General features: G+C 46.4%; 9 protein-coding genes and 1 long non-coding RNA gene across 11 annotated transcripts in view; 5 read left to right on the top strand and 5 right to left on the bottom strand.

Moving 5' to 3' along the window:
- The window catches only part of LOC136958963 (tensin-3-like), a 16,487-nt gene extending 2,802 nt beyond the window's left edge, over positions 1-13,685 (top strand). Inside the window, 14 exon segments of the mRNA XM_067253125.1 lie at positions 3,614-3,780; positions 3,917-4,052; positions 4,249-4,332; positions 6,517-6,661; positions 6,794-7,347; positions 7,579-7,665; positions 7,804-7,935; positions 9,243-9,338; positions 9,877-9,954; positions 10,381-10,458; positions 10,835-11,003; positions 11,152-11,220; positions 11,526-11,555; positions 11,662-13,685. Of these exon segments, the coding sequence (XP_067109226.1) occupies positions 3,614-3,780; positions 3,917-4,052; positions 4,249-4,332; positions 6,517-6,661; positions 6,794-7,347; positions 7,579-7,665; positions 7,804-7,935; positions 9,243-9,338; positions 9,877-9,954; positions 10,381-10,458; positions 10,835-11,003; positions 11,152-11,220; positions 11,526-11,555; positions 11,662-11,806 (1,970 nt within the window). The 3' untranslated portion in view covers positions 11,807-13,685.
- A 6,431-nt stretch (positions 13,686-20,116) lies between these two features.
- Positions 20,117-24,534, top strand: igfbp3 (insulin-like growth factor binding protein 3). The gene is made up of 4 exons (XM_067253419.1): positions 20,117-20,486; positions 21,099-21,352; positions 22,338-22,457; positions 24,409-24,534. The coding sequence occupies exons 1-4, from the start codon at positions 20,117-20,119 to the stop codon at positions 24,532-24,534; spliced, it is 870 nt and encodes a 289-aa protein (XP_067109520.1).
- Positions 24,535-26,695: 2,161 nt separating this feature from the next.
- On the bottom strand, positions 26,696-28,122 carry LOC136959082 (insulin-like growth factor-binding protein 1). Its single transcript, XM_067253298.1, has 4 exons — positions 27,777-28,122; positions 27,422-27,564; positions 26,984-27,112; positions 26,696-26,821 (listed from the first exon to the last, which is right to left on the bottom strand). Exons 1-4 carry the CDS (start codon positions 28,120-28,122, stop codon positions 26,696-26,698), a joined length of 744 nt encoding a protein of 247 aa, XP_067109399.1.
- A 2,246-nt stretch (positions 28,123-30,368) lies between these two features.
- On the bottom strand, positions 30,369-35,406 carry LOC136959541 (uncharacterized). The gene is made up of 5 exons (XR_010878747.1): positions 35,375-35,406; positions 35,015-35,179; positions 33,729-33,899; positions 33,541-33,654; positions 30,369-30,494 (listed from the first exon to the last, which is right to left on the bottom strand). It is a non-coding gene; the product is annotated as an uncharacterized lncRNA (long non-coding RNA).
- A 4,513-nt stretch (positions 35,407-39,919) lies between these two features.
- LOC136958962 (adenylate cyclase type 1-like) lies at positions 39,920-69,419 on the bottom strand. The gene is given in 22 exon segments (XM_067253124.1): positions 39,920-40,312; positions 40,642-40,766; positions 40,909-41,023; positions 41,171-41,269; positions 41,380-41,526; positions 41,845-41,961; positions 42,542-42,668; positions 44,043-44,305; positions 44,590-44,679; positions 45,333-45,417; positions 45,566-45,663; positions 46,032-46,162; positions 46,165-46,204; positions 46,206-46,226; positions 48,585-48,740; positions 50,717-50,858; positions 51,355-51,513; positions 52,705-52,832; positions 58,596-58,707; positions 65,399-65,517; positions 66,013-66,162; positions 68,805-69,419. Coding segments are annotated over 22 exon segments (3,432 nt in total).
- Positions 69,420-79,046: 9,627 nt separating this feature from the next.
- LOC136958958 (NAD-dependent protein deacylase sirtuin-5, mitochondrial-like) lies at positions 79,047-82,634 on the bottom strand. Of its 2 annotated transcripts, none has more exons than XM_067253119.1 (9): positions 82,592-82,634; positions 81,972-82,090; positions 81,734-81,867; positions 80,554-80,779; positions 80,182-80,269; positions 79,998-80,051; positions 79,634-79,757; positions 79,398-79,513; positions 79,047-79,254 (listed from the first exon to the last, which is right to left on the bottom strand). In XM_067253119.1, the coding sequence occupies exons 2-9, from the start codon at positions 82,069-82,071 to the stop codon at positions 79,182-79,184; spliced, it is 915 nt and encodes a 304-aa protein (XP_067109220.1). In that variant the 5' UTR covers positions 82,072-82,090; positions 82,592-82,634; the 3' UTR covers positions 79,047-79,181. The 2 variants fall into 2 exon arrangements, with proteins under 2 accessions (XP_067109220.1, XP_067109221.1); XM_067253120.1 differs by lacking the exon at positions 82,592-82,634 and adding an exon at positions 82,195-82,221.
- Positions 82,635-101,572: 18,938 nt separating this feature from the next.
- Positions 101,573-120,348, top strand: LOC136959353 (phosphatase and actin regulator 1-like). The gene is made up of 10 exons (XM_067253665.1): positions 101,573-101,726; positions 107,052-107,132; positions 109,787-109,990; positions 111,055-111,439; positions 112,933-113,114; positions 113,269-113,425; positions 116,092-116,147; positions 117,204-117,265; positions 118,521-118,665; positions 120,272-120,348. Exons 1-10 carry the CDS (start codon positions 101,588-101,590, stop codon positions 120,346-120,348), a joined length of 1,488 nt encoding a protein of 495 aa, XP_067109766.1. The 5' UTR covers positions 101,573-101,587.
- A 7,359-nt stretch (positions 120,349-127,707) lies between these two features.
- LOC136959433 (uncharacterized) lies at positions 127,708-128,693 on the top strand. The gene is made up of 4 exons (XM_067253763.1): positions 127,708-127,883; positions 128,005-128,100; positions 128,216-128,323; positions 128,439-128,693. The coding sequence occupies exons 1-4, from the start codon at positions 127,713-127,715 to the stop codon at positions 128,583-128,585; spliced, it is 522 nt and encodes a 173-aa protein (XP_067109864.1). The 5' UTR covers positions 127,708-127,712; the 3' UTR covers positions 128,586-128,693.
- Positions 128,694-132,176: 3,483 nt separating this feature from the next.
- Positions 132,177-133,162, top strand: LOC136959442 (uncharacterized). The gene is made up of 4 exons (XM_067253770.1): positions 132,177-132,352; positions 132,474-132,569; positions 132,685-132,792; positions 132,908-133,162. The coding sequence occupies exons 1-4, from the start codon at positions 132,182-132,184 to the stop codon at positions 133,052-133,054; spliced, it is 522 nt and encodes a 173-aa protein (XP_067109871.1). The 5' UTR covers positions 132,177-132,181; the 3' UTR covers positions 133,055-133,162.
- Positions 133,163-140,249: 7,087 nt separating this feature from the next.
- Positions 140,250-141,081, bottom strand: part of LOC136959370 (beta-1,3-galactosyl-O-glycosyl-glycoprotein beta-1,6-N-acetylglucosaminyltransferase-like) — a 1,296-nt gene continuing 464 nt past the window's right edge. Inside the window, exon 1 of the mRNA XM_067253685.1 lies at positions 140,250-141,081. This exon is cut by the window's right edge and continues 464 nt beyond it. Coding sequence (XP_067109786.1) covers positions 140,250-141,081 — 832 coding nt within the window.

The following is a 141,081-nucleotide window of genomic DNA, read 5'->3' as shown; positions in this document are numbered from 1 at the left end:
TCAAGCCTAATGTATTACACCAAAAGTTTAAGCCAATAGACATAGACAAAATTGTGCACAATTGGGATGGGGTTAATGACATATATTCTTTGTAATTTATTAAACAAATTACACTATTAAAGCTAGGATAGGTAATGTGTAAGCACATATTTTCTGAAATAAAGTTAATATCCTTATTACAATCAATAAATCAAATGCTTTCACAGTAAAACCAAATGCATATAAATCTGTGCCCGTCGCAGGACTGTAATAAATATGTCCAATCATTGAGTTCGGACCGAATGCAATAATTGGATGGCATTAGGATTGAATGCAATGATTGGACGGGTTACTTGCCTGTCTACCAACCTACCTGCGCTCTGTACAGTCAGGGGTGTTTTGGGGGAGTTGCTTTGAAGGAAGGGGTGGGATACTTTGGGTTGGATACTTTCAAACTCAAGCTAAAATGACTAGTTTAGCAAAACGTACCTACCCTTCCTTTAAAGGACTTCTTAAACACTTTCATAATGTAAAACCCCCCCATTATTTTTGGCATCCTAGCACGATTTGAAGATAGGCGACATGCGGACCCATTCGACATCTCCTTGCACGGTCAAAGTCCCATTGGGCCTGTTGTTGACTTGAATAAAGTATGTTACATATTCAACAGGATTCTTCCATAAGACATCATCTCTAGTAGTCAGACGCTTGTTGGTGAATAGACTACTTTGGTGGGCTGAGGGGTTACTGATTTGATGCAAGGCTTATTGAATGTTTCCACTGTTCGTCTCGCATAGGCCTACTGCTGTAGTCCAGTAAGATATTTCCAGCTGGATATTGTTGGGGGAAATAGATACCATGCCCTGGTTCAAGGACACAAGACCAGTTTCAAAACTCTGGAGCCAAAGAATTCCAGGAATGTTCATTGGTTCTCAGTGCCCGTAAGCCTCCCACCAGCTAAGACTACAACCTACAGTTTGTTTTCTGTAAATCAACAGATTTCACAAGTCCATGTTTTTGGTTTGTTGCCTCTCTAGCAGACTTGTTGTTTTGAGTCCTTTAATTCGTTTGAAGTAAGAACGTATTTAGACTTAAGCTCAGAGACTATGGTGTTTCAAAAGCACAGATTATCTTTTTTCTTCACTTTTTCAAACCAGCGGTGTGCGTTACATGTTGTGAACTTGTGCGTGTTGACTCAAGGACAGCCAGTTATCCTCCATGTTGTTTTCACCTGGATTCGAGCGGAGCGGAGGCAGCGAGGGCAAGAGAGAAACACAGAGAAAATGGGCGTGTTTGAGAAGGGGGGAGAAAGAGAGAGAGAGAGGTGGAGTGGACGAGTAAGTGCTCGATAAAAAGCAAGCAAGAGAGAAGGAAAATAGACTTGAATGAAAGAGAGAGAAAAAGACAGATACAAAGCCAGAGATAGAGAAATAGAGAAAGAGATAGAGAGAGTGGGAGTGACGGTTGAGGAGAGAGAGAGGGAGAGAGTGAAGGTTGGGGAGAGGGAGAGAGAGAGTGAAGGTTGGGGAGAGGGAGAGAGAGAGTGAAGGTTGGGGAGAGGGAGAGAGAGAGTGAAGGTTGAGGAGAGAGACCGGCTGTCAGCAGTATGTGAATCACAGGCAGAAATGTACCTGGGAACAGCCTGGGGCATAAAGACAAGAGGAGAGAAGAGTTAGAGAGTAGGGAGGGCCGAGGAATTTCCAGAGATGGAACAAGTGTGCCCCAAGGGAACGTATTTTCCACCCCAGAGACCCATGCCTGTCTGTGCATATCAACTACATACTGTAAAACGCCCATGTCAGACGTCGTGGACAGCCCCGGAAACAAAACACAGAATGTATTCCTCCTCCCTATATTAAATAGGGTTATATCAATGAATATCAATGAATCATAAAAGCTATTTTAGGCTTTGACTGCTATTGTGTTGGTAAGCAGAATACAGAGCCACATCCATTAGCTTAGTGTGGTGAGTGGGTTAGGATCAGACAGCATTTCTTGTGCTTGTTGTTGTGTGTATTTGGAGGCAGTTCAGCCAATATTCTTTGTGAATGTTAATCTTTAGGACTCAAATTTTCACAGAGGAGTTGTGTAAGAAAGACACGTTTCTCTATCAGCTGTCTGGCATTGGATTATAGCCTCTATGTAAATGTCTCCCCAATAATACAAATCAAGTCACTGATTTGTGTCAATCATGGGTGCCTTGTAATTTACTATCTGGTATGAAATCACTATTGTTTGATTCATGTTTTTGAATGTAGTCCTCTTGTTTGGTTCAAAGCCACAAATCATCTATGCTAGTTTGAACATCCCCTAGTGTTCAAGGAATGTTCCAGAGTGCTGATGACATTTCTGTAGTGTCTCCGATCAGGTAGATTAGATCTGTGGTTCTGGGTTAACCATGGCCATAACCACGACAGAAATGAAGAAAAGAAGAATTACTGTAAGACAGATAGACAAACAAGCAGGCAAAGAGACAGACAAACAGGTAGACAGTCAGGCAGACAGAAATGTGTATGTGATGTTCCCTCGCATGTATTTCCTTTGTTTGTGTGCGTGTTGTAGCATGGCACACTGCACAGACAGACAGGTCAAGTCATTTTATTGATCCCACTAGGAGAAATGTGTTTGTAGACAGGTATTATAACACATTCAATCCATCATAACTACTACATAAACAGCGTGCCTGACACGCCACAGAGACAATAACACAATACAGTACATTTACATTTAGCAGACGCTCTTATCCAGAGCGACTTACAGTAAGTACAGGGACATTCCCCCGAGGCAAGTAGGGTGAAGTGCCTTGCCCAAGGACACAACGTCATTAGGCACAGCCGGGAATCGAACCGGCGACCTTCTGATTACTATCCTGGTTCTCTAACCGTTTAGCCACCTGATATACCAGTACAGTACAAGGATCACTTCATGTTGAAACCCAGAAATAAGTGCCACTCATTTATGCAAATGTAGCCTCCCATACAAAAGAGCAAAACAAACAAAAGAGTCCCCAAATCACTCTTCTTTTGGGAGGCTGCTCTGCTGCTTCAGCAGTGATTCTGATCTGAACACAGAGCAAGGGAACATAATGGGGATGAGATGCATAATCAGTGTGTGTGTGTGTGTGTGTGTGTGCGTGTGTGTGATCACCCCCTGCATTTAGCACCTCACACCATTAGCATTCCTCAGGGCTGGGACAACAGCTTTTGTTAGGGCTTGAATTAACACCTCTGTGCTGAGTGCTGCTCCAGTCCTCACCAGAACCCCCCCCCCCCCCCCGCCCCCCTCCCGTCAACCTTGTGGCCAGTCAGGAGACTGTAAAAATGCAGTCCCCCTACCACACACACATACGCCAGCAGCTGTTCCTCAGCTGTTCTCTCACAGCAACACCAAGGCCGATGTAATTGAGGCTGATGTCGGGCAACGCAACTGTATTTTTCACCTCCTCAAGTCATAGCATGTGAAATGTTTCCTTCCTTCATCAAGTGGATCTGCTCAGAAATGAGCCCCAGAAACATCTCAACCAGCCCCTGAACGATCGAGTTTTACGAAGCCCAGACCCTTGTGTTCTCATTGAGTGACCATGAGTGACCATGCCTGTGTGCATCTCCTTGTCCCTCCGTGTGTGTGTGTGCAGCTGGCCAAACCTGTGACGTCGACAGAGCAGACGGTCTACGCGCCCTGAGTCGTCAAGGAAGTGACGTCACAGACCACCCGGACTTCTGCAGCTCTGGCTGGGGCGTGAGCGTGGTCCAGGAGTACCGAAACACGAGGACATACTCTCCCTGCGTTCCACACTCCCAGGTGGGCAGGCACTGGGAGGGACTCCTGAGCACTGAGGTGGCCTGGGTGGAGCTCTGGTTAGCTACTGGTTTCTGTGTGTCTGGTTTATCCATGTCGTTGATGTTCGCATGCATGTTTTTGCTGTGTGTGTGTGTAGCAGCATGGCATGCTGTACAGCAGTGACAGCGTGGACTACCGCCCACTAGGCCCGGATATGGACAGTGGGGTGGATCCAGGCCGCGACATGGCTCCTCCCACTCCTGCCTTCCCCATCTCCCCTCCCACGCCCTATGGTGAGGCTCCGCCTACCCTCACCTGAAGCGTCTCCTTTTTGCTTTTGCGACTACAATATATGATTGATTATTTACAGATCTTTATTGTTATGGGGTCATGCACCTTGATCGGTGCCCTGCCCTTATGGTCTGACAAAACCGTTAAATTGAGTGGTCAATAAATACTTTGAATAACCATGCATCTCTTTTTTTCCAGTGAAAAACATGGCAGAGTTTACTCAACTGAGGCAAACTCCATCTCCCAGCATGCCCTCTTATAGAGACTACAGGACAGAGCATGGTAGGTTATTGTGTGAGAAACTTGTCATTTATTATAATTCAGCAATATTAGGTTACTAGTTAATTTCCCACAATGTCTATCATACTTATTGCGGCCACTACTTGACCTATGACAAAGCCTCTGTATTTGTAGATGTCTGTACTGTTGAATCGGTGGCACAATGGATACATGACCAGATAAGGAGGCAGTGGGAGGGTCAGATGGCTGAGCGGTTAGGGAAGCGGGCTATTAATCAGAAGGTTGCCGGTTCGATTCCGGCTGTGCAAATGATGTTGTGTCCTTGGGCAAGTCACTTCCCCCTTCACTTGCCTGTACTTATTGTAGTTATTGTAAGACACTCTGGATAAGAGCATCTGCTAAATGTAAATGTGTTTCAGTGGGCTTCCCTTCATTCTGTCACTCTAAACTCTTTCTCACTCTCATTCACATCTCACTAATTACGTTCAATGAGCAAGAGTGTGAGTTGTAGCAGTCTTGTGGTTTGTACGCTGAGGCCTAAAGTGCACCCTCTATTCTAGTGTGTGTGTGTGTGTGTAATTGTGTTTTTGCTGCAGACGTCAACTTTTGCTGGTCACCTTGTCTACCAACTAATGGAAGATGTCTGTTGGAGGTTAGGGAACGGTCGCTTGGGGACATTTCAGTGTTAGGGAGACCGCTGCATTATACTGCTCTCTGCTGTTTCAAGGGATTCCTGACGTGTCCTACACCAGCTTGGACAATATATATGTGGTTCAGTTCCTGAAAAGAAACATATCTTTTATAGCTCATAATGGTAGAGTTCTTTTGATTAAAAAAGGAGCTCTTTTTTATTTGTGTGTGGAGGTTTTGTTGTGAATCTGGATGGCTTGAAGTGGTTGTACACACCCAAACTATATGATTGTTCTCTGAGGTGGAGAGGGAATTGTGTGGTGATATGAGCCTTTGTAGCACTGCCATGACAGGACTTTCATGTACCAAACCCAAGTCTTTTCTTAACTCTTTACCAGAATATTTTCACAAACAATCCCCTTCAGATGAAAGGAAATGTAACGTCTTGAAAAAAGCCATGCCGAAAACAAGCATCAGGTTTAAGATTTTTAATAAGCCTTGTCTTCTTCTAAACATGCCACAATAATGGCACACTTTGTTTAGTTTTTTACTTCAGTAAAGACTAAAGATTTAGTCCTTGGGCCTTTCTGATGGAACTATGTTTCCTTTCTGGGAACACGTGAAGTTTGAATTCTGTTCTTCCTCTATGTTGAGGAAGTGCTGGTGGGGTTGAGTGATGGAGTGACATTGGCGGAGTCAGGGTCCGACACGCATGGAAGGGGGTGTCTCCTTTACAATGTGACCTGTGTGTTTCCTCTTTGTCCCCCACTGACCCCTGCCCGGCCCGTTGCCATAGCGATCTCAGTCGGCAAGGGATGCCAGTGCATCGGAGGTCTGTCTGTGCCCCCATGTGTCCTGTCCTGCCCACCGTATTCAGATGCCTCCGCCAGGTTACCACGGTTACAGAGTGTCGGGGGGGGGGGGATCAGGGCACAAGAACGCTTTTCTTCCCCGTTGAAAGTGGCTCTGGGTAAACAGAGACGAGGCGGACAAAGAGAGAACCAGCCCCTCTCATCCTCCTCCTTGCCCTCCCTTGTTCTCAGCGAGGCAGCCCATGGGAACAGCATCCAGCCAGCCAGCTAGTCAATCAGCCAGCCAACCGCTGAGCTATGTGGAAACATGTGCCTTCAACATGTCTGGAGCACCTGTCAGACCCTTAAAAGCCATGATTGATTAAATAAAAGCTTTTAGTCAATCATGTAAGGGGGGGGGGGCTTCTCATTTCTCTCCCCACATGGAAGCAGGAGTGTTGACTCAGTCTGGGGAACGGGCAGGCCGGCTCTGATGAGTATGGATCAATTGCTGCGGTCGAGCTAGCAAGAGGACTGAATTAAGAGGCATTTAATCTTCAAGGCCAACTGCTTTCTCAATGACACAGTCTGTTGCACAGTGAGCGAGTGAGACCTATCGCTTCATGTTCCTAATTCCATTTGGGTTTTATAGCTGTTATTTCTTTTTTAGAGCCATTTCCATAGACGTGTGGATATCGCCATCGACGTGCGGATTTGTAGCAGTAGAAAGAGACCCTTATTGTGTTTCTAGCCCGAGTGTGCATGCAGTGGAGTCATATCTGATGTATGTCTCTCTCTCTCACAGACACACACACAGAGCACCGTGGTTACTCCGAGATGATCGGCCATGTTAGACTCTCCTCAGACGAGGGCCTGCCCGACTCCTCCCACAATTGCCATCGGCCATTTTGCGCCACACCCTCCGCCTCCACTCTCCAGAGGACAGACAGGTACAGCCAATCACAAATGAGCTTTCGTAACATCTCCGTACACCCATTCTAGTGTGCTGCCAGTGTCTTGAGCACCTCCTTGATGAGACGTCCTTGATGGGCACATCTTCTATCTCCCTCGATTCTCCCCAGCCCATCCACGGGACAGCCCTGGCCAGAGGGGCCTCTTCTCAGCCGCCACTCCTCCCTCAGTGCCTACCCTACCCCCAGACATCCCCCTTCCCACTCCATGTCCCTGGACTATGGCCAGCACTCCCCTCCTCTGCCCCACGTGCACCCCCACCCCGCCCCCAACGCTCACAGCTCCCCGCTCGGAGGCCAGCGGGTCCGCTCCGCACGCCACGCCTTCGCCCGCAGCCCCGCCACGTGCAGCTTCGACGAGCAGGACGACTCCGGCCTGGGCCACGGCGCGGACTGCCCCGCCTCGGCCTCCTCCCTCCTGGGCAACGGAGGCATGGACAGAGGCCTCCTGACCTCCACGGACGGCCCGGGCAGAGCCCAGGGCCAGCCCCCTCTGCTCCCCGAGAAGAGGAGGGCGTCAGACGGGGAGCATTCCCTGGGCACGGCCTCTCCGGCCCTCAGTGGCTTCTCCAGTCCCCATAGCGGGAGCTCCCTGAGTATCCCCTTCCCCAACGTCCTGCCAGACCTCTCAGCCCAGACATCACGCACCGCCTCTCCCTTGCCAGGTAACGCTCTCATGCTAAGTCACCACTCCCTTTATACACCCTACTTTTTTTGAACATCATTTATTATGATATCCACGAAGGGATGTCCTTTGGGTTGAGGTGATTTGAATTTCAAGGATGTTCTTTCAGCTTGGGAGATCTCTCTGTGCTTTGTTGGCACCATTGAAGGACTTTGATGTGGAAGACGATTGGTGTGTTGGCTGATCGCTTGTACCTCTGTGCCTTTTCCAGATGTTCTGGCGAGCAAGCTGGTGACTGTCAAATTTGTGCAAGACACATCAAAATTCTGGTACAAGCCAGATATCTCAAGGGATCAAGGTAAGGGGCCAACTTTACCCCCTCAAAAAACAAGTCATGTTTGGCTGCTTCAGTCGCAGCAACTCAATCTCATTCCTGTGTCCTGCTTTTCTTTCTTCTCCTCCTCCTCCTCCTCTTCCTCCTCCTCCTCCTTTGCAGCCATCTCAGTCCTGAAGGACAAAGAGCCAGGCTCCTTCATCGTCCGAGACAGCCACTCCTTCAGGGGGGCCTATGGGCTGGCCATGAAGGTGGCCACGCCCCCTCCCTCTGTCCTGCAGCAGAGCAAAAAAGGTAGGCGTTAAAAACCCAGGGGGGCGGAGCTACTTAGGGGGGCAGGGGTCAGGATCTAGACGGCCGTTTCCTGTGTGATTAGGTTACAGGTGACATGTTCCAGAAACCCCATCTGTAGCCGCGGTACCCCAGGCACACTGTGTGAGCGATTCGAGGAAGGAACGCAATTACAGCCCCAGAAAGCCTTCTACGGTTTCATCCCTCTGAGCACCTTGATTCAGAGCCACCTGATAGTCCTGCCCCTGTGCTCCCCAGCTCCTGCCTGGCCTACCTGACTCTCTGGCCAGGGAAAGGATGTAGCCAAGCAAAACCCTTTAGCCGAGGACTCATAAAAGTGAGGCTAACATTTCACACCCATACAATGAAGCCAGGGTTTTCTAAAGCTGACTGGATTCGAAGACTCCTTCTCCTGGGAGACGCTTTGAGCTGAACACTGTGGCTTCACAAGGTGGACATCTAGTAATGAATAGAGATTTCCCTCGTGTTATTTTCCGTTGTTGGGTGTGTTTCTTCTCAGAACCAGAACAGCATTCTTTTGGAATGGGTGCCTGACTTCCTACAGGCCAAGTCAGGTGTTGCGAGTCCAAATGAACTAGACAGGCTTCATCAGAATCAAATCATTGACACGTGTCTCTCTAGCGAATGAGAGCGCACCAAAACAGCTACTGTCAAAGAAGGTTGCTAATCCCAGCAAAGTCGATAACCGCCACTGCTCCAGAGATGTCTTCATATTGTTCACGAGGAAAGGGAGGTTGGAGGGGGGGGGGTGGGGGGGGGGTGTATGTATTAGGTCAGAGCCCCTTTCCAGAAAGATGTGACCCCCCCTCACTCCCCTCAGCTACACCTGTCCCTTTGTTAGGCCTCCCCCTTTCGTTTCCCGCTCCTCTACCCGCCGTCTCAGAGTAGCACCTGTGGTGACAGTGACGTCATGAGAGGGCTCGCCTCGGCACCTTCCAGCAAGAGGCTTTGTGGTTCCTTCAGAGTGGGAAACCAGAGCCATCTGCAGGATTGGGTCTTTATCTCCACCTTTGTTCTGGAAACATTCCTCCTGAACACACTCTGCAAAGCCCCTCGGAAGGGGACAGGTGGAGAATGACAACAAACTCCACCTCAGGAGTAATGACACTGTGTAGATTTTCTAGGCTTTATGTAACTCCCCGAAGCGTGTCAGAGTTATGTAATGAGTTTATGGTTAGTGGAAGGTTATTGCTAAGATACCGCTGTTATCAGTATCTTGCGCCTGTTAAATGGAATTGTATTTAATGTCTCTCCCTGTCTGTTCTGCCTTGATATCTTTTCTCTGATAGGTGGAGATCTGTCCAACGAGCTAGTCCGTCACTTCCTGATTGAATGCACTCAAAAGGGAGTTCGGTTGAAGGGCTGTCCAAATGAGCCCTACTTTGGTGAGTCTCTCCTGTGCCTCACCTCACACTGAATTGTATGAACATGGGACCCCTACTGGCTGTCTGTTGTCTGTGCCAGGGAGAAAACCTGGGCCATAGTGCCCTCTAAGGGGGACTGCAACAATGAGTGAAGCTCGTCGTAAAATAGTCTCAATAGAAGGTACAATAGAACGTTTTTTTTACTGAAAAAAAAAAAAAAAAAAGAACATCAATAAAAAAACGGTATTAACACGCTGTGTAGCTGATGAAGCCCACTGAGAGTTGTTTAGCATCACAGACAGCTCAGTGCCAGTGGAATGTCAATTTCTCATTTTGGAGTGGCCCGCTACTTTCCAGCCAATTGTCCAGCACTCCTGTTCTAGCCAATTACCTTTGGCGAAGCAGGTCTTTCTCCTTGGCTTATTTTGTGAAACCACTGTCAATCAAACTCGAGCTGGAGGGAAAGCGTAGAAGTTCAGACAAGAATTGAGGGCACTACCTATTGCAGCTTTAAATGTGATGAATGTTCCTGATGTGTTGTTTTGTTTTTGGCTCGCAGGTAGTTTGACTGCGTTGGTGTGCCAGCATTCAATCACCCCTCTGGCCCTGCCCTGTAAGCTTATCATACCAGACAGAGGTGAGATATCATCTCAGTATTCTACACACATACCTACACCCACCCACTAACAAACACACACACACACACATACACACACACACACAAACAAGCACACTGCACTTACACGTTGCCAACCAACCAAGTGTCAGACAGAAAAGATGGAGTTGGTCTTATAGAGTACTCTAATTATATCCAGCGGCTCATTGACTAAATATAGTTTAACGCTATGAGGTATGATTCCAGAAGAGATAATGAGGTTGTGTACATTACTGCTTTCACCACAGATGAATTACCTTGACTGAAAATGAGATCATATTTAATTAGTAGACCAGAGGTAAAACAAACATACAGTGAAAAACCGTAAAGAAGAAAAGTTATTTTCTGTCAAGCTCAACCTACTGAACTGATGTTGATGTGTGCGTGCATGTGCGTGTGTGTGACTAGATCCTCTGGAAGATGTGATGGAGAACACCTCCCTGTCAGTTACCAACTCTGCTGCCGAGCTACTGAAACAAGGAGCAGGTAGGTCCACATCCCCACCCCTCTGAGGCACTTTGTGACAGAAGTAGCACAGGCAGCAAGCAAATCAGACGTGAGAGGTACCGACATTAGGCTTCAACGGCTCCAGTCCATGAACAATCCTAACGACTCTGTCTCTCTCGCTTTGTCTTTCTCTCATTCTCTCTCTCTCTCTCTCTCTCTCTCTCTCTCTCTCTCTCTCTCTCTCTCTCTCTCTCTCTCTCTCTCTCTCTCTCTCTCTCTCTCCTCTCTCCTTCTCTCTCTCTCTCTTTTTCTCTCTCTCTCTCTCTCTCTGTCTCTCTCTCTCCATCTCTCTCTCTCGCCCTCTCTCTCACTCTCTCTCTCTCTGCGGGTGTCTCTCCCTCTCTGTCGTGTGCAGCCTGCAACGTGTGGTTCCTGGGCTCCGTGGAGATGGAGTCTCTGACAGGATACCAGGCGGTGCAGAAGGCCACCAGTGCCATCCTGGACTCTGAGCCCGTGCCCACCTCCACGGTGGTCCACTTCAAGGTGTCCTCGCAGGGCATCACGCTCACCGACAACCAGAGGAAGTGAGTGGCATGGCTCTCATGCACATACACGCATACAAACACAGGCGTAGACACAGCCGAAATCACCAACACATCTCTGCCTGCAGGAATGTCTGACGGGGAATATATTTTGTTTACCCCGCCCCCCCTTCTCTGTTCTACCTGATAGGCTGTTCTTCAGGAGGCATTATGCTGTCAGTACCGTCATATTCTGTGCTCTGGACCCACAGGACAGGAGGTGAGAAATTGACATACTCTAGAATATATTATTTCATATATTTTATATAGCGCTTTCTTTAGGTACTCAAAGTCGCTTTACAGAGTCCAGTATTCATTCAGACACAGTCATACCGGTGGTGGTAAGCTACAACTGTAGCCACAGCTGCCCTGGGGCAGACTGATAGAAGAGTGGCTGCCAATCAGCGCCTACGGCCCCTCCGACCACCCCCAATATACACATACGGTATACATTCCCACAGTGTATAACTATTGTTTAACGGATCATATCTATGGTATAATCAACCTTGTGATGCCCAATCACAGGTGGACAAAAGACGGCTGCACTTCAGCAAAGTAAGCACTCTTGCACCCCTCATGCAATGTTAAAAACGTACAAAGTTCCTAGAAAAGGCGAGAAGTATATATTACAAACCTCTTTCTTCCCCTCCCCCATCTCCAGGATTTTGGGCTTTGTTGCCAGGAAGACGGGTAGCGCCATGGACAACGTGTGCCACCTCTTTGCCGAGCACGACCCTGAACAGCCAGCCAGTGCCATAGTCAACTTTGTATCCAAGGTGATGATTGGTGCCCAGAAGATCAAATAGGCCCATGCCACATGCCGTGAGCTAATTGGCTGGCATGATCGTTTCCAGGATTGTACACAAGGAAGTGATCAAACTTCACTCTGGCGATATGAAGCAGGTCATCAAGAAGGAGGTGGACAGGGCTCTGTAGGAGACTCCCACCATCCTGGTGTGGGAGACAAAGTATAGTGGACCCTGGGAGATTGGTGTTCGAATGAGTAGGAACATACTCACAAACCCATGACCCATCAAAAGTTCAAAGCATTATATCAACAAAGACAGAAGGGAGAGGGAGGGGGGTAATGGAGTGAACTCAACACCCTATCTTGAATGGGGACCATATCAGTGTGGATGAATAGAGCTTACATGGCTGCTATTGGATACTGTCTCCCAGTGGAATACATTTTAAATTCCTGGTGATGGGCCCTGACAGGAAACTATATTTGAATGGACTCTCTTCTATTGATGAGCATAAGGGACACAGCATGAGCATCTCAGAGGAAAATGCTAAATTGTTCCATTGTCAATTTAACTGCTACACATGTTAATATTTCAGTGTCTAGTGGGTATCCAGTTTGTATGTTGGCCATGGTTTTGACCCTGTGTTTTCCTTATAAAATGTCATTCTTATAATTTTTATGCACAGGAACCCCTCCTCATGGCTATACTCTCTCATTGTCCATGTGGCTTGCATGTAAAGCTGCATTTCTAAATGTCTTCAAGCTATTAAAGGTGTAATAGGTAAGGTTTTTCTGTACAAAAATATGTTGTTTAGCAACTCAACACCAGTGGAATGTTAATTTCTCATTTTGGAGCGGGCCGCTCTTTTCCAACCAATTATGTTCCAGCCAATCACTTTCAGTGAGGCGAACCTTCCTTTTCTGGCTTATTTTGTGAAACCACTGTCAATCAAACTTGAGCTGGATGAAAGCATGGAAGTTCAGACAAGAATTGGGAGCACTGTTTCTTCTTTTTGAATTCATTTTATAATGTTACCTATTGCAGCTTTAAAGTATGTTATATACTTCTACAAGATATCTTCTCTTCACTTACTCTATGCAATGGAAAAATTATTTTTTTAATGTACTGTACCATATTTTTGATTATATATTTTAAAATAGTATTTACTCTATGCTCATGATCAAATTATACAATAATATTATCTCACTGTCAAAATTACCACTATAAAGAAAAAACTATACAGCAAAAATAAATTGGACAGGAGTGTGCATGTGTTGAAAAAGAAATTAATAAAACTACCAAACTAAATATTTGATGTAAACCTTAATATATTGTAGGTAAGCTGACATGAATAGATCAAAGATTCATCTGTAGTTTTTTAAGACATTCCACTTAGTTTATTGAATTGTCATTTGATTGCAGATTTTGGCCTATAATCTATACACATATTTTGTAATGGCTTAGTAAAAAAAAAACATATATTAGAGGACTTTTGTATATTGTGATTGAAATTTTGTTAGGAATGTCAAAAAACAACAAGTAGTTGTTTCAGACTATTTCATGAGTTCTAAAGTTGTGCTTATAAAGTCCAAACATATCTTTTGATATATAGGTTTAGAGCCGGGGTGGTCAACTCTAACATTGGTCGTTATTCTTGAGATGACAATTCTGCTGTCATTCTTTCTTTCTAACCTGAGGAGGGACCAAACACATCCAACATGTTGCTAAATGCTGTAACCGTAAAATGTGTATATTGGTATTCTGTTGTATGTTTGTCATATATTGTAGTTCTAAAGTGTACATCCCATAATTGTATCTTCACTTACCTCTCTAATATAATTTGGCTATGATTCATGTTGATCTGTGGTCCTTCATACCAGTTGTTGTGTATATTGGAATTGCATTGTCAATGTTGGATGTACATAAATAAAAGGGAAAACTTTTACCATTGGTTGCTTTGATGGTCGAATGTGGAAGAGGCACCAGTAGTCAACTATTGAAGGGCATCAAGGCCTGAGTTCCACCTTTGTCTACATATTTTCACAGGTGACCGAACCTTATGGGTTAAATACATTCTAGATCCAGTGATCCAGTTTTGTTAGCTTTTGTCTGAACTATCTTTTCAAATGTTGGCCAGAGGGGGGTGCTATAGGAGTATCAAGCAGATGCCTCCACTGTGTACAGGAGATGTGTACAGGAGACTACAAACAAAACCATGTTTAGGGTATACAGAATAACAAATGGTACCACCGTTGTGAACACATACCACACACACACACACACATATGAATCCCATGTTGACCCCTCCCCTTCCCCTAGGGTCAGGTCTGGGCAGGTTGGTCTTCACCAGCAGCAGTGAGAGAGGCAGAAGGAGCAGAGTAAAGAGAAGAAAAAAAAGACGACTGCCCAGCTCTACTCCACTCTACACTGTCTCCTAGCAGGTGGTAAAGGTAAAGAATTCCCCTCCCGGTGAAGGGGGGTGTCCAGGAAGGAAGTGAAGGCCCAGGTGTGGTTAGTTGCGAGAGCAGAGACCATCTCTGTCTCTGTCATTTAGTCTGGACTGGCCCAGTAAAAAAGGGTTCAGAGGAAACAAGGGTTTGTCTGAATGTTTTAACCAATACCAGTAAGATACAACAAAGTTTGTCTGTCTTCTCAGAGAACCAATCCAAATCAAGCTTTATACTCAAACAGGCCAATCACAACTATCAGATACATACTGTTTACCGATTAGCTAAGAATACACTAGAGGGAAATGCAGCCATTTGATCAAAAACTGATTGGAAAATTTTCTGTGACACTATTTTTTTCAGTCACCATTAACACATATTGGCAGCTTCTGACCCGGTCATCACATAGTTCTGTGTTTGTGGAGGATAATCCCAGTCTTTGTCTATGGGTCCTGTCTTGCCCAGCGCCTCCTAACATGACACTGATTAAGCCTGTCACATATACAGTAATAACAAGCACAACTTTGCCAACTATTTCCACAGACAACAGTCCAAGGCTTATGGGGAGGAGCTAGTCAAGTCTGGATCTGCCTAGCCCACCAATGACGCCTCAGAGATAATGTCTCTGGCTGGAAAGCTCCGGTTATTAAAAAGCAAACTCATTTCCAGGCTGCATTGAATGGCTGCCTAATGAGGAAGGCGGGGGAGATCTCTGTTTCAGAGGTAGAACAAAGGTAGGGAAGCAGAAATAGAAAGTTCAGTTTGGGATGACCACACAATCAGAGGCCCTGTTTTGCGCTTGCAACCTAACCTCAAAATACCAATGTCAACCCCATTAGGCTAATATATGTTCCATAGTGTTTGAAACCAAAAATAAGGGATTTGGCTTGGTTCCTTTGGTGCTAAATCTGTGATTTAAAGTGAGCGCCTTGGCAAGACTTCATTCACTTCACCTTGCTATAGGTGACAGTCCAGTGGCAGCCAAACAAAAGAGATCCATTGTTAAATCTTTATTTTTATTTTTACAAAAGGCTAATGCAGAAGTAGGCTGAAGTTCAATTTCAGATTGTTAGCTTGCCAAAATGTAGCAATCTTTTTAAGTGTTTCAGTAAGGAAGCAAACTCTATTAATGTATCACATGACACCATTGTCAAGTTCAAGCTTCCCAAAGCACTTTATACAGATTATAGAGTGATTATAACAGTAAAAGTGGTAGTTTGGGATATCGTCTGCACATTATGACAGTAATGCATTGTAGTTAGGAGCAGTCATAAGCATTCAGCAACCCATACCTGTAAACAATTTGCCCAACCTGTTGTACATCCAGTAGTTGACACAAAGTATCTAAGCTTTACTGTTTTTTAGATTGGCCCGCCTGTATCGCAGGCTGAACAGTAACAGCAGCAAAAAATAAAATGATATTTTGGTATTGGTAGCATATGGTTTGTTGGAGGGTGTGTCCTCACTGATGTCCAAACCAAACCTGCACCCTTAAGGAGAGGTGACCCATTTCAGAGGGTTATGGCAGGTGCCACAGAGTCTCCCAGCCTCAGTCTCAGTGTCTGTCTCATTTACACCCAACCTCTGAAACCCAATGGAGTCTGTCTGGCCTCCGGACCTCGCTCCTCAACACCACCTCTGGGGCTACTGAGACACCTCGGAAAACAGCTAGCTCCTGACAGCTGGCCTGGAGGGAACAGAGCTACTTTTCCAAACTGTGTGTGTGAGGGTCAGAGAAGGTGAGAGCAAAGAGAAATCAGGGGTTGTTGGTGTCTCTACGTTCTGACTGTGAGTAAAAAAAAATATATGTGGAAAGAGATTCCATTCAAATAAAATATACTTAAAACTTAACGCTAAGCCTGACACAATGATGATGGCCGGGGCTGAAACCTGTCAGACACAATTACAACTCTCTTTATAAAACGCTCCCATTCCAACACCGACAATTCCCCCACTTCAACTCTCCACATAGACAACAAGCCACATGTCCACAACCACAGGCCACTAACACGTCCAAAATAAATGAAGAAGAGAAGGCCTGGTGTTGTCCAAGAGTCGTTCCCTCCTCCAACACCTATGATTTCCCATGAAGCTTGTCATTGTCCCCCAGAGCAGCCAAGACAGACAACTGGAAATGAAAACATATACCGTTCTACACAGTGCAATACAAATATGAATTCCAATCTGTTAGGCTATCTGAATGCATCTGGTGTACAGACTGCACACACGTTGTTACATGTGTAGGTATATATATGTGTGTGCGTGTTAGGTAATGAGAGAGAGAGAAAGAAAGAAAGAAAGAGAGAACGAAAGAAAGGTTTTCCCTGAAACATACGTTGTGTACATGTTTAGTATTTAGGTTTGTGTATGCCTGCACGTGAGTGTGTGGATTCAGGGGTGTGTGGCGTTGAGGGTGGCGGTGGTGGTGTTGATGGTGGTGGGGGGGTGTAGTGTGTGTGTGTGTGTGTGTGTGGGGAGGGGGTCGAGCCATCCTCCAAGTGAGTGGCACCACTCTCAGCCCACTTCCTAGCGCTCTGCAATCCATCAAGCAGGGTGCTGAGAGTTCTTCTCCCTCTGTCCCCCCCTACTCCCCCCATCCCCTTCCTCCTCCTCTTGCTACGGCCTAATTAGGGCCTTGGACTGCTCCCCTGTCTGGCCAGCAGTGGAGGGGACCACAACAGCACCAGGGTCCCCTTGCGCTTTCGCACGAACGAAGTTCTCCAAAAAAAGATGCGACCGCCTCTTAAATTAGATGAAAGATGGCCTCAACACCACCCCCCCCCCCCCTCCCTGACATCTCTGGCCACCATTAGGGCTGTTTCTCTCTCTACGCTTTGTGGATGTTGAGTATCTTTCGCACCCACACAAAGTTGTCAGGAAAAGTGTCCTGAGCAATGGGAATGATGAAAGTTTTGTGTCTTTGGGTTGTTCTGTGAGGGGGCTGTAAAAAGGTTTACAGACAGCACAATTACAAGCAAGCCAGAGAGACTGGCCCATAGAACAAAGAGACTGTCCCGTACTTGTCATGTGATGGCCTAGAATCAGATTCTTAGACATCCACACACCCCCAACACCATCACCACTAGCTCACTACTGCTTGGTGGTGTCTGGTGCTGGAGGGAGAAGGACAGTTGTGTGGGACACACACACCAGTCTGCCCTGGGTAAACTCAGACACGTTCAACGGCCCTCCAGCTGATTAAACTATGGGCTTTCTCTCTCTGTGAGTTTTGGCTCTCCCTATAGATTCTTGGGCTTTTTTTCACTGTCACTGCAGTAACACCATACCCTCCCCGCACTTCTGCCCCTACCCAACCCCACCAAACCTAAGATCAGATTCTTTAAAAACATGTTTTTTTTCTGGAGGAAAGAGAGGATTATTGAACTATCATGTCTAAACCTTTGCTAACAACAGTGGGAAAGAAGACCTTAGAAGACTCCAATAACAAAACCAGATAGAAGGCTCCAACAGCCGGCTCCAGCAAAGCAGCTATACAGCATCAGCCTACAGCACCAGTAAACCTGGGTTGTAGCAATGCACAACAACAGTCAAGGCACCGTAAACAGTAAAGGATATTGAGGGCAACGCCGCATTTAGCCTTCAATAGAAAGTCACAGCTAGCTAGGCTAAATGAGTTACAATTCCCATTGTCCTCCTGCATTGGGTTCAAGAACGTACACTCTTGTGCTCCAAGAAATCTTTGGTGAATTGTCCGAATCATTTTTAAAACGTCGGAAAATTGCTCCGGATTAAGATTTGACAGACGGTTGTGGTTGGCTGACATTGCTTGTGACAGCAGGTTATGTTAAACACATGTACTGTAATATCCTGTAAGTGCAGACAAAAAAAACGCATTCTTCATACTCGTTCTTTATTGAGTGGCTGCGCTGCGGGACAACATTCCGCCGGCAAAACTTTCAGCGAATTACTCCTAGGCCCAACGCTCTCCTCCGCTATGCCGAATATGCGCAGGTGGTTGAGAGACCCCCCTTCCTTAAGGCTCCGACCGGATAAAAGGGAGGAAAATCAGCAGGCTTTTTTCAGCATATGAAACAAATGTTTGGCATTCCACTGGGCCGTGCTCTGCTGTAGACCTGTCTGTTAACAGTCGACGGGACGCCAGGGCTTGTTGGCCACTCATTGGACAGGGAGCTCCAAGAAATGTTAAATGCCAGGCAATCGTGCACGACGTTTTTTTACCCTGTTATTCTTCTGAGGTATTTCGAACATTTTGTGCGGGTGTGTTCGTTCTCTCATCTGTGACCGATTAATATGGGACCTAAAGATTGATGTAGGTTACTGTAATTACTTTGGCATCTCTCACATACACGTAAGGAATGTGTCCTTATTTTTAGTTTGTGCTTTGCATCTTTATCGACAACCACACCAACTGCACAACTGATTCAGCAATTTCGCACGCCCTGATGACAGTTTCAAAGTCCAAATAAGAATTTGAGACATATTGGACGGTTTTAACTGGGAAGTAGGCTACGGCCTACAGATATTTAAAAAATCATGCAAGGTTGATGCGATGACAGTTTCAGATAACCTACCCATGACCTTGCAGACCTATTTAACTGTTCCTAGTTGAACTGTTTTATAATTCCAATAGTTTATAAAATCCTCAAATTATCTGGTTCAATGATTTAGCTGCAGTACACTTCTACATCCACTTTTGGTCCACATCCACCTTGGTCTCTTAACTGCTCCCACACAATGTTATTTTGCAAGGTATTTAATAAAGTGCTTGTGAACTTGGTAACTCTTGGATAGCCACAGGGGTCAAAGTCAATCTATTGGATTGACAAAGAAGGATTGACCAAGAAACCCTTGTAGCGACTCTATGATTTGTTGTAATCAGGAATGCAAATGTTTTTCCACCTTGTGTGTGTATGCTCATTAGCACACCCACACAGACAATCTGTAATCAGTTCAATCTAAAATGAATTTTTAGAGCTGGCTTAAAAGATAATATACCAGATATCAATCTTAGATCAGCTTTAGACCAGTTACATTAAGCCTCAAACCAAGTGACGTCATCACGGTGATTAAAACATGTAATCCTGTTACAAACAATTGGCACTTGTGTCAACCTGTTGAATGGGTTCTAAGTACACTAGGAGTAAGGCGCTTGTTCAAGATTTTAAAAGGGAACTTTCTTTAGAAAGGACTTACATACACATACATAGGCTATACCTAAAGAGACATAAAAATAGACTCCTTTTTCTAACTATGACATAGACGCAAACACATACACACTGGAAATGTTTATTGAAGCAATTGCTTGCTGAAATGCAACACTCCTTTCTGTCTCACAGGTGTGGATTTAGCCTGTTGCTGTCTAGTCTAGGCTGAGCAGCCTGGGGCCAATGAGATTTCGATTTCAGAGAGGTGTCCTGCCAATGTGTTGTGATACAGAACAGGTTGGAGGGGAGAACTGGTAAAGTGTACTTTTTATTCTCAATTCCAACCTGAACTCAAGGTATCACACAAAAGGAGAGAGGGTGCACAGTTAGCTAGCTCTCATCATTCTAGACATAAATTATTGGTGAAGTTATTGGCTTTCCCTGAAAGGAAATATACAAGCATCTGGTTAATCCGGGCATGTTGGACATTGACAAAAGTAATACGAAAGTGCAATCTTACAAAGGCTTTTGTACTCATTTTAGGGCACAGTTTTTACTTCGAATATTTTTTCTGTGATTTTTTTTTCCTTTTTTTTGTTGAGAAGCTCTTTTTATTTTATTTGCTTAAAACCAAGTGGAAGCAAAACCACCACAACTCGTTTGAGGGGGTGTGACTTCAGCTGCTGGCTCTATATATTGAGACGATGTGTTCAGTGGCGTCATGTGAATTACACGCAGAAACTAGTCTTAAAAGTTCGGGACAGAAGGCTACTCGTCGCAAACCTCGAAATATCGCCATGGAGACAAGTTTATGCACCCTCTGTATGGCCGTTGTTCTGTCATCCATTACACAGTGTTCAGGTGCAATAGGTCCGGTTATCAAGTGCGAGCCTTGTGATGCTGGAGTGCGGCTTCTGTGCAAGCCTTTACCCGAGGACTGCGCCGAAAGAGTTCGCGAGCCGGGTTGCGGTTGTTGTATGACTTGCGCCCTGGTCCTTGGACAGCCATGTGGGGTTTACACGGGAAGATGCGGCTCTGGTATGACCTGTCTACATCAGCCCGGAGAGACCAAACCTCTCCAAGCTCTGCTAGAGGGACGTGGAATGTGTGCAAACTCAACCAACAAAAGACCCGTCAGCACCATACCTCCAATTAATGAGATACCAGGTAGGCTATTTATTCTAAACAGCAGTTTTCTTTTGGTGTATCTGGGTTTCCAAGTGTAATAGGGAAGGGATCAATCCGTCACAGGTTGATAGCTGTGTCCTCGCAACAGACCAGAAACGAGTTACTTTTGACAGATGGATGACACATTTTTCTCAGTTTGGATCGAACATTTGTCATTACATCCGTGAATTCCTCTACTTGAAGTTTAGGCTTATCATGGATTTTGGCAAATATTATTGGATAACATTTATTTTGAAATATAATAAATAAATATAAATCAAGGCAAAATGTCTCATTTCTATACATATCATATCTACTCTGTAGACTACCAACTAGTCGAACTAGGCATGACACCGAAGATACTAGAGTAACAGTAAAGATGTAATGTATGTAAAAATGGTTTTGGGTCTGTGATGCCGTCTACATTCTACTGATTTCCTCAAAATATATTTATATTTCTGTTGATAATTAATGATCTGCCTACCTATGAGGTTGTTCAGCGTAGTATATCTTTTAATTTAATTCACTTTATTGATCCCAAAGGATTGTTAATTGTGTTACGTTGTGAAACTGGTTAGAAATGAAAAAATAATCTTGATCTGGTTGTGCCAGAGAGTGTTGGTGTTCAGGAGGAGCAGAGAAGCTTCACAGCCCCCCCATTCCTCCAGACCCCTTCCAGCACTCGCAGGCCCCAGGGGGGGCCTAGACTGCTCCAGCAGCCCTCTATCCTCAGCCCCGCCAAGGCTGACGTCCTCCGACGGGTGCAGCTGAAGAGAGCTCAGAGCTTCAAAATGGAGGAAGTCCCTGGCATGCTCAGCACAGACCAGCAGAACTTCTCCGTGGAATCCAAGCAGGAGCTGGAGTATGTAAGTACCCAGTGTTCCCTGTCCACAAGTGTTTCTCTCTCTCTCAACAACCCACCCACTAGGGTTGTTGAGAGAGAGATGTTTTCCTCGGCTCCCTCAGTGTTTTGGTGTCCCTCCCCCCCCCCCCTCTCTCTCTCTCTCTCTCTCTCTCTCTCTCTCTCCCTCTCTCTCTCTCTCTCTCTCTCTCTCTCTCTCTCTCTCTCTCTCTCTCTCCTCTCTCTCTCTCTCTCTCTCTCTCTCTCTCTCTCTCTCGCTCTCTCTCCCTTTCTCCCTCTCTCTTTCTCTCTCTGTCTCCCTCTCTCTCTCTCGCCCTCTCTCTCTCTCTCTCTCTCTCTCACTCTCTCTCTCTCTCTCTGCGGGTGATGAAATGTTTGGGGTATTGGTGCTGACGGCTGGCAGGGCAGGCAGGCAGGGCAGGAGGCAGAGATTGGCTTGGCGGCGATGGGGTACGGTGGCTCTGTGGCTGACCGGGTCAGGCGGTTGCTTGGCCGCAAGGCGTCCGCGTGCCGGGGCGTACAGCGAAAAGAGAGAGACACAGAGGATGATGGATAGGCCCCTGCGTACACCCGTTTGGAAACCCCGCTGCTATTTTTGATCCTCTGAGAGAAAGCGAGTGCGCACAAGGAATGAGCTTTGGCTCGTTGCTTTGATCAGTGACCGGAGTCCCTTTGAAGGCACTTAGTCCCCTGTCCTTTGTGTGAAGTGTTACAGTCATAATTAGTTTAGACCCAGACGTAAACCCTCTCAAGTTCGCAAGATAAATTCATTTCATATCAGCTACCTAGCTGTCATACTCCGGCCACCATTTTTGGAGTATTATTGAAGACCGGTTAGCTGGGTTTTTGTAGGATTAACACAATGTCGAGACTGAACTCCATTGTATTTCTCAGCACAGTAATCTGGTCCTGATTCTGAAATCATTCCATGCATGTGAGAAGTGAGGAGATGCTGATGTGTGTTTCTGTCTGCATCCTGTTCTGTTTAGGGTCCGTGTCGGCGAGAGATGGAGAGTGTTCTCAACGGCCTGAAGATCACAGACATACTGAACCCGCGAGGATTCCGCATACCAAACTGTGACAAGAAAGGCTTCTATAAGAAAAAACAGGTAGGGGAGTGGATTAAAACACCTGTGTGTGAATGAAGCTCTTGGAAGCATATTTGTTTTAGTAGAGAACAGTCATTAGAGCCCGGCTTTGTTCTGAATTCCACCGCTACCAAGCATCAGCAACAGGGGATCCCTTTTAGATCAATAATATAAAAGCCAAAAGCCCTACCGGCAACAAACAATACGCCCATCTTAGACGATTCCTCCAAACCTCAGTCCCTGCCAGTCACTCTCCCAGTCACTCTCTTCATCCAGATCTGCATCAACAGATCTAGAACAGATGTCGAGCATGTCCTGAGGTGCTTCCCTACTGCTTAATTAGAGCTTCATCACTGCCTGAGGATGTGGACCAGAACTGCTCAGCCCAGCAGCCATCTACCGCAGAGCGGAGCCCTCGAGAGCCAAGAGGAGGCTGAGATGGCGGCCGGGGCTACGCTCACCCTCCCAGGGAGACAGACGTCAAGGTGGCCGTCGGCACCCGACGCGCTCGCCCCATAATTGTCGGACTTGGGAAAAGCCAGTCACAGAAATAGAGCCTGCCGTCCGTCCCTGCGTTGGCGCGGTGCGGCCACAATCGCTTTATAATAAATGAGTGGGACCCGTGCTTTCATATGGAGGCACTTAAGTCTCCCGCGCCCCATGCCATCCGCCAAAGCAGCCCGCTCCTTATTATATGGCAGCCGCCTAATGCACGGCGGTCTCATTGTGTCTGTTTATTTTGAATGTCCCTAAAGTCTCGTTTGTGTGTGTGTGTGTTCACCCCCGTCACGGGCAGGGCGGAACAGCCATTTTGTGTTTTTCATCGTTCTTTGGGGTGGTTGCCGGATGCCGTTTAGGCCAGACTCAGCTTATTACCTGTATGTGTCGACACAGAGTCCATGTGTATGAAGGGGGACATTAAGTAGGAGTACTGGTTGAATTGGATGCATTCACCAAATGCACATTTGACCTCTTTGTAATTACTCCTCAATTACATATAGATGTGGCTTTTTTCCTACAATAATTACAGTGTCCAAAGCACTAATTGTACACTAACTGCACACTTTATCCAGCTTATGGAGTGCATATTTACATGTATGGCATCTTCCTCCATCTCTTTGCGAGGGTGTAATGCAGGAAGTTTGTTCTTATGTAAGTTTTGTGTAGATACTTTTATGTCTCACAGAACATCTCACAGAAGCGCAGTTTAAAATGACTCAGATCAGATATGCATCCATTTATATTTCATTGTATTCATTGATGTACAAATAGTGCAAATAGGAAGTGCGGCAATGATGTAGCCAGAAAGTGGTCGATCTCCCTTCTGATCAAACCCTATAACTCTCTGTCATGGATGGACAGATTTTGTATTTGTCCTTCAAATGAATCGCTGCATGTTTTACTAGAGAGGATCTTGACCTTTAGTAAAATTGGCAGTAAAATAACAGCCTTTGGGTTGCTCCAGAGACGCTGTAAGTCATTTGTAGTACCCATAATTTGAGGCTGTACGGTATAATCAGCAACAGATGATTTGTACTGGCCACCGGCTTCTGAAAATAGATGTCGGGTCTCAGTTGTTCACAAACGGGCCTAAGCAAATATTTGACCAGCTTTCTGTTTACCTTTAAGGTCTCTATATGTGTGTGGAACTGGAGGTAGACCGTAAAAGCAGCTCAAAATACCATCACGTGTCGCATGGCCAAGTCTGCATCTACTTAGCAGAAAAGGGCTTCCATTAATGGCCCCCGCTCTTTAAATGCTACTCTGCACTGCTGATCAAGCAGCCTCTGGCCCATCTTTCTGAATATTGGACTGTATTTATGGTTATGTAAGGATCTTCTCTTTGTCGTTTTCGCTCTGTCTCTCTCTCTCTCTCTCTCTCTCTCTCTCTCTCTCTCTCTCTCTCTCTCTCTCTCTCTCTCTCTCTCTCTCTCTCTCTCTCTCTGTGTCTCTCTCTCCCTCTATTTGGTAGTGTCGTCCATCCAAGGGCAGAAAGCGAGGGTTCTGCTGGTGTGTGGACAAGTATGGCCAGCCACTGCCAGGCTTCGACGGCAAGGAGAAAGGAGACGCCCAATGCTACAACTCAGAGAGCCAATAGGACGGAAGCCCACAGAGAGGGAGAGGGAGAGAGGGAGGGAGAGAGGCGGAGAGGAACTGTAAACAGCCAGAGGAACAGCGGTTATTGGGAGAGAGGTCAACCGTGGCTCTGACAGCAGAGCTGTGGAGGGCTGGCATTGCTGTTTCTGGAGCTCCTAGGACCTTACTAGAGGCAGGACAGGCGGGGCGGGGAGGTGAAGTTCAACTCCTTTAGTCGTGCACCTCTCTCCATTGCTAACCGTGTGCAGCTGGACTCAGACACAAGAAGTTCAACCAGCCTGGTGCATCTCTGAGAAGTGCGGACATTTCTGGATTTTTCTATCGCGAACTTGATTGCACAGGGGTCAACCCTGAGCCCACCCCCCCAGAGACTCTGTCAGGGAGAGATAGGCGTTGACGCACAATTAAATGTCACTATACACGTGTGTGTTTGTGACATGGTACTGTAATCGAATCCTTGTAAGCTTGTGATTCTGACTGTGTGTGGTGTGCTAGAATTGTATCTGTGTCGTATAATCTCTGCATATCTGTATGAGAGACATTAAGTGCGTACAGGCACTTTATTAACCATATCATGGGCACAGACAGTATGCATGGTACAGTACAGTGTCCCCATGGTAACCCATGCCATGTTTCTCTATGCCAGTGCATGCAACAGCTTTGAATCCATTCAGCGTTTCACTGCATGCTCACTTCCTCCTCCTCAGGACCCTTTGAGAAAGGGAGTTGAAATTCAAGGCAGATTTTTCATATGCAGCTCATACACAATGCATTATTATTATTATTATTTTTGTTGGATTCGGCTGCATCGAAAGAAGGCCACAATCGTTATGGGCCTTATTGTGTTTCCAGTGTTTGTTTTATTGTTTGTTTTTAAGCTGTGCCATTTGCATAAGCTGGTATGTGGGATAAAGGAGACAAGCCTTCTCATCTCACATTTCTGTGTAGGTTTTTTGTTTGTATTAACTACGCAGTGAGACCTTTTCATTATTTAGCTGTGCCTGTAGGCAAAATTATGTGTGCGTGTATAACGCAACTGTATGATGCAAATGTATTTTACCTCTCAAAAGTCTATTTTTAAGTAATAAAGGCAATATAAACTGATACAACAACATTTATTGAAAGAACATTCAAGGGATTACAAAACAAGTCAACATACTTGATTTTAACCAACCAAGTCAATAGCAGCATATTTGTGAACTATAGCGGCCAGACAAAAAAGTACACATATATCGACAACCAACAGTAGCATGTAGACAACACAGAATCTTTATAAATACAGAAACCTTGCCGGTAGAACAAAAGTTCAAACGAAAAGCGATAAAAATGTCCTTTCAGAGCAATATATAACATAAGAGTGGGAGGGTGGAGATGGGGAGGGATGTGGAGGGTTGGGAGGGCAGGTGTCCCCCATGACCCCCTGGCTGAAGCAGGAGGCCTGCAGAGACCAGCAGAGGTAGATGAACAGAGCAGAGGAAGATATAAAAAAGCCCATCCGAAACCTGAGCACTTGGCCTGGATGAGCCCTGATGCTGTTTGTGTTAGGCCACGGTGCACATACCTGTGGCATTTTAACTATTTCCCCGATACCCATTGAGGAAACGTCAATGAAGATACATTCCGACACTGTCAACATGTTGAATGAGTGGCTGTGTTGTTCTGCGCAGTGCACAAGTCCAGCGTTTGAATGAATCAAAAAACAGCTCCTGAAGATCCTGAACGAGGTTTGGCAAAGCTGGTGACCTGTGGTCGTCAGCCATGGAGTTATTTAGTCACAAACACAAATGTATACAGTGTTCCCCTATTTACAATCAAAAAATAGGCAAACATATAAATAATCTAAAAATTACAAATGGTTCAAACAAGTGAGCACATACACATTTTGAATAAATAAAGCTTGATACGTACGTCATGTAAATAAATTAAGAGCAATTTATCTTCTCTCAAATAAAATTTGATGTTGCGTGTTTATGTGAATGAGTGTGTGTTTGCATGTGTTTGTAAAAGAAACTTAGTATAGGAGGTGGCTGTGTGTAAGTTCGCAGAAACCTACAGCATTCTGTGTGTTTAGTCCTTCAACTGAGTGAAAGAGTGGCAGTATGCATCTCTCCCTGGGCCGGTTTCATGTGTGTGTGAGTGTGTGTGTATGTCTGATCACAGCACTAGTGAGTCAGCTCCTGATGGCACTCAGAGTCGCCCGCCAGATCACTCGATCCCGGAACCTTCTTCCCATTCCAGGCGGACACGCACCAACAGCGAGCAGGGGGTCCAACGAGAGACGACTCACACTGGCCCGAGAGAGAGTAGAAAAGTAGAGAGATACTGTCATTAACTAACACGTCTCCTCAGTTGAACTTCCTTCCTGTCTTTCAAAGTGGCTGCTAAGCTAACCCGTGTCTCTCTTTGTCTTTGTCTGTGGTGCCTGTTGAGGTGATGGAGATGTGCCTCACCTGCTTGGCCTTGTAGAAGCCATGCTTGTCACAGTTAGGGAGGTAGAAGGTGGTGAACCTCTCCCCCAGTTTCTGCTGGGAACTGGCGATCATGTCCAGTGATGCATTCAGCTCAATATGGCAGGGGCCCTGAAGAAGAGAGATTAGGAGAAAGGGAGAGAAAGGGAGATGAGTATTTTGGGGTTATAATTCATCATACACACACAATACAGCACAATTCATTCAGAAATAAAACGATAGCATGCAAACATAACCAAACTTTAAATAAATTACTTCTGGATTCGGAAACAAAGCGAAGTGTTTTTTTTTTCTTTGGACAGCAAGTGCTCCCTCTAGAGGGCTGGAAAGTAACTTTCCACAACAGCCTTTCAACTCGTGCCCTAGATCCCATAACAGCAAGCCAGGTTGAGTATGCTGGTTGCGTGTGTGTGTCTGTACCTGCTCCACCAGCTTTTTGCGGATGGCGTTGACTTTGGCCTTAATGCTCTCCTGGGCCTCGGCGGCATCGCGGTGGTCGGAAGGCGTGTTGAGGCCCAGCAGGTAAGGCAGGGAGCTGTGGTCAGGCAGGCCATCAGCTTCGTCTGTGGGGGGAGGCAACTAGGTCAGCTTAGCCCTTCAACATCAACAAGAGTTCATGAACCTTCATTAAACTTCAACCTGTCATGAAAAGACGACGCAAATGAATTCAGAGTACACTCTGAAGTGTGCGGCGTAAGGATTGAAATCACTTAGAGTACTAATAATTCATGTCAAAACATGTGAAGGATAAGGGTGGTTCAGTCATGGAGTCTACCTTGTCCCCCGTCCTCAGCGCAGACGCCCTGTCCCCTGGTGAGGGAGTGGAGTGGTCTGGCCTCACCAGGTCGGGGCGTGCAGCGGAGACCCTGGGCGCAGTGGGCCGTGTACACCCCGCAGGAGGCCCCCTTCTCCAGGGCGCAGGCCTGACAGCAGCCACAGCCAGGCTCCCTCAGAACCTGCCTGCAGTTCAGGGGAATGGCAGGGCACTGGTCCAGCTTCTCCTGGGTACAGGGGGCACATCGGATAGGCTCAGGTCCCACCACAGGGGAGGACAGCCCCCCTGCCAGGAAAGCAAGGGCCACCCCCAACACCAGCGTCAGCTTCTTGTATATTCCAGTCATCGCCAAGCTTTCAGGAACTTAACAAGGAACAAAATCTTTTCAGATGTGTTTTGGAGATTTGAGGCCAAGCAGTTGGTTTCCTTCTAAACTGATTTCCCCGAAGCAGCAGCTTGGCAGTATTTATACAGGTCTCTGGCCTCTGCAGGGTTAATGTTTGACATGGTGACTCCAGATATTAAATATTTTGAACAGGCTAGTTCTATTAGGTGCATGACCTCTGGATGGAGTGGGTAGACCTGGACTAAGGTTCAGAAGAGCACTTGTCAATATTGATTTTGGAACACTGAGTGATTATGAACTGACAATAACAACTTCAACCCCTACAGTAAATTTGTGGTTGACCTAGTGGTTAACATCACAGAGCCAACTTGATACCGTCATCATGTCAACAATGTTAATAGCTTGAGAAGATGTGGATGCATTTTTGTGCAACAAAAACTTTTTTCTGCAAATCCTCCATCTGACAAGTTCTTGAGACCTGATAGTATCTATAAAATCATGTTATTGCCAATTCATTCATTCATTCATTCTAAAAAGGTTGAACAGAGGTTGTAACAAAATGGCAGTCTCTTTTTCTACTCTCTTATTTCTTAAACCATATTTGTGAGTTTCTTTGATCTTTGGTGAAGGCCCTTCTTATCTGCCTTGCAAACAAGACCCCCTTTGTGTTGCATAACCATGGTAACAATATGGATTATTTCTCTTGTCTCAAAACATGTTTGTCTGGAAAAGGGTTCCAGTAAATGGCTGTTTCCTGGTGTAGTATTCCTCCCCGGACACGCACATGCAGCCTTTGCCCTCTAGAATGATCCTCTGATTAGTCCTTTCCACTGGACACTATATTTTACATTTACATTTATAGTCATTTAGCAGACGCTCTTATCCAGAGCGACTTACAGTAAGTACAGGGACATTCCCCCAAGGCAAGTAGGGTGAAGTGCCTTGCCCAAGGACACAACGTCAGTTGGCATGACCGGGAATCGAACTGGCAACCTTCGGATTACTATCCCGATTCCCTCACCACTCAGCCACCTGACCCCCCATATGAACATCTGTGTGGGCATGGCCTCATGTACCTACAGCTAGACATTACCCTGTCATAGTCAGGGATACATTACCGGTATGCTGTTCCACTAAGAAAGTCTACATTCCGATGAAATACAATTTTGTTCATTTTAAGTCCAGTGTATTTTGTCTTCACTGATTCCTCCTGCTCAACAATCATTTTCCCTATCATCTGCTTAAACAGGACACCGACCAGAGTTGCAAAATTCCAGAATGTTGTAATGTGGAATGGTGAAAACTTTCCATGGAAATATTTAGAAATTTGGGGGAATTAATGGAAATTATTTTGGGGGGTACACTGTGTTTTGTTTGTGATGTCCATACATCATTGATAACAGTATTAATAACATCCCTTTAAAATGTTTTATAAATGACAATACAGTTTGAATACAGCATAGTATGGTAAATCAAGCTCAAACCTGTACTGGTACACGTCTATGGCAGCAAATAAAATGTGAAAGACCTTACCAAGCCAGAAACTTTTATATCTTTGTACACTATTTATATTGACATGGACAATGTTTAGATATTCACCTAATATAACCTAAATTTAACAGAACACATGTGCTCCTTGGGTTGAAAGTAGGCTTGTCTTTAGTTGTGTGACTGATCCTGAGAACTGTATGTACATGTGGTGTGGGAAATAACAGCTCGTGCGATGGTTGCTTTTGAGAACGTATTGTGGCAACCCAGGAGTGCAGCACCATAGACCGGGTCACCGGCAAGCCACTCCCAAGGGAGACAACGAGCTGCGCAGGTGTGGTGAGTGGGAGCTGGACTCCAACACACGCTTACGGCCGTTGTCTAACCAACTCCTACTGTGTGTGTTTTTTTCAGTGAGGAGTGGGGGTCCAAACAGCCCAGCCGGACCAGTCCAGACTGTTCCCTCAACCGAAGAAGAACCTAATTTATTTGGTGTTTTTTGTTGTTTTTCAATAAACGTCTGCTATTTAGTACAACAACCGTGCTTTTGAGTGGTGCTGTGCTGTTCGCCCCGGCTACGTCCCTTGGTTGCTACAGTATAATTACAGAAAATCTCTCAAATTTAAAACGGTAAAGTTTTTCTGAAACTTCCCTGGCACTTTCCCAAAACATGTCCACCTCTTTACAACCCTAATAGGTACTGGTCGGATCAAAACCCAAAGAGAGTGTCAACTCACTGTCAGTGATGAATCCTTTAATACGGTTTCGAATCAAACATACATCAAACATGGAACCTACTCAACAACTAGCTGGTGTGTGGTGGCCTCTTCAATGTTGTACATCAGATTCACCAGCCACTGAGGGAGAGGATCAGGATCACCACCCTGTGAAAGAGACAACTTCAAATCAAAACCAGTTGATCCTTGGAGGCATTTGGCTTTGGGAAGGAGTTAATTGACTGGATACAGATTCAGTATGCTCATCTCACAGCAAGTCTTATCACAAAGCAGGATGTGTCCCAACCACCTGGTGGTCCCACCGCTCAAGACCGCCCGGTCCCAACACAAGCTCTTCTCCTGTCTGGCCCCCCAGTGGTGGAATCAAGTCCCCACCTCCATCAGAAACACTGACTGTCTCTCCACCTTCAAGAAAAGGCTCAAGACGCACTTGTTCCGGGAGTACAACGGTACTTAGGAATGGTTCGCTTGACCCAATGTTAGTTTCCTCAAGGATCACAATGACTCTTGCTTAGAGAATTGTTGCTCTTGAGGTTAGTGGTAACTGATTTAAATGTTTGTACTCGCTGTGATATATTGTTTTTATTATTGTTGCTTGCTTTTTCCACAGGTACACTTGCACTTATAGCGGTTCATGTTGTTTAATTGTAACTTGTTTACATTTACACATTTACATTTAGTCATTTATCAGACGCTCTTATCCACAGCGACTTACAGTAAGTACAGGGACATTCTCCCCGAGGCAAGTAGGGTGAAGTGCCTTGCCCAAGGACACGTCATTTGGCACGGCCGGGAATCGAACTGGCAACTTAAACTACATGCTCTTATGGTTCTTCCCTTTGGCACTTACTTTTGTTGTACACAATGTGTGCTTCATGTTTTGGCTACTCGCAATGTTTTTGTGGCTATCTTGTTGTTATGATCAGTGACCTACGCACTTTGTAAAGCTCTCTCTTGGAAGTCGCTTTGGATAAAAGCGTCTGCTAAATGAATAAATGTAAATGTCCCAAGTTTCCTCTATACCACAGCACCAGACAGGGGCACCCCCTCTTAAATCTGTTAGTTTTAGCCATATAACCTGTAGCCACAATGTATACAACAACACCCCAGAATGAAACATGGCCGTTAATTCTTTCATGAAAGTTGTGCACTACCAGGGTACAAAGATTGACCCAGCAGTTAAAATGATTTACACACAACAGAAAGCACAGACACACACCAGAGGACATTCTTGTATTGGTGCTTTCTGGTACAGCTGCAGTTCCACCACTTCTCTCTTTCCTGAAGTCATGAGAGCAAATGTGTAATAAATAATAAAAGGAGTGGTGCCCATTGATTAAATGCAGTCTCGCTGCACTGAAGTAATAACAGGTTTGTTTCTTCTTGCAAAAAAATATTTGAGGTTTAAAATGTAATTACTGTAAACTGATTTATTTTAAGGTCATTTATTTTAGGCTGTCATTTTTGACCCTTGGAACAAAGGGAGTATACAGAATGTTAAAGACTACACAATGTTTAAACCAGAATAGTTCCACGCTAAACGTGTGCCCTTTTAGATTACCAAGGATAGGGACACTTACCTGGGGGGACTGTTACCAGAAAACCTGATTATTACTTGAGGCAAACTGGAAACTTAAAATAATCCAGCTAAACAGAACACACTCTCCAACTGTCACTGGTTGGGAGAGTAAATGTTATTAAAGATGGTGGTTTGCCCATTTCAGTTTATCCAATCGTGTATTCCACAAAGCTATTTTAGGAAATGTGAATTTCTTATAATCCCCTTTATCTGGCAGTAGTGTAACGTTTTGAGTATATAAGCAACACCTATGTAAAACAAAAAATTAGGAAGGCTTCAGTCTCACAGATTTGAGATGTTACTACCGAGCTGCACATTTAAACCCTCTGTCTTTCTGGAAAAGTTGTAATCTCACAGAGCATTGAGGTGAACACACCAGCCAGGCTTTCTATAAAGCGAGCAGTCTGTCGCAGAACCTTTTCCCCAGCCCTTCTCAACAGACGTGTTAAGACTAAAAAAACATTGTAATATGGAGGAAACGTCTCTGGTACACAGCTCCTTGAAAATATGGAAAAAGATTAGAACATCCTAAAAAGAATTCCAACCACACCTTCGAACCATCCACATGTAATTGCCCGGTGCCTCACTTTGTTGATCTTTTTTTTATGTCTAGAGATCCAGTGTTCTGTCATTTTGTGCTACCTTATCAGATTTTGCTACAGTACCGCAAAACAAATAGGGCTAACCTTACCTTGCTGTGCAATAATGTTCCACCAGGGCATTGAAGAGCAGTGCCAATGCTATATCAATAATGTTCCACCAGGGCATTGAAAAGCAGTGCCAATGCTATATCAATAATGTTCCACCAGGGCATTGAAAAGCAGTGCCAATGCTATATCAATAATTTTCCACCAGGGCATTGAAGAGCAGTGCCAATCCTATATCAGACGACACTTGTTAGTCAGGAATGAGTCAGCACAGAAAGGAATAGAACTGAGTGGGAGACAGACATAGGTGTACCCCTCACTGAGGAATTTGGGGAAAAGTGTCTGATGAATATTCACCTATGCCTAGTAAATACCAGACATACAAATTAAAGTTAAACAAAGGCTTAACTAAAAAGTCAAAGTAAACATGATGTATCCCAGTGTAACACCATGTTGTAACATAAGAATTAAGCTGGCATCCATTCACATCAATTCTGGACATTCCCTGAGCTCATTCTGGACCTATTAGATTTTTACTCAAAAGCATTCGACAAACAGTGGGAATCAAATCCCCTTGTGGCCATTCTGGGGTCTAAGAGCTCTGGCAGTGACAAAGGGCCAGGGCATTTGGGTATTGTATTGGCAAAAAAAATGACATATTTGGCAATTGTGGATTGTGTGATGCTGTGCCTTCATTTGAGATGTGGCTGAGAGAGAGAGTCTAGATCCATCATCTGGACAAGCTTGGATTCTAGGATGTAGGAAAAGAGTACTAATGTGTTTTACAAGTCATGGGGACCAGTGTTTAAACACTTAAGTACGGTAAAAGGTACAATAATTACGTTTCTTTCAGTAAAAAATAAGGTTTTGTGCAGCCTGCAATGAAAAAAAATATTTTAAAAAGTTTCTATGGGAGGGTTTTTGTGAAGAGATCAGGAGGTGCACATTAGTGAACCCCCCTGTATACCTTTCTTTGTCCTCTTCTCGTCTTCCCAGGTCTGCGTGGTGTTTTTTCTACTGAGGACAAGGAAAGTCTTCTCCTTGTGGCAGATGTTGGTTTCCTCCTCATGTTTCTGAAGAACTTGATCAGATGGAAACAATAAGGACTATGTGTTTGGCACCTGAAAACCACTGGGTCAATGCAAGGCCATTTACCTTGACCTTTATTCCACCGTCAGCCTCACTGCCTTCACAACATGCTCTCTCTAGACCAGACCGAGGGGCCCTGGGTGGGCTAACATTCACGCAGAAGTCCTCTGGTGTCCTAGGAGTTGTGGGCCCAGGGTCAGAATGATCCGTTATCCTCTCCTGTGTTAACGTATCATCCTGTATCAGGAGAGGACCCATGTCTGAACACATCAGGAGGCTGGCTCAGAGGCAAAGGACGTTGTTTCACCTTCAATTGGTTGAAATAAACCATTACCAAATCTCAGTATAATTTCAAAAACAATCTCTTCATTGGAAATGTTTAATCATGCAATGGTTTGCGCGAAAACAAGCGGCAAAAATAAGTTTCTCCGCAGGCTTTCCGGGCTCTCCCTTAGAGATAGGGTGAGAAGCTCGGTTATCTGGGAGGGGCTCAGAGTAGAACCGCTGCTCCTCCGCGTCGAGAGGAGCCAGTTGAGGTGGCTCGGGCATCTGATAAGGATGCCTCCTGGACGCCTCCCTGGTGAGGTGTTCTGGGCACGTCCCACTGGGAAGAGGCCCCGAGGAAGACCCAGGACACGCTGGAGGGACTATGTCTCTCGGCTGGCCTGGGAATGCCTCGGGGTCCCCCAGGAAGAGCTGGTGGAAGTGGCCGGGGAGAAGGAAGTCTGGGCCTCCCTGCTTAGGTTGCTGCCCCCGCGACCCGACCCCCGGATAAGCGGAAGATAATGGATGGATGGATGGTTTGCGTGCCAATTTAACAGTTAGCTTGTTGTAGCAGTCTTGACTAACAGCAGGTAACCGGAATGGATTTGGAGGAGAGCGTTGCTCCTCCAGCTTACAAGGCAATTAACAGCAGTGAGTGGTGCGAGAGGATTACAGAGAAACTGGATGCACACAGACACAATGGACTGGGGAAGAACACCTTGGTGGATTATAGTCACAGCCATTCAAATTTGGGGATTACGAAGCAAAATTAAGGAATTTGATATTATGATATTCTCATTAATATGATATTTGTTCCTTATGAACGATGGGGGATTAGCTTCAGGAGCATCACCCTGCCTTACTTGTATAGTAAATTTGCATCAGTTAGTTGCTAGTTGGATTTTTGCTACATTTGAACAAAAGTAGAACTTGAACATAAAGAAAGTAGAGAAGTTGCCAACTAGTTTAAAATTACATGATAAATTAAATTGTTTTTCCTCCTGTCCTCCCTAATTTCCCAATCACTAGCCACCACTGGAACACAGGTTGTGTCAAACAATGAGGACAAGCGTCACAGGGAGCCTCACCAGAACAAGGGAAATTGACAAGCGCCCAGGCCTCATCACTTTAAGCTGCTCCTCCTCAGACTCTCCCTTCTCTTCTTCTCTCTGATCTTCGGCCTTGTCTTCCTCCTCTCTTTCATCTTCACCCTTCTCTGCCTCATCTTCCTCACACTCCTGTATAGTATCGAGCTGGAAAGCATTCTCCTATCAATCACAACCCATTTCCTCCACACCAGTTGATTTTGAACATGCAGATTTGACTTGGGAAATCTTGATACAGCAGCAGTTTTTTCCGAAACACAGCCTAAACCTTATTTAGTTAAACCCTACAGTTAAACATTATTCCATAAAATATACCAAAGAATGATACTGAAACAGACTCACATATTGCTGATGAATACTCATAGCATCTCTTTGCTAATGAAGAGAGTTGAAAGAGTTAGCTGTGGGGTTCTCTCATGGAACAGATGTTGAAATGTTAAATGCTCGTTAAACTACTCTGGTACACAGCTGTTTGTAATTGCTTTGATTGCTTTAAACCGCCAGTCAGTAATTACAGCTGTGATTGACGCTTCAACATACAACAGTTTGTTCCGACCAAGTAATTTGATTGGACAAGAGGCATTCCATGAGCTCTCACATAGAGTATATCAGCTCTAGGACTTAACTAATACTCGTATCACTCTGCTTTAAAGGTGTTCCAATACTAGTTGCATTAGCTATCATTATCCATCTTGGATTGTAAAAAGATTGTATGTCAGCACGGCTGGGATTTGGTCATTCAAATCCCAGCCGTGCTGACATATATTATGCAATCCCTCATGTGATAATGCTTTTATTAAAACCTCATGGAAGTGTGTGAACTATGACACTCTCTGGTCCCTGACATGTGATTGGTGCAGGCAAATAAAGTGTGGGTGACCTGTGCAGCTTGTTGTTAGTTAATCAACCATTCCGTATTGACCCAGATTGAGTAGAAGCGCTTGAAATGACACAGGGTCACGGTCACTGTAATCACAACTGTGTTTTTTAACATCTTTTTGATTTGATGGCTTAGCTTGACCGGGATTGGCTGGACTCCTCGGGTCACAGTAGAGGGAGAGTTGCTTGTTTAATTGAGCTCTGCTTGGCTGACCTTACCTCAGCTCTGTGGTCTTATCGTAGCATTGGACAGGGACATGGCTTAATGGGGCATTGACTACATGTGACAAAATCATCTGCAGCTTGAATCATGGTCACTCTGGACCCATCTGTGTCATTGTGTCAAATGTGGTCGTAGTGCGTCTCTCAGAAGGTAATTTGGGTTTAGTCACATAAGAGTCCATTTGGGGAGATTGGAAATTGCCGATTAGTTGCAGAAGATTATGCTCAAATGTTCTGACACAAAAATAAGAGTTACATGCCTGTTTAGTGATGGTAAGTCATTGTGGTTCTTAAAGTTTGACAACAAGAACTGGTACCAACTTGGTTATTTGAACTGTTTGGTGATGGTGAAGAGGATAGCACGGCCATGACATAACATGTTCATTCTACACGCAGCTCAGCTCTTTTAGGGAACACATTTTACTCCAAAGTGAGGACACAATGTTGCTTTCATTCATTCAAGTTCCCCTTGTCACAGATGGGCTTGTCATTATTATTAACCATGGTCATGTATCAGAAGAAAGTCCTTTTGGGACCAACCTTGAATGAACAATGGCAGATAGTATTTGCGTTGTAAAAATATTGTTACTCTGAAAAATTATGTACATGACACCCAATAACCTCTTCAATCTTTTTATGATACCACTAAGTATCAATCCATCTGGACCAAGGTCGAAGTCCTCCATGGTGGAAATGTAATCAAGGGCAAAATTCCCAGTGAGGATGGAGGGACACATTCCCCAATGTTCAAGGAAGGTACCATTCCACTTGTGCTTCATAAAAAATAAGCAATCTTTTAGAATCCATGTCATACTTTATTAATAATCTTTGCCCCCATGGTTATGGTGAGGTTTAACTTTTTATGTGGCACATTTTGCCACTAGGAGTAGGCTATTAGGTGAATATTGCATTTGCTAATGTTGCTTGCTAACTTTCAGACTATCTAATACGTACTTTAGGTAAGTTCAACTCAGTATTAGACAGACAGTAATCTTCCAGAGCTATAGTATGATTCAGCATGCCATTTTCTTTCTCTCACAAAATTTGTCACCCCCCCCCCCCCCCCCCCCCCCCCCCCCCCAATGGGTGCCCTTGACTGTATTGTACGTCACCTCGGAACACAGAGTTCTTGTAGAGTTATCCTTGTTCCTGACCTCATTGAGAATCTCCAAAACGGTCTGTCCGATTCGGGCAGCCTGGTTCTGCGAGCTGCTCTATTGACTTTGCTGTTACAGAGAGCCTTTGGCAAAGCACACATCAACTCCAGGGAGACACTGGTCCCTGCTCTATGTTTGAGACATGGTGACATTCTTGTGTTCAACAGTGGAAAGGCACACAAAGGCTCCGTAGACTAGCCATTGTTTGTGACATTGCTGTGACAAAGTATGGAGGGAACCTTTTCATGGTTCAAAGGTCATATACTGTAGCTGGAAACCCCCCCATGACCATGCTTCCTGCCTGGGCCCCATACAGACGTCACAGGGTCATGTCCCACAGACCAAACATCCACTGGCAGCCCTTAGTTGGGTCCAATTTGTTTTTCTCAGTAACTGTAAATGACTTGCAGAATTCTATCTTCTATTCTTTTCCTTTTTCAATTGTTTCTTTATTTCTGGATTACCATGTTCATGTTAGATAAATTGTGATTTTAGATTTCAAAGAGCAGCATTCTTAAACTCATAAACTCAATACAAAGCACAAGGCTGGACTCAAACCACAATAATAAAACGATGTACAATGTTTTGTATATTGTACACCAATAATGTGTTTATTACAAAATGTTAGATTACTCAACTTTACACTGTACAAGATACAACATACTTTACAGCTTTCTGCTATTTACAAAAGTATGATCTGCATATCAAAGTTGTTAGCTAAAAAGGCAGGTTTCATTCACTGTAAGCTTATTATTAAGTAAGGCAAAAAACTTGAAACTTGAAGTATTTACATTTTTGCAGACTGAGTAAAAGGTCTAATCTAAAAAATAAATTATATTTAGATTGTGTCAACATTGTGATCTTGAGATGATAAACACTGACTCATGATCCTAGAATCTGACAGTTGTTTAATGTGCCACAATGAGTTTCACTAGATGAACGAACGTTCTGTGCACTATGCAATGTATAGCTTTATGACTTTTCTCTAGATGTCTAACTGTAATATAAAGCACTATGTTTAGTATGTATAGCTTGTGTGCTTATGCGCTTGTCTGTGAATGTTATGGTCTGTGGGTGTGTATACAGTATGTGTGTGTTTCTGTGCTTTTGAGAGAGTAAGAGAGAAGGAGAGGAAGAGACAGAAAAAGGGGAGAAAAAGAAAGAGAGAGAAACTGACAATAAAACCACGAATAAAGAAAAAGAGAAAGAGAGAATATCCATCCTGATTTGGGCCCAGTTCACATTTTGCCATTACCAAAGTTCCATCCTAGAAGTTTTCTATTCAGCCTTCTGTAAGAGGAGGGCATTGCTCTGTGGGTCAGCGCACGTTCCCCTAATGCCATCAACACACACTCCCACACACACTCACACAGTCCCCCCCCCCCACACACACACACACACACACACACACACACACACACACACACCCTTTATCAGATACAGCCTTGGAGGAATAACAAGCAAGGGTCAATAGTGAACGGCCAGGTCACGGCCAGGTCAAGGAACTGTGTGTGTGTGTGTGTGTGTGTCTCATCAACAACACAAAACACAAGAAACATCCGCAGGTGCAGCTTCTTCGAACAGGTGATAGTGATCATATCAATAACACCTGGGACAGATCATGTACCAGCTGCAAGACACACGTACCAAGGACAGGCAAGTAAATTTCTCTCTAGGTCAGTGTCAAGGAAAATATCTGTCTTTGAATATTTCCCCCGGCTACAGTTTTCTTTGAGGCCGCAAAGGCCTTGCTCTGAGAAATATAGTATTTTGTTCAGCAATACCTGTGCTTTGGTTTCCTTTCGGTAGGATTTTTTCAGTATGTCTTACCTCAACACCGCAAAATGTAACAACTTATGCAGTAATATAACAAAGCGCCGAAAAGCTGTTTTAGGCTAAATAACTCTTTGATCGTAAAAAAAAGTATTTAGTGTTATTCTGTTGCTCTTCAAGATTCACAGCACACATGCATACAAATACACGTGCATGCATGCATGCATGGACATATAGGTATGGAAAAACAACATGATATTTGTACACCATGAAGGATGAAATGTATCCTTGGCATAATTGAACATACTAAAGTAGTAATGTGATCAGGGGTAATACTAGACAGTTCATGGCCACTAGCACTGTCTATACCAGCCACACCTAGCCCCTCCCTGCCTCCCACTTCCTATTGGAGAGGCATAACAGTGTGGGGCCTAATTCGTCAATAAAAATACAAGACAGAGTTCCTCAAATAACCTGTATGCCTATCAAATGTTCCTGGATGGTGGGGGAAGAGGATTGGGTTGGTTTGCAGTGTATCTGTCTTGCTCAGGTCACCCCCTATGAGAAAGAGGAACTTTGTGAAGCCAATTCTTAACCACCCTCACCCCCCCCCCCCCACCCTGTTACAGAAGCAAGTACCACAACCATCACGGGTGACACTGAACAGCATTACCATCTGTAAAACCAGCTCCTGCCAGCCCTGAAAACGGCGCCCCCCCCCCCCCTTTTTTCGTTTTCACTAAGTGGACTGTCCCAGTGTCCCAGAACCCGCATGGAAAGGTCGGATGGACCGAACCACCAGCAAGGAGCGGTCAGGCGGCCTCCTGAGCGATACGCCTGCTCTCCGCCACGCTCCCTACACCATCGCCCCGTCCACCGGCGTCTCCTCCTCCTCCTCCTCGTCTACCTCTCCCACCGTGGGCACGCACGTCGAGGTAACGCACGGAGCCGGGCTGGGGCTGCTGTTGCCAGTGGCTGCCTGGATGGTGCCCATGCTGGCGCGCACGGTGAAGCTGGCCACGGACGACATGCTCCCCGGCTTGGCCTGGACGCTGGCCCGGCCACAGGAGTGGGCCCGGCGCTCCAGGCTGGCGGAGCGTGCCACTGAGGAGGTGGTGGCCGTGCCCACGCCCTGCACCTTGCCCTCCAGGAAGTAGGTGAGCATCTCGCCCTTGCCCTTCACACTGACCTTGCCTCGGCACACCAGGTCGTAGTTACACTTGAGCATGCGGTACACGTCCTCTGTTACCTGGGGAGGCACACGCAGGCACACGCACACACACACACACATGCCCAGGTACACGTTAACAAGACATACACACCCACATATTAGCAAGCCAGGCATATATGCACGCACACCTTCAAACACATTGTTGTGTTTACCAGTGTTTGCTACTGAATAAAGGAGTATGCGCTTGTTTGGAAAGATCAACTTAGCATAACAACAGGATGGACACGATAAGACATCAGATGTGCTGTACAGTAGGAGGGAACACATGCACAAAGGATATATCTGAGACCCAAAGGAGAGTGTCGGACACCCAGGGGAGGGGGGTCTCAGGGGAGAGCTAGCGGTACCTGGATCTTTCCGGGGACTCCGGTGCTGTCCATGCGGCTCGCCACGTTTACCGTGTTGCCCCAGATATCATACTGGGGCCGGCGTGCCCCGATCACGCCCGCCACCACCGGACCCACGTTTATGCCTAGACACACAATGCAGGACAAATCACACACACACCTCACACTGGGGTTCCTTCTAAATCCCATTCTCTGACTCTAGAGCCATAATACCTTAACTGCTCTAGGTGGATTGTACATGTGAAAGACTGCATGTTCAGTACTCACCCACTCTCAGGACAAAGTCATTGTAGGACTGGTAGTTGATCTCATCCAGCACATCGAACATCTCAATGGCATAGTCTGCCACTGTGCTCAAGTGGTTGTGAGTGGATTTTTTGGCCTGGAGAGACGATACAAACCGGTTGACAAACTGATAAGTGATGCAAAATGTGAATTTTAACATCATAATGCTAACATAATGAATGTAGTCACATGCTCTCTCTCTGTACACACACACACACACACACCTCGTGAACCAGAAAAGTACCTTGGTTCCAATGGTGGGGACCAGGCCTACAGCTGCCATGTACGTGCTGCCTATGGTTTTAATTTTCTCTATGTCCTTGTAGCACTCTTTATCCATAAGCTGGGGCAGAGACACACAAAGTTTCAGGATCAGTTGATCCACAAACATGACCAGACAAGACTTCCACCAATCAGGTAAAGATGATTTGGCGAGGTTGACTGGCACGGTACCTCATCAAAGTCGGCGATGATCTCGTTGAGGAGACGCAGACACTCCACCCCCATGTTGTTGCCGTCCAGCTCGATGTAGAAATCGTTGAAGTTGGGGATGGAGGCGAACAGCACCCCTACCTGAGCATAGGACTGGTAGTAGAGATCCTGTCAAGAAGATTCAAACACTGAAGTCAACCGACTGGAGGCTGAAAGTTTCTCACATTCAGGTTATGTCTGGTTATGTGTGTGTGTGTGTGTGTGTGTGTGTGTGTAAGAGAGAGAGGAAACGTGTGTGTGTGTGTGCATGTGCATGTGTGTTTGTGTGTGTGTGTGTGTGTGTGTGAGCGAGAGAGAGAGAGAGAGAGAGAGAGAGAGAGAGAGAGAGAGAGAGAGAGAGAGAGAGAGAGAGAGAAAGAGAGAGGAAACGAGTGTGTGAGAAAGAGAAAGAATGTGTGTGTGTGTGTGTGTGGAAGGGAGCCTCACCATGTTTCTGGGGTTGGACATGAGAAAGTGTTGAGCCACATGCGCTGGCAAGAGGTTGAAGAGGATTCTCCTGTTGTCCAATTTGACCTTCTCCATGCCGTCCCTCTCCTCCTCTGCCTGAACACACACAACACACATAGAATAACACACATGCAGACACAAACATGCCCAGACAACCCTCGCAATCCAAAACCCAGAGCTGAAGTCTAAAGTTCACCTCTGTGACCACAAGGTGTCAGTAAAATACCAAAAACAAAACTAACATGGACAGCCATTGTAGCCCAACACACATTAACATGTTATGATATTGACAAAAACATCCATCCAGTTATCTGTTGTAAACTAGCTCTACAAATAAAACAATATGAGACTTGAACAGCCAACACAGTGCCCTACTCTTGCCCTCGCCAAGCGACACATCACTGCCAACCATTCCAAAACCCTCACATCTGCCAGAGGCCTTGACACCTGCCAAAAGTCTGGGCATTGGCAGCCAAACACCTACAAATATGCCAGTACTGTAAGCAGAACCCGATAGTCGAGTTGCCATACAATGGTTCCAACAGATGGCTGGACACTGTAGTCAAGTTTCCTAACTTTTGTCAGCAACGTCACCGGACAACACTTCCCAGAGACGTGAGATGGTCTTCGACACACATACCTAAACAAACAAACAAACAACCACACACACACAGACCTGTGTAGCCCAGAGGAAATCCAGGCGCAGTTTGAGGTCCAGCTGTCTGGAGTGGAGGGCCAGGGCACTGGTGAAGAGCAGCAGGGAGAGGATGGGCTCATAGCCCCGGATGTGGAGAGACCCCCCACTGTGGAGCAGACCAACAGAGACGTCAGCAGAGCTTACAGCACACCGGAATGGACCACACAGCGGGCCGGGGGCCGGTGTGTGTGGAGATGGACCCCCCACTGTGCTAGGACCGACAGTGATGTCAGTAGCTTACAATAAGACGGCGAGGCCTCGGCTGCAAAAATACTGGGATTAAAAGAAGGCTCACTGGTGTCGGCAGAGCCGGGGTGGCATTCTGGAAACTCCATTGCAGAAATGCTATTCAGTGAGCATGGACCTCTTTAATGTGTGTGAGGTTTTGTAAAACGGACTGTAAAACTAAGAAAGAACAGCTTTGTAAATCTGTTTACCGGTGTAGAAACTTTAATTTGCGGATCATTCCGAGAAATGTGTTGTGAGTGTCTTCAACTACATTATTTTATTTTTTTATTTGATATGTATTGTAACTTTATTTTATATTATATTGTATAGCTCTGCCAGTAGTGTATTTTATTTTGTTGTACATTTTCTACATTCTTTTTGTTCATTATGTTTAAATGTTCACTGTTTGCACTTGCCCACCAAAGTAAATTCCTTGTTTGTGACCACTTACTTGGCGATTAAACTGAATTTTGATTCTGATTCTGAACTCCGCCCTACCCCTCCCTTACCCCTCCTCCCCCCTCATCCCCTCTCTCCTCCCCTCTCCTCCCCTCTCCCCGTCTCTCCTCCCCTCTCCTCCCCTCTCCCCCTCTCTACTCCCCCCTCATCCCCTCTCTCCTCCCCTCTCCCCCTCTCTCCTCCCCCCTCCTCCCCTCTCCCCGTCTCTCCTCCCCTCTCCTCCCCTCTCCCCCTCTCTCCTCCCCCCTCCTCCCCTCTCCTCCCCTCTCCTCCCCCCTCCTCGGCCCTCCTCTTCCCTCCTCCCACACTATCTGTGCTCTGCTGAGTGGGAGGTCAGTCGCCTCACAAGGCCCGACCCCCCCCCCCCCCCCCCTCTCTCTCTCTCTCTCTCTCTCTCTCTCTCTCCCTCCCTCTTTCTCTCTCTCTTCTCAGCTGTCTGGTTTGGAGCCTAATGAGTATGTGTGCTGCTTCAAAGACTTCAAAATGAGCGAGCGTACGTGTTGTCGGGGCACAAAGACTCCAGCGCATGTCCTCGTACATGCAAATGCCCCCGACGACGCCCCCGACGACGCCCCTTGTTTGTTTGTGCCTCTACCAGATCAAACACAGAAGGACGCGGAGCCCCCGGACACGTGGGAGCCAATCACTGTCTCTGACACGTTTGACTGACAGTTCAACATAGTGGATCTGAGAGCAAGGCCTGAGGACTGACGGACAGGGTGTTTATCTCTGTCTGGATGGGCAGGCTGGTACTCCAGTGTGTGTGTGTGCGTGTGTGTGTTCTGCTACTCACCCCGCGTACTTGCGGAAGCCGCTCAGCTCCAGCACGGTGATGTAGAGGATAGCCAGCAGCAGCAGTAGCGCCATCTTTGGCAGCCAGGAGACGCGCAGGAAGAGCGCCAGTGTTAGCGTTCCCACCACGCAGGACAGGAAGGCGTAGCGGGCGCCGTCACAGGGCAGCTCGGCCATGGTGCGGTTAGCGGCGCCGTCCGCGTCAATGATGATGATGGAGCTGTTGGACTTGGCACTGTCCCACAACCACGGCATGCAGCCCACCTAGGAGAGAGAGCAGGTAGGGAAATGAGGTGAGTTGCAAAACCTCACACACCTCTAAGTCTAATGCTGCTAAAGCTAATGCTGCTAATGCTAACACCAATGCTGCTAATGCTAAATATGAATAACATGTCAGATAGCCATCAAGCAAAAAACAACTGTCAGCATGCTTGCAACCTATTCTAATTCATGATTCTAACAGTTTTAGAACTTCTCGAAGATGAGTCTTTAATCCTTTAATTCAGATTAAATGTTTTGTGTTTTATAATCCTGTGGGCCGTACTCACCACACAAGCCTGGGCCACAGCGTATATTAAGAGCACAATGAAAATACACAGAGCCGTACGGATCTGAATGGTGAGGCACCCTGGAAAACACTGACAGAGAGACAGAACGAGAGACAGAGAGACGGTTGAATAGAAAGAGGGAGAGAGAGAGAGAGAGAGGAGAGAGAGAGAGAGAGAGAGAGAGAGAGAGAGAGGAGAGAGAGAGAGAGAGAGAGAGAGAGAGAGAGATGAGAGAGAGAGAGAGAGATGAAGTAGGAGGAAAGAAATGAGGGGAAGACAAGGAAGCTTACTTGGCAGAATTTAAATGTGAAAAGTCACAAAGCATACTTTCTTGTCATAGCTGAGGGGTTTGTTGAAAGTTATGAGAAACTTAAATTAATTGACTTTATGTTGAGTTTAAATGCAAAACAAAGTTCTGCTTTGGGCCACTGACTTTAAACACCATATAAATGAGCTGATTTGAACTCACAAAGGAAAATATATTTTTTATTTGCCTATGCTAGCACAAAATGAATTTATGAAAGTATTACTTTATACATATTTGTCAGTGAAAACGGGTAGAAGTCCAACTTTGTCCAACTTAGCAGTACAGGGCTACTAGCATAACTTAGACGTGAAGACTTAATTGAACAACCTAGTTGTGATTCATTAACAACAACAAACATCTAAAGCAAACAGTCATTCCGGTTAATGAATAAAATAAAAAAATAAAAAAATGGTGATGAGGAAGTGTGCAGGTTTACCTGTACTCTAGTGATATGCAGGTACATGATACAAGCTACTAGGAAACAAATGCAGAAGACCAGTAGAACCAGCACTACTGTACCCCTGAGAGACAAGAGAGAAGCAGAACCAGCCTAAGAAACAGACCTAACAGAAAGAAACCAAAAACATGTGCATGCATGAGTGTGTATTTGCGTGTGCGTGTGGGTGTGTGTGTGTAGGTGTGTATGCTGCTCTCAGATCCTGTACACACTGTGGGATGATGAGAAGGTAGACAAGGCCAAACAAGGCAGCTAGGATTAGGGACAGGACCACTGCACTGGTAAAGTACTCATCAGGAAGCTGGTGGTACTATGAGAGAGAGAGAGAGAGAGAGAGAGAGAGAGAGAGAGAGAGAGAGAGAGAGAGAGAGAGAGAGAGAGAGAGAGAGAGTGAAGGTGAGAGAGCGAGAGAGAGAGAGCGAGAGAGAGAGAGCGAGAGAGAGAGATGAGAGAGAGAGAGAGAGAGAGAGACGAGAGAGAGAGAGAGAGAGAGAGAGAGAGAGAGAGAGAGAGAGAGAGAGAGTGAGGGAAGGACGGAGCAAGCCAGGAACAACATTGTTTTCAAAATTCATCTGATGAAAAAAGTGTTCACAGGATGTTTCTTAAGCGGTTTATGTATGTGTCTTTTTGGCATAAGTGACTGTGAAAATGTGTTCCCTGTGTGTGTTTGTTTCTCACCCTCTGCTCGCGCTCAGAGCACTTGTACATGAGCGTGAGGAAGTTGAGGTCTGCGGTGTCAGACTCTGTTTGCCGTGCCTCGATCAAGCGCCCGATGTAGCGGTTCACCCGGGTCCCGGGGCTACTCTGGTCACGTTGGCCGACACAGAGGTCCGGTTCCTCAGCTTCTCAGGGCGCTGTCCGGAGCGCCCTCCGCTGGAGGGAAGGAGGGTGGGCAGTTTAAATATCAGTATGCTGAAAGGCTGCACTAATGTTGTTTGAGTGATGGAACACAGCATGGAACAAAGTAAGGGCCGTTGTGATGCAAAAAAATAAAAAATACCATAAAGTGCATTACGTTAAATTGTGGTATTTACACACGCCGGCGAGTCACAATTCCACCTGACTTCACTTCACTCACTCCACACATACACACACAAACATCTACTTTCAGTTAATGTCCTTTTCTAGAGCAACAAAACCCAACCCAGCCCTTACCAAGCGTCCCTTCCGCTAAGTCTTTGAAGCCAGAATGAGCATCAATTTAATGTGCTGGGCAGTAGAGCAGGGCAGAGCCAGTTGGTTAACCATGGAGACAGAGAGTGTGTGTGTGTGGGGGTGTTTGTGTGTGTGTGTGTGCGTGTATGTGTCACTAGAGGAGAAAGTGAGGCCCATCAGTGTCGCCGTGGGGGGTGGGCCAGTCAGTAGGGGGCGGTGAGTGGGTGAGTCCAACCGGAGAGAGAGAGATAGAGAGAGAGAGTGTTTCTAATGAGGACAGAGGAGAGAGAGTGTTTCTAATGAGGACGGAGGAGAGAGAGTGTTTCCAAGGAGGACGGAGGAGAGAGAGTGTTTCTAATGAGGACAGTGTTTCTAATGAGGACGGAGGAGAGAGAGTGTTTCTAATGAGGACAGAGGAGAGAGTGTTTCTAAGGAGGACGGAGGAGAGAGAGTGTTTCTAAGGAGGACGAAGGAGAGAGAGTGTTTCTAATGAGGACAGAGGAGAGAGTGTTTCTAAGGAGGATGGAGGAGAGAGAGTGTTTCTAAGGAGGATGGAGGAGAGAGAGTGTTTCTAATGAGGACAAAGGAGAGAGTGTTTCTAAGGAGGACGGAGGAGAGAGAGAGTGTTTCTAAGGAGGACGGAGGAGAGAGAGTGTTTCTAATGAGGACGGAGGAGAGAGAGTGTTTCTAAGGAGGACGGAGGAAAGAGTGTTTCTAATGAGGACGGAGGAGAGAGAGTGTTTCTAATGAGGACAGAGGAGAGAGAGTTAGGACCCGGAGCGGACGAGTGATCTTTAAACACATATGGCTGCACCTCATCCCTGCTTGGCTTTTTTTCCTCCTCCGTTTCCCTTTCTCTCTCTATCTTATGCTCTCTTTCCCTCTCTCTATGGCTCTCTCCTTTTCTCTCTCTTTATTTCACCCTTTCTCTCTCTGTTCTTCTGCCTCTCTCTCCTCCTTTTCCACTCTCTCTCTCTATGGCTCTCTCCTTTTCTCTCTCTGTCTTTTGCCCTCTCTCTCTCTCTCTCTCTCTCTCTCTCTCTCTCTCTCTCTCTCTTTCTCTCTCTCGGTCTCTCTCTCTCACTGTTTTTCTGCATCTCTCCCCCTCTTTCTCCATCTCCGTATCTCCCTTCATCTCCTCTCTCCGCAGCACTGCAGCCTGAGGACGTGGGCTCCCCCACATGACCCAGATGTTTGGAGTGATGATCCGTGGAGCACGGGACAGGCGTCTCCCTCCCACGCCTGCCACCGCGCAGCACGCCCCAGCTCCCCCCCTCTCCCTCACTCCTGCCCCCCTCCCCTCATCTCCAAATCCACGTGTCATTTCAGACGGCACCACAGTGTGTGGCCTGAATGTTAACTTTAGTTTGCTTTTCGCCGCCTTCCTCCACCCTCTCCTTGCCTGCCCCTACTTTTCATGTCGAGTTTCGTACAAACGTCCACATGGAGATCGGGGTACACTATTGGGTGTTGTCATAGCAATGTCAAATGGATGTTTACAGTACTGGGGACTCGTGTGTTATTTACTCTACTAACGACTTAGCAGTGAGACCATAATAGAAACACTGTTATTCCAGTTCGTGAGCCATTTATTGGTTGCCGATGGCTGAGAGCTCGAAGAAGGCCCACTGGCAGGCACTTGGTCATGTGACTTTAAGCACACCAAGCCGGGGTTGAAAACAGGCCAGAGGATTTCTTCCTCAGCACAGAGGGTCAGATAAGCACGTTAACAGTTGGCCAGATAATCAGGGGCAGGGACTGAAAACACAGAGGAAAAGACACACAGCAATGCACTCTGTACAGTACAGCATATAAATACATCTGCAGGCTACACAATCACATAAATACATCTGCATGCACATGCTTTCATTCAGTAAACACTTTTATCCAAGGCAACTTATGGGGGAAGGGGGTGGGGGGATTTCAACCTATGATCTCTTGATCCACAGTCAAATGCTCTTCCACTGAGCTGTACCCATCCTCACATCCACCTACACACCTTCACCTTTCATGTCTAAAAATACAGGAAGACACAAGAGTGCGCAAGCTCACACTTCCACACATGAGTTTATGTACCTTGTCTCCATCCTCACAGTTCATGACGTTGGAGAAAGGGATCTCTGCCTTGAACATCTTCCTGCAGTGCATGAGCTGCACCAGTAAGTAGCACACCGTTTTGAACTTCATCTTTTTGGCAGGCTTTATGTCCGAGAGAATCAATCCTGGGAATATCTGTCAACAAACAAACAAGGAGAACAAGCTTTTAAAGATGACTCACTAACTCACACGCACGCACACACACAGTCAGACACACACACACACACACACACAGACACACACATAACTAATGATACAACAACAAATGTACATTTGCTTGTTATTAGAAACACAGCATACTGACATGAAACACATACTCATACATATCTAAATTCTAGTATTCCTACTTTTTTTAAATGTCAGTTTCAGTATCAATGTGGAATTAACAAGCAAGCAGCCAAAATGGGACAATCCCCCAGGTCTTTTGAGCACTGTTAAAAATGTTGGCCTCAAAACTATTTTAGAAAGTATAATGAAATAACGCTTCGTTTAGCACAGATAAGGCAGGACTCTTTTCAATCTGCAGATTTGTACTTCTGTTAGCGATATTAAAAAAACATCTCAAGTAGTCTCTGAGTATCTGTACGGGATTGGCTGACGAGAGAGCAACACATCTGACACACTTTAGGGGGGGGGGGGGTCCCCACTCCTCACACACTCACTGTCTCTTTGATGGAAGTATAACTGTTGGCTCCATCTATTAAGCGGATTAACTAATTATTCCTAATATCAAAGAGAAAAACCCAAAAGCCAGTAGGATACAGAATGGCCTTGGGAGATGCTGTGATGCTGTGATGCTGTGATGCTGTGTTGCTGTGATGCTGTGATGCTGTGATGCTGTGTTGCTGTGATGCTGTGTTGCTATGATGCTGTGATGCTGTGATGCTGTGTTGCTGTGATGCTGTGATGCTGCGATGCTGCGATGCTGCGATGCTGCGATGCTGCGATGCTGCGTTGCTGCGTTGCTGCGATGCTGCGATGCTGTGTTGCTGTGATGCTGTGATGCTGTGATGCTGTGATGCCGTGATGCTGTGTTGCTCCAAGTTCACGTAAGGACCTGCGTGGCTTAGGAACACGTATATGTGTGTGTGTGTGTACACTGTGGGTTATATAACACACAAGCTGTGGAGAGCTCAGAGGCCCAGTCCCACTCCCCCCTCTGGTAGAGCCAGGCCGGGTACTGCCAGGCGGGAGATACACGGGGCAGCCATGAACCGACAATCGGAGAGAGGATGAAATCCCCTCTCCAGCTGCTCGCTGCACATCTGATGTAATGACAGAGTGGAACTAAAGAGAGAGGGTGCGTGTGTGTTCAAGAATGTTGTGTGACTTTGAGAGCATGATCTACAGTCCGTGTGTGTGTGTGTGTGTGAGAGAGAGAGAGAGAGAGAGAGAGAGAGAGAGAGAGAGTGTACTGTAAATGTGTCCATATATTCATGAGGGTTGTTGATGTGTGCTGTTTACTCTACAACACCTTGAGCCTTAAGGCCTAGCTTCACAACACACAACACACATAAGCCAGTGTTCCGCCATGCAATCATAGAGATCCAACATCAAATGTTGGAGCTTCGTACTGTATGTTTAGCTCCAGTCCTGTCATTAAAGGTTTGAACTAAGCAAAGTTTGCATACAGTAAGAATTAGACACTAAACTCTCCATCACAAATCAGGCCTATTTAGATGGATTATCTGTTACGGTCTTCAGAGGAATCAGGATCGACACATTTGGCTTTCAGCATACGCTCAAAGCACATGTCCACCAACGTCCTAGTTAAGGAAATGTCAGGTGGCTGAGCTGTTAGGGAGTCGGGCTAGTAATCTGAAGGTTACCGGTTCGATTCCCGGCTGTGCCAAATGACGTTGTGTCCTTGGGCAAGGAATGTCCCTGTACTTACTGTAAGTCGCTCTGGATAAGAGCGTCTGATAAATGACTAAATGTAATGTAAATCTAATTGGGGCTCCCCCACTTTCAAGGTGCCGCTTTGCTACACCATCAAAACGGCCTAGTCTTAACACTCCCGAAAACAATCTCTCCCTCTACACAGACACACACAGACAAATGGACACAGGTGGTGTCATCACTTCTCATGACACCCGGCCACGCACAGGCACCTTCCGTCGGTGGGATGGCACGATGAAGAAGGTCTCGATGTCGTGTTTCTGGAGGAAGGCGTTCCTCTCGTGGCCGTTGCCTGGTTCTACCTCGTAGTCTCCGTTCAGGCACTCCAGTGTTGACTTGGTGATGTGGACCTTACTGGGGGACGAGCACACACTGTGAGAAAACCTGCCCCTCTGGTCCTGAACTGTTTGCGTTATCTGCTTCAGGCTGTCTCCAAGCAGGCTGGGACCACTGAACTTGGCGTGAGGTAAGATACAAGCATATTCCTTTCGGATAAACGACAGTAATCTGAGATTTAGGTATGTGTCCCCTAAGATGTATGGGGCAAATGGGGAGGGATGGGGGTAGAGAGTAGGGAGGGTGGGGGACGAGCAGTGGGGAGGACAGGGTGTAGGGTGGATGGGGGGAGGGGGAGGGGAGGGGAGGCAAAGATGGGGGGAGGGTTCTGGGAGATGGAGGGGTAGGGGGATGGGGATGGGGGGAGGGTAAGGAAGGGTTTTTTTTGAAGGACGGGTTGTTACGGAGGAAGGGGTTCGGGAGGATAGGATACTAAGGCTTAGGAAGGATGGGGGACTAGAGGCCAGGGAGGATGGAGGGGTCGAGGCGGGTGGGGCAGCAGCGCAGCACTGACCCAGGCAGTCCCCCGGCTTCCATCACGTTGGCCAGGGTCACGTCGTTGGACCACACGTCGTACTGCCACTTCCTCAGACCCAGGACGCCGCACAGAACACGGCCCGTGTGCAGGCCCACACGCATGTTCAGGTCCACCTCCGTGGCCTCGGCCACGGACCTGCAGGAGCGGGACAGGGAGTGTTAGGGTGTGTGTGTGTGTTTTGCAGGTCGTGCACAATTTCATACACAGTTTCAAGCCATTCTTTCTGACGCAATAAATACCCCCCCCCCCCCCACACACACACACACACCATGGTACTGATAGTAAGGATGAAAAGACAGAGTCCAGTGCATTTCATCTCAGTAGGACTAGGAGACAAGCCCACATGTTTCGCCGAGATAAGGAGCAGAGACAAAATGGAGGCCTTTCTGGATACTAGACATCCCTTTTTGGTCTCGAAGGATGACAAACTTCAAGGGAAATGTGATCTCCTTTGGAGCAGGATTTGAGGGGCAGTGCGTTTTAGGAAGGCGGAATACTCAGCGTTGGCTTGGATGTGTCAGTTAACCTCTGTTCAGAATTGGGCGTGCTTCATAACACTTGACGCAGTACGTGGGATAAGATTGCTCTCTTAACAGGTGTGAAAATGAGGCAAGACGTAGATGTTAAGGAACTGTGTTGGAAAGAAAATAGACGTATTTACCGAGCATAGCATACTGTAGGTTCATCTCCCACACACCTGGTAGTGACACTGTCCTACCACCACAGTTGTGGACAGCACTGTGTCATGTACGCGGCATTGAGCATGACAAGCCGCTACAATATGTCTAACTTTCCTCACGGAACAGAAAGAAGAGCTAATGGCATGTTTAAACCCCCCCTTTTTTCACTCCAAATTGTGCGGGCCAAGACACGCAAACGAGACAAACATTCTAGTGCTCGATCAGGATGCATCCAAATGTGTTTCCTTACGGTCAAATGATAATCTCCTCCTCTTAAGTCTAGGCTTGCATTCAGAGCAGGCCTGACCAGTCTGATTGTACTATCACTATGTTTACAATTCCTAACTGTCAACTCAGAGTCCCTGACTTGGTAGTTTAGTTAGACTTGAGTTACTTCCCCAGATCAAATGGGCCCATGAAAAATTCCAGCTAGCCTAATTCAGACCCATCCAGGGGTTGTGAGCCCTATCAACTATCAACAATCAACAAGTGTGTGTTTTGAGGGGCTAGGACTGTGCCTTAGACACATTCAAATAGATTGAAAGAAAGATTGAGTGTAAATAGCACTGTTACACCAGAACAGGAACACTGCAATCCGAGGGGTTCTGTCGATGATGAATCTGACGCTCTAGTTGGAACCACTTACGTGATGGTGTCGATCATGTCCAGGCCCATTTCCACACAGCAGTGGGCGTGGTCAGTCTTGGGCTGGGTCAGTCCAGACACACAGTAGTAACAGTCCCCCAGGATCTTAATCCTTCGACAGTGATTCTCCTGGCATCCACAGAGGGGAAGAGGGAGGGGCATCACATATCTTTCCACAACATTTGCAATGCACTCCCAGTCACAACAAACCTTACAATAAACAGGGAGGGAGGGAGGGAGGGAGGGAGGGAGGGAGGGAGGGAGGGAGGGAGGGAGGGAGGGAGGGAGGGAGGGAGGGAGGGAGGGAGGGAGGGAGGGAGGGAGGGAGGGAGGGAGGGAGGGAGGGAGGGAGGGAGGGAGGGAGGGAGGGAAAACGTGAGCATTTACTGAATGTGCTTTTTGGTATTCATAGCAGTGGCAGGAGACCTCAAACTGGGATCAGGAAGTGAAGCCGGACCCCTTACAAGAAGTGAAGCCTTCATCTCGTCCTCCACCCATACCTGCCTTTATGCACCTCCCCCAAGTCTCCTACACATGACCCACCCCCACCCACCACCCATGCATCTCCACATGCACTTTTAACATGGAGCCCAAATCGAAATGCCGTCTCAAGCTAAAAACAGTCTCAGTGAATAAGGTGAGTCACACGCTCAGAGATTGACAAGCATTCGTCTAAGAGCAACTGTATGAATGTAACATATCATTATGGGATGTGAGCCACCGCCATCCATAAGCAATGAGGCAGGGCTGCCGCACTAATAACCTCCGATTGTTACCATGGAAGTAATGGCATAGGGCGGGGGGGGGACATTCGGAGAGCGACATAGACTCATAATCAGGGACATCAGTGTGCTGAAGACAAGATAGATGCTCTATTTTTAACATGCAAGACCACATGCGTTGTTCCAGAAGAGACTGTGAGCTCGTTAGCAGCGTGGAAACTCCTATCCTTTGAACAAGCGCTGTTCACCCTGCACTTGCTCGCTGAATGTGCCGCGGAGCGGGAGCATGATTCGTGTTTTGCGCTCGATACGGTCACCCCCGAATCCAAACCAACAAAGAAGAGGAGGCTTCAAGCAAAAAAAGATGAAAATGTACGAAGAGATAAAATCACGGTTTGTTTGAGACTTCATCTGGAACATTTTCAAAGCAGAATGTCATTCTTTGGTTAGGAGAAGCCAGGCCCCTATCCACAATAACTATCCAACTAAGGGAAAAACACAGTCTGACATTTGAAGCAGCGTTGTTTTACGGTTACTAGCCTAATGACAACATGACCTGTCTTGAACCTTATTGTCTATGAAACAACTATAACTTGACAATGTTAGATTTTCCCCATCTCAAGCCCCCAGTATTCTGTATTCAGAACAAAGTCTGTGGGCTGCACAAAGACCACGGAATGCTGAGACAAACCAATTTAGTGCAAAAGAGCTAAACACTCCAACAAACACTGAAGAACTCTGAAACACTTGAAACTGTCACAGCAACTCCACAGCACTGAGCAGGCAGTCCTTCCTCCGAGGCCTCTTGCAGCCTCTGTGTGTCCAAAAACACACCCAGCCCCCATAAATCTTTATTAGGGTTGGCAAGCCTCCACTCCTCACTCTTTCCAACAGAGAGGCCTGCGCAAACAGCCTCGTTTCAGGTAGACAGCTTAGTGAATTAGAGAGAGCCGAGGGAAAAAGCGAGTTGTTAAGCTACCTGCGCTGCCTGCCAAGCACTCAGCAACAAGTCAGCAGAGCTGTATACTCCAAACAGGAGGCTTCTTTTTCCAAAGAGATTTCAGATGAGAATCGGAGAGAGACCGAGGAAATGGACGAACCATGACGCGCGCGCGTGTCCAAGTTTCTCAACGTTCCTGCAGAGTCACTAGTCGATACCAACCAAAGTATACAAGCAGTTTGTAGAAATACATAAAGAAACATCTACACATGGACAACAGGCGGCTGTGGTGATTCCTCTGGTGGACGGGGGCTTTCCTGGCCTGATCGAAGGGGCAACAGATGGGTGAGGGGAAGGAGAGGGGGAGGGCGAGGTGGAGGGCTGCTGAGTGGGTGAAGGCTGGAGGAACAGGGAGAGCCCCCAGTACTTAAAAAGTCTCCCCCTCCTCCTTTGTGCTTCTCCTCGGTTTAATCTGCCCAGCGAGGGTTCAGGAGCTGATTCAGACCCAAGCTGGATTAACCCCCTGTCACGTGACTTCAGCTTCGTGGGCTGCCTGAAGACACACACACAGATACACACACGCACATTGAAGAATGGAGATCCCACACAGACAACACAAACAAACACAAGTCACTGTAGCTACACAATCTTCCATTTACTGTCGAGCCGATATACTCTGACACCATACTATTTCGACACACAGCTACATGCATGCACACGCACGCACAACCCTGTGTAAATGAGTGTGAAGACCCAGCCGAGCACAGATGTTTCCTATCCCATGTGTCGGGGTCCATAGGGAAGGGAGTGACATGATACGGTATACATCTTCGGTCCACTGAAGCACAAACAGACAGATTCATGTTGTGCACACATTATTGATGGACACAAGGATCTTCTCTTGATGTCATCCTCTCGCCCCGTCACCTTGATGGGTGAACAGGTGTCTTTGTTTGTTACCAAGCATGTTTATTAAGCTCCTGGGATCTCGAGCTAAAGACGAGCAACACATCCACCTCCATGAATAACGGTTCACCCCTGCCCGCTACAGCCTTCACCTTGACCTCACCTCAATCACCATTAAATAGAACCACTTTGTCTTATCGCCTTATTTAGATAGGTACACACAGCCGTGAGACCAGAGCCTACGTGCCTGAAAAACTAGCTGAACAAGTCTCGTCTGGGCTGGGCGTTTCTCCAAAGCTGCGTTTGTGTGTTTGGGGTAATAACGGAGCGCCGGTACGTCAAGAGAGTTAAACAGGGCAGATGAACACATATATGTAATAATAAATCGGACTCCTGCTAAATATAGAAGCGCCATAAAAAGAGGGAGGGGAAGAGGAGAGGAGGGATAACTCGAGGGTGCGGAAGACAGCTAAGGAACGCTGCCAGGTGTCAATCAAAAGGCTGAGAGAACAGGAGCGGGGGGGGGGGGGGAGAGGTGAGAGGGTGAGAGCCACAAAGCGAGGAGGCGTTCAGAGAAGAGAGGGAAGAGAGGGAAGAGAGGGAGGGTGGCGAAACGCACTGTGAAACTCTACCATGGAAACTGAGAGGAAGAAAACACAACACACGCAGCCGTTGAATGTTATCGCAGCATAATAACGCAGCATGAAGCTCCGAATCCCTCTTCATCTCTCACTTCACAACAGCGTGTATTGTTTCAGGTTTGGGCACAGCAAGACAGATCAGTAACTGTGCAGGGGCAACACACCAAGATGGCTTCTGTTCTGACCGCCGCTGGAAAATCAGCGAGGTCGGGTACAGGACCGTATTTTTTCAAAAACGATTTGCATGTGTGCGTGCATCCTTACAGATGTGAGTGCCTCTCTATGGCACACGTACGGATGTGAGCGTCTGTAGAGTGAGCTCGAGCCCCGAAACAGGATCGATGAGACATCTCTCTTCTTCAATTGCGAGCAGAACTTTGCGTGTCGTACCTCACACAAAGTAGGTGTGAACTGCAGAACTAAAAAAGAGAGCGAAAGAAAGCGAGAGATTGCTGAGGGAGGGAGGACTCTGCCTTTCCTGGCCCGCGTCCTGCACGGACCGGCGAGTCCAGCGACTCGACAGGTGGCGCGGGGATGGTGCGGGGACGGCGTGATGAAACGGTGCCCACTGGACATGTGGCGTCGCCCTCTCCTCGTCTGGAACGGGGAGAGACAGCGCGTCCGCTGTGCTCGCCATGAGTCAGTGTGGCTGCCTCTCCCTGCCAGGCTTGATCAGTGTGAGCGTGGCCCGGGGGGTGGCCGAGGCAGGGTGGAGCCTCCCATGACGGAGGCTAGGTCCGGGGGCAGGCTGGGATCGGCGTAACAACCGCTTCCCTTCCTCAGTGCTGGCCCGGATGAGGACCAGTGCGGGCCAGTCACCTCACAGGTTAATAAACACGCAATCACCCGGGTCAGGTGACATGGTAGGAGACTGAAGCTATCCATCCTGATTTCACCCTTTAAATGCAGACTTCCAACCCACAAGCACACTGCAAAGGGGGTGTACATCATCCTGAACCCCTACCCTTTCATGATGAAACAGCTCCTCTCAAGACTGCCTTACAGTACGTCACAACATTTCAATGGGCTGCAATAAGAGCGAAAGCATACTTCATTTACACCTGGGCGACATCTTGTTTCTGTCCAAATGGCAGAAATGAAGACTATTGGATAATAACTAAGCATAAAACATGGGGGATCTATAAAGCATCGACAGGTTGTCAGGCTGTCTGTTCTCTCAGCTATATCTGAAACTGTTTCCCCACCTCCTTTGGGTAGGAGTGTGAAAAGGTGACATTTGCAAGTAAAAAGATCACAGCTTTGAAGATAGACATATGCTTAAATGTAGGACGGATTTATGACAACGACAAAATACAATTAGCAATAATGATCTCCACAATGTCTTTCCTGATTTTATGGAGCCAAAAATACCTTCCTATCATGGCTCATGTTGAAAACAACATCGCAGTATCAGCTACTGATTTCCATGTAAACCCAGCAGGGGCAGAATCACATTGAGTAATTGAATCATCAACAAGCTGCTTGAAAACACCGTCAGGACAGCTTGAGGAACATTAAGAAGAAATGTTATACTTTGGCCTTTACCCAAAAGCCGGGTTTGCTTCTAAATTTGGCTACCATGTAAACAAACAAGTTAAAAATAGAACTGTCAATATGGCCAAGAAAATGTTCTATGAAAGCAAAAAAAGGGGTTTGGGTGTAATCCCCTGGATTAAAGGATTTCACGGGCACATGTGCCTGGTGGAAGTAATGGAGGCCAGATTACACTGATAAGGCAGCAAGGGGATCATCAAGCCGGGGGAGGGGAGGGGGGAGGCTCAACCCTTGAACCACTCCAAGATATGTGTCAGCCGAACGCATCAATCACAATGGGATTGTTGAGGGGGAGGGGAGGTGACAGGTCCGCCTGTCAGAGGTCAGTCCGCCTACTCTGCGGTGCGGTTCAAAACAGGAGTCCCTAGCATCACACAATGTCTATTGTTTCTGTAAGTAACCTTAACAGCGAGTCCATAAACACAAGAGCAGGTCAAGTAAAAGACCAGACCAGGTCAAGTCAAAGTTGGTCCCACATACAACACAAACACTGGATCGACTTACATTTAAACAGCCGGGGCTAAGAATGGAATATAGACAGATGGGGACTCAAATCTTTCACTTCTCTTTTTTTCTCTCGCCACTCCAACAGAGCGATTGTTACCGATATAACTCTCCCACGTTCCGACCGTTAGAGTGGAGACGAGGTTTAGCCAGCGGTAAATCTGGGATGGATTAAGTATCCTGTCATCTCTTCGTCCAATGAGGCCTCGGGTAATCATATTAAACATCATATGGGGCCCTGATGTTCCAGATGATGTGTAATGAAAGCGAGCCTTGCCCTGCGGCTTCATTTACCATCTTGTAACAAATGTGACATGTCTTAAAGGGGCCTGAAGTGAGTTCATGGGACATCCAGCATAGTGGTCTGGGAAAAACCAAACTCCCGGAACAGATCTTCAGGGGTTAGGTTCCTGGCTAGGGCTAGGGCTAGGGGCTAGGGCTAGGGCTAGGGCTAGGGTTAGGGCTAGGGGCTAGGGCTAGGGTTCCACCCAGATGAATCAGTGCAATTAAATGTCACCTCAGTGCCAACACCTTAGTCAAGGTGTCATGCTAAAAGTGTTAGGATAAGTGTGGGGGAATGTGCAGGATAGTGGGAAAGATGACACGATGACAACCTGAGACTCACCGTAGCCAGCTCATCAAACTTCCCAAAGAGCTCGTTGAGGAGTTTGACCAACTCCTGGGCAGTACACTGGGAGGCAAGACTGGTGAAGCCAACAATGTCTGCAAAGAGGATGCTGGGAGAAAGACAGAGACAGAGAGAGAGAGAGAGAGAGAGAGAGAGAGAGAGAGAGAGAGAGAGAGAGAGAGAGAGAGAGAGAGAGAGAGAGAGAGAGAGAGAGAGAGAGAGAGAGAGAGAGAGACAGAGAGAGAGAGAGAGAGAGAGAGGGAGAGGGAGAGACATAGCAACATAAACAGAGGGTATTTTATTGCATTATTTGTAGTTTTCTGAAACCCTCAATGTTGTATTTAATTCCCCCCCACAAAACTTTATTGTACATCCCCATAGGGATAGAAGATTGTCTTTAGACAGAGGCTCAAACAAAAAACACAACAAAACAAAGATAAACAAAAGATTGTGACAGAGATGCAAAATGTGCGATGCACAATAGACATTGTGACAGAGATGAGGGAAGCGGAGATCTCAGCGTGACAAATCACAAGCTCGCAGGGTTCATTCTTGTAACGGCATCCACAGAGAGGAGCCAGAGTCCAAAACCAAAGCATTTTCGTTTTCCTAGATGTGTTTACCTTTCAGACCTATCAGGCAGTCAAAAGAATGACTTGCGACAGCCAAGGGCCCCTACCCACTAGCCCGATGAAGCTGACTGACTGTCAGAACAGTCAAGCGGCAGTGCCCAAAATAGAACAACATACTCACAGGGATCAAAGCCAAGCTGGGCTCAGTTGGCATTCTAACCAAACAGGCGCTCCGTTAAGGAGTCATACCCTTCCATCCCTTGAGGTGAACTCATATTGGCGGCCATGTCTTTGACTGTCAAGCCTGTCTTGCTTGATGCTCGAGAGCCTATCGTTGGAAGGTTACTCATAGACGCGTATTAAGGAGATCCTTCGGGACTAATCCATTTGTATCGAAGTGAAACTGTTAAGCTCAATCTGAGAGATTTCGAGAGTTGCCCCGAATGTAGAGATTGTGTGAGGTTGGTGGATGTGAGAATGCTGTTAGTCATTTAGGCTTGTTTGACCTAAAAGGCTTGCGTGTCTGTGCCTCACGAATGTTGCAGCATCCCGCTGTCTTCATGCAGGCTGGACTTTTTAACAGTGTGACAGAACGCTGTGTCTGTAGCGGGAACTGCTAAATGCCATTTTGTCATCCCACAGATGTCAACATAATGAGGTGCAATGGATTCAATTTGCTGTGAATATTTTAATTGGTGACCATCTGTGGCTGGCAAACCTTTGGAGAGAGGACTTTAGATATTGTGTTTGAGTCGCGAGTTAAAAGTGTTCGAAGGCTTCGAAGCACTTCTGCTGGTGTGCCGAACAGTCGACTGTTCATCATATGAGCAGAAGATCAATGGCCAGAGCTAGCGAGAGCGTCGGCCTCAGAAACCCTCCTTCCCCGACCCCAGCCTAAGCCTCAGCCACAGCCCCAGACCTGCCCTTAACCCTTGCCCCAACCCCAGCTCAAGTCCCAGTTTTCTCTTCCCTAACCGTGTTGCCTCAGGCCTCTAGCCTCCATCCACAGACAGTGTCCAGCCATTAGACTCTGACCTGGCTTCAACCTCAGCTCCCAGTTCCAGCTCCACCCCCAATGTCAGCCCCCAAAACTATTTATCCCATCAAGGCCAATTACTCTGTAATGATTTGCACAGTGCCCACAAAAGACCTTTCCCTCCGTAATCAAAGATCCAAATTTGACCTCCTCACACTCTCATGCATCGGCCCTCATCCAAGGACTTATAATCGCCTTCGCAAAGCCACATTTTCCCTAATTATGTTAATGTATCCACCAGCTCTGTAACTGTGGCCCCAGCCATCCTAGTGCTAGTTATTACTAAGGGGATAAGGGGAGTAAGGGGAGTCAGGTGGCAGAGCGGTTAGGGAAGCGGGCTTGTAATCAGAAGGTTGCTGGTTCGATCCCCGGCTCTGCCAGATGACGTTGTGTCCTTGGGCAAGGCACTTCACCCTACTTGCCTCGGGGGAATGTCCCTGTACTTACTGTAAGTCGCTCTGGATAAGAGCGTCTGCTAAATGACTAAATGTAAATGTAAATATAAATAATACAATGCTCAATCCCAGAATGTCAGCCACAAAGCAAGCCCAGGGGATCAGCCATGCCTTTGAATGGGAAGTTAAGGAGCCCATGTACATTAGCAGCGTCATATACCAATTATCATATACACATGCTGGCACAAATGCCCTTCCCATACGAGTCACACGGCAAAGACTGAGGCGTTTTGTGAGTTCAAGAGTTCATTTCCCCCCTCCCCATTTAGATGAAGGTGGTTTTCAGAGCGTGTTGGTGGCGTGCAGGCTCAGGGGGGGATCAGCAATGGCGGAGATCCCTGTGTGGTGCCGACAGCGAGGCGGCTGTACCAACATCTGGCCAGGCCTGGGTGCCGGCGGAGGGTACGGCTCGTTTGATAACGAGGCATCTGGCGGAAGCTCCACAAACGTCACCTGCGACTGGGTGGTCATAGCGACGCCGGCCCTGAGGTTGCTGATCGTGCTGTGGGAACGCTCTTGCCTGTAAGTGTGTGTGTGACTGTGTGTGTCCGTGTGTGTTTGCAAGTGACAATGCAATGCTCGTTGTTTGCATGTGTGAGCATGTCTGTGCGTACGGGTGTGTGTGTGTGCATGCGTGTGTGTGTGACAGAGAGAGACAGAGAGGCGGTCCAAGCAGTGATGGAGCCTGCTCATCGCCCTGCCTTCGACATGACAGCAGCATATCATCAACAGTAGTAAAGTCCCCAGAGGTGCTCTCGACCTGGCGTCCATGACCAGAAGGTGTCAGGTGGGATTCAGAAAGAGTGTGTGTGTGTGACGCAAGTTGTGTGTCTGTCCTTACGCAACAATAGTAGACTGTCACCAGAATTGGCAATGGCAGCATGCGGCAACAAAAGATGTTCGGGCTTGGTTTGCAGGGCAGAGGGATAACAGACAGCCTATGGGGTTGGGCAGATGGTATTCTTTGCAGACGTGCTTGGCTTGCAAATACGTCTGTCAAACTTGTATAAAAAAGCACCCTGTTGTGTGCAGGGTTTTTCTAAATGTTAGTACAGTATCTTTGCTCGAGGGATTTTTATTCATCCCTGGGCTAAATCCCATTCATGAACTGTGAGACTGTACACAGCATACAACCTAAATGCCAAACATGTACAGTATAGTGTGTTAATTTAATGGTCCTCATTTTCCTGAAAATCTCTATCTCTCTAAATAGTCTGTCCTCCTCCCCTTTTCCCTCTCACCCAGTCATCCACACCCTCCTATTCTTAACCTTCACACGGATTAGTGATCTAAAAATGTCAGGCAAACAAAACAAATCTTTGAGAGCATCTATTAGATTACGTTGTGCAGCATAGCCTTCTTTGTTTAGGAAAGCAGATGTCTTCATCGTGGGGAATTACAGCCACTGGGGACATACTGTGGCCTTTCTTTGCCAACTTTGGCAGAGCTTCCATACTGGATTGAAAGGTAGAGCAGTTATGCCATTCCAATGTGATGAGATAAGCCAGCACTTTAGGCTCGTAAGTCCCGTGATCATAAAAATGTTCTCTTAATCAAATCAAAAGACGCCCACAGTCACGAGAGAAAGAGAGAACGAGTGAGTAAATGGTAATGGGCACTGTTTACTTTCTAATTACAGCCTACCCAAATCACATACATCATGTTCACAGTGGTCTCTAACCGTTTTTAATTGAGGGTTATTGGATGCAAACAGATATCAAACATGGCCCCAAAGCCTTTGAAGAAAGGAGAGACGCAAAAGCAATCAGTGGCATTCCACTGAGACGTGTCCATATTTAACCACCACAAACACGCTATTACGCAATGCAGTTTAGTCTCCATTGCATTTACATTTACATTTAGCAGACGCTCTTATCCAGAGCGACTTACAGTAAGTACAGGGACATTCCCCCCGAAGCAAGTAGGGTGAAGTGCCTTGCCCAAGGACACAACGTCAGTTGGCATGACCGGGAATCGAACTGGCAACCTTCGGAGTACTAGCCCGATTCCCTCACCGCTCAGCCACCTGACTCCATTTAATCTCCAGCAGCGGCTCAATCCCTGGGCCAACCAAACTCTACTCCTCCTGCCTCGGTGAGCCTGTGATAACACAGGGGTATGTTAGAAAGAGGGAGAGAGGAAGAGGAAGAAAAAGATAGAGTGAGCATGGAGAAGAGGAGAGGAAACAAGAATGGAAGAAAAGAGAGATGAAATGAGCCAGGACGAGGAGATAGTCAAAGCAGAGTCCGACAGAGAAATTTCATGGAGACTTGGAGAGGATGAAGACATGTCAAAAGGGATAATTGGAGAATGGAACCAAGGTCAGTTGAATGAGTAGGTGACATAGTTAGGAGAGGACAAAGGAGGTGACCAGAATTTCGGGGATCAGTAAAAGTGGAAGACACAGGGAAGTGTGTCAGTAGGCAACCAGGAAGTGGAGGGAACTATGTAAACGAACGATTGACATAAAAACACTGTGCAAAAGAGCATGTTTACCAAAACAAAGAAGTCAAATAGTAACCTGAGGGAGGAAGGGAGGGAAACTAGTTTAAAATTAAGAGATAGGAGTTCATCAGGAAGCACTCATCCCACAAACAAATCTCTGGTCACTTTCCAGACTACCCATAGACTCACAGCATGCTGCGTAAGCTAGCTAATGCCACCTGGCACACCCTGGCACACCCTGACACACCCTGGCACACCCTGTCACACCCTGGCACACCCTGACACACTCTGACACACCCTGACACACCCTGACACACCCTAGCACACCCTGACACACCCTGACACACCCTGGCACACCCTGGCACACCCTGACACACCCTGACACACCCTGGCACACCCTGGCACACCCTGACACACCCTGGCACACCCTGGCACACCCTGACACACCCTGACACACCCTGGCACACCCTGGCACACCCTGACACACCCTGACACACCCTGGCACACCCTGACACACCCTGGCACACCCTGACACACCCTGACACACCCTGGCACACCCTGGCACACCCTGACACACCCTGGCACACCCTGGCACTTCTTGTGAACGGACCATGCCACTCGGAACACAAACTCACCCTTCCCTTACTTCACCCTGATGAAGAAAGTGTTTGTCCGTCTCTTCATAAACGGAGTGACTAAGTTCAGTTGAGTTCTGGATTTTAATACGTATTTATCAATCTGCAGATTGGGAGAGAAAACCAGTCTTCTGACCATAAATGACAACACAACACCAAGCTTAGGTCTCAACCAGGTCTCTCTCAGCTCCGAAAGCCGGAGGACCATCTTTTATAGGGCACAGGAATGTAAACATAGATAGTGACAGTCAGGCAGTAATGACGTGACAGTCTCAGAGGAAGAGCTTCACAGCTCCCAACACATGACCACTCAGACTAGAGAGATCATAGTTGGCGCTCTCCTTGTAGTCATGACAAAGGACGTTTACCCAGTACTTTCTCCTGATCACAAACATCTATTAACCCTGACACATAGACACAATCTACTGTTATTAATAGCAAGCTTACATGATAAACGTACTAACTAGTATCCAATGACTAGTTCTATTGATTAGTGATTAATGTAAGCACACAGGAAATCCCAATTTCTTCCACAACCCCCTACCTCAACCCTTCCCTAACTCCTTCCCTCACCCCTTACCTCACCCCTTACCTCCACCATAGCTTCTGACTTGCAGACACACACACAAACCAAATCACGTATATTTCTATGGACGCCGTCTAGTGTCTAGTAAAAGACAGTAGTAAAAGAGAGATTCACTGTGAAGTGAAGCTGTGGACAAAACACAGCAGATTTGGAGATAAGCACATGAGCCTGGTTGGTGGAGCCAGGCCAGGATGTTGCATAAATGCCAGAAGACTGTACAACTCACTAAGCGGTGCTTTAGCTACCCAGCTCCCACCAGCCTGTGACTTGGAGGAACTATGATCCCCGAGGCCTTGTTTCCCCCAGGGACTTCTGAAGTTGTGACAGCCCACAAGTTGGCTTCTTCTCCAGTGGCATAGTACCCTCAGAGACAACGTGACCGCACTCTGACCGTGGCGCGTGCTGGTCTTCAGAATGATCATTGCGATTAATTGTGTGACTTAATGAGGGTTTATCACTGTGAAATTATTATTGCCCCAGACCAAAACTTGCCAGTTTGAATTATATAAGGGGTCAATGTAGTTTGGCCATTTACTGAGAAGACTTTCAAGGTCTATTGGGCGCAGAACAGATGATAATGTAAAACTGGTTAGAAGATAATTATTATGTATGCAGGTGACCTTGGATTAGGGAATATTAGGTCTCCAAAGATTGGGTTGGTAAATAATCCAATCTAGAATGAATTATTAACACAGCTATCAGATGTTGGCACTCATAACTTAATGACAATGTTTGGCTGGAGCCTGCTGTGTTTTTGGGTCTTGCTGGGACAATTCAAACTGCTTTGAGAAGCTCTCAAAGGTTACATTCAAGGAGCATGACTGCTCAAGTCCCTCTGTTCTTTTCTCTGTACAAGCTTGACACAGAGAGACAGCATTAAGCATTTCTATGTTGAATTTGGCCAGAAGGAGAATGTACTGTATGTCTTCAGCCGCCCACAACCTCAATATATTCCAGAGTAAAAAAACAAGGGTGTGGGCGATGTGTGGCAACAATTTTGTTCATATTAAGTATGATCAGAGTAAGAGAATTCCAGGTTCCTCAAACATCATGCTGTTGGGGGGGTCTTACCTGACGTTGTCATGACGCTGGATGTAGATCTTGTGGAATATCCTTTCGGGGGGTTTTAGGAAGTCCTCCTTCATCTCCATAGCCACGTTCCTGGGCAGTAGACTCATCAAGAGGCGTTCCTAGGTGTGTGTATGTGTGTGTGTGTGTGTGTGTGTGTGTGTGTGTGTGTGTGTGTGTGTGTGTGTGTGTGTGTGTGTGTGTGTGTGTGTGTGTGTGTGGAAGAAGAGACAGAGGGAGGGAGTTGTACGCAACAGTAATACAAAGCGAGAGGAGGCAATGAGAGAAGAGTGGCAGGAGCGATTACAGAGGTGTGAGACATAAAGGCTTGAAATCAAACAGAGGTGAAATAGTGTGAGTCACCAACCAAGAGAGAGCAGGGGGGGACGGGGGAGCAGAATACAGGGAGAGAGAGAGAGAGAGAGAGAGAGAGAGAGAGAGAGAGAGAGAGAGAGAGAGAGAGAGAGAGAGAGAGAGAGAGAGAGAGAGAGAGAGAGAGAGAGAGAGAGAGAGAGAGAGAGAGAGAGAGAAAGAGTGGACAGGCGGCAAGAGGAACCATTCTGAGAGCCCTATCTTCATGACTTTGCCCCTTGCGCTGACGTTCGCTCGCCACGTACCTGTTTCTCGTTCTCATCTTCCATGCGGAGCCTCTCCTCAATGCAGTTGCGTGCCTGAAGGAAAGCCTTCCTCTGTGCTCGCTCTGTCAGGATACGCACAAACAGTCCTGACAGATTCACACTGGTAAACAGCACTGTGTTGGCCACGAGCTGTAAAAAAAACAAATCACACAAACACACTGAGCACACACTCAACATTGCAGGTCAGCTGGAGGTCCCTCTATTACTTGCAGTCGTGGTCTGAATTAATATGAAGTATTGCATAACGGGCAGGGTTGGTTTTGACGGCATGTGGCATCCCGAGGTAGTCAAGGATGGAGAAATTGCTTTTGGAATGACAAACACTCTCTGATGACATAAACCTTGACTGTATTTATGTGGCATATGTGCTTTGGTTTATATTCCTAATGCGTGCCAAAGCTAGGAGGCAGAGCTGAGACAGCCATAGCAGAACCATATGGAGGGATACCAAGCCCAGACAGGGATGTGCTGTCTGGAGGGAGGCAGTTAAATGTTCATTTGCGACACTGCAGCCCAAATGGGCAAGGAAAACTTTTCTGCTTGTGTTTCAAAAACATGAATCATTGCGCGTTTGTGTTTGTGTGTCTGCGCGTGTACGCGTGCCTGCATGTTTTCCGTTTGGCTGAGCTTGGCTGGGCTTGGTTGAGTGTGACCTTTAAAAAACAAAACAGGACACTGTACACCAGTCTATTATCACATACTCTAATGCCAAAGCTTTTACCTGGAGCCTGACATAGCCTCGTTCATGCACCACATGTGAAAGGTAATTCATCACAGATGTTTACCAAGCCTTTGCCAATGCCTGAAAATGATAACTTGAGAGCTGTTATAAAAATAAAAAAAATAAAGCAACTCCTGGCAATGTGCACATTAGTCAAAGAGGAAATGACGTTGTTTACTACATCATATACAACGGGGTAGCTTAACTTGTTAGAGACAGTGGCTTGTCAAGAGACAATATTACAAATATATTTGCTCAATCATATGCTCAACCACGTTTTGAGGATACGCAAACAGCGTCGATTTTATTATAAATCAAGTTCAGTAACAACAGCTTGGCCGTCGAAAATACCTGAGTAGCTGATCCAAACAAAGACTCCTGTTTAGGGTCATGCCATGGAGCTCATCTCCAAGCTTAGGGGATTAGCTATGCTAGGTGCTAGGCTATTAGCTAGTCCAGCACAGGCCTTCCCACACAGGTCCTGCTATCAGTTGGACCCAAGTAGGTCCAGCTGTCTAGCAAGGGAAAACAAACGTCTTGATTGACTAACAACACCAACCTGGCAGCAGGACAATGTATTAGTCTGGTGCGTAATAGGTTTTGTATACAGTGCTTTGCAGAGACTTGCTGTTCCACAGAGAATATGACAGATATGAAACGTACTGTCTCTCCTGTCTCTCCTAGGTGAGAAAGACTGACAGAGCCCAAGAGGGAGTTAGAGAGAGAGAGAGAGAGAGAGAGAGAGAAAGAGAGAGAGAGAGAGAGAGAGAGAGAGAGAGAGAGAGAGAGAGAGAGAGAGAGAGAGAGAGAGAGAGAGAGAGAGAGAGAGAGAGAGAGAGAGAGAAAGAGAGAGAGAGAGAGTGAGAGAAAGAGAGTTCTGAGCCGTTTCCATTCCAGCTGTCTGACAAAACTTTTCTGATTCTGCCCTCCTTTTTCTTCCTCGAGGTCCAGTTGGGAGCCAGTGGTGTGTGGGTGGGCTCTCGGACACGTCCTACTTTCATGTACCAGGAGGCGTTCTCTTTGGTTCTGCATCAAAAACTTTTCAGTCGGGGGATGCTTAACTAGACCAAATATTCCCAGAGACACAGCCGGATGTGAAGGTCTGCTCTGGTCATGCCTGCTGCTTTTTCTCTTCTTTGTTGCTGTGTGACATGTTGAATCAAATAACACACTTTTACACAGCATGGGGCTTCTCCTACAACTTGGTTGGCTAACAGTCACTGCTATCCCCTGGCTGGTCGGTCATCGCCGTCTTCCAGGGTATAACATCCCTCTGGAAGACCTCCTTTAAATTAAGGAAGCGCTAGCAAGCTACCTGTATCCCTGTGTTCTAAGCATTCCACGCATCAAACTGGTGATTCACTCATAGACTGAGCAAGTAAGTAGCTATTCTGGACAAGGAACAAACAAGAAGGAACTGATTCTAGTTAATGTTCAGACTTGCACGTATACACACATGCAGGCATATCATGTTGAGAGCTGATGGTCCCAGACCTGCCTTGCTGACTGATACAGCAGATGACGCTCTCATGTAGAGAGCTGCTGGTCCCAGACCTGCCTTGCTGACTGATACAGCAGGTGTAACATGTTTTTGAATTTATAATAGTGACTCAACATCAAGCTAGAATTAATCGTTTGAACAACAATTCAAAATGTGTAAGAAAATTAGAGAACTATGTAGGGGGGTCATGGTTAGTCTACTTTGGGTGACCTGCTACGTTGTTAAAATCCGCCACACGTCATAAGAAGTCCGATTTTAGATCAAGCTTCTGAAGAACTCTCCACGCGTCATTCAGCCGAGTGAGTTTAGCATGAGCTCCAATAGATCTTCCAGTTTCCTGGAAGTCGCTCTGTTCCTGCCCTTTCTGTGTCGCTGTCCACACACGGGTGCTGAACTTCCGACTTCGAGCGCTCGTTAACCTCGTATCGTAATTCCTGATTCAAAATGATCAAACATGCATCTACAAATACACAAACAAAAAATAAATGCAAATAAATACAGCCCACAATATTAGGTCCCTCATACATTTAGTCTAGGTCAACTACTCACCGTCCTCCACAATTCCGGTGTGTTGACAGTGACCGAGGTGGCTGTTACAATAATGTGACAGATGGACACCATTACTCCAAACACTATAGCTAAAAGAGTTCGCACAGGGAGGAGGGCATAGGCGACAAATGTGACCAGCATAAGCTGCCACAAGCCCTGCTCCGGAGACGTCTGGGACTCAATGCCAATTGCGCCGAGAGAGAAGGGACAACAGAGGAAGGAGAAGGTGAAGCCGAAAAGCAGGGTCAGATTAACGATCTGCTGGAGCTGTGTGACCTGTAGGTACTTCACATTGGTAACTATAAACAGGGAAACGAAGATGATACTGTGGATTGGATGGGACCCCTTGGAGATCGTCAAACTGGGACCGGACAGCAACTCCACCACGGCCAGGGTCGATGCCATGATAATTAGCACCGCCAGGGCTTTGAGAGTGGACGTCTGTTCCAGCTTCAGGTTGTAATTCTGGAAGAGAGACTCCAGTTCCTTGCAATCGAACTCATCCTCGCAGACGATGGCAGTCAGGGGGAGAGGGACACCCGGTGGACAGTAGCCTTTCTTTCGCCGGGTTTTGACTTTCTGAAACGGAATTTCCTCCATGTCAGTGCCATTCATAAACCGAAAATCAGTTCACTGCCTAATAAGAGACAGCGGACCCCGTGCGCAGCCGGCTTCGGGCAACGCGTCCCAGCTAGGCTATCACAGCTCCGACCACTGATCCGAGAGTAATCTCCAGACGCACGCCGCGCACTATCCACAGGTTGAAAATACTGTTCGTCGAGATCAGTAACCAAGGAAACGCGTTGCCTTCGAAGACGATTCCAAAAAGTAGACTGTCACTGGCCTAATGTTTATACTCGTTTGTGAAAAATAACAATAACAGATACACGCATACGACGTCGAGTCCAGGATCTATCCGCTTTTTTGCAAGGCTCAGATTGGATCACGCCTGCGCATATGAGGCGGAGAGATAAGACACGTCTGGCCGACTCAACAGATCGACAGAATAAACCTGAGACCTCTGAAAATGATATTGTAGCCTACTGTATGTGGACTCAACAATAGCCATACACCCCTGCCTATTTTTACAGTGTAAAATCAGTATTTTGCATGTAGCCTGGGAGTGCACAATTTATGAATAAGTAGCCATGCATGGTTTGACGAACTGTCATAGCCTAATCACTGTCGAACGTTGAAATCCTAATTTGATGTCTTCAAAGTTAAGCCGAACAGAGACACATACAACCCTTAATGTAATAAGTAGTCCTGTAATTTGTTGTCATATTTCATTTTTGCGGAACTCAGTCGTTTCCACCAAACAAAACAACAGGAGTCCATTCACACGTACATTTTTAAATAGCAATTCACAAAGGAGGGAACACCTGCCTCTTTTTAATCACACAGTAACATCACCTTTAAAAAGGTGTGTTTCGTGTTTGAGTGGCTATGTGTTTAAATGTGTGTGGAGGGGTGTGTGTGTGTGTGTGTGTGTGTGTGTGTGAGAGAGAGAGAAAGAGAGAGAGAGAGAGAGAGAGAGAGAGAGAGAGAGAGAGAGAGAGGCGAGAGAGAACAAAGATAATTAGTATTTTTGCATACTTTTAAAACACTGCTAATCTCCTCCATACTCTTCAGTGCCTTCAGATCTCATTGGACAAGTCACCTGAGTGTGGGTGAGGTCAAAAATGGTTACACCATCATGTCCAGTCAATGCACTGGAGAGAGGAATGAAACAAACAAGCATCTTTGAATCAAGCCTTGTGGCTTTAGTGTGTGTGTGTTTTCAGTGTGTGTTACCTGACAGCACTGCTGCTGTCAGGTAACACACACTGAAAGGTAAAGGACAGCCTCTGTTGAGCAGAGTACAGGGGAAACCACCTGTCCATCTCTCATCATGAGATTTCCATGTCCCTGCGAACGCCATCGCCCTCGCCAGCCGCTTGGCATTCAGGTGGTGCCACCTCATTCATTACCAGGGGGAGATTAGTCATCCATCAGAGTGGAAATGACACCCTCCATTGCCGCCTTCGCCTTGACCTGTCAGTGCCCTGCAGTGGTGAGCAGGAGAAAGAGAGAGGCCGCGGAAAAAATGAACAACATGAAAGAATGAAAACCATGACAGACTGGAAAATTGAAACATTGAAAGACAGAAAGAAGGAGAGAAAGAAAGAAAGAAAGAGAAAGAAAACAGATAAGATACAGAGTAAAGCAGCCACGCTCAACTAGCCCGTCCAGATGCTATCACCGTTAGCAGCAGCGATGGCATTCAGAGGTGGAGCTCACCCAAAATGGATGACAGTCACCTGCTTTGCAGACTGGACAAAGACAAGTAAATGGATAGGACATTTCCTGCAGGACCACAAGAAAAATGTAATCTAGGTCTTGGAGCACTGTTACTGAAAAGGTTAATGAGACCTGAAGCCAATGTTGCTTAATTATAGCTTAACTATACATTCGTATTTATTCATTCATTTGATAACTATGTAAATGCATTCTTGTTCCTGGGATCCTTGGTGACTGAAGGTAATCAGGTCAGGTGAAAGCTAAGGCCAAACTCTGTAGGCCTTTCTGGTTGTGAGCTCATGTTTCCAATGCATGGTGCTAGGCCACGCTCTTGAGGGCTCTCTGCTGTTTCAACACCTGGCCTACTAAGGCTAAGATGTAAGTCAAATAATGAGCATGAGCTGACATTTTGAATCACCTTTTCTGTCTGTCCTTTTGCATGACAGCGGATCTCAACAGTGTATGTCTTTGTCATTCTACAGCCCGACTGTCCGACCCTGCTCCTGGAGTGTTCCCTTCCGTCCTGTTTTCATGTAAACCTTAGCTGTAAAAGACATGATTCAGCTTGTCAACTGGCCAATTCGAAGAATCAGGTGTGCTGGATTAGGGTTGGAGTAGAAACCTCCAGGCCAGTAGGTCTCCAGGAACAGGGTCTGGCACCCCTGTTCTACAGTAATGTATTTCATATGTGTTCTGTATTAAAACCATCCAGTGGCAGTTGGAAATGGATGAATTGAAACCGCCACATGTATTCTGGTGGTGTTTTATTTGTACTGTGTTTACCTCAGCACCCATGTTAGTGAGCACCTCTACCCTTCATTTCCTCCAATAGCTTTCTGTAGATGGAACAAAGAGTATTCCTTGTGGACCGTTAGGCCTTGTCGGTGACATATGGGGCAGCCAGGATAAAAGCCATGGTATGGTGTAAAGTGGCGCCCACCTTGCATTTGATTGGTCAACATGTCGTTGGAAGCTTGCTCTCTGCCGGCCCTCATCTGCGGGGAACAAAAGAAAGGTCTGATGGGAGTTTTCCGCGGCGGGACACCACTCCACGGGCATCTGACAAGGAGAGGCCAGTCTGTTTCCTGCTGTCTCCGGTCAGAAGACAAGCCAGGTTCTTTGTGAACCTCTCCCTGCTCTCTTGTGCATATTCTCCCTCCCACGCTCAGGAACCGAAAAACAGCTCTCTGAAGTACTTTTAAGGTATAGAAGAGTCGCACATATTCAACACTGTCAAAAGAATTATCTTGAGTGTTTGGTGATGGTCTGTGTTTGCAATGAATGACAGCAATGCTGTGGAAGGCTGGCTGTAGTTTTAAGGTTTCAGAACACTTTTGGAGCCTCTTACAAAACAGACGCTTCCATTTATGCGTGATGTTGTGCGTCTCCCCTGTCTGCCTCCGCTACAGGTTTTGAAGCGACATCTGGATGATCGACGATAGATGATACAGTTTTTCAGAGACGCGTGTGAGAAGCTTCCTTGATCTGACAGCTGGATGCAGACGTTGGGATCTAACCCCCCCTGCTTGTCTGGGAGACTCACCCCTACTGGAGCACTTCAAGAGGGGGGAACATCCAAGGATGGTGGACTGAATCTCAAACAGTCAATCCGAGTTGAATGGTGAAGAACAGCCTCAGGTTAAATGGAGGTCTAATGGATCCTGTCATCAGGTGATCATCAGTTTGCGGTAGGGTGTTCATCTTAACGCTGTCCAAACTGGTGGTGTCACTGAATGTTTCACACAACCCAATCTTTAGTAAAGCCTGATAGCATAGGCGCCGCAAGCCTCAATTAAAAGGCACTGAAATATTTGGATTCTTGCCCCAAGTCATCTGTTATACTGGTGCCAGGCAGGTCATAGCCCTGACAACAAGGACAACATTGTGTGTTTTTAAAGCAAGGGCGAGGACTTCAAAGTTTGCTAGGTCTGTGTGTTAATGTGTTCCCTGACATGAGAAACAGGTGTTCTGACACATAACTATTCATCACTGGGGCTAAATTCCCCTATTTTTTGTAATTTACAAAACAAAAGACAAACCTATCCCTCCGGAAAGCAAGTTCTCTGCTCAACACGAACTGCACCCCAGTGATGCAATCCTGCCCTGAGCAGGGGGACTACGGAACTAGTTTGTCAGACTTGCAAATGTAACGTAAACATAATGACCAAATCATATCGGGACGCTGAGAAATGAATGTTGTTCGAATGTACTTATCAAAGGCATCTTCCTGCATACAACTGGTTTGGTACCAGGGGAAAAAGGTGTTGCTTTCTCGTACTAAGCACATACACACTTTTTCCTCTGCTAGAAGTAGATTCTATGGTTAGTAGTATGCAAATGTAAGATATTATACAGCATGGAAGTTCAAGGTCAACTGAGTTTCTCTTTTCTTTTAAAGATTTATTTATTTAGTAAAACTCTTATAGTTATTTCCACATTTCCAGGCTGATAATGTTGTCCCATACCAGCGCAGCTTAAGCAGTTAAGCAGATTTGCTGTTGTTTGTGAAAGGGCATCATTAGTAAGCATCAGTCCGAAGGATAACCCAGCAGTATTTAAACATTGTCTCTTAACCCACAGTAATAATAGTAATAATAATACATTTATTTATAGGCGCCTTTCTTGGCACTCAAGGACACCGTACAGAGGTACGTAAGACATTAAAAGCAGCAAAAAGATTATAATACAACATTAAAAACAACAGAAGGAGGCAAAGCAATTGACATCAAGTGGAATAAGCAGTTTTAAACAGATGTGATTTGAGTTGCAATTTGAAATGGGGGAATGAATCGATGTTTCTGAGTTGGGGTGGTAGTGCATTCCAGAGACGGGGAGCAGAGCGGCTGAATGCTCTACTCCCCATGGTGGTGAGACGGGCAGAGGGGACAGACAGGTGTATGGAGGAAGAGGATCTGAGGGAGCGGGAGGTAGTGGGACCCTGGAGGAGATCAGACAAATATGGGGGGGCAAGGTTGTGGATGGCCTTGAATGTGAACAGGAGGACTGTTGGATACGGAACTGGACCAGGAGCCAGTGGAGCTGTTGCAAGACAGAAGTGATGTGGTGGATAGAGGGGGTTCGAGTTATGATGCGGGCAGCTGAATTCTGGACCAGTTGAAGTTTATGGGGGGATTTGTGAGGGAGTAGGGTGTTATCTGCTGGTTTTGACCTACTTGACCTATGTGACCTGTTAAGAATAGTTCTTTCCCATCAGAATCTCCTTAATTCTCATGCTTGGTCAAGCAATCTACAGAATAGGTCACTAAAACCATGTGTGTGTGCAGTTCTATACTGAACCTGAAACAATGATCGCAGAGACATGACTTATCTATCTAGAGAGATGCAGACCTACTGACACTGTGGACAAGCAGAGAGAGAGAGAGAAAAAGAGAGAGATGGGGGGGAGGTAGAGAGATGGAGGATATTCCTCCAGACTGATACATAGGAGCGCAGTGGTTGAATCTCCAGGGGTTGCTGAAGTCTGGTTTATTTATAGCAGCGACATATTGGGGACCTTGACTAGCAAAAATTGCACTGGAAGTTATGAGGCTTAAGAATGGATGGGGGTCAATACACTCGTAAAGCTGTCACACAGGCTTGTACACAAATGCGCGGTGAGGTTCACACGAGAGAGAGAGAGAGAGAGAGAGAGAGAGAGAGAGAGAGAGAGAGAGAGAGAGAGAGAGAGAGAGAGAGAGAGACAGAGAGACAGAGAGACAGAGAGAGGGGGACGGACGGACGGACGGACAGACAGACATACAGATAGACAGATAGACAGATATACAGATAGATAGCCTCCTTCTGGTATGTCAAAAAAATAACATCCCACCTCGGTATCTATGTGGTTACATTATTCTATAGATCTCTCTCTCCTCCTAGCTCTCTCCCTGGGATCTTGGACAGGCTTGGCCCATGATCAATAATCAGGCGAAAGTGGACTCCAGCTCGGATCCTAATGAGCGCAGAGTTAGAGCAGATTAGCCTGCACCAAGCCTCCATCCCGGCTTGTCTTAAAAACAACTCTCCAACAATCAGCCTACCTAGAAACATCAACCTCAGCCCAATACAGAGAAACACACCAGGAGGGGGCCGAGGATCTCATTCTTGCTCTCTTTCGCTCTCTCTCTCTGTCTTATATCTATCTCTCTTACCTTAACTGAGAAGGTAAACAGAGAGGAAGATTGGATGAAAAAATTGTGAGTAGCCATCATGACTACTTGAACACAAATGGTTCCCATAATGACAGTGGGATAGTAAACACCATGGTGGCTAAGTTTGGCAAAAAGCAGTTCAGATAGGGCTTAGACCAAGGACACTGAGAGAGGATCAAGTGTGTGTGTGTGTGTGTGTGTGCGTTTGTACGTGTGCATGAGTGCGTGCTCACGCATGTGTGTGTCAGTCAATTTAGTCAATAGGGGTTGCATGTGTGTGACCAGCTGCAAACCTTACATTTCGGAGGCAAATGTATTTCTGGTGCTACAGCTACAACAGAAAAAAACCTACACACAAGCCTGTGCTTCACAGTCAAGTATATTTTACTTGACAGCTCAAAAAAAAATCTTTGTTGTAAATTTCCCAGCACAAATCTGTCTTGTCAAGTGAAAAGTCAAAATAACCCATCAAACATTCGTTTTTTCATCTGGTAAAGCTACCACGGTCTAGAAAATGTGAGACTGTAAAATTAAAACGAGGAACATCTAACTCAGGCAGACAGCCCAGAGCAAGCCAAGACTGTAACAATGCTAGCTATTGGTTTGACCAGGGTTTTGTTTCCGACTGTCAGTCTGCATAGAAAGAGAAAAATGAGTAACCCCCCACAACGACACACATGCACAACCCTTTTCACCCTCAAACAAACAATGACAGGAAGGTACACACCTACTCCACCGTCCCCCAAACACCATTATCCTTTGAGCTGTTCAAAGCAGAAACCAACAAATGAGACATGTCATGAAGTGTCTTTGTCTCCAGGATCCACTGGATTAAGCATGGTTGATCTCTCTTTCCTCTCTCTCTCTCACACACACACACACACACACACACACTCACACCGTTTCACTTCGCCCTGTCTGCCGGTCAATCTAGTTTCTCATTCAAACAGACGCGGGGATATCTGCAGAGCTGCTGCCAATGGTGATGACTCTATTAACCCAGAGACTAGTGGGTCACACTGAGACCTTTACACAGCCACTATCTCCTCTCTCCCTTTCTGTCTCCCTCTCTTTCTCCCTCCCTCCTCTATTCATGGCCGAGGCTAGCTCCAGGGGTCGCAGACCACAGCAGTCCATCCACCAATGTGGAGAAAAAAGACCCTATCAAGGCAGCTAAAATTCTTAGCTTGATTCTGCGTGGGGTAGTTGCTTCATTGCTGAGGGAAACAAATTATGACAGTCTCTTTTACCTCTGCCTGTGCCTTCCCAGATGAAGATGAGGGGGAGGGAGTATAAAATAAGAGAGAAATTACAGGGGGGAAATGAAATGAAGAGGAGGAAGATGATGACGATGATGGCCATCATCATCAAGGATCATCAGCAATACAGAGATTCAATATGTCTGACTTAAGGCTATCATTTGGTCTATAATTGACGCTACAGAAAGGAAGCGGGGGGGTTGTGGTTCAAACAGGATTACTGTATACTTTAATGACCGGAAAATGGGATTGGGGTATTTTGGGAGCACATATGTCTGGGCTGTGTTGTGGTGGATGTTTCTTGTTGGTTTATATTTGTAATGGTGTGTGTGTGTTTGTGAGAGAGAGAGAGAGCGAGAGAGAGAGAGAGAGAGAGAGAGAGAGAGAGAGAGAGAGAGAGAGAGAGAGAGAGAGAGAGCGAGAGAGAGAGAGGGTGAGGGAGAAAGAACGAGAAAAAAACAGAAAGAAATTGAAGGGCCAGAGAGATATTTAACGAGGATGTTGAGCCCACGGCAGGAATGATATGAACCACCCAGATGGACTCGCCAGGGCGGCCGGAGAAATCCCTCTCTTTTGTTGTGTTCCTCGCATTCTCAAAACACTCAACCCAGATATCTGAAATAATAAACACCTAGTTACTCTGGTGTTCTAATGAGCTACACGGGTTCTTCACAGCGCCCACTGTCAACTTCTCTCATTAACAGTGAATAATGAGAGGATGTGGACGTGCTTTACAGGGCAGAGAACACACTATGCACGTGGCCTCTCGGTCTCCACTCAACTTCAGTCCAACCTTCCAGATGGCTACAGATGGAGGCACAACCGGTGGGGGGCACCTTTGTGAAAGCCAATCAGAACACCTGTGAACCTGAGGAATCTTGGACACCAGGAATCATGATGGGTCAGGAGGACCAGACATCTGCATGGAGATGGAGGGTCTCCATTTGCAACAAGTCATTTAGGCAGAAGGTTAAAGTCTTAGCTCAGTCACAACCTCCTAAGGAAACACGGACAAAAAACACGAACACAATCCCACCCGTCCAGTATGTCATTCTCCGTACTCGACGTTGATCTGTTTTTGGAAGTTGCGTCCAGCCCTTCAGTCGCTCTAGCTCCCCCTGCAGGAAACCCCCACATCCTGGGGGCGCAGCCATGCAGCAGGCTTGTCTGCCTGGTGGTTCTGCTCCAAGGTGCTCCACCACACACTCTCTTAGACCTCGATGGCTACATACTGACCTCTACTGGTCACCATGGGCAGTCACACTCAACTTTCTTCACCATGACTTGACATGGCTAATAATGAATGTGAGCCACTTGAAGGCAACAACTTTCACTTTGGTTGAAGAGACAACATTGTCACAACCATGGGATTAACTACTGAATCTTTATTGGAGTATGGCATATTAAGACAATTGTGTAGAGATGCCTAGAAGCCAAAGGTTTATAATTGAAAATAATCTTTACAATCGCGTTTTAAAAAATGGCTCCGTGTTTTGTATTTGATTCTGCACACAGTCACTTCCAGCATGTGATTAGGCTGTCTATTAAAGTATACAGGAATATGCAATAACATATTTTCTCAAAGACTTCAGCTAGACACACTATAGTGAGAATGCAACACAAGCAGAGGAACAACACAACACCAGTTTAGGACGAGTATACAAAACCTAAACAGATTTTGTATACTTGTATATATATTTATAGTTAGTCTTGGTCCTTGAAGTAATAGCCAATGTCGAAAGCTTTTGTGGCATTGCTTTGCACTTCCTAAGCACGTCTTTGGGCTTGGTGGTTTCAAACACTGGCTTGTGTGTTGTACTGTAACATGGTGTATCCTGTTCAAAGAGGACAGACCAACAGGGTGTAGAAGCGTAGAGGTCCCAGTGATATGGAAGTTACGTAGGAGCACAATGATGTTCACCTTACTACAGGTCTGACAGACTGTTCTCTCTTATTCTACTAAATATCACAAAAAGACCATCAAGTTTTACGTCACAATCACAATATATGTTGACCCATTTTAGGACAAAGAAATACCTAATTAAAAATCCCTTCTCCAAAATCCAGTTATAAATCCCAAGAGCAACCTTTAAATACATCTCATATTGAATTCCTATATCAGTTAACCTCTCAAGTTCTAGTATCCATTGAAAAATCCAGCTCAACAGTATGCAGATAGCAGCTCTACCGTAACATTGCAACAGAGAACGGTAAGGATAACTTGTAGTTTTGGTGCTTTCGACCAAAAAGAAACATATAGAAATCTGAATGTCAGGCTGATGTGTGTTTATATGTGTCCACATCAGGCAATCTCATCAAACATCCATTTAAGTCTCGTGCAGATGTGTGTGGTAGGAAGGCCAGCAGAATCCTATTTCCCAGACATTTATGTGCACCTGGGTGTATATTATGGTGTATGGCATGACATAGCTGTACTCAAAATGCACCTCGACCAGTTTAGAAATTCAGAAACTTAAAAGTCTACCTTACTTGAAAAGGAATTCACTCTGATTTGAAAAGTGACAGTTACACATCTACAAATTGTTTGTGTTGATTTGGAACCATCGCTGTGAGGCTAGTGAGACCTCTGTGTAGCATCTTTAAGGCACATGTTTTGGAATGATACAGTAGAACGTGAAGCCATACAACCTATTGCAGGTATCACTGTTCTCAAACTCCATTGACCCTCAAATGATCTCTGACTCATGACAGGCCAAGGCCAGGGGCAAGGTGGTCCCACACGGGCCAGGGAAGTGAAACCTGTAAAACACCAAGCACACGTACAATGACACGCTAAGAGACACTGCACAGGCTCCAAGCTGCTGTGCTCCAACGTTGACTTGGGACAGGTGTTTGAGGAGCGGCGACTGGACGACCGACCTCAGGTGTGGTGGAGAACTTACATGAAGCGATCGGTGTTGGGGGTCTTTGTCATGTTGAACTCGGCCACGGGGATGCCCCTGGAGGCGACCTGAGGTGCAAACATGGCTGCAGGGTACACAACCGAGGACGTGCCCACCTAAGAGATTCGACCGGGCGGCACAGGCGTCAGTTTGTGCCGCCCGGTCTCTGGCACTGGGCCAGAGGCTCGTTCCATGTGAGAGACATCACAGATCCTATCTACACAGACATGACTCACCACCATACACAGGTCACATGTGTCCAGCTCCTTCTCCACCTTGGTCAAGACGTGAGAGTCCAGGGTTTCACCAAACCAGACCACGTTGGGTCTGAGCAGACCTCGACAGTCACTCTTCTCACATCTATACGCACACACACACACATCAAGACAAAAACAAACAGCTTACTACTGGTACCAAGGGCATTAGGTAATGGCTCTTAGTTTTTTTTACTTACTGTGGCGTGGACTGTCAGGTGAAGAAAATAGCTACATTGAACAAACATTTCATACAAATATGCAATATAATATATTAATTTCATTATATAACCATTTAGAACAGGCACAAACTTTTAACACTAAACAAAAACAAACCCTATCCTACCTTGGAAGGTCCTCCACGGGTATCTTGGCATCGCAGGTGTCTGGCTCCGGGGAACTGTGGAAACCACACACACACACACACAACCTCGTGTTACAGAACTACTATTTCACATTCTACCAAGTCAACAGGATCAGAGGCCCTTTGATGAGGAAATAAAGCAGCTGTGTGTGTTCTCTCTGCTTACCCTGTCTCCTTCAGGGCAGCACATATGGGGCTATGCTGGTTCACAGTCACGTGTCCACAGCTCACACAGCGCGTCTCCAGAAGGCTTCCTGCCCAGTCACACGCACAGAAACCACACAGGGCCGTCACCATGGAGACGCTTAGAGAATAACCTTTTCTTGTTTAGGAGTCTGCTGATAGCGTACGACCTGGAAGGGCTTAAACTCCAGATACTACAGCTATCTAACAAAGGTTTTTGGTTCGTAAACAAAGATACATGAGCATGGTGACAAGAGGGAAAACAGCTATTGCAGGAGTTTGAATGGAACCGGATCAGCCTTTGGTACCTTCAGAAAAGCTTGGTGCTACAATAGGACCAGCCCCTCCGACTCACCGTGGATCTTGAGCACGTGTTTGGACCCCGCCTGGCGGTGCAGGTCATCTATGTTCTGGGTGATGACGACCACAGAGCGCCCCTGCTTCCTGAACCGAGCTTCGCACTGGGCGATGGCGAAGTGGGCGGTGTTGGGTCCCTTGCTCAGAACCAGCTCCCTCCGGTAGTGGTAGAACTCCCAGACCAGGGACGGGTTCCGAGAGAAAGACTCAGGCGTGGCCAGATCCTGGGGAGAGAGGGAGAGCAAGGGTTAGGGTTCAGGGTTCAGGGTCAAAGGTCAAAGAGATACACTAGTAAACCCATGGATAGGAAGTAGAACGTTTTACAAAAAGCGCAGTATACCTTTTCCACTGTTTGGATGCTATTGTCAAGATGTGATCTTGTAATCTTGAAGGCCTACAGTAATATATATCCTGAGAGTTGTCATGGGCTGGGAGCTGTGTTTCAACACCCATTGACACTTCCCTGTTGTATGACTATGTTAAGCCTGTGTTATGCTCCTCTCTTTCACCAAACGTCTCTGGAGGAGGGGATCCCTCACTGAATTGCTCCTCCTCCCAAGGTTTCTTCCATTTTTTCCTCCTCTTGTGAGTTTTTCTGGGAGTTTTTCCTTGTCTTCCTTGAGGGTTTACGTTGGTTGAGGTGCAGTTCTATGGGCGTATGTGATGCCCTCTGTGACATTGCTTGTAAAAATGGCTATACAAATACATTTTGATTTGATCTGTGAATCTCTTTCTCTGTGACTGTTGTAACACCATTACTGCCTGACTGTCACTATCTGTGTTTACTTTCTTGTGCGCTATAAAAGATGGTCCTCCGGCCTTCAGAGTGGAGAGAGACATGATTGAGACCTAAGCCTGGTGTTGTGTTGTCATTTATTGTCAGAGGTCTGGTTCTCTCTCCCAATCTGCAAATTGATAATACTTATACAAATCCAGAACTCAACTGAACTTAATCGCTTCGTTAATGAAGAAACGGACAAAACACTTTCTTCATCATTAACTGTGGAGGAAAATGGGATTTAACCCACACAAAGCCTTGCCCAATGCAAAAGGACCAGACAAAATTTGGTTTCAAAAGGGTCACATTATGAAAGACAGCATATCACTATGACATTGCATACATATTCTTGTTGGTGTTAGTGGTAGCTTATGTGTGTATGGGCATGTTTCATCATTACCTGTGATTGCCATTTCCTCCACTGGCCTCCAGTCCCTCTGAAGGTCGGGACTCCACTCTCTGCACTTACGCCTGCCCCCGTGATAATGACTACGTGTTTGGCTTTGGAGAAGACTTCTCGGAATTCAGACATATCTGCAACAACAACAAAAAACTCAATACATGTCACTCAGCACCAATCTATTATTTTCCCGAGGGGATCGATTTTAACCAAGTGAACCATACAGGAGGAAGGGTACCTGAGCTTGCTCTAGTCATCTTAGCCATTGGTCCTCCGAGGGTTGCAGGCGAGGACAGGCTAGGACCAAGAGCAAGTTTTGCTAACCGTCGCAGAATCATTGTTCATCAAGTTTCCACCCTACAATAAAGTAGCAAGAGACTGATGATGTAAATTACACTGACAGATAGTGGTAATAGATTGTCAAAATGTAATACACATGACAGTCTCAAAAACGACTTAACTTCTGTAAGGATTAGGCAATTACTGTAGGTCTACTGAGTAGGCTACTCAAAATAGTTAAAACCAGCATAGTTTCAACCTCTTCAACAAAAAGCTGGATACAAGTTATTCAGGTGCTATTTCAAAAAGATGTCCTCTTTCATTGCGTCGTGTGGGTGTACAGATTCACGGAAGTTTATGCTTTAGCGTTAGTGTTTTAGTAGGTTATTTACATTTGCCAAGCAGATAGCATTTCGCAAGGAATTGCGATAGCCCCAGTTCACTGAAAGTCACTGATAGGTTTTACAGGCTATAGTAAAGCGCTGAAGCGAGGCTTCACACTTCGCATGGAAATGTGCACCGATCGTCCATGAATCATGATTGCAATTGAGTTAGCATGCCTAACACGACTCTACTTACCAAACTCCAGTAAACAGATTAGTATTTACTTTTCGTGCAGCAGTTTATTGAAAAAGCCGTAAATGTACACGGCTGTCGCAAAAGCAGGTTTCTTAGTGCTGTCATAGAAATGTAGTTTCAGAGAGACCCCTAGTGGTCTCAAATAGTTATGTGCTTTTAGGATATTTCCTTTCCTTCTTATTCCACAAGATGGCATTGCATTGTGGCAGTATCAAGTTGTGTTTCGGGTCGATAATGGTCAAATTTGTTTTAATTGAGGTTTTAAAAATAAATACTTCAACTCATAGTTTGTCCTTTATAAATTCAAACTAGCAGAATTTGATTGGAGAGAGGCCCTTCGACAATATAAGAGTCTAGTAAGTTTCTTTCCATAAAAAAAACTGCAAATTGTATTAGTCCTCCCAAATAATTGGCTGGTAAGAATCCTGCTCCTTTACATAATTAGCATTGTTTATGTTAATTCATATTAATAATCCAATCTCATTATACCCTGTCGTACGTAAATGAGCTCGGTAGCGGCTCCAAGCGCCGCGTTGTAACCTCCTCACTTCCAACATCTTCCCTGCATGTCCTCCCCGTTCCACTTGTTCTCCCTGTCAAAACCTCCCCGTGAGCGGCCGTGGCTCTGAGTCTGCCCCAGCACGCCAGTCGTCACTGGACGCTGCTCAAATTGATGGCGGCTTCTCCGGAGGACTTAGACCGCCGACCGATCAGAAGAGTCCGGTCAAAGAGCGATACCCCATACCTTGCAGAGGCCAGAATCTCTTTCAACCTGAAGACAGGTAAGGACACACGTGTAGCCATTTAATTTGCAATGGGATAAACAACGTTCTCCGCAATGGCAAACTACTGCACCAAGATGATTAAGTTATTTGGTTAATCATTTGTCCCATTTACTGTTTTTACGGATTACCCTATTGTCCGCATCACACCTATAATAGATAGCCTACCCGACATGTTACGTGGAATATCCGTCTTTAAGTCAAACATTTAGCAGATTTTTACGTTTTTTTTTCTCAAATTGTTTAGCAATTTGTCCTGCCTGAACAAGATTATACATTTTATTTTGCGGACGCCTAGCAGTAGGTTATTTCTCTGCAGTTACATAATAACATGTGAAGAAGCATTTAAAGCCTCAACGTGATCGCCTGGTAGGATGAAGCAAGGTGTAAAGGCTAAACCGATGCATTTACTGTAGGCTACGCAAAGTCAATTCAGTTTGGCAATGAGTCTAGCCACTGCATTTTAGATATTGTCTAATTAGATTGGACCCCCAGGATTAGGCTAGTGTGCTGAATCAAATCGCTCCCCGTGCTAGGTGTATTGCATCCTTGTTACCATAGTGACACGGCATATTTTGGGGCTGAGTCAGTTATTCAATTTTCAGCAATCTCGCCTGCCTGTTAAATCTGATGTGCCAGTAGTTGCCTGTTCCTCTTAAATTATGCATTAGGTCGTGTGATAGTACGATCATTTGTGTCACGAAGATGCAACTTGATATATTGCTTTAGGTTGGCAACAGTCAGTGATAGTAAAATACCCTGTCTCGTGACCGGAGCTGTTCACTGTTGTGTGGTGCTGAAACAATTGGGTAGCCCATAGCCTATAGCCCACGTTGTGCAGACTTCCAGAACATACTTTTTATACGACTTAAAAATATGAAAAATGTTTTGTAATTTTATTTCAACAGCGTACACTCTTTGAAACATGAAAGTTATCTAACAGTCACCTGAATCCCTGTGATTTGGTGTCACACCCCACCCCGTTGTTCTTAGAATTCCCGTACCGTAGTTCTTGAGACTGTTTATTTTAATTTACTTTCTCGCATGCTCACTTGTTTGAATGTGTCCTACTCTGGTCTCAGGTGAAAGCTGGGTTATTCGTTCAACACATTTGAGTAGTTTTGTGTTCTTCTGTCAATACTGCAGGACAAATGTCAGTGTAGTTGAATGGGGATTCCATGTTGAATTCGAAAAGGAATGGGAATAGTATGCCTGTGATGTCCATACAAGACCAAGCCATGATGAAATCTGATCCAGTTGAGGTCAGATTCTGCTATGGTCCCTTGGTGAAAGGACCAGATTATAATTTTTGACTAGAATGTTTGGAAAGATTCACTCGAGTTAATGAGCCATTGACTAATCCATGGTGCTGGGATTGACTGCATTTTAGGCCTCTGGTTCATAAGCATTTTCAACAATTGGTTGTGTCACAGCATCTAAAGCCAAGTCGTTAATGGCCTCTATGGCACAAAATTGCTTGATTATGGCAAGTTCCTCATAATGGAATCAGAGGTGACTATGACATGTGGTTCTATTGAACAGGCCTTCTTAGCACCCGGCTCATTTGATTGGATGAACCTGAGTTGAATAAGGTTTCTCTCTGCTCTGTGAGTGGCCTATGTTTTTGTTGTCATTGGACACAACTGCTAAACTGCTCTCCCATACCTCACTAACCATGCTCAATGTTACTGGAAAAGCGTATTAACAATACCTTGAGGTAGGCATGCTGTTTCTACCGTGTGTAGAGGATGCAATAAAAAGTGTGTGTGTGTGTGTGAAAGGTGTTAGTTGTTCCCACCCACATTCATCTGCACCTTGTCATGAGGGACTAACGTGTATGCCTCCTTGTTTCAGTTGGTGCCGAAGTTGGACACAAAGACACGCACACACGCACATAGTCAGACACACACAACAATGCCATCTGTGCCGGCCGCTGAGGGATTAGAATGTGCAATTTTTTGTTGTTGTTGCCAAAGACAGTTATGTGGCTGCCATGACTGACTGGGAGGTTTTGAATGAACATTTGTGGGAGAGCCCAGTGTGTGATTTCTGGATATAGAATGTGTGTCAGAGTGGCACAGAAGCTGAGGATATGGGAGTTTCATGAATGGCTCAGAGGTATAATTGCTTCTGGTCAAAAGTATGCAGGTGTCTGGAACTGTAGCATAGTTTGCATTTCTGTTAGGTCTGATGGTAACACATACTGTACATGATATATTGTAGGCTATTGCTCCGCGGTTTGTGCGGGTGTGTGTGTGCATGTGTGTGTATTGCTGGTGTGTATCGCCGCTGATACAGCAGTTCTCTCATTAGATGAGGTTGTCTGTCTGTTTGGGTTTGCACACGTTGCTCAGCTCAGTTCAACAGCCGTGGCATCTGTTATCTGTCTCACAAACACACACACACACACGCACCAACATGCATCCCTCAATCCTTTTTCTCTTGGTAACATTTTGCGCTCCCAGTAATGTGCTGGACTGTCTCGCTCTCCCTATTTAAATAACATGTGCTGTACGGAGGTCCCTGTTCTCCACAGCTTCTGCTCCTGTGTCACTGTGTTTTGTAGAAGAGCATCTACCATTCATCCCCCTTATGATTTGAGGGCTCTTAAAATAATGTTAGAAAGGGTCAAATGTCAAATTTGGTAGAAAGATATTTGTGTGTGTAGGAGAGCAAAAGAAGGAAGAGAGAGAGAGAGAGAGAGAGAGAGAGAGAGAGAGAGAGAGAGAGAGAGAGAGAGAGAGAGAGAGAGAGAGAGAGAGATAGATAGATAGATAGATAGATAGAAAGACGGACAGGTGTAGGAACAGAAAATGCTCAGTCTGGATCGGACACGTGATACCAGTGACTGGTGACCTTTACCAGTGACTGGTGACCTTTAATGCCTGTTGTGAACAAATGTGATCAGAACGATAATTACTGTTTCCCTGTGTTCTGCAGTGTTTAGAGTTTAAGCACACCTGTCCTCTGTGAACGCTGAACATGTGACAGTGGTTTGTACAGTGGCTGCTTCTTCTTCTGTGTGTGTGTGTGTGAGAGTGAGAGACAGAGAGACAGGGCACTGGTGGCTGGAGCTCTGCGACCAGCTGTGAATGTAAATGTGTCTATGCTGAGCTTGCTGGCTGCATTGCAGGGGGTAGAAGCTGGACAGGACATGTCGCTCCTCAGTGCATACACCCACACCTACACACACACCAGTAATGCATGTGTAATGATGAGGTGAAAATCGTGCAATTACTGAATGATGGGGATGTTGCAAATTAAAGACATGGAGCTAACTGAACTCTCCCTTCATCCTTCTCTTCTTCTCTATTTCTCTCCATCCATCCCTCCATCCCTCCCTCGCTCCTGTTCCCAACTGTAATCACTGCTGTCCCAGAGAGCACAATCAATACAAGCAGGCAGCCGGTGGGGAGTGAGATAGAACACATTTCTGCTGCAGGGCTCTGCCTGCATGCCTGTCTGTCTCTCTGCCTGCATGCCTGTCTGTCTCTCTGCCTGCCTGCCTGTCTGTCTCTCTGCCTGCCTGCCTGCCTGCCTGCCTGTCTGCCTGCCTGTCTCTCTGCCTGCCTGCCTGCCTGCCTGTCCCTATGCCTGCCTGTCTGCCTCTCTGCCTGCCTGTCTGTCCCTCTGCCTGCCTGCCTGCCTCTCTGCCTGCCTGCCTGCCTGCCTGTCTGTCTCTGCCTGCCTGTCTGTCCCTCTGCCTGTCTGCCTGCCTGCCTGTCTGTCTCTGCCTGCCTGTCTGTCCCTCTGCCTGCCTGTCTTCCTCTCTGCCTGCCTGTCTGTCTCTCTGCCTGCCTGTCTGTCTGTCTACCTGCCTGTCTGTCTCTATGTTTGTCTGTCTGGTCTGTCTGGTCTGTCTAGACAGTCTCCTCCTGGTGGCATTCCAGTGTGTCAGAAGGGCAAACCAGGCCTCTGCTGAGAGCCAGAACGCAGTTTATTACAGGCAGCACACTGGATCTTCGTCTGAGGAAGTCTCTAGTCTGGCCTAAGGGGCTGTTTAGCCTCCAGCACACACACACACACGCGCGCACACACACGCGCACACACAAACACACACACATGCACACACACACTCACACTGGTTCTAGTTCTTGTATGTTTTCTTGTATTTTTGCTGTGAGGCAAAGTCACTCACAGTATTTTTATTTAGCATCTGCATATTCTCAGTAGAGAAGGTGGTTTTAGCTATTGGCCAGTTTAAGGATTAGCACATTTGATTACAATTTTAAATCAGTTCTAAAGACCGGTCTGAAGTGCTGTCGGATTGAATTATCCTGTTTTTTATTTCTAAGTAGGATTTTAATTTAATTTCAGCTAGAGGTGATTGCAAGGTCAAAGCGCCATAAAAGATTTGCCGTAGTCAGTGCTCCATGCAGTCCATCTGGGATTGACTCGCTGGCTCAAAGCCTGAGAGAACTCTGGTGAACTTGCAGTGTGTTCTGGGCCGATTGGCAACAACTCAGGAGGGTGTTAACAAACGTGTTCAACAAAGTGGTGATAGATTAGACCAACACCATGCACACAAACACCGTACACTGCCGTGCGCAAACACGCACAATTACTCGCTCTTCACGTTTTGCTTCTGGCTAGCTTTGCATATCATATCACCGTACTTGACGACATCAACAGTTTGACCAAATATGGTGCTTCCTGGGCACGTCAAACATTTAAAGGCTGGCAGTGCTGCACGCAGATTCTCAGCAACTCAGGTAGATATTCTTATCTCCTCCTCTCGCTGAATAAATGATGAATGGGAATATCAGAGGGGAAATAACCGAGATGCATCCAGGCCTCTAATGGAGCCTGGAAAGAGAGTTCGCCCTCCTCTCAGTCAGCTGATAAGGGCCTCGTCCATAGTCGTTTTAGAATTAAAATGACCAGGACCAAATCACTGTTAAAATATGCAAAGTTGCTTCTCTAGTAGTCGATCTTTACCCCCTGTTTTACTCCGCCTGGAGACTACCCAGCTGAACCGCAGGATAGGATGACAGCCACGGACGTCGTTGTTGTGAAACAGTGCAGAATGGTTTAAGTACTCGTCAAAGGTATCGAGCTACAGTTCCCTCGATGCGCCGGCTTTTTATGACAGGTTTGCTGACATGCAATGCGCGAGCGCACGCACACTTACACACAGAGCAAGAGATAGAGAGAAAGAGCCCCCCCCCCCGCACTATACTGTACAACCTGAGTTCAATCATAGCTGCATTGCAGTAAACGTGATACGCGTGTGACATTTTAGGCTTTGCCATAATAAAATAAAGTCTAAACGATTATTTAAATAAAATACTGACAACAGTAACCTTTAAATGCGCTCATGTGACCTCAATAAACTGTGACCCAACCGTCTCATATCTACTGGGACTTTCTTGTTTAGTGGACTGTTTCTACGGCTCAGCCGTTGGAAGATCACCAATATAACAGCTTGCTTAGCTAGCAGACCATGGACTCCTGGACACTAGCTTCCTAATGATAGGCCTATTAGACAAGATGTGCCCCCCCCCCCCCCCCCCCCCCCACCTTGGGATTAGGACATCCCGTATTGTAGCTCCCAAAGCTTAGCCCAAGGCTTCTTATCTCCTCCCTGTGACTTTTCACTATGGAGTTTCATCTTGACTTCTCAGATGGTTGAAGTTGTATCTTGACTGTTAGCATCTGTAAAGCCTTGAAAAAAGGAATAAATTAATGTTATGATAGAGGAAGTTCATTTGATTGAAAAGGGACGACATAAGTAGCTTATCAGATATCCCCAAACGTATCCCACATTTCCAGATGTCCTCAGCATGGAAGAATCCGGCTTGTATGTTTCTCCTAAATCCAGACGCATAATTATGATAAATGATGTGCCCGCTATTCAGACATGTTATGTAAGTCTCCATTCAGCCTGGTTAGTATAGCCATGGGTGGGTAGGCACTGACAGAGAGAGAGAGGGGGGGGGGGAGAGAGAAAGAGAGAGAAGAGTAATTCTATCAAATTGCTGGGTTCGGATCAAGTGCTTATTTTACATGGATTCATTTAGCGGAGGCGCTTATATGGCCCCATTTATTATGAATGGAGGCAGACTGAGCTAGAACTCAGGTATATATATACGACTACGTTTTTCCAGCACAGTTTAGAGGTTGAAATAGCTTCCGCACTTTACATTGTGTTGGTGTAGCTGTGTCAGCGTTTGGGAATGATTGCACCCCCCTTCCCCCAGCCCCAGCACACACACACACACCGTCCCCCTACGAGGCTGCTGTTCTTTCTGCTGTTAGCATAATTATGGTAGAGGGACTTGGTGGCGCGCTGAAAACTCCTGGGTGTAAGCAGTTAAGCATAAAGGCTCACCCAGTCTCGCCCCAGAGATATTTGATCTGAGTCATGGTGTGTGAGGGGAACTGTCAGACTGATACTGTTTCAAGATGACTTGGTGAGAGAAACACACATGAAGAAAAGGAGAGACCCCCAAAAAGGAGAGAGATAGAGAGACCCACACAGAGAGACAGACACAGAGAGATAGAGAGACCCACACGGAGAGAGAGACACAGAGAGATAAAGAGACCCACACGGAGAGAGAGACAGAGAGAGATAGAGAGACCCACACAGAGAGAGAGACACAGAGAGATAGAGAGACCCACACAAAGAGAGAGACACAGAGAGATAGAGAGACCCACACAGAGCGAGAGACACAGAGAGATAGAGAGACCCACACAGAGTGAGAGACACAGAGAGATAGAGAGACCCACACAGAGAGAGAGACACAGAGAGATAGAGAGACCCACACAGAGAGAGAGACACAGAGAGATAGAGAGACCCACACAGAGAGAGAGACACAGAGAGACAGAGAGACCCACACAGAGATAGAGACACACACACACACAGAGACACAGAGAGAAAGAAAGACACACATGTACAGAGAGACACACATAGAAAGAGAGAGAGAGTGACTGAGTGAGGGGGACACACACAGAAAGTGAGGAAGAGATGTCCTGCAGCATGTTCCAGAACAGCCACCTGGTTAGAGATGCAGTGTTCTGATGCTGTCGTCTGTGTGATCAAACAGCAACACTGACCAAAGTGAAGCTAATACCCCATCAAGCCCCAACCCTACCCACAGACACAACAGCACAACAATCAACCATGTGTGCTTTCAATAAGTGTCAATGTTGTCAATGTTGTGGCAGTACATCTCCTGGTAAGATAACTGGGTAACACTTTATATTAGGTGTACAACCATAGCAATACCTATGGAAACTACATTGTACTATTTGAATTACTTTGGAATTACATAGATAGATAGATAGATAGATAGATAGATAGATAGATAGATACTTTATTAATCCCGTGGGGAAATTCAGGTATCTCTCACAGCTCTCATACCAACAACAACCACAGACGATATGTACAGACAACACGATACAATACAAACAGACAACACAACACAACAAGGCCATGTACAGAGTAGATAAGATCAAACGTAGAACGTAGAGTGCTGAGCTGCCCGCTACGGAGACTGCTGGACTGTCCTGCCAGGACACGGTGGAGGGGATGACCGGTACATGGTATTAAGAGTTAGCAAGATACGTTATTACAAAAGTGTAAGAAGGCATAGTACGGTGGCGATGTGATTGGAGGTCAGATGGACGGTCATGTGACCACAACAAGATCGATATTAACGTCCAGGAGGGGACTGACACTATTCTGTCTGTCTCTGCCATTTAACCTGGGCTTGTTTCTCCCCATGTGTGGACTGTGTCCGATAACACACACACACACACTCTCTCTTTTTCTCTCACACACTTTTTTCTCTTTTCTCACCTCCTCTTCAACCCCTTCTACTGTTGCTGTCGGAGCCCCCTCCCCCCCTTTCCCTTTTAGGACAGCACACGCACGCACCCTCCCTCCCTCCTTGTCTCCTTCCTCCCTCCTTATTAAAGTCGTGTACGTTGTCCCCAAAAGCTGCCGTCTGTCACCCTCTATCACCTCGCCTGCAGGGCTGTTTCTCAAGTACCTCACCGATGGAAAACTACAGGAGCTACGAGGCAGCCTCTGTAGAGCCAGGGCATCAACGGCAGCCAAACGGGTTGGACATCTCTGTGAAGACTGACACATGCGATAGCCCACAAGTGGAAGCACAGCTGTCCTCATCACTCTCAGTCATTTCACAGTTAGACCCAGTTTATCGCTATTTAAGTTCTTTCAGTTTAATGCAGTATTTTCTTCTCTGCAGATCTATTAGATCATCTATTGTAATTAAGCAACTCTTTTCTTGCATGTAGGTATGATAGCTTACTTTATGTGCATTGCCTCAACTGGATCATATTTGTGTGTCGTGTGTGTGAGTCGGTTCACTTCAGTGAAATAGTTGTGTAGTCATGTGGAACTCTTGTGGAACTGATGGTGGGGAGACAAATGAGCACTGCTGCTCTCTGGTGGAGAACGGATGTTACTGCAACAAGGACAACAAATGACTGCTGCTGCTGTAGACATGTTATGTGTACATCAAGTAGGCCCTGTAGTGAATTATAACATTCACCATCACACTACAAGGGTTGGATCCAGATCATACAGGCATTTGAGGACTGACTCCTGTCAGGATGTGTTCAGATGGAAGACTTGAGAGGAGAAGGGTATTGTTAGAAGTCAACCTTACTGCATGCAGCTTTTTACCACTCGATAGAGTCTCAACTGTGTCGTTAAACGGAAAAGATTCCCACTAGATGGCGTCATGACAAAGTCTCACAACAGTCTGTTGTACAGTAGAAACTGGCAGCACAATATGGAATGCAGCACTCTCCATTTGGAATGGGGAAAAAGTATGGTGCTTCCTGGACCAGCTCTGTGTTTTGTCTCTTGTCATCCAACGTGTGATGTTGTACGATGTATTGTTTTATTGATAATGTTTTGTGTTTAGGGTTCCTATGTCTTACACTGCCAGTGTCACTGGTATGGATTTTGCTGCTGTGTGTATAGTGACGTCTTCACTAAACAAGAAGCCTCTGTCCTTCCTGGGATGGATGTTGTTTCAGTACATGATGTTCATGTCAGAGTGCAACAAAAAAAATTTTTTATTGTCTTTAGCCAGATGAGACAAAAAAAAGGAATCCAAAATGATAAATACATGAAGTTCGCTGGAGTGTGTGGTCAACAAAACTATACTGTCATTACCTTAGCAAGGACTTCCTCCTGGCTAGACCAACCTCCTGCCTTTCTGCTCCTTTGAAAGAAGGAGCTACCAGTTGTCAATGGAAACTGTCAATGGAAACTGTACATAGAGTGTGAGACAAAATACACCACTAAAACACATGAACAAAAACAGTGTGCATAGTCGATATTCATAAATAAACATCAGAATTAGAATCAGAAGGGGTTTCAATCGCCATGAAAGTTTGCACTGACAAGGAATTTACTTTGGCAGGAAGGTGCATAAAGTGTTTAAAGATCCTGTAAAGTGGAATTGAAAAGGAGTTTTAAGTTCATCACACCACAGAAGAATGTGTTGTTAACTACCCATCCAAATTCGAATGGAAAAAAAACACCGACAAGTATGTTAAATTAGGCTTTGAAATCATGAGAAAATCAGCAGTCTTCTCTGCTTGAGACTGGAGGGGCGTGTCACCTGAAGGAGCTGAAGCTCCGCCCCCTCAAATTTATTGAATTTAGCAACAACAGAAACACTAGCTAAATCTATTGCAGATATCAGAACAGACCTACCTGCAGTCTCTGAGTGTTTTATGTATTAATTACTTTGTCTTTGCATCGTACCAGCTGAGTAACAGAATGCAACCGTCTGTGATCTGACGTAGATTGGTCGCTGTGACGTAGATCGGTCGGGTTTTGGCTCCGCCTATCAAAATCTGAGCTGAAAACGGAAGAGGAACTGTTCAACGGTCTAACTCCACATTTCAGTGCAACAAAGTTTTCAGGAACTCATTTCACATGTATATAATGTACTGAGAAGCAAATCATGGAATTTGCTTTAGAGGATCTTTAAAATCATTAAAGTCAGTGTGAGCCCTTGGCCTTGTTGAAGAGGCCAACAGCGGATGGGTAGAAACTTTTTTTGTGGCGTGTGGTATTGGTCCTGATGGACCACAGCCTTCTGCCGGAGGGGATTAGCTGGAACAGTGTCCAGGTACATTTCATTTGTACAGAGAGTCTGGGCTCGCTCCATTGACAATGGTCAACTTCCTTGAAGGCGAGTACTCTGCTGAAGTTTAAAACTATTGGATCTGCCCAGAGCCACTCTGATCTGCCATAACCAATCGCTAGCGTTCGCCTTAGCCAATTCCTTCACCACTACTGTAACAGAGCTAGCTGCCGTAGCTGGAAAATCAAACTGTTCCTGAACCCCGTGGGGAGGAGGGCCACAACATCATGGCCACCAACAAAACTCAGCAAAACTCAGCAAAACTTGTTCTTGCTCCGGCTTTAGTAAGTAAGTAAGTAAGACTTTATTTATATAGCACTTTTCATACAAGAATTGCAGCTCAAAGTGCTTTACATGAAATCAACAATCAACAAGCTCCATTGACAATGGTCAACTTCCTTGAAGGCGAGTACTCTGTTGAAGTTTAAAACTATTGGATCTTCCCAGAGCCACTCTGGATCTGCCATAACCAATCGCTAGCGTTCGCCTTAGCCAACTCCTTCACCACTAACAGAGCTAGCTGGAAAATCAAACTTTTCCCGAACCCCGTGGGGAGGAGGGCCACAACATCATGGCCACCAAGAAAACTCAGCAAATATTATTCTTGCTCTGGCTTTAACTTCTGGATATTCGGCAGTTGCCACAACGGACTGAATGGCTTCGCTCGCATCTTTCTCCACCGCCTTTACTGAACTACAACTCAAACTAGCGAACGACATCAACGTCATCGTTCTCAGCCACTCCCTCTGTTCGCTGATTGGACCTACAAAAATGTTGTTTCCAAAAACCGAGTGATACACCGAAATCCCTGACCTAGTACAGAACCAAAATGAAAATTGAGCGGAAGTACGTAGGAGGGCAGAGCCAGGCTAAGGAAGTACATCCACTGTTGTGCTTTCTTGGTGAGTCAGCTGATGTTCAGTTCCCATACAAAGCTCTCTATATGAATACAATGAAAACATTGGAATATTCATAATATTCAAATGTACTGAATAACTTTACAATTAAATCGTAATAAAAGGAAGAACATTTCGGCCCTTATTACCAATTGGCCCAATCAATCTGTACATTGTTATTGCCAAATAACGCCATCAAGACAAATAATAAAAAACACCTTCCAGCTGCAGTTTTACTTAACAGCCACAGTGTGGCGACACCATCCTCTTAGTCACAATTCCAACCAGCCCAACCCTCATGTTACCTGGGGACACGGGTCTCATCTCAGGCTATCTGTGTTTAGTTCCAGCATCTGCTCTCCCCTGTTTCCAACTGTTATCGAAGGAACAGTGTGGAGTTCTGGATCTGTTCCTGAACATAGGAGTTTGTATCCGTCTCATGGCTTGGAACAGCCCTACCCTGTTTCACCTCTGTGCCAACTCAATCCGACCCTCACGTTCCCGGTCCCACAGCATTGATTCATAACTACAGTGACCTAGTGTGGTTCTGAGATAACCAATTACCTCAAATGCTGTGTGTGTACGTGTGTGTGTGTATGTGTGTGTGTTTGTGTGCGTGTGTGCATGTGATGACGATGCACAATCATTCATATGCTGCCACACAGACCCAACTGTTTTGGGGGTTTCAGAGGGTATGCGAGAACAGAAGCTAAATGGAAGAAAATGAGGTCCCTCCCCGATTAGAATTATGTAACTATTCAATACCGCCTACGGTAGACTGGCAGAGCTATCACGTTTTTATCATCTGAAATGTAATTTCCTTTCAATTTTATGCAAAGGGGAGACGAGAAAATGAGAGAGTGAGAGAGTGAAAACGAGAGAGAGAGAGTGTGAGAGAGAAAAGGGAGAGAGACAGAGTGGGAGAAAAAGGGAGAGAGAGCGAGAGAGAGAGCGAGCGTGAGAGACAAATACAGAAAGAGCAAGAGAGAAAGAAAGGGACGGAGAGACAGGGGGAATTGTAAAATCAAGGTTTGTGTCAGAGGCCATTCCTCGTGTGCCTACTCTCCGAGTCTTTGTAAAGTGCTAACTGTGAGTACATGGGGGAAAAAGGCAACAAAATGTGTTTTGTGGTCTTTGGTGTTTGCAGGTTTAAATATGGATGACAGAAGCAGTACTGTCTTTGGGGAGGAACTGTAGGTTTTCGGGAACCATTGTTTTTTTTTTTATGTTAGTGACATGCTGTAAATTGCGTACAGAATGTAATGTACTGGGTTGAAGCTGTTCACCAAAAGACCTTTCTACAGATGTTAGAGGAGCAAAAAGCAATATAGCTGTTCGGTATGGGGAAAGGACTAAAAATGCCATATTTTATATAAAATAATTGATTAACACATTTAGTGGTCAAATTTAATTAGCAATAGAATTACAAAATTGTCAAACACCATATCAAGTGTTATTGTTTTTTTACCCTCCAAAGCATGCAATGATGTTTTGGCTCATTTTCATATAATCACAGGCACAGTGCACTTGCAGGAAAATGTTTTTACCCATCAAAAATCCTTTTTAACATATTGGATTTATGGACTGAGAATCCTGTCTAAAACGAATATACCTGAGTTACGTAAAGTATGATATTTCTTGCGTGAAAACTGTTTACAACGATTCACTAAACCCTGCCTTGTTTTGCAGGCTGCCCAACTCCAGCCTTTCGATATTAACCTAGTTATGTTGAAGCAGAGTTTGAAAAGAAAATCTATAAACAAACTTGCTTTCTCAGGGGAAAACTATTTCCTCAACTATATCTGCTGTGATTTGGCACTGGACAGCTCTATCTGCGGGTCATAGTTACATCATGTTGTCTCGGTGCCTCATGTAAGCCTGTGCCTCTGGGAACAGACACACGTGGTCAGGCATGAACAGGGATGTGCGGGATGTAGAAAGGGTCTATTGTTTGTACAATGAGTTTGAGATCTCCAGCTTCGTACCAGTGTTGTTTGTGTGCATTAGGAGATCCTTCCCTTTGTTGCTAAATACTTCCTACCTACAAACATGATCCTACAGTCTTTATAGCCTGTTACATTGCAACCAGCAACCCATGTGCATTCACACAAATAATGACGTTTAATAGTATGTCTCTGGGTGGTTGACCTCCGTATAGCCTGTGACCCTTACAGAACTTGTCTCTCCCAGGTGTGAACCTCCTTGAACCTAACTGGACAATAGAGGTGCACAAGAGCGAATGCAAAGGGTTATAGAAGGCACGAGAGACTTCCTGGCCAAAACACGATATGGAAAAGAAGGTGGAAATTTGTAATGGAAAATGTGCCAGTGGCAATCACTGCAGTGTACCATGGGAGTTGGTAAAGCATGCGCCCTCTGTCCCTCATTTTGGAGAGCCCTTTGATGTCTGTGAAATAAGCCGCGGCTCACTGAGGGGAACATCAGAGCTTAACTGGCTGTCCTCTCTGGTCTGAAACTTTTGGAAAATACCATTGGGATACATCCTATCTTTCTCATATTAATGTCTGGTTAATTACTCAATTAATGTCAGGGATAGTTGTACAATGTCACCATCAACGCTGGGACAATGTAATGGTACCATAAAATGTAATGTTTTGTAAAATTGGATAGGTGTTTATGTATTTATTTCACAGTGACATTTACCTTTGCCCCATACAGATTAATCTGTAACACACATTTCTTGTGTGAAAACTGTTGACAAAGATTCACTAACCCCTGCCTTGTTTTTAAAGTTTTTAAAGAAAATCTATAGACAGACTTGATTGTGAACCTACATAAATCTTTCTCCCATTTTTTGTCATATGAACCCTTTTTATCTCTATATTAGCCCTCTCTGCAGTCCATGTAAATCAATTTCTAAAAGGTTACCTATTCAAACTGATCTTGTGGCGCAGCGCTGCGCTTATCGTTTAGCGTACACAATTAGTTAATATAGCCCTAGCTATGAACCATTAGCTACAATTTATGCAGTATTTCTAATTGGAAAATAGTAACTTCACAGGACACATTTTATTAAGAGCATTTATTAAGAGAAGTTAACCTCGTGAGCATCAATAATGCTTTATACAGGGCACTTAAATGCTACAATGTATGTTAACATTTACTATAGTGATGAGCATGGAAGTGTATTATGTATTTATTTTTGTCCGCATAAATAGCCTGAGCCGTATTTTAACAAGGGTTGACTAGAGCCAATCATTATGCTCAAATGCTGAGCGCACTAATCGCGGATTAGCTGTAGCGGCAGTAGGATGAGGATGGGACCCAGCACTGTTTTCCTACGACAGTTCAGTCTGTATGACAAACTGTAAGGTCGCAGTGCAGTTAATAGCATCAGTGGGATTGACATTTCCCCATGTCATTGCGCAGCTGTGTTTGTGTGTAGTGCGTCTGGAGAATCAAGTGCAAACGGAACTCTACTATTATCACCTGACATCGTAGATAGGGGGTTCAGCGTGGAACTAAAGCGACGGGATTGGTTGAAGTCTGTGGGTAAAGTGGATTTTTTCGCGGGGGCGCGTTTAAAAACCTCTCCCAGTTTTCCGCGCATTTAGACACAAATCCATTTTCGCGTCTCAATGTTCAAGACGGCCAGTTACCCAGTGGCGGACTCCGCGCCCACCATCATGCATGGGAGTTGGTTGACCACAGCATACAGGGAGAATACGCCCGTGGCTGTGGAGAAACCTAAGAAGAAGGCGTTTAACCTGGTCAAAATGATGTCTCTTAACCACAAGAAAGAACAAAGCCACCCGCATCATCACAACAACAACATGCCTTTCATGATCCACTGTCACATCGGCAAAGAAATCAAGCACATTTGCAGCAATTGCAGCCGCGGGAACGATGCACAAGACGGTGAGTAGCCTTGGCTACCGTAAAGGTAGGCTACAGTAAGCGGACATGCAGTGCCAATGGTTTGAGTGCAACCACGCCGTTTATTTAATCGTTTCATTCGGCAGAGTAGGCTAGGTGACACACACACAAACATAGGAAACGTGTAGTATGGTCCCTATCGTGTTGCTAATACAGAGTATGTGAAACAGAGCACATTTGGATTCCACTACACTGGTTAGACTCCATCGATCTTGGTCGCATGCTTCTAGCAGGTTATCGCGGAGAGCATTGCGATATTGGAAAGCCCAATTGATGAATGCAACATTATTTGGCTCGTCATTAATAGGTATCTAAACAGGTGTAGGCCTCGGACATTATCGTGTGGTTACTTGCATAATGTCCTACTTACATCCTTGTGTTCATTTGTTTTTAACTGATTAAACTAAACTATTCCATCATATCAAAGAACATAGAGAAATACGAGAAATCTTAACGTCTCTCCTTCCTAAATGTCAAAGGTGTAACTAAATCTCAAAAAGCAGCTTAACCTAATTGTGTAGCAGTCTAAAGAGGTTGGTCAGTGGTCACTCGAGTGGGGAATATGCTCTCTTCCCGATTGACCGTCAGTACCTCCTACACTGCATGGATATTTGGCAAGATGCAACATGGATTGTGAGCATATGGAAAATGTCGATATGGATGTAAAACTGAATAATCTCAAGACACGTCCCTCTTTGGATAAAAACTGAGAAAGCCAACCCCAACAAATTCAACAATTCTGAGTTTTATTTTGGGGTGGAAGACCATCAACTATCTTATTTACATGATTGCTAACTCCAATATTATCGTTCTGTAGCATTGCCCAGTTAATTATTTTGAGAACTTGGACATTATGGAAAGCCACTCCATTTGGAGAAAATGTGTCCAAATCAATTAGCACATGTTATAATTTGGATTCAGTTAATCTGGTGATGGCATCCAACACATTGCAGTTGCAGTTCTGCAAACCGAATTCAAGCCCTGGGTTTTCTTTTTGTCTGTTCTCTTTCGGAACACATTTGATTAAGTCAAACCACCACTGGATTCAATTAGCATTTGACTGTGCTGCTATTTATAGAGTCCTGGTGGCGGGCTTCCTAAGATGGTGGGCAGTGAAGCAGGCAGCAGAGCAGTACAGCAACGATCTCTTTGAAACTGTTAGTCTTATTTATTCTGCCGCATGGTCCAACCACCCAAAGAGGATCCTGGTGCTGGTGTCATTCATGGAGATGTAACTCAGTATGAAAGCTGCAATGGTGTCTTGTCTGCACCGTGGAGAGAGGGCTGGAGCAGTGATGCCGGAGCAGTGATGCTCTATGGTGGTGACATGCTGTCTTTCTGCTCCAGGGGTGACATCGAACATCTGCATCCGAGCTCCCTACACACACACACACACACACACAGCTCTTGGGTAGTGTAGGCTGGAACATGGATGAACCTCATACAGTTCCCACAGGTTCTTTTAAGATGTACTGACCTCACGTGACACCATTGTGCTGGTTTTGAGTTTTGTAGGCCAGTCCAATCAGCGGGATGCCAGCGCTCGCTGCGTATGTCAGACATACTTTCAGCTGGCCTCATAAAAGACAGGCTTCATCCATATTTATCGGCAGACAGATGGAGGGGCAGGAGAGAAGTACGTATGAAGACGTGGTGGAGTGTCCATGTAAGCCCATGGGCTTGTTCATCTCCTCTGAAGTTCCTGAAGGCACTTTGTTTACGCTCTTCTCCATCCTAATTGATTTATCGGCGCTATCAGAGGAAACACTTGTCAGAGGGAGTGGCACTGACTGTGTCATGAATATGGATGGGCTGGGAGTTCTCCCAGCACTTGCTCAGACTCGATGTTCAAAGTGTATGACGCTGATTAGCGTTGTGCACGTTTTGTATGGAACTGATCTTTGTCTAAATTGTAATTGAAATCTGCATCAAAAGGAGAGAAAGTCTATAAACGTTTCTTTCTTTTGCGTGTTTATCTTCGCTGAGTGGTTGTGTCGAGCTTGCCAGCAACAAATCAGTGTGATGTGGTGTCCTACTCCTCCCAAGGTTAAAGGGGTCATTGACTGATTTTATAGGGTATTTCACACTGTTCTTTAAGGTTTCCGAATAGGGTATGTAACATTGGTTGGGCTGAAAATGGCCCGGGTGCTGTTCTATGCGGCCTAATGGAACTCTGTGATATATACCTGGAATAAAACGAGAGGTTTTCTCCCTTTTTATGGTATGCTCATGAATATATAGATGAGCTGCACGCTGATTGGTTGGTTTACAACGAGCGAAGCTGCGGAGCAAAGACGCAACATAGCCAAACATGCATCGTGAATTGTAGATTTACATGACAACACAGGTTATTTATTCGAATGAAACAGTCAGGAAAATGAAATAACGTTAGCCCCATTGCCAATAAACTAAATCATCACACATTGTACCTATGCGAGATACAGGATACGTTATCATTGCTAATAACTGTTAGTGACAAAATCATAATTACAGCTTGTGATGAGCATGAGCCATGAACAGCACCTCTTTTCAGCAACAGCGGCTTAGCAAATCCTGCTTTAAATTGTCCAAGGTTTTCAAAACTGTCTTTGGTGAAATGGTTAGAGCAAATGAATAATTGAGTGTCAAACTTTACAGGGATCTTCTCATAACAAACATCAGCCATGCCCGTCGAGTGTTTGGTTGCTTGGGAAGACTATGAAAAGTGTCAGCATTCCCTGTACAGCCTGGAACACTGCATTTACGACTGTAGTCCATTTTCAATATCCTTAAAAAACTTCCAAACTTTCTTCTTTGTAACCCCCTGTGGAAGTACACAGAGCAGCGGACAGCAAGTTTCGGGGCGTGACAAAGGTACAGACCAGAGCCAAAAAAGGTGGAGCCTAATTTGAAACTGCGTCACAACGGTGGCTTTTAGGAAACCGACCGTTTTACAAATTGTGAGATTTGCATAGGAAAGAGGTGTCAATGGACTTTGAGGTTCACTGTATGTCCATTTTACGGTAAAGGTAAACTCGGTTTTGCAGTCAATGACCCCTTTAATACCACCTGCGTTATGCCACCTGATGCCTAGGCTTGTTTACCCACTATAAACCCCAACCAGATATATGCCCAAGGAGGCCAGTTGGCTTCGGTTCTGAAACCAGAAACTTGGGATCATTTCCGCCACAAGCGCTTGACTAGGCTTGCGTGCTAGCAGAAGGCTGTTTGCTGCATTGTGACCTTAACAGCCTCCTGGATTCTCTCTCTGTGCCCTGTGTAGCGGAAGAGGTGGAGAGACTGGCCGCCATGCGCTCAGAGTCCCTGGTCCCCGGAACACACACCCCGCCCATCCGGACCCGGAGCAAGTTCGCCACCCTCGGCCGCCTGCTGAAGCCCTGGAAGTGGAGGAAGAAGAAGAGTGAGAAGTTCAAGCAGACGTCTGCAGGTGAGGACCATGACAACGCGCACACAAGAACACAATTTGTGTCAAACGGCATCAAATCCCTGTTGTCATAATCTGGTTTGGGTGGACATATAGCTATATTCTTTCTGTTGTTTACCACCAGAATACTATATTGACACTGTCTCACTGTCCCTGTCCAGTATCTTGATACAGTAGAGAGAGAGCAGGAACTTGATCTGATGGCTGTTGGTATTATTCTCTGAGCGGCTGGAGGATAATGCATTTCCCCAGCACCAGTGGTGGTCCGAGGGGGAAAGGTGACAGACAGCCTGCCAGGTGTTGGATGTAGCGGAGCACGGATAAGAGGGTTCGGGGTGTCACAGTTTTTACGGCATGAGTCTCATCCACATCCTTTGATCTGGCAATCTGCAGTGGTCAGGGTCAGTTGAAGGATACCCTCCCCCAGCTGCCTGTCTTGATTTATCTAGTTCAGCTCAGCTGGACATGAAAGATGCTTTGTGGCTGGCTGGCTTGGGTCCATAGCAGGGCGCTATGTGTCCATATACTAGACCAGATACTGTTGTTTCTTGCCCTTTTGAAACCTGATGTTGAGGCTGCTGGTGTTTTCTTATGTTACCCTAGTGTTTGTCTCGTGTGTGTGTGTGTCTGTTTACACAACATGGCACAGGTGGAAAAGGGAGAGTGGATTGGAAAACCCCTGATCTAATTAGAACTAACGGATGAGTGTTATAGCCCCACCGAATGCGGCCACCTGACTGCACACCTGATTCTGGAGCAGGACAGGCTGAGCGGTGCGATTAGAGGCTGCCTGCTCCTTCAGGGTCTCCACCAATCTTGTCAGACATCTTAAGACATCAGTGACGGGCTTTGGCACCCAACCTGGGTGGAAAAAGCCCAACTGCCTTATTTCAGGCACAACCTATGTGAATTGTGCAGATCCGATGAGAGGGGGGGGGGGGGGGGGGTTGGGGGGGGGGGGGGGGGGGTCATGGCCATGGCCAACACAGCATTTTACCCGTGCTTCACAACTTTACAACTGGCTCTGGAACCAATCGTCACTCCTAATGCCTAAACCTCACAGCCAATCAGAAGCAGAGTGGGGAAAGTGTTTTTTTTTTTCTTCTCCAAAGTCTGCGACACTGAGCAGTCCGTCGACAACTGAAGTTGAACACTCCCGAACATGACATTGTTTACAAGTGCACAGATTCGACATTGATCTAGCCTCTTAATTTTGCTCCTAAAAGTGCACCAGACTTATGCGTTTTAACGTCAAAATTGAATGAATTTCCTTCAATTCTGGGGAAGCATGCCCCCCGGACCTCCTAGAGGGTCGGGGGTTCGCCGTATCCTTCGCACCTAAAATCAACACCTCCTGTCGTCCAGCGGGCCTAATGCAGAACCGTACATAGGGAGAGGTGTCTGTCAGCAGGGAAGCCCTGTTGACACGCATCCTTTACCCCTGTTTGGTCTCCATGCTATTTCTTAGCACCTGCGTAGCCTCCCTTTCCTCAAAGTAGCAGAATGGGGAATAATGACCACTGGTCAGGTGTCCATGTAAGGTCTTTGTGTGATTGGAAGAGCTTTGTAGCCTGTTTTACACAAGGTTCTGCTTTGTTCCTGCAATGCTGCTGAGCACGGTGTCCTGGGTTTGGTTATGTGCAGACCTTGGCCTGTCTCTTTTGTGGCCAATAAAATGCATAATGTCAGGACGCCGCTCCACGCAAGCTAGTGGATTCTGCTGATCTCATCTGAGCTACAGTGGAGGCCTCTGTCCCTGACTCCGGTCAAAGTGAAGAATTGCGAAGGTGCGCACCATCAATTGGTCCAGGCCACCTCTAGCTGTAGACGAAGTGTCAAGACCAGGAACCATTGTTCGAGGTTGCTGTGATGATGCCAGGGGGACCAAAAGCTCCTTCCTTCTTCCCTACCATGGCTAGATTCCAGTTCAAACTTTGATTTGAGTTCAAACTTTGATTTGAGTTCAAACGTCGGTTGTGTAGACTAGATAAGTACAGTCGCAGTATTGCTGCACTTGTTTTTTCCTTAATTTTTTTTTTCATAATTTGAACAGGGCCCCGATTTTCCATCTTCCTTCCTGTATGCACAGGACCAAGCTAGCTGCCGGCCATGCAGATGTTGCAGGTAATTGGGAGAGGAGAGAATGTGAGCACAAGAGGATTATGGGAGTGAGATAAGGGCCAGCTCTAGGAGGGCTTACGCTGTAGCGTGGGACTGCATCCCTCTGACAGCTGGCTTGCCATCCATCCTACGCCTGTCAGCCTGTTTGTCTTTCTGTCCCAGAGTGGGCATGAGAGGATAATGGTTAGAGGTTCACAGGCCAACCTGTCTCGGCCAGAACGTGGCAACAATATGGACACTTCTCTGTGAACATGTTGGCTCTTTTTTGATTTTGTTAAAGTGCGTTTTGGATTTGCTGCAATGTTGCAGTCAATCAGGTGATTTTATTCAATCATGTTTTTTTGCTGGGCAGAAGTGCAGTGTTGACCCTCTTTTGGAAAGCTTTACAGTGTCACCTCCACTGACTTCCAACTCTAACTGCACTGTGTGATCATCCACAACTTGTCATTGGTGAGACCGGCATGAAGGTTTGAAAGCGGTTTGGGGTGGGTGAAAGCTGAGTGAAGCACTTGGCTAATAGGCGCACTTTCCAGATAGCTAGCCTCAGGGTAGGTGGGGGTAGAGAGAACCTTCTATCTTATCTGGGTCACTTCACAGCGGAATAGATTTTTCTAAAACTAAGCGTAGCGTTTTTCAAGTCGGGGCAGCCTGTATTCAAAGATGCCAGTTTCATTTAATATGCTCTTAGCCGAGGTTCTCATATGAATTTCTAATCCCGTCTTTCTGGAACTGATCATGACTGAGTGGCTGTACTATATTTGTGTTGGCTTTTTTCCTCATGTCCGGGAAAATGCTATTGAATTGGTTCTCTATTTTGGAGAGTTTTGCACTGTCCTCGCTATGTGTTGCATAATAAGCATCTCACCAGAGACGCACGAGAACCGGGCTGACTTGCAGGGTTGTCGAGCACTGTGATGCTGTTAGTCTGCTGCACTTGCCAGATGCACGATATGCATTTCAAATGTTGCTGCTACTTTTTGAAGTACAAACGGTGCATCTAGCAAGTGATAAATGTAGTATGATGGCTCAGTCACTGTACTCACACACACGCATACTCTTAAGCTAGTTCCCTCTGCTGTGGACATCGGAACATCTTTCCGTAGTGTCGTACAACAGATCCTTTCCTGTAGACCTCCAATGACATCACGGTTAAAGTCCTACAGCTAAATTGATAGGAATGAGACCATTCCCGTTGCCCACCATGGCAGTGGGAGTCCATGCCATTTTCAATTTACCTTCTGAAGTGCTCCTATTTTCCAATGAAATTTGCATACTGTGGCAATTTCCTGGCAATTTTCTGGGCCAGCGTGTGAGTGTCCAACCTGGAGACAGGGCTGACCGGCAGCATTGCGTAACTGTGTATATCCCACGGCCAGCATGCCCCAAAGCCAGCAGAGTTATGTCATAAACCTTTCTGTAATTACTTTTTCATTTTGTTCAAATTGAAACGTAATCTCAGGACATCTTACTGCCCTGCCAGACGCATAAACAGCCTTTGCATAATTTCCCTTCAGTCATCAGTTAAAGTGACAGAATTGTGAGAAGCTCTTCGTTGTGGGTTGCACTTAGACAGTCTTGGGCTTTGTTGTTGAGACTAAATCTAATATGTAAAGATAGATTGATACATTCGGTTTTTACTTTAGCCATCATCTGAAGAGACACCAATTTTGTGTGTGTAGCTTCCTGTACTTAAGGGCTCTTGTTCTAGAAATTTCTCTGAACAGTGTGATAAGTCACCTCTGCGCTTCACCAAATGGGGACATATTGATCGACCTCCTCCCCCTCCTACATATTCACCTTCATCCAGGCACACCCACACCAATAATGCTTGGAAGCTTCCAGTAACTCTGGCTAAGTAAAACCAGTGTGGGAGGTTACTTTTCTGGCCTGTATTATTTTTAGATTTTCCCATTAGGTATGTGAGAGGGACTGGACTTCAATCCATTGGTCGGAAACGGTACTGTGAGAGATTTGCCTCTACGATGTTGGACAAAAGCATTGTTACTACCCAGCCTGAACCCACACACAACATACACATGCTGTCTCTATCTCTCTCTCTCTTTACCTCTACGTTGAGCTATTTAACGTGCACCACACTGGAAGTCCTTCGCTGGAAATGGAGATTTGAACCCGTTTCCGAGTTGCCCCAGCAGAGGTGAGGACAGGGTGGTTATCACATCCCTTCCCCCCTTCCCCCATGTCTCTCTAGTCAGAGGCTCAGCCAATGCCTGGCTCCCAGCCTATCTGAAGCAGGCGCCCGAGGGGGGGAGAAAGAGAGAGCCCTTTGAAGTATGGATACTAAACATCTGGAGGAACTGAATGGAGGGTTGGATAGCTCGCTCCTCTGTGACATTTTTAACGGTGGCTTTCTTTCCCTGGTGCCTCACTGTTTGTGACATTTGGACAATCCCTCCTGGCTGTCCCTCTGGGGACAGACCTGTTGGGTGTTAATCCGCTGTGCGGAGAGGGATGAAAGGGTCAAGCTTTTCCAAAGTTTTTTTTTCTCAATGGAGTTGTGTGTTTTTAGCTTTGGCCCAATCCCTCTCTTTTTGTCAAAGCAGGCAAGGGTGTACACACACACTCTCTCTCCCTCGCATCTCTCATCTCCCTCTAACAGGCACAAGAGGCCTGCAGGGAGAGTCTTGCGCAGTGTGCTGAAGTGTTCTCTCCAATCCTCATTTCACATTCTTAATTGGTTCCATTGCAGGGTTAGGTTCTTCTAAATCACTAACATGACGTTCAGAACCGCTTTAGTCCAGCCCAGCCAGAGAAAACATTAAGTCCCTAAACTGCTGAAACCTAAAAATAGTTTGTCGCTTTAGGACAAGGCTACTCGTACATAATATATTATCATGGGAAGTGTTGGTAGACTACTCTTCTCGTCTAGCGCCTCTTCTCTAAGAGATCTTTCAGGCCCTAACCTTGGTGAGCAACAGCTGACTCAGTTTGACTAATTGCTTGTGTCACCCGGATGACGTGCCCTCAAGTCACGTTTGTCGACTGTGACGAGAGGCCGACTGATGTCATTCACTGATGTGCTGACACTGTCAGAATTGCTGATGGTGTCCATTGTGTAATCTTCTTGCTACTATTTGTTTTTTCCCCGTCATGTTTCTGATGACCACATTTAAGATTCGAATGTGACGTTGATGGAAATACTCGCCATGCATTCTTGTGTTTTCATTCAATTCTCTCTCTCCCCCACAGCTCTGGAGAGGAAGATGTCGGTGAGACAGAGCCGAGATGAGCTGATCAAGAGAGGAGTGCTGAAAGAGATATTTGAAAAAGGTGAGCTGGAAATGCAATGGCTATGAATATATCCTCATCCTGTAGCAGTCATCCGTTAGGGCACATTGCACAGTCACTTCTCAACCTGTCATGGAGACGGAGAGTGGTTTAACTGCTGTGCATCACTATGTTAAGTCTAGGTAGGTAGAGAGATACATTTAGTCATTTACATTTAGTCATTTAGCAGACGCTCTTATCCAGAGCGACTTACAGTAAGTACAGGGACATTCCCCCCGAGGCAAGTAGGGTGAAGTGCCTTGCCCAAGGACACAACATCATTTGGCACGGCCGGAAATCGAACCAACAACCTTCTGATTAATAGCCCGACTCCCTAACCGCTCAGCCATCTGACCCCCTGGAGATGGAGGTAGATCTGCTGTACGTCACATGCTATCAAGTGAGATGGTGGACGAACCCGTGTAAGTACAGACCAAATGTAGTGGATGCAGTAAACGTGTCGTAGTTTGGCATCACCACGGTAATCGTTGAATCTATCAAGACGAGATCGGAGGGTTTAGGTTTAGTTCAATGGGCATATGTGAAGCCCTCTGTGACATTACATGTAGAATAAAGTGCTACACCAATCAAATTCGATCTGACAAGATCACTGGTGTATTTCCATGTAGGTTACATTTGTGTCATTTTAGTGGGATGGTGAGAGGAACAGTTCGGTCCCCAGGCAGTCAAGATATCGGAGGCAAGTTGTTGGCTGCTGTCAGACCACTGGATACGGGTCAGTGGTCCTGGGAGTTGGAGCTGAACTGGTGGCTGGTAATCTAAACGTCTTGCTCTCTCCCGGAGGGCGACGGCCAGGGCTTGAGAGCCTCCAGTTTCCCAGAGCACACTGCCCTGCTCCGGTACCACCTCCCTACCAACTGGTACATCCACCAGCTCAGAACCACATCCATACCGTCACTTTATTTTGGCGTACTCCAATTCAGTTTGCTTGGACGGTACATCTGTACTCTCCGAGGGCCTGTGACTGCCTTCCGCGCCTCAGGAGATGGGTTCATAGTTCATGTCACATGGTTGTTTACTACTGGTTAATGTTCCCATGTAGAAATAAAGGTTTAGTCAGCACTGAGGTGATTTGAAAGGCGCTCCTTGGTTAATCAGGCGACAATCTTGAAGAGGCAACGTGTTGTCGGAGCATGGGAATAAACAAGATGACTTCTATCTTCTGAATGACCTTCTACAGGCTTGTTACTCAGTCATCCAAAGCCCTTCTATGTCACATGCCCAATGTTAAATCCCTGTCAGTTCGCTTTGACGTGTCCAAAGAAAAAAATGGATTAAGAAAAAAAATCGCAATTGATTAATCCTATCAGGATGGAAAATGTGTTAATCTGCCATCTGATTGGCCACTGGTGCGTAATCGGATTGTACCGGTTGACAGACACAAGTGCCTGGCACAGTCTGCGCACGGACTGGAAGGAGCATTGAAACAGGCTGTCGGAAGACTGGGAGGTGGGCATACACCTGGTGTTGATAGGGAGAACATGGAGACAATTGTCCACCGTGAATGTTCCTGTCCCTAGCTTTATACCACAGGACCAGGTATGAGGCTGATTGTCTAAATCCTCCCAAAACAGCGTTGCGTGAAATTGCTGAAATTGTAAAAAAAAATAAAAAAAATCATAGACTAATCTAATAGCTCTTCCACAACTCCTGGTTATTCCAACTAAACAAGCGATTGGTCTGTGTTGGTGGTTTGTTGTGAATTGCGAAGGCTTGCGGTTCGGTGGGAAGTAGATGAGTTCAAAGTTGCACTGTACCACATCTGGGTCGACATTGTGTTGCTACTGCTCCTATCTTGAAGGAACAGAAAGATAATCCCTTCATCTGCCGGTGCGATGGCAGATTTCCTGTGTCGTCCCCGAATGAGACACCGGTCCCAGTCTGTGACACGGGTCCGCCTCTGTTCCCGGAAGCCCCACTCCTCTAGGGATTTCATGCTGCGACGACCGTCATGATGAAACCGCTTTGACTCATCTGCCAAGAAACAAGAAAGCGCTCCACAAGAAAACCTATCAAGACTGCAGTTGTTTGAACGTTTCTTTTGTGTCGAAAATGAGTCATTCTCGTCTGCTGTTGTCTCTGACTAGGGGGTATTGCAGGAGGGAGGGGAGCTGTCACGGCAGGGGGGGGGGGGAGGAGAGGAGACAACCAGCCATCTATTGATTTGTGGTTTAATGTGTGTTTTAGAGGGTGGAAGGCATGTTTTTTTCTTAATTCACCCTTGCACACTGGGGGACCGGACTTGCGTTCAGTTGAATCCCTTGCCGAGGGAATACAGTAACACGAGGTGATTCTCATCCACGTTTAGGAGGTAGATGTACTGTAGACTGTAGGCCAGTGGGAGTGTTGCGTGCGAGCAGGAACAGACTTGAGTCAGTCTGTTCACTTCAGACAGCTTCTTTGTTTCCGGGGTTTATTTTTTGGATCAAAAGCTACTGAGTTTGAAGAGCCCATGTTTATCCTTTCACTGAATCATCAGCCACTTCCTTTTTCAAATGCGTTAAGGACTGTTCTGGGGGCCTTAGGTTTTCATGGCTTCCGAATGACGCAGGCGATGTTATTTGCTGTTTTGTCCTTTCCCCCCCCCCAAGCTAGGCCCAACTTTCAGCCCTGTGCCTCTCTGTCCGTCTCTCCAGCCACCGTGGAGTTCAGGTCCTCCATGGATGGCGGAATCTCCCCTCAGGACCCCTCCATGAAGACGTCCATGGTCCTGCCTACCAAAAAATCTGTCACCTACCCTGGCGACATTCAGGACACCCCCGCCAAGCCACTGCTGTACCACAAGCAGCCCCCTGCTCTCCCCCCTAAACCCTTCTCCAGGATGTCTAACCATGGCTCAGGTAAGGCTCCGGTTCACTTATGTTTAATACCCCCCCCCCCCCCCCCCCCCAAGTCATATTGATCCTGAAGCCGGATCAAGTGATCTCTGCAAACCACTTTCCCCTTGTTGTGGGAGATGAAAGTGTGTCAGGTTATGCCAGGAGTGTGCAACAAAAAGGAAATGGTTTGAGTATACACACAAGGCCTTGGATGGATGGATGGATGGATTGTTTATTTCCTGCATGAAATGAAGAGTTTCTCAGATTCCTCTGTCCTTCATTTGGCTCAGTTATGTCCGTTAAATAATGCTAATATGCTGCACATCGCTGTGTGTCAGAGCCTGCAGATGGCGGAGAGATTAGTCTCATTAAGTCCCTCAAGTCATGTCAGCTGGACTCCCTGTCCATCACGGTCAATCCATCAGTCAGCAGGACGTGGTATTATCAGTGATCTAATACTCACCACTCAATTCAAGTCTAGGACAAGTCTGAGAGGGTAGTCCTCCAGTCTCTCTCTCTCTCCCTCTGTGTGTTTGTCTCACTCCTTCTCTCGATAGAGAGGCCTACACATTATGATACTTATTGAAATAGTGACGGATGACAGATCTTAGTCTCTTGTCTCTCTCTCTCACTCTTTCTGTCTCTCGATAGAGACACAGCCTGAGAACGTTCTCTGTCCTTCCTCCCTGTTTCAGTAAGTAGGAGGGGTGGGAATCTTTTGGTACCTTTTCGAGTCGATTCTTGGGGGGTCACAATTCGATTAACTTGATTTTTAATCAAATTTCGATTCAATATATGCTTGCATTTGATTCCCATTTGCTGTTTAGTGTTACTTGTTCCTATTTGACTGTGATAGGCAGTTGTGTTGAAGAAGTCCCACTGCATCAAAACCTATTGTTTTTCTTGCAGTTTAGTAAACTCATTGTTATGAAAAATAAAAATGGATTTTTGACATTTCTGAATCGTTAGAAGTTCGATGTTTTTTTTTATTTTCTTCACCCCTAGAAAGTAGCATAGTGTGTAGGCCTATGTGACTTGAACAGGCAAATCAGTGAGTGATTCAGCCTTCTCTCTCCCCTCCCCAGACTCCTGCCAGCCCATGAAGCTACCGTGCATGCCAGGGGGGAAGCTCTCCCCGCCTCTACCTCCCAAGAAAGTGATGATCTGCGTGCCTCCTGGGGGGCTGGACTCCTCCTGCTCCTCCTCCTCCAACCCTCCCAGCTTCCCCCAGAAGTGCCCCCCTCCTCAGGGCCTGCCGTCACACCACATCTCCCTGCTGCCCTCGCAGCTGTCTGCCCTCTCAGGTCTTCACCACCACGGGCACAGCCACCAGGGGGGCCACCAGGGGGGCCACCAGGGGGGCCACCATGGCCACCCGCTCCAGCTGCAGTACGGCAGCATGCACGGCCCCAGCCGCATCATCGAGGAGCTCAACAAGACGCTGGCGCTCTCCATGCAGAGGTTCGAGAGGTGAGCCAGAGGCAGGGTCTCGTCCTTAACAACCTATTGGAAACCTAGCACAGCCCCTCGCAGTCGGAATAGCAAATCGGGTTGCCAGGCTTGGGTAACCCCCTTTCTATGTGTGTGGATCACGCCTCCTGCCGTGCAACTGTTAGTTGGGGGGGGTTAAAGTGGGGGTGGGGGTGCCTGATGTTATTGAGGCCGTGCTGGCAAAGGAGGGGCAAAGGCTGGCAGCGCCATGCGGCTCTGCTTGTGGAGGTGTGACCCGTCTCGCCCGGGTCCTCCCCCGGCAGGCAGCCTGACCTCGTGACAGGCTGTGTGGAGTGGGCACCCCTCCAGGAGCCAGCCTGGCACACATGCCCACAGCTGGCCCCCATCAGACACCGGCCTCTGCCGCATGGACTGGAGGTTGTGCAATCAGGGCTGAGATGAAACTGGGCTGCCTCAATAAATGTAAAAATAGAAACATCATATATTATTGAGCCCGATTATGATCGAAAGCTGATGCGGTTAGCTGCAAAACATTGAAAGCTGCATCTTGCTGAAATCTGGACTGAAATGGCAAGACCTGAGACTAACCCGAGCCTAAATGAAGGATGTAAAGCTCATTGGTAAGGTAGCATAGAATTCAAACACCATTTAGTTTGGGTAGCTTGTGTAATGATGAATCCAGCCTTCCAGCAGGTGTTCCACACTCACACACACTCACTCCTGTTCCCTCTCAGGCGTCGCAGCAGTCTGAGTACGTTGCATGTTTCAGTGGGTGGGCAGCGTGGCCCCCCATCGTTCTTCCCAGCGGGGGCTTGTGGGTAGTCTCAGCTTGACGCCAGCGTGGCCCTCTGATAGGTTGATCCCTCTCCCACTTTAAAATGACTGCAGGATCCTGACCTAATTAACAGACTACTTTGCTTCCATTTAGAGAACAAAAATGAATATCGAGCTATATCTTTGAACATGGCAATGCCTATAATTATGCAAAGATCTTGTTTAAAGGTGTTGGGTGTATCTCACTCTTGGCCTAGTCCCAACGCTTCCTATTTCCTTCTCTTTTGTCTCTGGATTGTCAGTAGATTAAAAGACAGTCCGCTATCGGTCTTATGCATAGATTCCATGAGGTAATACTGCGCATTGAAATTCTTAAGTGTAGACCCTGCAATATATAACATGAAAATAAAAAGGGCTAAGAAGGCAAATCAGGACTACTTTACACTGCACATCATGTTTAGCTCCAATGCTTCAAACATATGCCTTCTATTTCAGTGGTGACATTTTAAGAATGTAAACAAGCTAGTGGCTGACTCATTTCAGCTCTCTCCCCAACTGTGCAGTGAATTTTTTTATGGGGACCCACAAAACCTTACTATTGCTAAAGTAATACCAGGGCTTTTGTTATTTAATATTATTTACAGTAATATCTTGTGTAAAAATGTCTAAAGTACAGACTTGGGCTGAATGACTGCCAACTCAGATTCAACCACCGACCCTTGCCCTCTGCCTCCTAGCTCAGTGTTGCATGCTGGTCAGTGTAGTCTGCTGGACAGCAGACAGGTCCCCTCTGTGATCATTGACTGCGACGACGACAAGGAGAACATGCCAAACGAGTCAGACTACGAGGACCTGCCCAGCATGTACAAGGACGAGGATGATGAGGACGACGAGGAGGACGACGACTCTCTGTTTACAAGTAAGAGGTCGTCTGGGGCACACACACACACACAGTAGAGTGCCAATCTTTTCAAGGTGACATTTGTCACCATCTATGCCCAAATCCAACATCTACCACATGCTCAAACTAGGTGCACGTGTGTGTGTGTGTGTGTGTGGCCTCATGCCTAAAGGTACCCTAGCTCTGAAGGTCTTGAGGAAGGACTCTTTGGCCATCAAGCTGAGCAACCGTCCGTCCAAGAGGGAGCTGGAGGAGAAGAACATCCTGCCCATGCAGACAGACGAGGAGAAACTCCAGTCCAGGCAGCAGATCGGCACCAAACTGACAAGGTAAGACACACACACACACACATACACACGTGTGTGTGTGTATATATATATATATGGGGTGATATTCAGAGTGTGACACGCAAAGATCTCCACTGTGTAGGTGGAGAAATGGATCAGAGAAAACGGATGATTCGATTGAATCCAACTGACTTATTTCCCTACTTGTCAGCGCTCGAACGATTTATCACCGGACTGTGAAAATCAACGGTGAAAATGGTTCAGAACGCCAGTATGAGGTGTTGACCCACTTTGTTGAAGACGGTCTGATATTCTGCCAAGCATAACTCAAACGCTTCTCTGTCCATCTAGCTCTTAAAAGCAAAAGTAAACTTGACTGTAAAAGGGGGGGAGGTGGGAGGAACACACACTCATAATTTTTGATTGTTTTAAATGTCTGCAATAGATTAGCCCTCCATCTCAGAGAGAAAGCTGAGCTGACCTCATTTCAGCTCCACCTCTCTCTCTCTCTCTCTCTCTCTCTCTCTCTCTCTCTCTCTCTCTCTCTCTCTCTCTCTCTCTCTCTCTCTCTCCTCCCCCCTCTGCCTGCTGTCCTCCCTCGCTCACTGAATCACCATGGCGATATGTGCCAATCCATTATCACCCCACTCCTCCACACAGCACCAACAACACACTAGGCAGACCATACTGACGGATCACGCGCGCACTCACACACACACGCAATAGCAGCGCCACACACAACAAAACAGGTTGCACTAGCCTTTAATATGACCAGGTGGCAAATCTACCTCTGTGCTGGGGCTGAAGGGATCACACCCACCGGTGGAATCCTCATTTCACACCAGCCACTGGGAGCATGGGCCTCCAATACAGCGAGGACTTTATTGCCAATCAGAGCTAATGTTGACCAACCTCCTGGATGACTCTGGAATCTTGTCTCTACACCCCAGAGGCGGGAGAATGGATGAAGAGATGGATGATACTCCACACGCGTTCCAACATATTTGTCATCGTGGAGGACATGTTTCATTTTGTAATTTTTATGGTTGTGGCCGCGGCTCCTTGAAAAGGCTCTGACTGACAGGCAGGTCGTACACAAGGAGGATGGCTGTGATGATGACGACGGTGGTTTGGGAAGGGTCAGTTTGATTGGCTGAGGTCACGTTAAGGTGAACTCGAGCTGTGTTATGCATGTGTATGTAGATCCTCACTGGCTAGGACCCTCCCCCCGTTTCCCCCTCCCTCCGGATGGGTGCGTCCAAGCAGGAGACGAGAGGAGGGCGTGACGGGCTGCAGCTTGTGTAAGCTGAGAGCGGGCCCTGACCGGAGCAGGACTGTGTGGCGAGGCGCTCTGGTTCAGAGAGCAGGACATCAGTCACTAATGCTGCAGAAGCACACAGGAAGGAACGCGAAGGCATTTCAAATGACCTCGTCTGAATGGCATTTGGCATTGTAGTTTGACGGGGAACATGAAAGGTGCTGACGGATCGAGAATGTCTTTGTCCGTCTCCGTTTTGCACGTGCCCTGACACGCACACTTTAGCATTTTCCCTTTTCGTCAAACTTGTCTCATTTCCCTTTTCTCTTTCCATCCCCCTCTCTTTGTATCTCCACGTCTCTGTCTCGCTCGCTCAGTGGTGTGTAGGTACCTCCTGCGAGAGACTGGGTGGGTGGCTTATTTTAGCATTCTCTCAGCACTCGCACACGGAGAGCTCCCAGAAGGCATGTGTGCACCGGTCACGTTGCCCGGGGGGAAGGGGGTCGGGGGATGGACCATGTCTGCCTTCTGCTGACCATCCAAGTATTTTCCTCCTCTTCTCCATCTCTCACTCCCCCTGTCAGGGAAGAGGGCAGGAAAATGGAGAGGCCATCTGTCACCAGAACCTAGCAGGATTTGTAGTCCACGCGCTGCAGTGTGGTTTTTCTGAGGTCATGGCAATGTAACGTGAGGTGGGACCTGTAAAATGGGAATTTCAGCATTTCAAAGAATTGTGTGTGTGTGAGATAAAACACATATATATATATATGTATATATGTTTTATCTCAAGTCGATTCCAATGTTTTTGGTTGTTGCTCATGATGCAGGTTTTTCGGCGTGACCCCACACATTTACATTTAGTCATTTAGCAGACGCTCTTATCCAGAGCGACTTACAGTAAGTACAGGGACATTCCCCCGAGGCAAGTAGGGTGAAGTGCCTTGCCCAAGGACACAACGTCATTTGACACGGCCGGGAATCAAACTGGCAACCTTCAGATTACTAGCCCGACTCCCTCACCGCTCAACCACCTGACTCCCACATAAACACACATACCACCTCCTCCATGTTGGGAGGATTCAGCTCATGCCTGTCCGTCACTGTGTAGTCACGGGAGCTGTGTGTCAGACAGTGTGACTAAGGGGCTAGACGCGGAGGAAGAGAAACCGGCCCTGCTTCCTGTTCCTCTCACAAACGCACCCTGACTGACCATGCTAGCCCAGAGCTACTTGGACTTGTAAGATAATATATATATATATATGTATATTATTATTTTTTTCTTCCGTTTAGCACTGGGATTCTGTGTTCTGAGATTCTGACGAGATCCAGTTTTCTAGTTTGTTGGGTGAAAGTGAGTGTGTTGTGTGTGTGTGTGGTGAGGAGAGTGTATGAAGGGGAGGGCGCCCGGGAGTTGGTGTTGAGATGTGACGGGTGTGTTCCCTCTGTGCAGGCGGTTGAGTCAGAGGCCAACAGCTGAGGAGCTGGAGCAGAGGAACATCCTGAAACGTGAGTACACATCCAGTATGTACCCCAAATCTACTTCTCCATTTACACATGAGCACACACTGTTTTAGTTTGACTTGATTTTACCTCACAATAGATTTGATCTCACAATAGTCAATAAAGTGTCACCTGGGTCTCACTTGGGCCTTCCACATGGTCAGCGTTCCTCCATATCTGCACTAGTCTGTGTGCTAGCATGTAGCCAGCGCAGGCTGTTACAGGAGCTGTGTGCTAGCATGTAGCCAGCGCAGGCTGTTACAGGAGCTGTGTGGGAGGCCTGTTACACGTTCCTGCCCCCCCCTCGTCCTGCAGAGATGCATCAGCCCCCCCCCCCTTCTATCAGAGAGATAGCAGTGTGGGACTGCCTTTAAACACTGATTAGGCAGAAGCACCACATGGGGGGGGGGGGGCGAACAAGAACAGGGTACGAGAATACATGATGCACATTTGTCAAGGTCAGGTCGCTGCTCTGCTCGTTGGAGTTGATGAACTGATGAACTCTCAGTAGAAGGCAATGTGGGTGTGTTTTTGCTCTCCCTTGTATACAATGTTGTTTTGTATCCCCCCCCCGCCCTCCCCTTTTTGTTTTTTTTTTTACAATTGAGAGGGTCCTTGTCTTATAATTAGCTTGGAGTGTAGCCAGTAGCTGTTTGGCTAGTAGGACTCTGGTGACGTGGAATCATTTTGTCTGAATAAAACTGGTTACGGTGTTGAATCTGAACCCCATTTTTCCCAAAGCAGAGCTTTTTGTATTTTGAATCGTGGAAGGAAAGAGAGGGAGGAAAAAAATTGCATCAAAAAAATAAAATTGAATCAGCAATGCGAACAATCCTACAAAAACGGGCTGTAAGGACAAACAATTTGAGGCCGTCCGAAATGCAGTGGCGTGGAATACGAGGGGAGTGTGTGCACTGCATGTTAATGCGCCCCCATTATGCAAATGTCGTTCCTCCTTGGTAGTGCTCAGCCGCTTTCCTACAGGTGTCCCTCCCCGCGTACGCGCGCACCCCTAAACCCCCCCCCCCTGTCTCCTCCTGACCCCCTCTCCTGTCTCCACAGCCCGGAACGAGCAGGAGGAGCTGGAGGAGAAGAGGGAGATCAAGCGGAGGCTGACTCGGAAGGTAAGACTGTCATACAGGGGAAGGAGGGGAAAACTGAAACGCCCCGACCACCCTGCACCCCACCTCCCCCCTCCTCCTCGTCCCCCAACCACAAGGCCAACAACCTGCAGACCCCTGCTGCTGTTCTGGAAGGTGACGGGACGGGACGGAGGGGGGGGGCAGAATATCCAACGGGCAGAAACGCCAGAACAATGACTCAGCAGGCTGAGGAATGTGTGAAATCAGTGACATTTCTCCATACTCCATTTTTCCCAGCCTCCCATGGAGGAGGGGGGGGGGGGACACACCGATGTCCTCAGTGTCCTTGGCCCTTCCAGAGAAGCTGATGCCAGACCCTCACACCAGCTTCACCACCACCACACACACACACACACCCTGAAACGGCGCCTGTTCCTCTCACCTCAGATTGCCTAGCAGCACGTTCCCCTCACCTGCTGGGCGCTGGCTGAACACACACACACAAGCTTCCATGGTCCTGTGACTCAGTGCCACCGTGCACCTGACTCAGAGCCCGTTCACACACGCCAGGCTCAATCCTGACTCACGCCCCCATCCTTGATTATTCACATGGAAGCAAGCCATCCCTCTCCTCTCTCTTCCTGACCCCCTCTCCTCTCTCCTCCTGACCCCTTCTCTCTCTTCCTGACCCTCTCTCCATCTGACTTCTTCTCCTCTCTCCTCCCGGCCCTCTCTCCTCCTGACCCCCTCTCCTCCTGACCCCTTCTCCTCTCTCCTCCTGACCCCTTCTCCTCCTGACCCCTTCTCCTCTCTCCTCCTGACCCTCTCTCCTCTCTCCTCCTGACCCCTTCTCCTCCAGACCCTCTCTCCTCCTGACCCCTTCTCCTCTCTCCTCCTGACCCCTTCTCCTCTCTCCTCCTGACCCCCTGAACCTCTCTCCTGCTGACCCCCTCTCCTCTCTCCTCCGGACCCCTTCTCCTCTCTCCTCCTGACCCTCTCTCCTCCTGACCCCCTCCCCTCCTGACCGTCTCCTCTCTCCTCCTGACCCCTTCTCCTTTCTCCTCCTGGCCCTCTCTCCTCCTGACCCCTTCTCCTCTCTACTCCTGACCCCCTCTCCTCTCTCCTCCTGACCCCTTCCCCTCCTGACCCCTCCTCTCTCCTCCTGACCCCTTCTCCTCTCTCCTCCTGACCCCCTCTCCTCTCTCCTCCTGACCCCTTCCCCTCCTGACCGTCTCCTCTCTCCTCCTGACCCCTTCTCCTCTCCCCTCCTGACCGTCTCATCTCTCCTCTCCCCCAGCTGAGCCAGAGGCCCACGGTGGAGGAGCTGAGGCAGGCAAAGATCCTGATCCGCTTCAGTGACTACGTGGACGTGTCCGACGCCCAGGACTACGACCGGCGGGCCGACAAACCCTGGACCCGGCTCACCGCCGCCGACAAGGCAAGTTACCCCTCCACTTGTTCTCCCCCCACTCGGGCCTGGGTCAGGCGGTGGTGGAGGAGGAGGGGGGGGGGGTTAACCTTTACTGTATGAGGCCTACTTCTCACTGAGACTGCTCCTGGTATGCAGCACATCTAGGGAGTCAAGTGGCTGAGCGGTGAGGGAGTCGGGCTAGTAATCTGAAGGTTGCCAGTTCGATTCCTGGCCGTGTCAAATGACGTTGTGTCCTTGGGCAAGGCACTTCACCCTACTTACATTTACATTTAGTCATTTAGCAGACGCTCTTATCCAGAGCGACTTACAGTAAGTACAGGGACATTCTCCCGAGGCAAGTAGGGTGAAGTTGCCTCGGGGGAATGTCCCTGTACTTACTGTAAATCGCTCTGGATAAGAGCGTCTGCTAAATGACTAAATGTAAATCTAGAGGTCAAAATATTCACCTCATGCACCGGTTTCGCTCATTTCCTGCCGTCAGCATCAGAGGGTCCAAATGGTTTAGATTCCTATGTTGTACGCCACAGCAGCTGTGGCGTACCTTCTCTGTCAGGACCACAGCTAGACCTCAACTATCTACGACAGCCAGGACTGCTGCTCGACCCTCAAGAACTAGAGCTGGGTGAAGCGGCAGGACGCTGCTCGACCCTCAAGAACTAGAGCTGGGTGAAGCGGCAGGACGCTGCTCGGAGGCATAATGCTAGAAGGTTCCGCCCTGCTCTCCTCCATGGCCGCTCCGCCTCAGCTGTTTTGTTTTGGTATTATTTCTTTATTAAGTCTGTTATTTAACCATCTATCTGTTTACCCCTCTGTAAGTAAACACCCCGAGCGTTCCTGCCTCACTCTGCAGCCTGCGTCTAATGAGGTCCATCTATCTGGGAGACGTCTCCCTCTCTTCTTCGCGCGCCTCTCGGCCCTGCCGTCTTTCTCTCTCAGCTTCGACGTCAGGGACAGGAGGCCAGGCAGACTGCGGACCACGCCAGGTCACACCTGACCACGGCCCACGTGAGAGGGCGGTAACACAACGCCCCCCCACTCGGCCCCCGTTACGTAACGGGCAGACGGAGCCCCCAGGACCCTTCGGCCTCGGCCTCTCTCCAATGCCGCTCGCTTCCGAGGCTGACGTCTGTGTCCAAGGGTTGGCATCCGAGGCTGGCCTCATCTGCAGTCTGGCTTACTTCCGGATCCAGCGTCACGTCAACCCTTTCACGTGCTTCGCTTTCGCTGGGGATGATTGGTTGGTGGATACTGTGGGATGGACGTGATGTCCGCCAGAGAGAGCAAACCACAACACCCTTGGTGTCAATTCGTCACCTTTTTTAATATCCCTGTGAATATAAAAACGACTGAAGGTACCAAATATATCAATGAACTCGGATGATGTACACAGAAGAGGGATTGTTTGGAGGGAGAGAGGGAAGGGGAGGCTGCAGTTTCTGAAAGAGAATAGAACAGCTTCCCTCGTGACCTTAAGACGCTGGTAAATGATGCATGAAGCATTCTGAAAGGGCTCGGAGCGAGACGGTGGGAGATTGCGGTTTGTTTATGCGCTAACTCCGTCCCTCAGCCCCCCCCCCACTTCTCACTTTCTCGTCCCGTTTGCCCTCTACAGGCAGCCATACGGAAGGAGCTGAACGACTTCAAGAGCAACGAGATGGAAGTGCACGAATCCAGTCGCCATTTAACCAGGTGAGGTGGCGCCCGCTGCCGCCGCGCGTCTGCACGGAGGGACTCTCCGCAGAGACGCCTCGCTTGCACTTCCTGTGGAACCCAGTACAGGAACTCACTGACAGCCACGTTTCTGTTTGAAACAAGTTTTGAGATTTTTGAGATTGCGTTTCGTTACAGTTTACGGTATATTGACACTCGCTTTGTTTGACGCTGCTTTTGTTTGGTTGTCCGTCCTCTCTAGGTTTCACAGGCCGTAGACCACCACTGTCTAGGGAGCCACCAGCCTGGGGCGCTCCTTCTCCCAGAACCACAAGTGCTGGACAGTTAACCGTGCCCGTTTTCTACGACAAGGCCACGTGCTTCTCAAATGCCTTTTTTTCCAAGACCCTGCAACCGAGTTGGTTCTGCACCCGCCCGACCACCCCCCCCCCCCCTCCCCCCTCCGCCTCCCCAGGGGGTGTGAACAGACACCCTCTCCGATGCCGTCGTAGCACGCTGACTCGTTTCTCGCACACGCCCGCGCCTCCCATCCTCTCGTCCCCTCCGTGGAACAAACGAGCCCAAACGCTCCCCTGTCCTCCCTCCTAGCAGCTGAGCTCTCAGGCAGGCGCTCGGTGACCTGGTGTCGAGAGGGGCCGCTGCCCGCATCGCTTGCCGCCTCGCCCCGTCTCCAGCGTCACGGACAGGCCGTCCGCGATCGGGGGCGTCTGCTCGTCCTCTCCGCCTCGGTCCGCGGACCTGCTGAGGACGTGGAGCGTGTCCCGTGTTGGATTAGGGTCTCAACAACCATAGTTGGCTGTTTAAGGGCCTGCTGCTGTTCGGTTTGCCATCTGTTGTTGTTTTATCTATGGGTGAACAGAGAGGGAAAGGGCCACGGCTCCAGAATCATGTGTAACGTCCTCCTCCTCTGACTCCACAGCTCCCCCTGGGGTTTCCTCTGTGTCACTGCTACATCGTGTCATCCCAACTTTCATCCCCCAAGATGTGCAATTCTCTTCTATGACGACTGTGTCGATATCTGTTGCTAACTGTGAATTAGAGATGGTAGACGGCGTTTGCCCTCTCCAACATGTACATATTGTTTATACTGAGGTAGAAATCCTATAGAAAGCGTTTAAAGATGCAAACGTCCAATTTAACATTTCACGTGGGGATCTTGAGTGGGGGCCTTGGAAGAGGCTACATCTGGCAAACGTGCACTGCTGCTTACATGTAACGGCTTTGTTGGGTTTTTTAAATGTGATTTGTATTTGTTTTGTATTTGTTTTTATCAGCCATACTTTAATTTGAAAGGGTGGGTTCTGTGGCTTTGAGGGTGTCACAGACCGTGACTAAGAAACACGACGTCCTCAGGCAAGCTGAGGCTTGAAACATGATCCAGGGATGCACTTTCCTTTATTTTTTTATTTTTATTTTTTACATACTGTCCACTTACTGGAGCACTGTTACACACTACTTTTTACATTGAAAAGTTCTCATTCCTGGTCTCTGTATTTTTCAAAAGAACAAGTCTTTATCGAGAATGAACATTTTATAAAATCTCTTTCCTTTACTCCTGATGTGTAAAATCCAAGTAACTATTGGCCATTATGTAGTACGAAAGTAAGCATATCATGCAAGCTTGACAAATTTAATTTCTGACCCGTGTTTTTTTTTTTTTTACTGAGGTTGGTTTTACTATGGCCATTGTTGTTTTGTCACCTTTTTAAATGTAAATTAGCAATATGATGTTTAAGCTATGTAAGGGTCATCTGCCTCCATGTGGGTACAGCTGCTTCTGCACAGTGCTAAATCCCCTCGTTTGGTCTCTTGAATGATTACAGGGGCAATCCAGTAGAATATGGTTTAGTACCTTGTTTGGCACATTTTGGTTGAACGTTTATATAAAAGCGGTACAATGCTTAGCACACAGGTTCTTTCAAAGTCCCAGTGACTTGGTTTTATTAGGCCACCTATACATTTAAAGAGCTATTTGGAAATAAGTAGGGGGAGGTGTCATGCTTCATGCTTTAACTGGCTTACTTCTGTATCCAGCATGTCATCCGTTTAGTTTGAGCACAGGTGTTAAGATGCTAAAGTATTGGTACTGTATTGCTCCATGTTGTAAAGAGCCAAATGTCAAGCCCCTAATTTTTTCAAGCCGGCATGAAGGGAATGTTGTGTTGGAATCACTTCATACTAATTCAGCAATAAAACTTCCTTTTTTTTGACAGATTCATTCAAGTCAATGAATGCCATGTATTTTTCCAGATATGTAAATGGAAAAAACCCGAACCCAAGTCATGCTTTAGGTGCACTTTTTAACCAGTGTAAAACAAGTGGACCAGTCCTACAAGTCCTGACTAACTTTTGAATCGAATCAAATACATTCAAATACTTATGTTTTTAAATTGGTGGTATTGTAATTGGTCAAGGCCAGATTTTTTCACAAAATTAGTTAGTTGTGAACTGACATTAAATATCCGATATTTGTGTCTGTCTGTCATTCAGCCGCCATTTTGTTTCTGTAACCATGGCAATATGACCATTAAATGCTGCTGGGTGCCTTGTGCCTGCCCAGGAATTGTAGCTGACTATTGAACCTTTATGAAAAGGGAAATACATGTATGTTGAGTGTGAATACATGTGTGTGTGTGTGAGAGAAGAAACACTAACATGATGAAAAAATGAAATGGCTTTCATCCCCCCCCACACACACACACACCTCAAAACAAGCAATACGGAGAAGCACAGCACTGTCACAATGACATTTTTCAAGGCTTCTTCTGTAAATACATCAAATACAAGACACCGATGGTGACAATTCATTGTGATTACCATGAACATGCCACAACATACTCATTTAATTATTTTGAGTTCTAGTCCAGGCCTATTGTGAATCAAAGTCTATCATTAAATGGATACAAGTAAGGCCATTGCCTAAAATGTTGTCATGGACATTTTTACATTCTCCTGTGTCAGGTCTGTGTCCATGTCCTTGGATGCCAGCAGCATTACACCAGTGGAATATCTTCTCAAGATGTTGCTCACCTGATGTCTCATTACCTGTCATGTACTTACTTACTTTGCGCAGGTGGACAAATGCATGTAACAGGTAGAATGGTTTGTTTATGTCAATGAAATCTTACTAAAAGGATTTTTCCAACATTCATGCTTGATTGTTGTCAATTCTTTCCAGATCATATATAAAAAATAAAATAATGTTTTACTAGCAATGGTGGTAGGTAATCTGTTTACCGGACAACTGTACAACCAATAGTCCACCAAATACTAACTACTTTTAGGTTTAAAGTTGTATTACACCCAAATATTACTGTCTTGCAATTCGACTTGTTTGCTAAACTGCAAGATGAGCAGTTATAGGAAGTTTGGGCACCCAACAGCAGTGCCCAAACTCCCTCATGTTCTTGTGGCTGAAGGGGACACTAGATCCCACAGACACTCTAGACTGTCATAGACAGCCTTCCCAGAAGAGACAGCTGTTATTGCTACATGGGGGCTATAACTGAACTCCATATGTTATAACTCCATAATATTGCCTTTAATTTTGGAATGAGACATAAAATAAAATAATCTTGGTGTGATGGTCAGGTGTCCCAATACCTTTGTCCATCATAATCAGTAACCATGGAAAAGGTCATGCTTCAGTCCAGCACAGAGGTACTATTTCTTTGTTTATTGAATACAGTATTTAATTTGACTTACACGTAAAACTGTAACAGTGCAGTTTCTGAAGCCCTTGACATACCAACAGCCTCCAGACACCCCTCCACAGTCACCTGTGCCCACCATACAAGACAAGCTAAAGAAAAGTCACAGTAACTTGTCCACACTGGAAACTGAAGTTAAACAGGAACAACTTTAAAGGCAGGGTAGGTAATGGCAGCTCAAGTTGCAGAACAATATGGCACTGGATTACCTCAGGGAGATACATGTGCTGTGATAGGTCATGAACTTTACAAATCACAATGATATATATGACCACCAGGTCACCTTCTACAAGGGCTGCTATGTGATGAGGGACGACTAGCAGAGAGCCATAGTAGCTTTGTTCCCACAAACACAGAGACGTGCGTGTTTGTGTCTGAGAAGATGAGAGACCGACTCTAAAGGATGGGACCTTTGACATTTTTGAACAAAGTTGCACTTGAGACCTGATTGCCTTGGTGTGTTGGAGAGTGGGCAGCCTGGCTATGTGTGTCTACCTCTATAACCTTGGAGATGCAGACAGCATTAGCCTGTCTGATCCCCAGTGACAGACACAGAGGACTCGAACACAGTGTTTAGGTACACACACACAAACATACACACAGATACACTACCAGACCGGCACACACACTCACACACATACACACAGATACACTGCCAGACCTGCACACACACTCACACACATACACACAGATATACTAACAGACCTGCACACACTCACACACAGATCTCCACACATCAGTATGGTTTCACGTCAGTTATCTCATCGCGTTATCACAGAAAAATAAATCTTTTCGTCCCTCTTTGTTGGTTTCCTGGTGAATCCTCCTCTTTAACCAGGACTCGCAAACTCAAATACTTTCAGCTCACTGCCAGGATATATCACATCTCTATCTCTGTGTGCTTGTCTGTGTTCGCCAGGGCCAGCATATATTGTGAGAGGTGTCACAGGGAGATTAGTGAGCCCTCCGAGATGAGGCCGTGCCATTGTCCTGAGTTTAGCCAGGCTAAGAACTCCACCACAGGTAACAGCCCATGGTAGGATCTCTTGAGGCCAGGGGTTGCAGTTTCTTGTCTCACCACTAGATGGAAACCTCAGCCCATCTGTATCTACCGGGCCCTCCTAGAGCACGTGGTAGTCTGGGCCCCTCCTACAGCACGTGGTAGTCTGGGCCCTCCTACAGCACGTGGTAGTCTGGGCCCTCCTACAGCACGTGGTAGTCTGGGCCCCTCCTACAGCACGTTGTAGTCTGGGCCCTCCTACAGCAAGTGGTAGTCTGGGCCCTCCTACAGCCCGTTGTAGTCTGGGCCCTCCTACAGCAAGTGGTAGTCTGGGCCCCTCCTACACCCCGTTGTAGTCTGGGCCCTCCTACAGCAAGTGGTAGTCTGGGCCCTCCTACAGCCCGTTGTAGTCTGGGCCCTCCTACAGCAAGTGGTAGTCTGGGCCCCTCCTACACCCCGTTGTAGTCTGGGCCCTCCTACAGCAAGTGGTAGTCTGGGCCCTCCTACAGCCCGTTGTAGTCTGGGCCCTCCTACAGCAAGTGGTAGTCTGGGCCCTCCTACAGCAAGTGGTAGTCTGGGCCCTCCTACAGCCCGTTGTAGTCTGGGCCCTCCTACAGCAAGTGGTAGTCTGGGCCCTCCTACAGCCCGTTGTAGTCTGGGCCCTCCTACAGCAAGTGGTAGTCTGGGCCCTCCTACAGCAAGTGGTAATCTGGGCCCTCCTACAGCAAGTGGTAATCTGGGCCCCTCCTACACCCCGTTGTAGTCTGGGCCCTCCTACAGCAAGTGGTAGTCTGGGCCCTCCTACAGCCCGTTGTAGTCTGGGCCCTCCTACAGCAAGTGGTAGTCTGGGCCCTCCTACAGCAAGTGGTAATCTGGGCCCTTCCTACACCCCGTTGTAGTCTGGGCCCTCCTACAGCAAGTGGTAGTCTGGGCCCTCCTACAGCCCGTTGTAGTCTGGGCCCTCCTACAGCAAGTGGTAGTCTGGGCCCTCCTACAGCAAGTGGTAGTCTGGGCCCTCCTACAGCAAGTGGTAGTCTGGGCCCTCCTACAGCAAGTGGTAGTCTGGGCCCTCCTACAGCAAGTGGTAGTCTGGGCCCTCCTACAGCAAGTGGTAGTCTGGGCCCTCCTACAGCACGTGGTAGTCTGGGCCCTCCTACAGCACTAGGTAGTCTGGGCCCTCCTACAGCAAGTGGTAGTCTGGGCCCTCCTACAGCATGTGGTAGTCTGGGCCCTCCTACAGCAAGTGGTAGTCTGGGCCCTCCTACAGCCCATGGTAGTCTGGGCCCTCTTACAGCTGTGTGTGTGTTACTATGAGAGTGTGTTTTTAAGTATGTGAGTGTCTGTATGAATGGGTGCATTAGTCAAAATGTGGAGTCAACGTTCTGCAGCATCCTCTGCCCCCCCCGCCCCCACCACCACCACCACATGCCTGCCACACACACATTCCCAGAACATCAGTGTGAGACCGAATAAGTGACGTTCTCCACAACATATATGGTGATCTGATTCTTATAGAAGGAGGCTCAAAAGGTCTGCCTCATATTGAATGACGGTGTTCACGCGGCGTATATGTCGCAGGACATGTTTGTGTCCATCATCTATACCCACGCCTGGGAGAGGAGGCTAGCAAAATACCCCTGTGGATGACATAAGAAGAGACATGGAAGAATGGAGAGAGAGAGAGGAAATGAGGAAGGGGAGGACAGGCCAGGAGACACCAGTATAATTGTGTAAGGCTGGTATCACCATGCCCCACCCAGAGGCATGGTTAAGACGCTCTGGATAAGAGCGTCTGCTAAATGACTAAATGTAAATGTAAAATGTTATGTCATTTTGACAGTGGTGGGGAAAGAAGTATTGAAAATAGATGTGGTAGGAATAGTGTTCTTGTCCTATGCCCGTTGCGGCTCATTTCGACACAACCAATCGAGGAGCAGGCCCGAATAATCAACTTACAGACTCTTGGGCACAACTGTTTGATGGGCCCCGAGCCAACTTGGTTTTGGTGTGTGTGTGTGTGTGTGTGTGTGTGTGTGTGTGTGTGTGGGGGGGGGGGTGGGGGGTGGGTTATTTAAAAAGATCCAGAACTGATTTCTGAACAGTAGATGGCACTAATGAACACGTGTTTTCAACTTTAAATGCGACACATGAATGAGACTGGAAATAGAAACTTGTGGAAAACTCAACAGATTTGTGAGGAGATTGTGTTACTGTGTCGTCAGTATTCAGGATCTGGTTGTAGTGGCCAAGATTTTTAAGCTACAGAAAGATAACTTGCATACTAGCCAGTGCAAGAGTTCCAGTCAAGGTCTATCCACTTGGGCTGCCTGTGATTGCAAAACATTAGAATGTTTGTAATGACAGCTCAAAAGGGCTGTTTATCCTTTACGGTAAATTTCCAGTTTAGGGAGAACCATCTGGAACAGCTGTCCCTACAGGCTGTTTGACAAATAGAAAGCAGGTTAAATCAATCCGTGATGTGCCAGTATAGTGATTAGAGGTTTGGTTGCAAAACAGTAGGATGTGTTTGAACTTTTAACCCTGGCCAGCAGCCATGGAGTGCCCCAAAACACACATTTTCCTGAATCCGGCTTGCTCAATACTGGGCTTTTTTGAGCGAGGAGAGAGTATAAAACTGTGGAGACTTTCAGTGCTGGAGACAGACAACAGTTCAAGATGAAGACTCAGATCCAATCCTACTTTTTGCTGTCGGTGGCCATCCTGCTGGTGAAGGCCCAGACACCATCTGAGCTCAGCTATGAGGACGTCTTATCAGGCCTGTTTGCCAGTGGAGATGCTGACCGACGCACTTTCCGTCCACTTCTAGAAGAACTCCAAGAGGACACTGTAAGTACAATGACGGAAGAGAATTGGCGCACACCAAAATCGTATACAACTGTTACAAAATGTTGTTTTATGATTGTCCAGACTATGCATTATTCAGTCCTTTTTTGTTGTGTTTTCCCAGTTGAACTCTGCAGAGAAAAGGCTGAGTTTCGTTGCAATGGAGACTGTGTGCGATGGGGCACAGCAAGGCATGCCATGCCCTCTGAAGCAGAATGGGGTAAGATCAACTATTCGAGACAAAAAGAAGAAATGTAAACTCAATCTACTGATATCAGCATGGGATGAGAGAATCCCCCACTGTTTATAAATAATACACAAATTCCTCACTGCAGCAAGTATTGTCATGCAACCTAGTGGTTAGCCATGCAGTCCAGGATGCCAGCAACATTGATACCTCCAAAATGTCTTGTCAGCCCATGGAGAAAGAGGAGGCTTTAAAGGTAGGTCTAAACATATAATACATAATCATTTTTAAAATGTCAGTGTTGAAATGTGTTACCTTTGACTGAAATGGCTTACCTTCTGGATATTTTTGCTTTGTGTTCCTAACTGCAGCAGAAGATTAGGATGAGGAGGAGTAAGTCTGGAAAGGGTTCCAGCTCCAAGGGATCCAAGGGATCCAAGGGGGGTTCCCGTCCTGGGGGTGGATCCTCCATCGCTGGGGGGGGCAACAAAGGAAATGGAGGAACTCAAACAGCATAAAAAACACGTACAACCGGATAAAAAAAATATATATTTGTTGGAATTTCATCTACATTTTCTGTTGATTTACAATTTTTTTATCACACTAATAAAGAATCTCAGAATGAATGATCGTCACATTATTTTATTTCAAATCAAGAACATGACATCTTGGGACTGATGTAATGACTAAATACAGACAACATATGAATCATTTACCGATATTAACTATTCCAAAAACAAATATGTTTACTGTAAAGCTGTGCTGAATTTTTTTTTTTTGGCATTTTCACCCCTCCACAGTCACCTGTGCCCACCATACAAGACAAGCTAAAGAAAAGTCACAGTAACTTGTCCACACTGGAAACTGAAGTTAAACAGGAACAACTTTAAAGGCAGGGTAGGTAATGGAAGCTCAGGTTGCAGAACAATATGGCGCTGGATTACCTCAGGGAGATACATGTGCTGTGATAGGTCATGAACTTTACAAATCACAATGATATATATGACCACCAGGTCACCTTCTACAAGGGCTGTTATGTGATGAGGGACGACCAGCAGAGAGCCATAGTAGCTTTGTTCCCACAAACACAGAGACGTGCGTGTGTTTGTGTCTGAAGATGAGAGACCGACTCTAAAGGATGGGACCTTTGACATTTTTGAACAAAGTTGCACTTGAGACCTGATTGTCTTGGTGTGTTGGAGAGTGGGCAGCCTGGCTATGTGTGTCTACCTCTATAACCTTGGAGATGCAGACAGCATTAGCCTGTCTGATCCCCAGTGACAGACACAGAGGACTCGAACACAGTGTTTAGGTACACACACACAAACATACACACAGATACACTACCAGACCGGCACACACACTCACACACATACACACAGATACACTGCCAGACCTGCACACACACTCACACACATACACTGCCAGACCTGCAAACACACTCAAACACATACACACAGATACACTACCAGACCTGCACACACTCACACACAGATCTCCACACATCAGTATGGTTTCACGTCAGTTATCTCATCGCGTTATCACAGAAAAATAAATCTTTTCGTCCCTCTTCGTTGGTTTCCTGGTGAATCCTCCTCTTTAACCAGGACTCACAAACTCAAATACTTTCAGCTCACTGCCAGGATATATCACATCTCTATCTCTGTGTGCTTGTCTGTGTTCGCCAGGGCCAGTATATATTGTGAGAGGTGTCACAGGGAGATTAGTGAGCCCTCCGAGATGAGGCCGTGCCATTGTCCTGAGTTTAGCCAGGCTAAGAACTCCACCACAGGTAACAGCCCATGGTAGGATCTCTTGAGGCCAGGGGTTGCAGTTTCTTGTCTCACCACTAGATGGAAACCTCAGCCCATCTGTATCTACCGGGCCCTCCTACAGCACGTGGTAGTCTGGGCCCCTCCTACAGCACGTGGTAGTCTGGGCCCTCCTACAGCACGTGGTAGTCTGGGCCCTCCTACAGCACGTGGTAGTCTGGGCCCCTCCTACAGCACGTTGTAGTCTGGGCCCTCCTACAGCAAGTGGTAGTCTGGGCCCTCCTACAGCCCGTTGTAGTCTGGGCCCTCCTACAGCAAGTGGTAGTCTGGGCCCCTCCTACACCCCGTTGTAGTCTGGGCCCTCCTACAGCAAGTGGTAGTCTGGGCCCTCCTACAGCCCGTTGTAGTCTGGGCCCTCCTACAGCAAGTGGTAGTCTGGGCCCTCCTACAGCAAGTGGTAATCTGGGCCCCTCCTACACCCCGTTGTAGTCTGGGCCCTCCTACAGCAAGTGGTAGTCTGGGCCCTCCTACAGCCCGTTGTAGTCTGGGCCCTCCTACAGCAAGTGGTAGTCTGGGCCCTCCTACAGCAAGTGGTAGTCTGGGCCCTCCTACAGCAAGTGGTAGTCTGGGCCCTCCTACAGCAAGTGGTAGTCTGGGCCCCTCCTACAGCAAGTGGTAGTCTGGGCCCTCCTACAGCAAGTGGTAGTCTGGGCCCTCCTACAGCAAGTGGTAGTCTGGGCCCTCCTACAGCAAGTGGTAGTCTGGGCCCTCCTACAGCACTAGGTAGTCTGGGCCCTCCTACAGCAAGTGGTAGTCTGGGCCCTCCTACAGCACGTGGTAGTCTGGGCCCCTCCTACAGCAAGTGGTAGTCTGGGCCCTCCTACAGCACGTGGTAGTCTGGGCCCTCCTACAGCAAGTGGTAGTCTGGGCCCTCCTACAGCCCATGGTAGTCTGGGCCCTCTTACAGCTGTGTGTGTGTTACTATGAGAGTGTGTTTTTAAGTATGTGAGTGTCTGTATGAATGGGTGCATTAGTCAAAATGTGGAGTCAACGTTCTGCAGCATCCTCTGCCCCCCCCGCCCCCACCACCACCACCACATGCCTGCCACACACACATTCCCAGAACATCAGTGTGAGACCGAATAAGTGACGTTCTCCACAACATATATGGTGATCTGATTCTTATAGAAGGAGGCTCAAAAGGTCTGCCTCATATTGATTGACGGTGTTCACGCGGCGTATATGTCGCAGGACATGTTTGTGTCCATCATCTATACCCACGCCTGGGAGAGGAGGCTAGCAAAATACCCCTGTGGATGACATAAGAAGAGACATGAAAGAATGGAGAGAGAGAGAGGAAATGAGGAAGGGGAGGACAGGCCAGGAGACACCAGTATAATTGTGTAAGGCTGGTATCACCATTCCCCACCCAGAGGCATGGTTAAGACGCTCTGGATAAGAGCGTCTGCTAAATGACTAAATGTAAATGTAAAATGTTATGTCATTTTGACAGTGGTGGGGAAAGAAGTATTGAAAATAGATGTGGTAGGAATAGTGTTCTTGTCCTATGCCCGTTGCGGCTCATTTCGACACAACCAATCGAGGAGCAGGCCCGAATAATCAACTTACAGACTCTTGGGCACAACTGTTTGATGGGCCCCGAGCCAACTTGGTTTTGGTGTGTGTGTGTGTGTGTGTGTGTGTGTGTGTGTGTGTGTGGGGTGGGGGGTGGGTTATTTAAAAAGATCCAGAACTGATTTCTGAACAGTAGATGGCACTAATGAACACGTGTTTTCAACTTTAAATGCGACACATGAATGAGACTGGAAATAGAAACTTGTGGAAAACTCAACAGATTTGTGAGGAGATTGTGTTACTGTGTCGTCAGTATTCAGGATCTGGTTGTAGTGGCCAAGATTTTTAAGCTACAGAAAGATAACTTGCATACTAGCCAGTGCAAGAGTTCCAGTCAAGGTCTATCCACTTGGGCTGCCTGTGATTGCGAAACATTAGAATGTTTGTAATGACAGCTCAAAAGGGCTGTTTATCCTTTACGGTAAATTTCCAGTTTAGGGAGAACCATCTGGAACAGCTGTCCCTACAGGCTGTTTGACAAATAGAAAGCAGGTTAAATCAATCCGTGATGTGCCAGTATAGTGATTAGAGGTTTGGTTGCAAAACAGTAGGATGTGTTTGAACTTTTAACCCTGGCCAGCAGCCATGGAGTGCCCCAAAACACACATTTTCCTGAATCCGGCTTGCTCAATACTGGGCTTTTTTGTGCGAGGAGAGAGTATAAAACTGTGGAGACTTTCAGTGCTGGAGACAGACAACAGTTCAAGATGAAGACTCAGATCCAATCCTACTTTTTGCTGTCGGTGGCCATCCTGCTGGTGAAGGCCCAGACACCATCTGAGCTCAGCTATGAGGACGTCTTATCAGGCCTGTTTGCCAGTGGAGATGCTGACCGACGCACTTTCCGTCCACTTCTAGAAGAACTCCAAGAGGACACTGTAAGTACAATGACGGAAGAGAATTGGCGCACACCAAAATCGTATACAACTGTTACAAAATGTTGTTTTATGATTGTCCAGACTATGCATTATTCAGTCCTTTTTTGTTGTGTTTTCCCAGTTGAACTCTGCAGAGAAAAGGCTGAGTTTCGTTGCAATGGAGACTGTGTGCGATGGGGCACAGCAAGGCATGCCATGCCCTCTGAAGCAGAATGGGGTAAGATCAACTATTCGAGACAAAAAGAAGAAATGTAAACTCAATCTACTGATATCAGCATGGGATGAGAGAATCCCCCACTGTTTATAAATAATACACAAATTCCTCACTGCAGCAAGTATTGTCATGCAACCTAGTGGTTAGCCATGCAGTCCAGGATGCCAGCAACATTGATACCTCCAAAATGTCTTGTCAGCCCATGGAGAAAGAGGAGGCTTTAAAGGTAGGTCTAAACATATAATACATAATCATTTTTAAAATGTCAGTGTTGAAATGTGTTACCTTTGACTGAAATGGCTTACCTTCTGGATATTTTTGCTTTGTGTTCCTAACTGCAGCAGAAGATTAGGATGAGGAGGAGTAAGTCTGGAAAGGGTTCCAGCTCCAAGGGATCCAAGGGATCCAAGGGGGGTTCCCGTCCTGGGGGTGGATCCTCCATCGCTGGGGGGGGCAACAAAGGAAATGGAGGAACTCAAACAGCATAAAAAACACGTACAACCGGATAAAAAATATATATATTTGTTGGAATTTCATCTACATTTTCTGTTGATTTACAATTCTTTTATCACACTAATAAAGAATCTCAGAATGAATGATCGTCACATTATTTTATTTCAAATCAAGAAAATGACATCTTGGGACTGATGTAATGACTAAATACACACAACATATGAATCATTTACCGATATTAGCGATATTATTCAGCTGTGCTGAAAACAATTTCTTTTGGCATTTTCAGCTAGTTCTTAAATGACCAAGCAAAAAAATTAAAAAACTTTCAACACTGGAATGGGAAAACGTGGCACCTTGTACCAGTCAATATGTCTCTTGGGGATAATAATCGAGCTGCCACATCTCCATAACTAAAATCTCATGGCATCAGCAAACATCAGTGACGACAAATGAAGAACAGTGATGCCCATGTGACATACTGTATCCACTGACATGAAATCAACCTTTCCCCCAGTAGGGCAAACTTTTACTGACCAGAGTTAAAAGCAACCAGGTGTGTGATTGGCCACAGTGCTTCCAAGTGGCCGCACTGTGGACAACAACAATACTACACATGGTGATGCTATGTATAGCAATGTTTATCCAAAATCTGAGGTTGGCTGTGACAGCTGCCTCAGATGGTTCCATCAGTGTTGTGCTCAAATCCAACTGACAGTGGAATATGTCTGTGCTGCCTGCCGCAAACATCCCTGACCTGTTTTCATGATCAAGCCTCAAACTTGTTAAACTCTTATTTAAATTATCACTATTTCTCTCTTTTTTCTACCTTTTGTTAATTATATCATTATAGTTTTTTGTTTAAAATAAATGTGAAGGAATCAATCAATGTCATCATTTATTAGATGTTTTTCACTAGCCATTCACAAAGCTGAGGTCCAGGCTTGGCTTATTAGGTACTAAAACCAAGCACTGTACATTGCAAGTTAGAAGATACTAACTAGGCTGTGGGAAGCAGGGTCTATAAAATGGATATGATTGTAAACACAAAACAGTTGTGTGGCAAGTAGTTTACTGAGAGGGAAATAGAAGTTGAATTCTGATAGGAGGGACCTCTGGCTGTGAGCAGGGGCCTTTTTATATAAATGTGTAAAATAATGTAGCTATACTCATTTACCAGACGATTCTATTACAATTGGCATATAGTGCATTTAGTAGGTAGCCTATAACAGCAAGTACAACGTAATCAAGAATCAGAAGTGAATATTTATACTAAAAGTGATTCATACAAATGAATAAAAAGAAGGATCCTTGCTTTTACCAGACAGTGACATAACAGCAGTCGCAACTACAACATAATTCACATATTACCTCATTCCGATAATAGGACAGTGTAGCACAACATCAACATCGTTTCTCAAGTGCAGCTCAACATAGCCTACTGACAGTTTCATCAAAGCCTAAAGGAAGGAAGGCAGTCCGCGTTCACGCGTAGGGAAGTGGAATTCAGCGGGGGAATGAGAATTCGGTCCAACACCCGGCTAGTACTGTAGTGCCGGAGAAAGAGGTAGGCTATGGTCTGTAGATGCTAGGCTAAGGCTGTGTAGATGACGTGTGTATATATTGTTAGAATAATCACAATTGGTATCATTAGATCACCTACTTGTGCTACTGTTCAATAAACCCATATTTTTTCTACATCGCGATTCACAACTGCCTGAGAGGACCAATCACATAACATCTGACAGTATGAGGCTAGTGTAGTCACTCACCCACCTTGCTTTGAGCCATTGTGATCGTTGCAAGTGTAACCACTTAGCCCCCGAAGTTACTTGGGATAACCATCTTCCTGTTTAAAATTTTAAAATATTCTGTTAAAAATATAGACAGTTTTTAACTTTCCAATTAAGCTTTGTGACTTGATCTTGTAATAGATTCCACCTTGGAGCTTCCTTTTGTGGATCATTTGCATAGTGTTATTTAAACCAATCACTTATTTTGTTTACGTAATATATTTTTTGGAAAAGTGTTGGCATACTTGTTTCCTATATCCTACTATTTTAGGTATTTACATCATTATTGTTGACCATTATATAGGTATTAACTACATGGGGTGAGAGTAGTTACCTCTGGTTTAAAAAAAACAATGGTAAAAAGCTTCTGTAGGCTGAATTCCAATTAACTACATTATATTAGCAAATTAAGAAATAAGATTACAACAAGCTATATTTGTTCTTATAGGTTACCCAAACAGGCAGGACAGAGGGACATGACCAAAGAGCATCAGAACAAGCCTCTAAATTTGACATGCAGCTACACAAGGACAAACACAAAGAGTAGTATGGTGTCTGTAGGCAGTCAGACTGACCCAGTAGAACAATGCCAATGTCTAGAGAGCTTTGCTAAACATGACACAAAATCCACTTTGATAGATGACATTATTGTTGAAAATTTAAGTAGGAATGACAACTGCTACAGTGCATTAATGAGAAAAGAACTGTCATCAGACAGCACGCCAGTGACAACATTCTCAACGGCATCAACATCCAAACTTGACCTGGAACCTCCTGGTGTTGACAGCAGTGAAGAAGACCTCTTATCTGAGGGGCCGGAAGATACAAGTGACTCAGATTACGTACCAAGTGATGAAGAGCAACACAACACGACAATGAATGTGCTCCATTTTTGTAAATGTCTTGAGTTGGAGACCTTATCAGAAAGGGAATGGTACAAAATACAAAAAGCATACGTCATCCCTGAAGTAAATCGACAGTGGACCCTCCACAATGAAAGTATCATGGCAGCGGTCGGGGATGAGCAGCTCATCCTCTCTGGAGATGCCAGGTATGATAGCCCAGGTCACAATGCTACTTTTGGCACATACACATTGCTTGATACAAAATCAAAGCTGGTAGTAGCCCAGGAAACCGTCAAGGTGACTGAAGTAAAGAACAGCTACTGGCTTGAGACAGCAGGCCTTGAGAGGTGCCTCACCAAGCTTGCAGACCATGGTGTCTCAATTTCCATCCTTGCCACAGACTTCCACCTATCAGTTCAGAAGATAATGAAGGAACAGCATAGCACAGTGCAGCATGAGTATGACCTAGGGTGACCAGAAGCAGGGGGGGGGGGGTTAAGGTTAGTCAAAAGATAAATAAGAAAATAATACAGTATCATTCCCCACTATTTCAATTGTAATAGAAATTACAATATGTAATTTGGTCATTATCTAGCATGTAACTAGCATTATCCTTGTGCCGTTGCGTAACACAGGCATGCCGCTCTAAAAGCCCCTTTCCCCTTACTACTCACGTCTATATCAATGCGACAAATCTTACAGATGGAACTAGAGAGGGTACAATTTCTGGGGAAATTGTAGGGTGTGCTTGCCTGCGTCGATTGCACAGGGGTCCGTTTTTGAATGACATTTTTACAACTGATTTCTGTATATTTTATATGAAAATGCATACTTATTATTTGTAAAGATTAAATAGATTTAAAAGCATTTTTTTTTTTGCTGCTCATTTACAACTGAAAATACGAGTGAAGTGTAGAATGAAATAGATGTCTTCTCATTTCCCCTGCAAGAGGCAGCCTTATCGTTGAATCAAAACGAATACATTTCGTCAGACCGGTGTAAAAATTGACCTAATCTCTATGATTTAAACGTCATTTTAAGTTTTTCCCTTCTCGTGATATTTTCAGGCATGTAGCCTACTCATTGCATTCATTCATTCATTAATAAAGAACCCCCTTTGAAGATTATTCTACGTTACCCGGCAGTAGAAGATGGAATCGCGATTCAAACAGTACCATCTGCTAACTGAAAATATGCCCCCCAAAACGTAAATAAGCTTGACATTTATTTAGTGGAAAATCGCTCATTCATAAAAAGCTCGCGGGTAGCGATCATTGTCAGTAACAACGCAAAATGCGATATAGCCCTGTGTGGAGAAGCTGCCCCGGTAAATTGTACTACTACGGTACAGTACTAGACTACTGCTGTGTTCGTCTTGGTAGCGATTGCGTTGGTTGAATTGGATTTAACGTTCCGTTGTACGGTTTAAGCTGAAATTAATTATTTTCATGAACAGATTGACAACGTTCAGACTGTGGCAATGAAGTTCAGGTTATTAGTTAGATAGACTTTTGATTTAAGTAAGGGGAGTGCCGAACATGTTCTGTCGCCGTTTGACTTCCTAAACAGCTGTGTAGTGTAGATGTTTTTGTAGTGTCTCGCGTAAGCTACAGCGTTGCAGTGAGCTACACTGGTTTGAAACCACAGGTAATGGTAATTTCACCAACAAATCGTTTACTAATGTCAGAATAAATCCTACAACGAAAATGTATATGTGAGGAATGTTTATTTTAACGATTGAAAACAGATAACGCTACATCATAGACCACTGTGGTATGTGTTGCCCGGGCAACACAGGCTAATGTCATGATGCTAATACTTCAGTGAAATAGTAGACTACTGTTTCCGAAAGTAGATGTACTTTCTTAATAATATCAGCTTATATTGTACATTACACATCACAATTGTGTGTCATATCACAAAGTAAAATGAGTAAATAGTTATCACCCTGGCCTCTTTTCTTCTGGCGTTTCTGCAGCTGCCTTGCAGTAAAGCTATAGTTAGCCTAGCTATCCCCCAAGTTAACAGATGCGAAACGAATGTTCTGCCAAAGGTAGTCACGCGTGTTTTCGTGACGTTAGTGACGCAGTGACGTTAGTAACGTCAGTGACTGTGGCTAGCAAATTAGCCACCGTTAGCTTCACTTTTCGCCACAAAAACTTAACTTAAGCCTAAACCATGCAACGGAACGTAAATTCCAATAGAAGCAACTCAATCGCTACCAAGACGAAACTTTTGACACCTACGTTGTCTATGTAGGCCAAATATTGACTGAGTTTTAGGGGGGCAAAAAAAATAAAAATAAAATAATATATATGTGAGAGAACAAAGGTTGTGCCCTTGCCGAAGGCAAAGCACACCCAACTAGAGAGGGTACAATTTCTGGGGAAATTGTAGGGTGTGCTTGCTTGCGTCGGTTGCACAGGGGTCCGTTTTTGAATGACATTTTTACAACTGATTTATGTATATTTTATATGAAAATGCATACTTATTATTTATAAAGATTAAATAGATTTAACGGCATTTTTTTTTTGCTGCTCATTTACAACTGAAAATACGAGTGAAGTGTAGAATGAAATAGATGTCTTCTCATTTCCCCTGCAAGAGGCAGCCTCATCGTTGAATCAAAACGAATAAATTTGGCAGACCGGTGTAAAAATGGACCTAATCTCTATGACTTAAACGTCATTTTAAGTTTTTCCCTTCTCGTGATATTTTCAGGCATGTAGCCTACTCATTGCATTCATTCATTAATAAAGAACCCCCATTGAAGATTATTCTACGACGTTACCCGGCAGTAGAAGATGGAATCGCGATTCAGACAGTCCCATCTGCTAACTGAAAATATGCCCCCCAAAACGTAAATAAGCTTGACATTTATTTAGAGGAAAATCGCTCATTCATAAAAAGCTCACTGGTAGCGATCATTGTCAGTAACAACGCAAAATGCGATATAGCCCTGTGTGGAGAAGCTGCCCCGGTAAATTGTACTACTACGGTACAGTACTAGAAGACTACTGCTGTGTTCGTCTTGGTAGCGATTGCGTTGGTTGAATTGGATTTAACGTTCCGTTGTACGGTTTAGGCTGAAATTAATTATTTTCATGAACAGATTGGCAACGTTTAGGCTGTGGCAATGAAGTTCAGGTTAGTAGTTAGATAGACTTTTGATTAAGTAAGGGGAGTGCCGAACATGTTCTGTCGCCGTTTGACTTCCTACAGCTGTGTAGATGTTTTTGTAGTGTCTCGCGTAGGCTACAGCATTGCAGTGAGCAACACTGGTTTGAAACCACAGGTAATGATAATTTCACCCACAAATCGTTTACTTGTAATGTAATGTCATAATAAATCCTACAACGAAAATGTATTTGTGAGGAATGTTTATTTTAAAGATTGAAAACAGATGCATCATAGACCACTGTAGTATGTGTTGCCCGGGCAACAGAGGCTAATGTCATGATGCTAATGCTTCAGTGAAATAGTAGACTACCGTTTCCAAAAGTAGATGTGGGCCTACTTCCTTAATAATATCAGCTAATATTGTACATTACATTTCATAATTGTGTTTCACATCACAAAGTAAAATGAGTAAATAGTTATCACCCTGGCCTCTTTGCTTGTGGCGTTCCTGCAGCTGCCTTGCAGTAAAGCTATAGTTAGCCTAGCTATCCCCCAAGTTAACAGATGTGAAACGAATGTTCTGCTACAGGTAGTCACGTTAGCCACCGTTAGCTTCACTTTTCACCACAAAAACGCAATTTCTACTTAAACCATGCAACGGAACGTAAATAAAAATACAACCAACGCAATCCCTACCAAGACGAACCTTTTGACACCGCCGTTGTGTATGTAGTCCAAATATTGACTGATCCTTAGGGGGGCGAAAATAAATAATAATAATAAATATATATGTGAGAGAACAAAGGTTGTGCTCTCGCCGAAGGCTTGAGCACACCCAATAAATATATATGTGAGAGAACAAAGGTTGTGCTCTCGCGAAGGCTTGAGCACACCCAATAATATATATGTGAGAGAACAAAGGTTGTGCTCTCGCCGAAGGCTTGAGCACACCCAATAATATATATGTGAGAGAACAAAGGTTGTGCTCTCGCCGAAGGCTTGAGCACACCCAATTAGATTTATTTTTTCTGCTCTTAGTGGCAAAGTGTTGTTCTGAACTCCACGTAGGTTTGAAGGAGGTCTTTCTTTTTGGCATCTGAAAGCCTACGCAAGTGGTAAATTGCGACGATGGGCAGGAAGGGTCAAAAAGGAGGACAAAAGGGCGAAAAGGAGGACACGCAACAGCTGTCCGGACAAAGGGCTGGAAAACCAGACTGTCCGGACGAAATCTGGACGTCTGGTCACCCTAGTATGACCTGTGGCACATAGTGAAGAACATGAAAAAACGACCACTGAAGATCAAGTCACCAGATCTGATGGAATGGGTTAAGTGCATACCCAATCACCTGTGGTTCTCTGTGGCGACATGCAATGGGGATAAGACAAAACTGAAGGAGAAGTTTAAGCGTTTTTTTTTGTTCCTTTTCAACCGTTAAGTTTGTCCGCTTTGCTGCGCTGTAGAACCCCGAAGTTCAGGGTCTCGTGAATGTCAGGGCCTTACTTTGAAGGTGCTTCTCCAGACAGTGGACAGCCACCAGATCTTCGTCCACATCGAACTTGTTGGCAAACAAGTGATGCTGCTGCAACATCCACCAGAGGTCCCCTGCCCCGTACACGCACACGGACCTGACGTGGCGTCCCTGGCAGGGCGGGTACACGGCTTCCTTGGCCTCCTCCGCACCCTCATGCGACTGCCACTTCACCAGCCTGGTGATGGCCTGCATGTCGGAGGTGTCGTACTTGGCGCTGGGCCTCTGGCTGCCCGGCACCCTGGGCATCCTCTGGATGGTCGCCCACAGGAACTCACCCGGGCTGTAGGTGTCCTCAGCCCATTTCAGCAGCTCCAGGACCCTGCTGTCTGTCAGAACGTGCTCCACGAAGCCCCGCGTCACCACCATGTAGGCCCCCCCCCCCGATTTGATGGGCAGGTCAAAGGGAGGGGGCGACTTGTCCTCTTCCGTCCTTTGCACCTGCCCGTTCACCACCGCGTGGACCTTTTTCCAGCGCCCCTCCTTAGAGCTCGGCATGCTCTCGGACTCCATGCTGTTCCGGCCCTTCAGCGCCTTCAGGCTACGCACCATCTCCAGGTTGGTCTTGATGGGGAAGTCCTGACCACACAGGTTGACGAAGTACTTCCACGAGGCGCTGATGTTGTAGAGGTCGCGCATGCAGTTGATGTCGGCCTGGACGCGCAACCAGCATGCGTAGACCACCCCCACTGGCCGGCTACACAGGAAGACGTTCTGGAAACAGGAAGTGATGGAGGTGACGGCGGCCAAAATGGAGGCCGGCGCCTTGGTGTCT

This window comes from Osmerus mordax, chromosome 16 (genome assembly GCF_038355195.1).
Source record: "Osmerus mordax isolate fOsmMor3 chromosome 16, fOsmMor3.pri, whole genome shotgun sequence".
In the NCBI taxonomy this organism is placed as follows: Eukaryota; Metazoa; Chordata; class Actinopteri; order Osmeriformes; family Osmeridae; genus Osmerus; species Osmerus mordax.
Note: the sequence above shows the minus strand (reverse complement) of the source record. Positions and strands in the feature narration are given on the sequence as shown.

What these genes read in the sequence shown, in the direction of transcription:
- igfbp3 (XM_067253419.1), top strand. Translation starts at nt 20,117, where the DNA reads ATGGAGACAAGTTTATGCACCCTCTGTATGGCCGTTGTTCTGTCATCC. An exon ending in TCCAATTAATGAGATACCAG is followed by an intron (nt 20,487 to 21,098) that starts GTAGGCTATTTA and finishes TGGTTGTGCCAG; the next exon opens with AGAGTGTTGGTGTTCAGGAG. An exon ending in CCAAGCAGGAGCTGGAGTAT is followed by an intron (nt 21,353 to 22,337) that starts GTAAGTACCCAG and finishes TGTTCTGTTTAG; the next exon opens with GGTCCGTGTCGGCGAGAGAT.
- LOC136959082 (XM_067253298.1), bottom strand. Translation starts at nt 28,122, where the DNA reads ATGACTGGAATATACAAGAAGCTGACGCTGGTGTTGGGGGTGGCCCTT. An exon ending in GCAAAAAGCTGGTGGAGCAG is followed by an intron (nt 27,113 to 27,421) that starts GTACAGACACAC and finishes TCTCTTCTTCAG; the next exon opens with GGCCCCTGCCATATTGAGCT. An exon ending in GCTTCTACAAGGCCAAGCAG is followed by an intron (nt 26,822 to 26,983) that starts GTGAGGCACATC and finishes CTCTCGGGCCAG; the next exon opens with TGTGAGTCGTCTCTCGTTGG.
- LOC136958958 (XM_067253119.1), bottom strand. Translation starts at nt 82,071, where the DNA reads ATGATTCTGCGACGGTTAGCAAAACTTGCTCTTGGTCCTAGCCTGTCC. An exon ending in GGAGGAAATGGCAATCACAG is followed by an intron (nt 80,780 to 81,733) that starts GTAATGATGAAA and finishes CTCTCTCCCCAG; the next exon opens with GATCTGGCCACGCCTGAGTC. An exon ending in CATGTGACCTGTGTATGGTG is followed by an intron (nt 79,514 to 79,633) that starts GTGAGTCATGTC and finishes CGAATCTCTTAG; the next exon opens with GTGGGCACGTCCTCGGTTGT.
- LOC136959353 (XM_067253665.1), top strand. Translation starts at nt 101,588, where the DNA reads ATGCGCTCAGAGTCCCTGGTCCCCGGAACACACACCCCGCCCATCCGG. An exon ending in GAAAGAGATATTTGAAAAAG is followed by an intron (nt 107,133 to 109,786) that starts GTGAGCTGGAAA and finishes CCGTCTCTCCAG; the next exon opens with CCACCGTGGAGTTCAGGTCC. An exon ending in TCCATGCAGAGGTTCGAGAG is followed by an intron (nt 111,440 to 112,932) that starts GTGAGCCAGAGG and finishes TCTGCCTCCTAG; the next exon opens with CTCAGTGTTGCATGCTGGTC.
- LOC136959433 (XM_067253763.1), top strand. Translation starts at nt 127,713, where the DNA reads ATGAAGACTCAGATCCAATCCTACTTTTTGCTGTCGGTGGCCATCCTG. An exon ending in AAGAACTCCAAGAGGACACT is followed by an intron (nt 127,884 to 128,004) that starts GTAAGTACAATG and finishes GTGTTTTCCCAG; the next exon opens with TTGAACTCTGCAGAGAAAAG. An exon ending in GCCCTCTGAAGCAGAATGGG is followed by an intron (nt 128,101 to 128,215) that starts GTAAGATCAACT and finishes TCCTCACTGCAG; the next exon opens with CAAGTATTGTCATGCAACCT.
- LOC136959442 (XM_067253770.1), top strand. Translation starts at nt 132,182, where the DNA reads ATGAAGACTCAGATCCAATCCTACTTTTTGCTGTCGGTGGCCATCCTG. An exon ending in AAGAACTCCAAGAGGACACT is followed by an intron (nt 132,353 to 132,473) that starts GTAAGTACAATG and finishes GTGTTTTCCCAG; the next exon opens with TTGAACTCTGCAGAGAAAAG. An exon ending in GCCCTCTGAAGCAGAATGGG is followed by an intron (nt 132,570 to 132,684) that starts GTAAGATCAACT and finishes TCCTCACTGCAG; the next exon opens with CAAGTATTGTCATGCAACCT.